We start from the raw sequence: 105,368 nt of genomic DNA, 5'->3' as shown, positions 1-105,368 counted from the left end.
CAGGCACTGGGCCAGGTGCTAGGGTATACAGTAGTGCCAGCAAGATAGTCAATCTCTCTGCCTACCTGCTAGAAGGGGGATAAATATGGTAATCCTATGTGTAAACAAATAAATGGGGTGGTCTGAGGGAGTGACAAGTGCTATTAAGACATTAAGACAAAATAGGAGAAATGGTCTCAGGGTGTGACATTTGAGCAGGTCCAACCACACAAAGATCTTGGGGAACAGAGTTTCAAGCAGAGGCAACAGCAAGTGCAAAGCTTTGAGCCTAGAGTAAGTTTGGTATGTTCAAGGAACAGGAAGAAGGCCTGTGTAGCTTCAGGGCCCAAAGTCTGAGATGAGTTGAAGGAGCAGGGATTCTAGGTAGATCCTGAAAGGCTTTGTAAACCACGGAGAGGAGTTTGTTTGTTTTTCTTAAATGAAATGTGGAACCTTTGAAAGGATGATTTATACTTTTATTTTATTTTATTTTTAGGCCATGTGGCATGTGGGATCTTAGTTCCCCGACCAGGGATTGAACCCGCACCCCCTGCATTGGGAGCACGGAGTCTTAACCACTGGACCGCCAGGGAAGTTCCTGACTTATACTTTTAAAAGATCACTCTAGCTAGTAGACTTTCAGGGGGCCAAGAGTGGAAGCAGAGTGAGCAGTTGGGAGCCTACTGAATTCCAGGAGAGAGAGGATGGTTTCTTGGACTGAGAAGGTGGCAGTGGAGATGGAGAAAAGCGCATGGATCTAGGATACTTTGGGGAATAAAGAAAAGTACTTTGAAGGAAGGAAACCCAGTGGTCAGTAGGACAAAGGGCAGGTACCTCACCCAGTGAAGGGTGTTGTGTCTAAGTGAGACCTGAGAGTTAAGTGAGAATGTGCAGGTTTCAGAGGTAACTGGAGTGGGAGGGAAAGAGCCTCTGGCTAGAGGACCAGCATATGTTCAGAGTTCTGTAGAGGAAGGTGGTTAAGGGCTCATGCATTTGGCACCTGAGGGCAGAGCATTGAACTAGAGTTTCAGGTACACATTGGGGTGTGCATGGGGAGGCCTTGAAGAGGCCTGGATCAGGGAGGTTCTTGGAAGCTAGGTAAGGAGTCTGGACATCATTTTGAGCGTAGTGGGGAGCTGTCCAGGGTGTGCTAAACCAGGGAGTAGTGTGATCATATTTGCTGACTCAGCCACACTGTGCTAGGGGTGGGGTGAAGGGTGGGGAGAGAGGGGCCTAGGCTGACTTGTAAACACTGATTGTTTTGACGCCCAACATCTGAACACCCCTCCCCTTTGGGAGGTAACCTATAAAATGCAGAAGCAGGCCCTGCTTTTCACTAGGGAAATCAGAGAGGAGGCAGAATTTCCTCTCTAAGGTCCCTGGTACCTGGAGCGTTTCCAATGTTTGCAAGCAGGTCTTTGAAATCCAAAGCAAGTGATTAACATAAGACATCAGAGGACCATTTAGGGTTCATTATGGTGGCAGTGGAAGAAGAGGGGGAGGTGGTCGAGCCAGGCCCTTCCTGGGGTAGGGGAATTCAGCAAGCACCCAAGAGCATCCAATCAGTTCTTTGTCTGCCTAAGTTACCCACAGTCAGCTTCATTGTTTAGAGCCAAGTATCCTGAGTAAGACAGGTGGGAGGCCCTTTTAATAGGAATCATTGGAGAGAGGAATAATGCACTGTGCTGGGGCGGTGGCCAGTGGGTGCAGACAAGTGGCCAGATTGAGAGCTATCATAGAGCTCGAATGAATAAGACTTGGTGATTGATATGGGGTGAGGAGGGTATGGTACCACACACAACTCTTGGGTTCTGACTCTTCAACCCGTTCTCTAGCTATGACCAAAGTGATCCTTTTTAAAAGGGAAGTCTGCCACCATTCGTCTGACATATGCACTTCTAGGGTTTATCCTACAAATATAATTGCATTCAAGCAAAATAAGAAATGAATGTTCAAGGTTGTTCACTGCAGCATCGTCCAAAAACACCAAATGTACTAATTGTCCTTAATAGGGACTAGTTAAGTAAAATTTGGTCCTTTCCTGTACAGGAATACTATATAGCTTTAAAAAAAAACTGTGGGGGTGCTCTTCATGTACTGATATAAACAATCTCCAAGATATATTGTTAAATAAAAAAAGTGGGACTTCTCTGGTGGTCCAGTAGCTAAGACTCTGTGCTCCCAATGCAGGGGGCCTGGGTTCAATCCCTGATCAGGGAACTAGATCCCGCATGCCTCAACTAAAAGGTCCTGCATGCCGCAACTAAGACCTGGCGCAGCCAAATAAATAAATAAATATTTTAAAAGTCTTTAAAAAATTGAAAAAAACAAAGTGCAGAACAGTGGGTAAGTTTTGCTAGTAGTTGTATACAAAAGGTCAGGATAGGCTAGGTTATGCTGCAGTAACAAACAATCCCCAAATTTCAGTGACTTAAAGCAACAAAAGTTTACTTCTCAGGTATACCTTGTGTCCAGTGCAGGTTGTTGGGAAGTGGGGAGGCTCCACTAGGAGTAGTCACTCAGGGACCCAGGACGCTAGGGACTCCCTGTCAATCTGCGCTTCTGCAATGTCAGGCAGTAAAAGGAAATGTGGGGAATCATATGATGGCCCTTAAAGCTTGCATCTGAAAGTGACACAAGTCACTTCTGCTCACATTTCATTGGTTAAGGCAACCACATGGCCACAACTAAGTTGAGAGGGGTGTGGAGGTCCAACACTACTGTGGGAGATTGTATTTTCCAAAGATGAGTGTAGCAATACACTCCCATCCCACAGGCATTTCTGCAGTGTGACCTTGCCACCCACACAGCAAGAGGTGGGCTCTCATTTCCCTGTCCTTACCTCTGGCCTGGCCTTAGTGACTCTCGTCATCAGTAGAATATAGTGGAAGTGATACACATGAGATCTGAGGCCAGGTCACAAAAGGCTTCCCTGGTGGCGCAGTGGTTGGGAGTCCGCCTGCCAATGCAGGGGACACGGGTTCGTGCCCCGGTCTGGGAGGATCCCACGTGCCGTGGAGCGGCTGGGCCCGTGAGCCGTGGCCGCTGGGCCTGCGCGTTCGGAGCCTGTGCTCTGCAACGGGAGAGGCCACAACCCGCGTACCACAAAAAAAAAAAAAGGCCATGGAGCCTGGGTTTCTTGCAATGCTTGTTCTCTCAGGATGTTCCTTCAGGCTCATCCGCTGTGCTGTGCTGTGATAAGCCCACACTGAATAGATTGGTCACGTGTAGGTAGGTGCTCTGCTATGGTTGACAGTTCCAGCTGAGCCCAGCCTTCCAGTTGTCCCACTTAGAGCCCAAGACAGTTGAGCAAAGAAGCCCCTGGGTGATTTCAGCTCCCGGGCATTCCCATCAGACCCAGCTGAGGCCCCTGGCATTGTGGTGCAGACAGCCATCCCTGCTGTGTCCTGCCTGAATTCCCAACCCACAAAATCCATCAGCCTAATAAGTTGGTGTTTTATGCCACTAAGTTGTGAGTGGTTTGCTACACAGAAATAGATTCTGGAATAACGACTATACGCCTGGAAGGAGAATAGAATTGGAAATATTTAGTGAACAACACTAACTCCCACAGATGAATCTGCTTCTGTACGCATGGACCCCCCTCTGGAAGGCCACATGAGGTATGGGAACATTGGTTGCCTACAGGAAGGGGGAGTTAAGTGGCTGGGGACAGGGCTGGAGGGGGGCTTTTCATCTTATACCCTTTGTTTTGGTTTTTTGTTTTGTTTTGTTTTTTAAATGATTTGTATTTATTTATTTATTTTTATTTTTATTTTTGGCTGTGTCAGGTCTTTGTTGTAGCATGCAGGATCTTTTTTCTGTTGTGGTGCGTGGGCTTCTCTCTAGTTGTGGCGTGCGGGCTCCAGGGCAGGTGGGCTCTGTAGGTGTGGCGCGCGTGCTCTCTAGTTGAGGTGCAAGGGCTCAGTAGCCCTGCAGCATGTGGGATCTTAGTTCCCTGACCAGGGATCGAACCCACGTCCCCTGCATTGGCAGGCAGATTCTTTACCATTGGACCACCAGGGAAGTCCCCTTATACGCTTTTGGACTTTAATCTTGTATCATGTGACTCTATTGCTTATTTTAGAAACAATCAACCAGGTCCTGTCACTCTCCTGCTCAGAACCTCCCGGTGGCTTCCTGGGGTGGGCAGCCTCTAAGATGACCCCAATGATCCCCCCTCCTGATATTCACCCCCTGATGTGATCCCCTTTCCTCAAGCATGGACTGGACCTAATGACTCACTTCTAGTGAAAAGAATGCCGCCGAAGTGTTGAAATGTCACTTCATAGATCAGGTTACTAAAAGGCTGTGGCTCCTGTTTTAGGTGCCTTCTCCACTCCCTTGCTGGCTCACCCTCAAGGAAGCTGCTCTATGGGGAGGCCTACATGGCCAGAACTGAGGTCTCTGGCAAACAGTCAAGAAGGACCTGAGGCCAACAGTCTTGTGAATGAACTTGGAAGTGGACCCTACCCCAGTTGCACTATCTTCAAAGTGCAATAAAGTGAGGTATGCCTGTAAATGTTTGTAGTTTAAGCCGCTAAATTTGGGAGCAATTTGTCATCTCTTATTAGCTGCAGTAGATAACTAACTTCCCATTACACTTAAAAATAAAACCCAAACTCTTCCCCTTGGCCTACCAGGGCCCAACTTGATCTGGGCCTGTGTAGCTCTCCAACAGTATTTCATACACCTCTCCCTCTTCTCACACTGTGGAGCTGCACTGTCCAGTACAGTAGCCACTGGCCACGTGTGGCTATTCAAATTAAAATTAAATAAAATGAAAATTCAGTTCCTCAGTCATACTAGCCACTTTTCAAGTGCTTAATAGCCACATGTGACTAATGGCTACTGTATTGGAAAACACAGGTAGAGAATATTTCCATCATTGCAGAAGTTCTGACAGGCAGCACTGGTCTGGAGGAAGGAGTGGCTTCCATTTGTACAAATGTTCCATGGTGGTGGCCTGAATGACTGGGATAAAAATGGTGCCACCGAGTGAGGAGGAATGAAAGATGATGGGCTGGGTACCTCCTGACCCCCTAAACTTGTCTTTGAATAGGCAGTTCTGCCACCTCTTGAAATGTACACCCCCAAGTCTCTGCTACAGAGGAGTGGGGTCTGTGTGTGTCTGTGGATCCAGGAACCTGTGAGCAGGAACTTGATGGTTTCTCCCTTCTCATCCCATAGACTGACACCTCAGGTATGGAAAGACAGAAACCAGGGTGAGGAGATAGTGCCTTTCTGCTCTGATCCAAAGCAGTTGATGGAAGGGACCCAGATGTTCAGGGGGAACTGGGCACGCGTGTAGAAATTGCTGAGGCGGGGGGTGTCCACATGGGAAAGTTTCTTTGTAAACTCCTATAGACTGAGCCCCACCATATGCCAGGCTCTGCCCTTTCACATGCATTCCCATTCAAGCATCTCAACAAGCCTGCCAGATGGTGTGAGTGCCATCCCCTCCCTAAAGAGGCGTGGCAGTCAAGGTTCAGAAAAACTTAGCCCCTGACCCATGGTCACGCCAGGGGTTGGTAGCGATTTGAGGTTTTGGTAGTGATTTGAGGTTCAGGACGGGATTTGAAGGTTTCCTGATTGAAGTTCGTTGCTGTTTTTTTCCCTCCAGTCCCTGCGTCTAAGGTCATTGTTTTCCTATTCTTTAAGCTACTGACTTACAGAGCTGATCACTAGCGGTTTTGTTTTGTTTTAGAAACTTCCTGGTAACGATGCATGAATTCTTGCTTGCATCAGTTAGGACTCTTGGTTGCAACTAAAACCGGCTTAAGTAAAAAACCGGAATTTATTGGTTTAAGTAACTGAAAAGTATAGGTGGTGGTTCTGATTTCAAGTGTCATTGCATCCCAGGTCTCAAATGGTGTCACTCAAAATTTGTCTTTCCCATATTCTGACTCGGCTTTTAAAGTGTTGTGTTTATTCTCAGGCAGTTTCTGAGATGCTAAAGATGGCTGCCAGCAGCTTCAAGCTCACTTCCTACCAACATGGCAACTTTTATAGAAAGAGAAAGCCTCTATCTTGATTCCAGCAAAAATCCTGGGGTTGCCTCTCATTGGTTTGATTTGGGTCAGGTGTTCATTTTGGACCAATCACTGAGGACAGAAAGAGGCAGGTTTGTTTTTTTTTCATTGTGAAAAAGTCTCTTTATTTTAAGAAAAAAATTTAACAAGTTTCATTTAGCAAAATACACCCAAAAGGAAATCACAATACAAAGAAAGTTTTAAGTCAAGGCCTCACCAATTCCTACAGTATTAGTAATGTGTTTCAATTTCCAAAACTAACTCTTAAAAAGCTTAAACTTAACCTAAAAGATTTTAAATGAAAATAAACTAGAATGAACAAATATGAGAAATGTTCCTCTTTGAATAAGGGATCTAGCACCCTGAGTTTTCCTAAAGAGGCAGTGTTCTAATTGACCAGGTCTGGATCACATGCCCACTCCACCCTCAGCTAAGGGATCGGGTAAGCTTTCTTATATCCACTTGATGGAAGGGGAAATGGGCCCCTCCCCAAAGGAACATTGAGGGCTCTTACTAGATAAAGGGAGAATGCATGCTAAAGAAGGGAAATGACAGATGTCCACCAGAGGTTCTCAAATTACGTTCCGCCACTGTATATACCTTTAATTTTACGGAAGTCAAAGAAAGAGGCAGTGGGAATGGAGAGAAGTGGAGGGATTTGAGAAATATGTGGGCAGTGTAATGAACAGAACTTGGAGGCTGGTTAGACTTCAGGGATAAGGGAGAGTGAAAGGCCTTGGCTGCAAGCAACAGAACATGGCTCTAGCTACTTAAACAAAAGGGAATTTACTTTATGGGAATGCCCTCAGCGGTTCATAGCATCAACTAGAAGGAATAGGCTTGGAAATAAGAAGGAATTAAGGACCACTAGAGGATCAGGAAGCAGGAATTACAGCAGACACTTTGGTTGTCTACCTAATATCCAATTCCACTCCCCTTCCTCTTTTGCAGAGTCCCAATTCTGTTCCCGTGGCCACTTTACCTCACAGCCTGACTTGGCTCCAGGGTTGATTGGCCTAAGACAGGAGATCTCCTTACCTTTGCCAGAGATTGGTTTAGGAGTGTCTGGTAACCCAGTTGTGGCCATTGAGCCATGAGGGGAGGTCTGCTTGGGATTTTTTTGGGAGGAAGATTTCCTCATTTCTAAGAAAGATCTACTGGAAGGGAAGGTTCCTCTTCACTGGAGTTTAGACGTGATTCTTGGAGCTGTGGCAGCCATCTTGTGACCATGAGGGAATCAGCCTGAAGGTATGCACACTGAGGACCATAGTAAACAAAAAGAAGAAGGAACATGGGTTCTTGATGACATTGTTAAACCACTGAAAGCACTATTCCTGGAGACCCTCCACTCTAGATCTCTAATGATACGAAATGATGCATTTGAATTTCCTTGCTACTTAAGCTTGGCTTTTGGAAGGCATCCTGACTTATGTCATGTAGCAGGGACAATCTGGTCGGGGCACAGTTGGTGTAATGGCAGACTTCCAACCCCAGCTCTTTTCACCATCCTTGGGTGGCCTGTTCAGGATTCAGAGTCCTGGGAGAGAGTGCCCATTGGCCACGTTTAGGCCCCTCTGACTATGTTAATGTAGGGGGAGGGTTATCTGGTCCATTAGGCTTCCAGAGTGGGAGGTGATCACTAGAAATTACCCTTCCCCCACACAATGGGGGAGGGGTGACCCCAAATAGAAACTGGGAGACTAGAGGAAGAGGAAGGGGGAATAGATGTTGAAAATCCAAATACCCATGAATGTCCATCTCCAGTCCCAACAGACTGGATGCCTCATCTCACATTCCCTACAAAGCACCCCGTGCTCATCACATTCTTCATCTGATATGCTACATTCAGGTTTCTGTGAAGTTGTAGTATTATTCACTCTGCCTGGAAGCTGTTCTCTCCCTTTCCCACCTGCAAAGCCCTATTCATTGTGAAGACCTGTCTAAAAGGCCCCTTCCAGGCTTCCCTGGTGGTGCAGTGGTTAAGAATCTGCCTGCCAGTGCAGGGGACATGGGTTCAAGCCCTGGTCCAGGAAGATCCCACATGCCGTGGAGCAAATAAGCCCATGCGCCACAACTACTGAGCCTGTGCTCTAGAGCCCGCGAGCCACAACTACTGAAGCCCATGCACCTAGAGCCTGTGCTCCACAACAAGTGAAGCCACCACAATGAGAAGCCTGCGCACCGCAACAAAGAGTAGCCCCTGCTCACCACAACTAGAGAAAGCCCACATTCAGCAACGAAGACCCAACGTGGCCCAAAATAAATATAAATAAAATAAATTAAAAGGCCCCTTCCATTTGGAGGGAGAGCTGGCTTCTCATCAGGAGGAAGGAGCCAACGTGGGACCAGCTCTGGGCCATGGACCGTATTCAAGAACTCCAATCAAGAACTGACAAAGGGGGCTTCCCTGGTGGTGCAGTGGTTGAGAATCCGCTTGCCAATGCAGGGGACACGGGTTCAAGCCCTGGTCTGGGAAGATCCCACATGCCGCGGAGCAACTAGGCCCATGCACCACAGCTACTGAGCCTGCGCTCTGGAGCCTGCGAGCCACAACTACTGAGCCCATGAGCCACAACAACTCCCTGCTCTGCAACATGAGAAGCCACCACAACAAGAAGCCCATGCACCATAACGAAGAGTAGCCCCCACTCACCACAACTAGAGAAAGCCCATGCACAGCAACAAAGACCCAACGCAGCCAAAGATAAATAAATAAATTTAAAAATACTATAAAAAAAAAGAACTGACAAAGGTGCTTTAGTTTTAATGAGCTCATCTATACAGCTCACAGTTTCACTTTCATCACAGTCTTTTTAAAAAATATTTATTTGGCTGCACTGGGTCTTAGTTGTGGCACACAGGATCTTTGTTGCAGCGTCTGGGATCCCTTTTTTTTTCAAGTTGTGGCATGTGGGATCTAGTTCCCTGACCAGGGATCGAACCCGGGCCCCCTGCATTGGGAGTGTGGAGTCTTAACCACTAGACCACCAGGGAAGTCCCTCACCATGGCCCTCATCATAGTCTTAATAGCTGTCCCATCAACTTTTTTTGTTTAATCAGTTTTTAAATTTAAAAAATTTTCTTTTTTAGCTGTGTCAGGTCTTAGTGGCGGCATGCGGGATATTTCCTCGCAGCGAGCAGGCTCTTCGTTGCAGTGCACAGGCTTCTCTCTAGTGGTGGCGTGCAGGTTTTCTCTCTCTAGTTGTGGCACGCAGGCTGCAGGGCGTGTGGGCTCTGTAGTTTGCGGCACGCGGGCTCTCTAGTTGAGGCGTGCGAGCTTCAGTAATTGTGGCGCACGGGCTTAGTTGCTCCGCGGCATGTGGGACCTTAGTTCCCTGACCAGGGATCGAACCAGCGCCCCCTGCACTGCAAGGCGGATTCTTTACCACTGGACCACCAGGGAGGTCCCAATAGCTGTCACATCAACTTTTGAAAACAGTTGTTGAAGTGGTGCCTCTATTCCTGCCGTCCTGTTGCTGTGTTTCTGTTCCAGGAAGTCTTCCATGGCCTGCCTCTCTTCCAGCAGAATTAAGGAATTGCTGCATTCTGTCTTCACTTCATTTCCCACAAATTACTTGGTATCAGTCAGGACTTCTTTGAAAGCGATGGAAGCCCATTCAAATTGGTTTTAATTGGTGCATGTAACTGAGAATTCTTGAGGGTATCTCTAGTTTTAGGATCCAGGTTCTCAAATAAAATAATCAGCAATCAATTTATCTGTATTAGTTATCAAATGCTGGGTAACAAATCATCCTAAAATTTATGGCTTAAAACAACAAACATCAATTAGCATTTTCTCAAGTTCAGAAGTTCAAGAATTCAGGAGCAGCTTAGCGGGATGGTCGGGCTTGAGGTGTCTAATGAGGTTACAGGCCAGATGGTCGGGGCTGCGGTATCCATATCCAAAGTGGTTCGTTCACATGGCTGTCCAGTTGGTGCTGGCTGTTGTCAGGAGGCTTTACTTTCTTCCCTCATGGGCCTCTCTGCAGGACTGCTTAAGTGTCCTCACAGCATGGCAGCTGGCCTCCCCCAGAGTGAGTGATCCATGAGACCAAGGCAAAAATTGCAATGCTTTTTATGATCTGGGCTTGGAAGTCAAACACAGTCATTTCTGCCGTATTCTACTGGACACAAAGAACAGCTCTGAATCAGTTTTAGAAGAGACTATGCAAGGTCATGAATCCCAGGAGGTGAGGATCAATGGGGACCATCTAGGAGGTTGCCTCCTACAGCATTCCTCCATCCTTCCTTCCCTGTTTGCTCTGCTATTCCTATATGTATGCTTCATTCTCAGGCAGGCCTTCCGCAGGCAGTGACAGAGATGGCCATCAACATCTCCAGGCTTGCATTCTTAGGGACCCCAGTGGGAAGAAAGTACCTTTATCATAAAAGTTCTGGTGAAAGTCCCAAGGCTGACTCTGATTGGCCAAACTTGCGTATAGCTTATCCCTGAACAAATTGCTGTGGTCTAGAGATACCATGCTCTGATTGGCCAGACCTAGGCCACACCCCCAGCCCTAGAACCGAGGGTAGCGTGGACAGCACTAGGGACTCACGGAGCGGATGAAGGAGGAGTGGCTCCCAAAGGAAAAATCAGGGTGTCCTTACTGAACCAAGGTGATGGCGGTTGGGCAGGAAAAATAATACATGCCCAACCTATCTCCTTCCTTTGTGCTCCAGTTGCATATTTTAGCACCCCTTGGTTTAGTATTTTTGGTATTTTTTCCATGGAATAATTTACTTTCTTTGTAGGTAGAACTCTAAAATGGCCCCCAAGTTCCTTGGTGTAAACATACCTTCTCCCAGTCATTTAATCAAACACTAATCTAGATGCTTCTGTAGAAAAATGCTGCAAATGTAAGTAAGGTCCCAAATCAGTTGACCTTAAGACAGGGAGATTCTCCTTAGTGGGCCTGACCTAATCAGATGAGCCCTTAAAAGTGACAGGGTTCTTTCTTCCTGGCAAAAGAAATTCAAAGGGTAAGAGAGTCAACATGGGGGAGATTCTCTGTTGTTGGCTTGGAAAATCGAAGGGGCTCTATGGCAAGAAATGCAGGTAGCTTCTAGCAGCTCAGGGCAGCCCCTGGCTTGCAAAGAAAAAGGAACCTCAGTCCTACAAACACAAGGAACTGAATTCTGCCAATGACCTGAATGACCTTGGAAGGGAATTTTTCCCCAGAGCCTCCAGAAAACTTAGCCTTGATCTCAGTTTTGTGAGACCCTGAGCAGAAAACTGAGTCACGCAGTGCTGGACTTTTGACCCACAGATTTACGAACTAATTAATGGGTATTACTTTAAGCTGCAAAGTTTGTGGTTAATTTTAGGCAGCAATAGAAAATGAATATACTTCTCCATGGACTCTAAGATTCCTAAAGTAGGGAGCTTCTCTTGGATCTCTTTAAACTCCTCATCCCCAAAAGGACCCAAAACAAAGATGGTCCCTCTTCCTGCTTCCGGTTCCACTATCTGGGAAAGAGAGGAGGAGCCCCACTCCTTATTATGCTACTCCCACCCACCAGCTCCCAACTCTCCCATCCTTGGGGGCCCACCAAGGAAACTCTCTGCTTGGCTTTCCATAAACAGCCCAGGTGGGCAGCTCGACCAGTCTCTGCTTCCCAGGCCTCAGGGAGCTTTGACCAGTTCTTTCTTTTTTTTAAAAAAATTATTTATTTATTTATTTATTTATGGCTGCATTGGGTCCTTGTTGCTGTGCACGGGTTTTCTCTAGTTGTGGCAAGTGGGGGCTACTCTTCGTTGTGGTGCATGGGCTTCTCATTGTGGTGGCTTCTCTTGTTGCGGAGCATGGGCTCCAGGCATGCAGGCACATGGGCTCCAGTAGTTGTGGCTCACAGGCTCTAGAGCTCAGGCTCAGTAGTTGTGGCACACAGGCTTAGTTGCTCCGCAGCATGTGGGATCTTCCCGGATCAGGGCTCGAACTCATGTCCCCTGCATTGGCAGGTGGATTCTCAACCACTGCGCCACCTGGGAAGCCCGACCAGTTCTGTTGATCTGGACTCCTGGGCAAGTGGTTGGACCAACAGACAGAGGCCATGAGGGCTCTGCTGCTCCTGGGGGTCCTGCTGGTGAGCCTGGAGTCAGCAGTTTTGGTGAGGGCTGTGGGAACAAGGAGGGTTGTACTGGAATGGCCCTGGGGGGTCCCTATCACAACCTTGGCCTCTGCCCATGACCTTTTAGTCTAGGTGATTGGAAGGCCTGTTTGGAAAGACTAGGCAAGCCTATAAGGCCAAAGTAGAGGACAGAAAGACAGACAGTGCTGGTGGATATGAGGACATAGCCTGCATTACTGGGGGGAGGGGGACCTTGAGGAGACAATGGGAGGAGGAAGGAGGGGTCCAGGCCTTCTGAGGAAATCTCTGCATTTCTGGACTGTGAAAGGAAGCTGGGGACTAGTATGGGATCAGGGCAGGCAACGACTTTCTGGGAAAATTCCTGGCTTTCTTCTCTCTCTCCCATAGACTCCACCTTGGAAAGCCCCCAAGCAGCATAAGTTCATAGAGAGTGAGCACACAGTGGGTAAGTAGCCTGGGTCCACCTCCTGAGAAACCCTTGAACAGGGATGAGTATGGCAAGGAGTATGCAGATTGTTAGTCTCGGGCCCTTGGGGTGAGGGGAAGGATCCTGGGCGCTCTTCACTCTCATCCCGAGTTGTCTGGCTGGCATTCAGACCTGAGTGCCTACTATATGCCAGGTCTTATGTGCATGGGTGCCGGGGATCCAGAGTGATAGTGAACTGTGTGCTCCTTGAGGGCAAGGCTGGGGCTGTAACTGAGTGTCTGGTCCAGTACCTGCCAGTGTTCCTCGGTTTCCCCAGCCTCCCCCTTCCTTTCCTCTCCTCGATACATCTCACAGGCATCAGTCATGCCACACAGAGGCCAGGGCCCTTGACGGACAAGGAAGGATCAAGAGCAGGGCTCTGGAACCCAAATGCCTCTGAATCCCAGCTTCATCACTTATGTGCTGGATGGCTCTGGACCAATGACTTGACTTCTCCAAGCTTAAATCCCCACCTGTAAAACGAGGCTGGTAATGGTAAAACTCTTAGGGTTGTGGAGAAGGAGAAATGAGTCATTAATCCCCGTGAGGCACTCAGCCCACAGTTTGGTGCATGGTAAATGCTTAAAATATATTGGCTTTCATTATCAAGCTCCCTTTTAGATGGTGGATATCTGCCATCTCCCCCCTGCCATAGCTCCCCATTGCCTTTATTCTTCCAGGCACTAAATATTTACCTAGAATTGTAAACTAGATTGAGCCTTCCCTGGCAAGCCTGCCCTGATGGGATCAGGCCCAGCCCCTTAGCATGGCACTGAGGCAATCCTGAGTACCTCACCTCCTCTCCTCAGCACTCCACACCTAGCCAAACTGCTCTCCTCCCTCTAGCCTGACCCAACCTAGCTGCCCTGCCGTTGCCTAATCATCTACTTAGGGTCCTACTCTTCTGTGTCCATTCCATTTGCATCTCAGACCCCTCTGTCTTCCTTTAATGTCCTGTCCCTGATTTGGCCCTCAGCACAAGTGTCACTGGGCCTCTAATAACAAAATAGCAGCTAATGTACTATGTGCCAGACTCTGTGTAAGTGTTTTATAGACACGACCTCATTTAAGTTTTGCAACACTCCTCTGAAATAGATAGAGTCAATTCTCATTATTCGTGGTAGTCATGTTCTATAAAGTCACCATGAACATTGAATTAGCAAAAACTGAACCATTGCTCCTAGAGGAAATATAGGGTTAGGTTCCTGTTAGCTCTGGTCACAACATTTTCGTCAACATATAACCTTGTTTTATGTGTGATTCTGTTTAAAGACACCTTACTTAATATATATTGTTGATTCATTGATATTGAATTCATGGCCAGCAGCACTATAGCTCATGCCTGGACGAAGCTTATCTAACCCACAAGTGTTCTACATAATGTACATCACAGCCCTTTTGCACTTCAGAACACTGGACAGCACTTCAGCACTCTATTTGGGGGCCATTTTCAACAGCAAAATCATGTATCAAAAGCACAAAATTTGAAAAACATGGCACTAAATAGAGCATGAAAAGGACACTTGTTGAGAAGCAAGAAGAACTACAATCCTGCAGCCTGTGGAACAAAAACCACATTCACAGAAAGATAGACAAGATGAGAAGGCAGAGGGCTATGTACCAGATGAAGGAACAAGATAAAACCCCAGAAAAACAACTAAGTGAAGTGAAGATAGGCAACCTTCCAGAAAAAGAATTCAGGATAATGATAGTGAAGATGATCCAGGACCTCGGAAAAAGAATAGAGGCAAAGATCGAGAAGATGCAAGAAATGTTTAACAAAGATCTAGAAGAATTAAAGAACAAACAAACAGAGATGAACAATACAATAACTGAAATGAAAAATACACTAGAAGGAATCAATAGCAGAATAACTGAGACAGAAGAACGGATAAGTGGCTTGGAAGACAGAATGGTGGAATTCACTGCTGTGGAACAGAATAAAGAAAAAAGAATGAAAAGAAATGAAGATAGCCTAAGAGACCTCTGGGACAACATTAAATGCAACAACATTCACATTATAGGGGTCCCAGAAGGAGAAGAGAGAGAGAAAGGACCCAAGGAAATATTTGAAGAGATTATAGTCAAAAACTTCCTTAACATGGGAAAGGAAATAGCCACCCAAGTCCAGGAAGTGCAGAGAGTCCCATACAGGATAAACCTAAGGAGAAACACGCCGAGACACATAGTAATCAACTTGGCAAAAATTAAAGACAAAGAAAATTTATTGAAAGCAGCAAGGGAAAAACGACAAATAACATATAAGGGAACTCCCATAAAGTTAACAGGTGATTTCTCAGCAGAAACTCTACAATCCAGAATGGAGTTGCATGACATATTTAAAGTGATGAAAGGGAAGAACCTACAACCATGATTATTCTACCTGGCAAGGATCTCATTCAGATTCATTGGAGAAATCAAAAGCTTTACAGACGAGCAAAAGCTAAGAGAATTCAGCACCACCAAACCAGCTGTACAACAAATGCTAAAGGAACTTCTCTAAGTGGGAGACACAAGAGAAGAAAAGGACCTACAAAAACAAACCCCAAACAATTAAGAAAGTGGTAATAGGAACATACATATCGATAATTACCTTAAACGTGAATGGATTAAATGCTCCAACCAAGAGACACAGGCTTGCTGAATGGATACAAAAACAAGACCCACATATATGCTGTCTACAAGAGACCCACGTGAGACCAAGGGGCACATACAGACTGAAGGTGAGGGGATGGAAAAAGGTATTCCATGCAAATGGAAATCAAAAGAAAGCTGGAGTAGCAATACTCATATCAGATAAAATAGACTTTAAAATGAAGAATGTTGGGGCTTCCCTGGTGGCACAGTGGTTGAGAGTCCGCCTGCCGATGCAGGGGACACGGGTTCGTGCCCCGGTCTGGGAAGATCCCACATGCCATGGAGCGGCTGGGCCCGTGAGCCATGGCCGCTGGGACTGCGCGTCCGGAGCCTGTGCTCCGCAATGGGAGAGGCCACAACAGTGAGAGGCCCACATACCGCAAAAAAAAAGAATGTTACAAGAGACAAGGAAGGACACTACATAATGATCAAGGGATCAATCCAAGAAGAAGATATAACAATTATAAATATATAGGCACCCAACATAGGAGCACCTCAATACATAAGGCCACTGCTAACAGCTATAAAAGAGGAAATCGACAGTAACACAACAATAGTGGGGGACTTTAACACTTCACTTACACCAATGGACAGATCATCCAAACAGCAAATTAATAAGGAAACACAAGCTTTAAATGACACAATAGACCAGATAGATTTAATTGATATTTATAGGACATTCCATCCAAAAACAGCACATTACACTTTCTTCTCAAGTGCGCACAGAACATTCTCCAGGATAGATCACATCTTGGGTCACAAATCAAGCCACAGTAAATTTCAGAAAATTGAACTCATATCAAGCATCTTTTCTGACCACAATGCTATGAGATTAGAAATCAATAACAGGGAAAAAAATGTAAAAAACACAAACACATGGAGGCTAAACAATACATTACTAAATAACCAAGAGATGACTGAAGAAATCAAAGAGGAAATCAAAAAATACCTAGAGGGCTTCCCTGGTGGCACAGTGGTTGAGAGTCCGCCTGCCGATGCAGGGGACACGGGTTCGTGCCCCATTCTGGGAAGATCCCACATGCCACGGAGCGGCTGAGCCCGTGAGCCATGGCCGCTGAGCCTGCGTGTCCGGAGCCTGTGCTATGCAACGGGAGAGGCCACAACAGTGAGAGGCCCGCATACCGCAAAAAAAAAAAAAAACTGGGAAAAATGACAATGAAAACACAATGATCCAAAACCTACGGGATGCAGCAAAAGCAGTTCTAAGAGGGAAGTTTATAGCAATACAATTCTGCCTCAAGAAACAACAGACATCTCAAATAAACAATCTAACTTTACACCTAAAGGAACTAGAGAAAGAAGAACAAACAAAACCCAAAGTTAGTAGAAGGAAAGAAATCATAAAGGTCAGAGCAGAAATAAATGAAATAGAAACAAAGAAAACAATAACAAAGATCAATAAAACTAAAAGCTTGTTCTTTGAGAAGATAAAAAAATTGATAAACCATTAGCCAGACTCATCAAGAAAAAGAGGGAGAGGACTCAAATCAATAAAATGAGAAATGAAAATGGGGACGTTACAACAGACACCGCAGAAATACAAAGCATCCTAAGAGACTACTAGAAGCAACTCTATGCCAATAAAATGGACAACCTGGAAGAAATGGACAAATTCTTAGAAAGGTATAGCCTTCCAAGACTGAACCAGGAAGAAATAGAAAATATGAACAGACCAATCACAAATAATGAAATTGAAACTGTGATTAAAAATCTTGCAGCAAACAAAAGTGCAGGACCAGATGGCTTTACAGGTGAATTCTATCAAACATTTAGAGAAGAGCTAACACCCATCCTTCTCAAACTCTTCCAAACAATTGCAGAGAAAGGAACACTCCCAAACTCATTCTATGAGGCCACCATCACCCTGATACCAAAACCAGACAAGGACACTACAAAAAAAGAAAATTACAGACCAATATCACTCATGAATATAGATGCAAAAATCCTCAACAAAATACTAGTAAACAGAACCCAACAACACATTAAAAGGATCATACACCATGATCAAGTGGGATTTATCCCAGGGATGCAAGGATTCTTCAATATACACAAATCAATCAATGTGATACACCATATTAACAAATTGAAGAAGAAAAACCATATGATCATCTCAATAGATGCAGAAAAAGCTTTTGACAAAATTCAACACCCATTTATGATAAAAACTCTCCAGAAAGTGCACATAGAAGGAACCTACCTCAACATAATAAAGGCCATATATGATAAACCCATAGCAAACATCATTCTCAATGGTAAAAAACTGAAAGCATTTCCTCTGAGATCAGGAACTAGCAAGGGCAAGGATGTCCACTCTCACCACTATTATTCAACATCGTTTTGGAAGTCCTAGCCATGACAGTCAGAGAAGAAAAAGAAATAAAAGAAATCCAAATTGGAAAAGAAGAAGTAAAACTGTCACTGTTTGCAGATGACATGATACTATACATAGAGAATCCTAAAGATGCCACCAGAAAATGACTAGAGCTAATCAATGAATTTGGTAAAGTTGCAGGATACAAAATTAATGCACAGAAATCTCTTGCATTCCTATACACTAATGATGAAAAATCTGAAAGTGAAATTAAGGAAACACTCCCATTTACCACTGCAACAAAAAGAATAAAATACCTAGGAATAAACCTACCTCGGGAGACAAAAGACCTGTATGCAGGACACTATAAGACACTGATGAAAGAAATTAAAGATGATACTAACAGATGGAGAGATATACCATGTTCTTGGATTGGAAGAATCAATATTGTGAAAAATGACTATACTACCCAAAGCAATCTACAGATTCGATGCAATCCCTATCAAATTACCAATGGCATTTTTTACAGAAGTAGAACAAATAATCTTAAAATTTGTATGGAGACACAGAAGATCCGAATAGCCAAACAGCCTTGAGGGAAAAAAACGGAGCTGGAGGAATCAGACTCCCTGACTTCAGACTATACTACAAAGCTACAGTAATCAAGACAATATGGTACTGGCACAAAAACAGAAATATAGATCAATGGAACAGGATAGAAAGCCCAGAGATAAACCCATGCACATATGGTCACCGTATATTTGACAACAGAGGCAAGGATATACAATGGAGAAAAGGCAGTCTCTTCAGTAAGTGGTGCTGGGAAAACTGGACAGCTACATGTAAAAGAATGAAATTAGAACACTACCTAACACCATCACAAAAATAAACTCAAAATGGATTAGAGACCTAAATGTAAGACTGGACACTATAAAACTCTTAGAGGAAAACATAGGAAGAACACTGTTTGACATAAATCACAGCAAGATCTTTTTTGATCCACCTCCTAGAGTAATGGAAATAAAAACAAAAATAAACAAATGGGACCTAATGAAACTACAAAGCTTTTGCACAGCAAAGGAAACTACAAACAAGACAAAAAGACAATCCTCAGAATGGGAGAAAATATTTGCAAACGAATCAATGGACAAAGGATTAATCTCCAAAATATATAAACAGCTCATGGAGCTCAATATTAAAAAAACAAACAACCCAATCGAAAAATGGGCAGAAGACCTAAATATACATCTCTCCAAAGAAGACATACAGATGGCCAAGAAGCACATGAAAAGCTGCTCAACAGCACTAATTATTAGAGGAATGCAAATCAAAACTACAATGAGGTATCACCTCCCACCGGTTAGGATGGGCATCATCAGAAAATCTACAAACAACAAATGCTGGAGAGGGTGTGGAGAAAAGGGAACCCTTTTGCACTGTTGGTGGGAATGTAAATTGATACAGCCACTATGGAGAACAGTATGGAGGTTCCTTAACAAACTGAAAATAGAATTGCCATATGACCCAGCAATCCCGCTACTGGGCATATACCCAGAGAAAACCATAATTCAAAAAGACACATGCACCCCAATGTTCATTGCAGCACTATTTACAATAGCCCGGACATGGAAGCAAACTAAATGTCCATCGACAGACAAATGGGTAAAGATGTGATGTGGTACATATAAACAATGGAATATTACTCAGCCATAAAAGGAACGAAATTGGGTCATTTGTTGAGACGTGGATGGATCTAGAGTCTGTCATACAGAGTGAAGTAAGTCAGAAAGAGAAAAACAAATATCGTATATTAACGCATATATGTGGAACCTAGAAAAATGGTACAGATGAACCGGTTTGCAGGGCAGAAATTGAGACACAGTTGTAGAGAACAGATGTATGGACAACAAGGGGGGAAAGTGGCAGGGGTGGGGTGGTGTGATGAACTGGGAGATTGGGATTGACATATATACCCTAATACGTATAAAATGGATGACTTATGAGAACCTGCTGTATAAAAAAGTAAATACAATTTAAAAATTAAAAAAAAAAAGACACTTGTTTACAGTAGGAGTTGAAACAAGAAGCAGAGCATCACCTTGTTTGACCTCAGCTGGGAATGTGCACTTCGGGTGACTCAAATTTTTCACCACTCTGTGCATGTCCACAAATGACAGTGAAAGCACCTTGATTATTGGTTTGGGGTTACAGATAAATTTTAGCAAGAAGTGCAGATAAGCAAATACAGAATCTGAATGAGGCTCAATTGTACTATTTTTAAAAATTACAATAGCAATATTTTTATTGTAAAAACTTTATAAATTACGGAAATAGAAAAGAAGGAAAAGTCACCCATAATCCACTATCTTCCAAAAACCACTGTTACAAATTTTGGAGATTTCATTCTAGATTTATTTTTTATGCATATGTAAATATATTTTTACAGAAATAGGACCATACTGACGTGCTGGGTTTTTAAAAAAAATAAATTTATTTATTTATTTATTTATTTATGTCTGAGTTGGGTCTTTGTTGCTGCGCGCGGGGTTTATCTCTAGTTACCGCGAGTGGGGGCTACTCTTCGTTGCGGTGCGCAGGCTTCTCATTGTGGTGGCTTCTCTTGTTGCGGAGCACGGGCTCTAGGCATGTGTGCTTCGGTAGTTGTGGCTCACGGGCTGTAGAGCGCAGGCTCAGTAGTTGTGGCGCACAGGCTTAGCTGCTCTGTGGCGTGTAGGATCTTCCCGGACCAGGGCTTGAACCCGTGTCCCGGGCATTGGCAGGTGGATTCCTATCCACTGCGCCACCAGGGAATCCCTGTCTCATCCATTTTTAAGTGTACAGTTCAGTGATATTAAGTACACTCACATTGTTGTGCAATCATTACCACCATCTATCTCCAGAATTCTTTGCATCGTGCAAAACTGAAACCCTTCATCTGTACTATGTATGATTTTTGCCATTTTTAACAGATGAGAAAACTAAGGCTCAGAGTGGTCAAGTGACTTCAACATTCAGCAAGTATTTATTAAGTGCCTACTTTGTAGCAAGCACTCTTCTAGGCCTGGAGGCTGCAGACTTGTCTAAAGTCATGCAGTTAGTAGTTGGTGGAGTCAGGAGGCCACCAACTGACTCCAGAAACCCAACTCTTAAGCAGGATGTGGTCTTGAAGGCACAATGATCTTTTCAAAGGTCTAACCTTTTTCCAACCAGTCTCTGAGGGGTGGTACCCGGGCAGTGGGGCACGGGGAAAGTCATTAAGGAGTGTGTTACCCCTGCAGTTCTCACTGTTACCGGGGAGCCCTGCCACTTCCCCTTCCAGTACCACCGGCAGCTGTATCACAAATGTCTCCACAGAGGCTGGCCCGGCCCCAACCCTGGTAAGACTACGCCGGAAGGGTTGGAGCAGGGGTCTGGGGGAGGTGGACTCTGCCCATCCTTCTGTCCAAGGAACCCTGCTTGGAGAGAAGGGGCTGTGATAGGGAAGGGCAGCCCAGCCCCTTGGGCAGAGCTAGGAAGCTTCATCTCTTTCTTTCTTTCTTTTTTTATTTATTGAAGTATAGTTGATTTACAATGTTGTGTTGGTTTCAGGTGTACAGCAAAATGATTCAGTTATGTATATATTTTTTCAGATTATTTTCCATTATATGTTATTGCAAGATATTGAATATAGTTCCCTGTATTATACAGTAAATCCTTGTTGCTTATCTATTTTATGTATAGTAGTGTGTATCTGTTAATCTCATATTCCTAATTTATCACCCCCACCCCCGCTTTCCCCTTTTGTAACTGTAAGTTTGTTTTCTATGTCTGTAAGTCTGTTTCTAGTTTTTACATAGATTCATTTGTGTTATTGTTTAGATTCCACATATAAATGCTATCACATAATATTTGTCTTTCTCCATCTGACTTACTTCACTTAGTATGGTATTTCCTAGGTCCACCCATGTTACTGCAAATGGCAATATTTCATTCTTTTTTTAATGGCTGAGTAATATTCCATTGTGTATATACCACATCTTCTTAAACCAATCATCCGTTCATGGGCACTTGGGTCACTTCCATGTCTTAAGCCTTATCTCTGTCTACAGGTGTGCTACCACCCCCAACTTCAAGAAGGATCAGCGATGTGGGCATACTGCCTGGAGCCAAAGAAAGTGAAAGGTGCCACACAACCTTTGGGGTGGCCCAGGGCCCTCTCCCCGACCCTAGCTACTCTCCTGGGTATCATCAGATCTAAAACATATGGGACTCTGGGCCCACCTATCTCCTTCCCTCCCAGAGGGAGAAGTTCTAAGAGGGGGTAGCCCCATTTTTTCAGATGGGTAAACTAAGGCTTGGAAATTTGGAGGGCCAAGGTCAAAAGACAAGCAGGTTTGGGTAGGGACTTGGCCCCATCTGTTTGATTCAGGCTCCCCACTCTTTCTCCCCCTGTGTTCATCTCTCAGATCACTGCAGCAAACACAACCCCTGCCAGAAAGGAGGGACCTGTGTGAACATGCCAAAGAGCCCACACTGCATCTGTCCAGATCACTTCACTGGGAAGCACTGCCAGAGAGGTAAGGAGATACTGAGGCCAGGGGAGGGGCTGCTGGGGAACAGGGGCAGCCACGGGCCTACTGAAGAGGTCCTGTGGATTCCCAGAGATTTGGCATGGTCCCACACTCTCCTGAGACTACCCTACCCCTTTGTCCCCAGAGAAGTGCTTTGAGCCCCAGCTTCTTTGGTTCTTCCAGGAGAATGAAATATGGCATAGGCTTGAGCTGGCAGATGTAGCCAGGTGCCAGTGCAAGGGTCCGAATGCCCAGTGTAAGCCACTGGCCAGCCAGGGTGAGTAGATCGGTGGGGAGCTGGCCAGGGAGGAGGGCAGAAGGTGGGAAAGAAAGGCTGGCAGGAGGCCAGGTGGTGTGCCAACGTAAGAGGGAGCTCTCTGGGTGGGGGCGGGAGGGGGTCTTTGAGCCTAGGGGTGGCTCAACATGTTCCTTCTCCCAGTCTGCCGTACCAGCCCATGTCTCAATGGGGGCAGCTGCCTACAGGCGGAGGGCCACCGCCTGTGCCGTTGCCCCACGGCCTACGCTGGACGCTTGTGCCAAGTGGGTGAGTTAGGGTGTCTGGGAAGCAGAAGCCCCGCCCCCACGTGGGAAGGGCTTGCAGAGAGGGAGGAGGGAGAGTGGAGAAGTGGGTGAGAGGACGGCAGGAGACCATTCCATACCCTAGCTGTAGGGAGCCTTCCCTCTCCCCAGACCTCAAGGCGAACTGCTACGACGACCGCGACCGCGGGCTCAGCTACCGCGGCGTGGCCCGGACTAAGCTCTGGGGTGCACCCTGTCAGCCGTGAGCCTCCGAGGCCACCTACTGGAATGTGACCGCAGAGCAAGCGCTGAACGGGAGACTGGGCGACCACGCCTTCTGCCGGTGCGCGGGTGGGGCAGGGCTGGGCGTCTCTTTCCGCCCCGGGGCCCTCTAGGGCTTCTCAACCACCTCCACCCCGTGGTTGCAGGAACCAGGACAACGACACCCGCCCGTGGTACTTTGTTCGGAGAGGCGAACGACTCAGCTGGAATTATTGCCGCCTGGCACGGTGCCAGGCCCCAGCCCCGGCGGCGCCCCAAATCCCTCCTCCGATCCGGATCTCATCTGGGCACCAGTACTTCCGTTTGCCCTCACTTTCGGCTTTGCAGAAACCTCAGTCCACGACCCAGACCCCGCTTCGACCCCTGACCTCAGCTAGTTGGGAAAGGTTAAGAATCCGAGCAGAGAAAGCACGGGACGAGCTACATTCCAACTGATGGTGGGTCTCCCGACCCTCAGCCTGGGCTTCTCCCACAGGCTGGTGCTCGCCGCCCGAGGAGCGGACTCCCCTGCCCAGCGCGGGCCCGGCGGGCTGTGGACAGTGGCTCCACAAACTGCTGTCCTCGCTGAGCCGCGTCGTCGGGGGACTGGTGGCGCTCCCCGGGGCTCATCCCTACATCGCCGCGCTGTAGCAGGGCCAAAATTTCTGCACCGGCAGCCTCCTCGCCCCCTGTTGGGTGCTGACCGCGACTCACTGCCTGCAGAACCGGCGAGTGCCTGAGCGCTCAGCTCCCGGCCCGGGATCCCTAGCTCCTCTCTCCTCTGTGCCCAGCTTCCGCGCGACACCCGAACACGTGCCCTACCTCTACGCGTCCCCGCCCACCTTTCCCCCTTCTCCTTTTCAGAGCTCCCCAGGAGGAAGCTGAAACCCAAGAAGGGGCTCGGAAAGAGGGGGCTCCCGCAGGATGCCTGTGGCCGGCTCTGAGCGCGCTTGCTTTTCCCGACCCTGCCCCCAGACTTGCGCCGAAGGTGCTCGGCCAGGACCGCCATAACCAGAGCTGCGAGCAGTGCCAGACGCTGGCCGTGCGCGCCTACCCCCTGCACGAGGCCTTCTCGCCTATCACCTACCGGCACGACCTGGGTGCCTGGGGGCGCCCCAGCGGGGATCAGGGGAAAGGGTGGGCAGGGCTCGAAGTCCTAGCGTCCCGGTCTCATGCTCCTCCCCGCTTGGGTTAGCTCTGGTGCGCCTGCAGGAGAGCGCTGAAGGCTGCTGCGCGCACCCGTCGCCTTTCGTTCAGCCAGTGTGCCTGCCGAGTAGCGCCGCCCGCCCGGCCGAATCCGAAGCCGCGCTCTGCGAAGTGGCCGGCTGGGGTCACCAGTTAGAAGGTAGGCAGAACCGCTGGGGGCGGGAGGGAGACCTCTGGCCACCGGAGTAGGCAAGAGAAGCCCGCAGGTTTGGTAACGCCAGGGACAAGTGGGGCCGACCTGGTGGGTTGTGAGGACGTGCAGGGCCCTTGTCTCTGCAGTCTGCTTCTCCAAGAGCTTGGTATTCACTGTTGGGGGGCGTTCCCAAATCTGAGGCGTACCGGGAGAATCGCACTTTCTCTTGATTCCCTCTGGGCACAGGGCTGCAAGGGCTACTGGGACGCTGGCCTGCGCTGGAGCAGCAGGTGGGCTGGATGGGGACCAAGGTTTTGAGACACTGGATGGGAAGTGGGGGTGGGGTTCCGAAGCAGTCCTGCTTCCTCCTGATTCATTCACATCACCTCTCCTCTCTGGCCTCAGTTTTCTCGTCTATGAAATAGTGTTAAAGGCAACTCACTCCCTCTCGGGCTTGTTGCGAGGAAGGCAGGAGATTAGCGGGTTTGGAAGAGCCTGGCGCAGCCAGGTCCGTGGCCTGGGCGGAGAGGCGTCGGGAGGGGTGTGAGGAAGGCGCTCTCGGTTCGCAGGGTCAGGGGAATATTACAGCTTCCTGCAGTAGACTCAGGTGCCGCTCATCCGTCCGGAGCGCTGCTCCGCCCCCGACGTGCACGGAGCCGCCTTCACACACACCACCCCCCTCCCCGCATGCTCTGCGCTGGCTTCCTCGAGGGTGGCACTGACGCGTGCCAGGTGAGCCCTTGGACCCGCTTGGCGCCCTCCTCCCACCTGGTCAAGTGCAGGCCCCAAGCCAAGGGCGGTGAGCCGCGTGTTCCCGACCCAGGGTAACTCCAGAGGCCCTCTGGTGTGTGAGGATGAGACCGCAGAGGGCCAGCTCATCCTGCGAGGCATCGTCAGCTGGGGTTCAGGTTGCGGCGACCGCCACATGCCGGGTGTACACACCGACGTGGCCAACTACCTAGCCTGGATCCGGGCGCACACTGCTTCCTGACCGCCCCGGAACTCGCCTTTCCCTCCTGGGCAATTCTGGAATGGAAGTGTGGCTGAGGCGTGATCATGGATAGCAAGGAATGTGTCCCATTCCCCCCAGCACTGCCAGCCCGGCGCCAGGCATGGCATAGAAATCAGTAAAGCGCTTTTGAAGATGCTTGAAAGGCACAGCTCTTCAGGGGTCCCGTCAGGAGATGCCAAGATAGTATACCCGTGCTCAACTTCTCCACACCCCTTCAGAGAACAGAATCTATTGAGATCTGATGCAAGGTTTAGATTCATGTCCAGCTGACATTTACTAAGCCACACTGTGTACCAAACCTGTGCAAGGTGACTCCACAAGTATGAAACTAATATTTTAAGTTTATAGAACAGGAGTTCTCAACCTCGACTGTACATCAGAATCACCATGGGGAGCTTTTTGAACCTATGCCCAACATCCACCTCAGGTCAATTAAATCAATATTTCTAGGGTAGGGGGGTGGGTGGGTAGCCATTTGTTTTGTTTTGTTTTTTTACAAACAGAAAAAAGTGAAATGTTTATTTGGCAGAAAACTTTTGAAGTTAATAAAGAAATGACAATAACTGGTACACACATTAATTCAAAATATTTTTACTAAACACCAAATAGAATAGTTCCTGAACTTTTCACTAAGAACCTCTTCATTACTGAAAGAATGCCTAAAATGTAATCAATTTGGTTAGGTTTTTTTTTTTTTTGCGGTACGCGGGCCTCTCACTGTTGTGGCCTCTCCCGTTGCGGAGCACAGGCTCCGGACGCTCAGGCTCAGCGGCCATGGCTCACGGGCCCAGCCGCTCCGTGGCATGTGGGATCCTCCCAGACCGGGGCACGAACCCGTGTCCGCTGCATGGGCAGGCGGACTCTCAACCACTGCACCACCAGGGAAGCCCTAGTTAGGTTTTTAATCAAGAAATCTAAAGCTGCCAATCAGAGCTTCTGATTGGCATGAGATGACCAGGTTAACAACCTTGACATCAGATAATGTGATTAAAAACAACTTTTTAAAGCTTTGTTTAACTATATACTCTGAATGAGGGAATTCGTTGGCCTCCGGCTGTGTACCATACACACACATACACAAACAAAAATAAGTACTAAGTTATTATGTATAAAAGATAATAAATGGTCCCTGTATATTCAGAGGGGAATAATGCCTACTTCTCATGAGGAACAAGGAGACAGATCACTAACTCCAGAGGGAGAACCAAGCAAGGCTGGCAGAAGAGACAAGTCCTGTGTCCTGTGGATACGATGGAGAGGGCCTTTGGAGGCTGCAGAGACCAGGTGGCATCCAGGCCAGAGGGGAACTTGAGTGGATGTCAAGGTGGGTGGGGGAGGGCTTTCAAGGCTGGAGAAAAAGCGAGCCAAGACACCGAGTCACAGAATTACTGCCTGTTCAAGAGACAGTGCAGCACTTGGTGAGAGAGAAGGGGTGTAATCTAATGAGGGAATGTGAACGACAGAGAAAGGAAATCCTCATCCAAGGAGACCAGGCACAATGCCGGTCTGTATTTCTCAACAGCAGACCAGGCACAATGCTGGTTTGTATTTCTCAACAGCGGTTCAACAGAGAATCTGAGGTGGCCTGTGTGACTGGCAGAGGGTAAAATATCTTCCCAAACACCGAGTCTCCCATGCACCCTGCAGCCAACCTCCCACCTCGAGGCCCCAGTCCCTTGGAATCAACACCACCCATTAGCAAGAAATTCATTAATGGAAAAATCTGCTCCAAATAGCAGAACAAACAAACAAAACTCAAAACTCAGAGATGATCACAGCAAACTTTAACCCTCATACATCACCTATGCCCCTATTGAGAGCAGGGTTCGCTCTGTTACTTAAACTGATTATTGCAGAAATGAATATCACTACCATATCACTGTTCCTACCACCCCCAAAAGTAAATAAACACTACACAAAATATAAACTTACCCCAAATAAAAGTCAAAATTAACTTAAGGATACTACTGGATTCCTATAGCACTAGGTTACTGCAGTACAATAACAGTTACTACGCTAACCTACGATATAATCCTCTTCCAACCTATTTACAAAATATCCTCACTCTGAGGTTCTGGAAGTGTTACATTGTTGCATTAGACTCCTCTTCTTGAGGTAGTTCAAAGTCTTGAAAAACAGCAAATTTATATATTTTTATATACTGCCACTGATGGGTAAATTATCATAAAAGGTCTACAACCGAAATCCTCATCCTTTGATATGCAGATCAGATCATACAAGCTTTTCCCCTCAGATCATACAAAATAATCTAAAACTGGAAACAGAGAGATTAACACTCATTCAAAAATAAAAATAATAACAAGCAGCAAAAACCAAAAACAGAAAAAGGAATCTGTAAATGGCATCACACTAACAGTCTTAAACTTTGCTAAAGACAATATACTTCGTTTACCAAAGCAATAAGCATTTTATAAAGTACTCCAGAAATAACACTTATAAAAATGGGGGGAAATTTTAGATGAGAGCACAAAACTAAAATCATATGCTCTGGCAAAGAGTTCTCCCAAAATGGCATGTCTACAAGAAGTGATGTTTGACAAAACTGTCTGGGCTGACTCAGCCACCAGCTCGTGTTCAGGTGGCTTTTCCTCAGGTTTGCTTCATCGGTGAAGGGGTATTTGCAGATGCCTGTTTGAGGTAGGCCAGGGAACCCTGAGGGATGTTGGCTGGCTTTTTGTGCTGCCTGTTGATGTCCTCCAGCACCTGCTGCCAATGTCTCAGTTTTGTTAAGTGCTTCTGGACCAGAGCATCCTTCCGCTGTAATTCGTTCCTCAGTTCCGAGACATCCTCTTTGATAACTTGCTCTGGTTTCTGGACAGATAACTGCAATCTTTTTTGGAGGAAAAAACATTCTGTCTGTCTCACAATATCTAGAAATTTCTGGATACACTGATCAACACCAGTTCGAATTTCTTCCTGATCTGTACCATTGACATAATCCTGACTCACCAGAGAAGCAAAGCAAGTCTTGAACAATGACTCCTACTCGTCCACCAAGGTACTGTTAGTTGTTCTCGGAATGCCTGGTATGGCCTGAAGAAGCGAAGCCTAGCCCAAGAGCCCCGGCGGGCGTGGCAGGGGTCCAGGTGGCTGCCCGGAGAACAAGCCTCCGAGCGGAGCCACCATTTCTAAAATGGCCTAGCCATTTGTTTTAAAACCTCCCCAGGTGATTCTATCTGCAGCGGAGGTTGAGAACCATGGTTAGAAGTACTTAACATTAAACCAGTGGTGTGGACCCTTAAGGCTGATGGCGTGGAAGACCCTCACCCCTGCCCCAACTGTCACTAGGGCAGTGAGTCTCAAAGTGTGGTTCCTGGACCAGCAGCAGCATCGCCAGGGAACTTGTTAGAAATGCGTATTCTCTGGCTGCATCCCATACTGCAGAATGAGAAAGCTCTGACTTGGGGCCCAGCAATCTGTTGATCAGCTTTCCAGGAGATTCTGGTACTTCTAATGTTTGAGAACCACATTCTGGGAGTTGAATGGTTATCAGGCTGAGAGGTCAGGCAGTTTAGACATGGCACCTTTCTTTTTATTCTTAAACTCGTGTGCTGTGCCTGATGGGCCATTGAAGTGTTCCCTTGTTTGTTTTGAGAGTTATTTTGACTCGTGCAATTCCCTCCTTCAGGCTAACTTTATTTTTTTTTCTGCTTATCACACTTTTATTGTAGAAAATTTGAAAAATATAGGATAAAAGTATGAAGAAATGAAAATCACCTGTATCTTACCATCTAGAAATAACTGCCATTATCTACTAACTTTAGAACTTCATCAGGCGTAAGATACGAACGCCGCCCCACCCGCACCCCATTCTCCAGCGTAGGTAGCCGTTCTGTGACCTTGCAGCCACCTCTACGTCACAACCCCGCCCCCCAAATACGTCATAATGCCCCGGGCGTTCCAGGTGCGCAGCGCAGCAGGACAACCCTCGAAAGTGAGAGGCGAGGGGCGCACTCTGAGCCGGAATGGGCGACTGGAGAGGCTACATCAGTGCAGTGCTGCGGGACCAGCGCATCGACGACGTGGCCATCGTGGGCCACTCGGACAATCGCTGCGTGTGGGCATCGCGGCCCGGTGGCCTGCTGGCGGCCATCTCACCGCAGGAGGTGGGTGTACTCACGGGGCCGGACCGGCGCACCTTCCTGCAGGCGGGCCTGAGCGTGGCGGGCCACCGCTGCTGCGTCATCCGAGACCACCTGCTGGCCGAGGGCGATGGAGTGCTGGACGCGCGCACTAAGGGGCTGGACGGGCGCGCCATCTGCGTGGGCCACACGCCGCGTGCACTCCTCGTGCTCATGGGCCGGCGGGGCGTGCATGGGGGCATTCTCAACAAGACGATGCACGAGCTGATCCATGGGCTGCACTTGCAGGGCACCTAGCAGGACAGCCAGACAGCACCAAAATAAAGTCTGACCTGGGCGTGGCAGACTCACCCTCTGGTCGTGAGGGGGATGGGGAAGGTTGCAGATGCGGAAAGTACTTTACTAGAAGATCCTTGCAGAAAGGGTATCTGGTGAGGTTGGTATTATGAGTCCAGAGTCTAGAGGCTTCCCAGCTTCTTGAGCCCTACATCAGGCCCTCCCATGGGTGCCATGCCTGTGGCCTAACTCCCTAGGCCAGAGTCCAAGGGCCTTGGTGCCTTTCCAGGGTCCTAAGGACGGCCAACCCTAGGAGGGAGTTCTCAAACCCTCTAACTCAGGCCTGAGCATCCTTTCCCACAAAACTTTCCACAGATCTGTGTGGGACATACTGCAAAGGAAGTCCCGTCCCCACCCTCCTACAACACTCCCTAAGTTGGGGGCCAGGGTACTTCTCACCCCCTCCACATGGCAAGAGGAAGCACTAGTGAGGGTTGTGGGTGGGTGATGGTGGGGCTGGTAGCCTGGAGAGCAGCTCTAGGGCTTGCAGGCCCTTGCATCTCCCTGCACATACTTCATAGGCGACGGAGGTGGGGGTGGGGAGGCACATGTTGTAGACCATCACAACTAGGTCTGGGGCCCTACAGCGTTCCTGCCTCCTTGGGGTCCAAAGGCCCTGGATATGTCCCTGGACTAGAGGGAGGAACTTTGGCACACCCCACCCCTTGACCCTCCCTCTGCAGGCCTCAGCTCAGGGTGCCCTATGGAGGAGGAGGAACTGAAAAACTTGGGTGGGTTTAAATGAAGGCTGGTTTATTGCCCAAAAGTAGAGGATAAAGGTGGGAGGGAGAGTGGCTAGTTTCTGCGCCCTGTGCACTGGGGTCCAGGGCATGACCTCTCTTGCCCATCTCCACCCTGCCTCTCCTTCCCCCAGTGGCCCTGACAGGCCCCCACCTATCACTTGTTTTCTGGAGAACTGATTTTATCCCGGAGAGAGGGAGGGAGGGAGGCAATGAGGTGGGTGAGCAGAGGCAGATAGAGACCAGAGGAGGTCAGCCTAGTGGGGTTAGCAAAGAGCCCTCCTTACACTTGCCTTAAGGTGGCCCTAGCCGGGGCTCCAGGAAGTTTGAATTATGGATTGGACTCATTAGGCAGGGCCAGGAGGATTGCTGGGGAGAGCTTGTAGGCTGGCTCCTCGAGGGCACAACAGGCTTTCTTTGGGAGGGGAGATAGTACTGCTGAACCCCAAACCATGGTCTCTCCTCCCCCCTAGATGGAGAGCAAGGAGACTTCCAAGTGCACAATGAGAGTTCCATTTCTTTTCTTTTTTTTTTTTTTTAATCAAGCAGTGTTGGGGAAGAGGGTTGTAACAATGATACAGAAAACCTGGGTGAGGATGAGGAGAATGGTATCATGGAGGAAGGAAGGTGGCAGGGAGGGGGCGAGAATTCAGCCAGCGACTCGCTCCCACATCTATGCACGAGCAAACAGCTGTAGGTCATGAACTTAGACTCACCCTTACTCCCACCCAGCCCAGTCAGAGTTGTGTGTGCACAAGGACACAGTGCAGGTCTCCAAACACATGTGCAAAGGACTCAAAATCATACCCAAGTAACATGCAGTTGGCGCACACCCCCCACCCCACCTCCAGGTGCATCAGTACGCATATGCAGGCTGTCACACAGGCTCACCCCCAACATGCCCACATGTGCACATAACACTGTCTCTCAGTTACACAAGCCCAGACCTCTGAGGACCTGCGCAAGGACAGGTGCATGCCCAGAGCACACAGACCCACCCCTCTGCCTTTCTACCCCGGGCACCAGGCACAGGCATTTCCTGACTCCAGGCAGCAGTCTGGGCTGGAGCCTAGAGACGGGTGGCCGTGTGGTGACTGGGCATCGCGAGGCGGGGGGAGGGTGTGGCAGGGGGCAGCTCCTCCAGGAAGACCCTGGCGGGCAGCGGGGGTGAGCGGGGCTCGGGCCTGGCACAGCACAAGGTAGCGCGGGTGATGAGGTGGTCCAGGGGCTGCAGGGAGTGCATCCAGCGGGGCAGGAAGTCCCATGTCTGCAGCCACTTGGGCAGGTGCCCGGGGCTGTGACTCTGCAGCACGCTGACAAGTACCACGAAGGCCAGCAGGGCCCCAAAGGGTGTGCCCACGCCTACCATGGCCTGCCAGCCTGCCATGGAGATGCCAAACACCAGCGACGGCAGCAGCAGGAAGCACAGGAGGAGGTAGAGGACGGCGAACCAGCGGTACTTGGCGGTGCGTTTGCCCAGCGCCTTGGCCATGCGGATGGGCAGGCGCGTGCTGGGCACTGGGTACCACAGCAGGATGCCTGAGATGTTGAAGAAGAAGTGGCAGAGGGCAATCTGCAGGGGAGAGGGCGGAGGGGTGGAGGTGGGCAGGGGCGCCAGCTCCTGAGTCAGGATAGATAACAGTGGCCCTACAGGGTCTGGGCAGCAGGAAAGTCAGCACTTAGGGCTGACATTCCCCCAGTAAAATACGGAAACACTTCTGGACAAGTAGGTAAATAACTGCTGCCCTGAACTCTCCACATTTCCCCCACTGATCTCCCTCTCAGGAATTCTCCAGCAGATCCTGCCCAGATCCAGTAGCTAAAAGATTCACATCAGTTTCTGGCTCAGAAGCTCTGGCCTTCTGAGTGGGCAACATCCTGGCTTATCAGTTACTCCTTTGCTCCTAGAACAGCAACCCCTTTGCTGTCTGCCCCCCCCAGTCCTTGATCCCCCAAACTGAGCCAGCACCCCTTCCTCAGAGTACAAATCCCTCTCACTCTTGTTCCATTGGCGTGGCTCTCAGTAATGTCTCTCCCCTGTTAGACACTAAGGTCTTGAGGGCAGCACCAGGTATACTTTGCCCGTATGGTTTCCATAGAGTCTGGCATAGTGGGTGGCCCCTAGTAGGCAGTCAAAAACTAATTTGTACGTGTTGTCCTACGTTGGGTCAGGCTCCAGGCACCAGTCCTAGCTCTGTCGTGCCTCTGGCAGGGTTACTCTCCCAAGCGTACCTGGAAAGCACTGGACAGCTTCTCCCGGGGGCTGGCCAGCGCAGCCAGGATGGCCGTGGTGGTGGTGCCGATGTTGGCGCCCAGTGTGAGTGGGTAGGCGCGCTCAAGGCTGATCACACCCAGGCCTGGGGGTAGAGGAGAGGACATGGTCTCCCCAGCTCCTTCCTTCAGCCCTTTTCCTGTCAGCCCTGCCCCACCTGACCCTGCCTTGGTGTGGGGACTCACCGATGAGTGGAGTGATGGCCGAGGTGAACACAGAACTGCTCTGGACAACGAAGGTCATGCCAGCGCCCACCACCATGGCAAAGTAGCCTGTGGCCCAGGTGAAGGGGGTGGGAAAGTCTGCGAGCAAACGGTCCCAGTAGGGTCAGTGGGAGGGCATTGGGAGGGGGCGGGGACTTTCCTTGGGGAGGAGGAATCGATGTCAGCTTCCAAGTGGGACCTTGTCAGTCCCCTGCTCAACTGCGGTGGCTTTTCCTGGTCCTCTTTGATCTTGGATTAAAGGCTCTTCTCAGCCTGCTTCTATCGTGCTTTTGCTCCCTTGTTCCCTCTGCCTGGGACATCTCCTCACTCCTAAATATTCATCCTCGGGACTCAGCGTGGATATCACTGCCACTGGAAAGCCCTCCCTGACCCCAGCCCCTGGGCAGACTTTGCTTCTTCCTCCTCTGAGCTCCCACAGATCCATGGATGCCCCTTATTCCAGCGTTTGTCATGCTGCCTTTGCCAGTGCCAGGCAGTGTCCCGAAAGCTCAAAATGAGGCTTAAATGAAAGTCAGATGGTATCCCTGCCCTGCCCAAACCCCCAAGTGCCCCCATTACCCTGGATAAAGTCTAGGCTCTGGGTGCAGCCTGGGACCTGCTCTGTCCCTGTTACCTCTCTGACCTCTCCCTACCTCTCTCCACCTCACTCACTGAGCTCCCACCACACTGCTGGCCACCTTTTTGTGCCACAGTCCTGCCCAGCTGAGTCCTGCCTCGGAGCCTTTGCACTTTCAGGTAGGTTCCCTCCACCCGAAAAGCTCTTCAGCCACATCTGACTGCTCCACATTTAGGTCCCTGCTCAAATGTCGCCTCTGCACAGAAGCCACTGACCACCCATCAAAAGCAGCCTCTTCCATATTCTATTTGCTGTTTTTTGCTTTCTCCTTGGCGGTTACTGCTCTATCTGAATGTACCCCTCCTCGATCACTTTTTTTTTTATTGCTTGTCTCTCCCTCTGGGCTGTGAGCCCCCTGAGGGCAGGAGCCATCTCTGTGTGGCTCACCTCTGTATCCCTGGCACCACGCCGTGCTTGGCATACAGTATGGGCTTAATGACTATTAATTGAATCAAACAATGGCCTCAGAATCTCTTTGGAGCCACCTGCTAGAATGGAACCACAGCTGGAAGCAGCCACAGATCCCCACCTGTCAGCACCTCAGGGGCCTCAAAAATCACCTCGTCCAATCTCTTCTTTGTTCACATGGGGAGACTGAGGCTCAGAGATGGTAGGGCTTTACCCAGTTCACACACCAAGGCAGTGGCAGGACTCAGCAAGATCCAGAAGGGCCCATCCTGGGGCCTGCCCACCCACTGCTCGAGGCTCACCAGTGTTGATAACCAGCTGAATGACCTTGGCCACCTGGCCCTTGAGCAGAGAGTTGAGCATCTTGACGAGGAGGATGAGGCAAGTGCACAGGAGCACCAGGGAGCCAGCCAGCAGGATGAGCCCCACAGCCAGGTCAGGCAGGCCTGTGTCCACGAAAATATGGCTGCCTGTGGGAGGGTGGTGGTAGTGGTATCAAGCTTCTGAGAGCTGACCCCGTCAATCCAGTTCCTAGCCCTCAACCTTTGCCACCCTCTTGGGCTCAGAGCCAAAGGCCTTGCCTCATGTCTCTTCAACCTCTAGAGCAGGGCCAGACCCCAGCCCAGGAGCTGGGCTGGCTGACAGCTGTCCTTCTGGGGCTGGAAGCAGCAGTGACCAGGTGGGAGATGGCCCTGCCTCTGCCAGACTCTGCCCTGCCGTGCCAGACATCTCCCACGCTGCAGGTACTCACATTTCTCCATGGTGGCATTTCCGAGCATCCGGCTGGTGTTGACCTCTGCCCTGGGCCTGCGGGAGGGAACCTAGATTAAGAGGAGAGTGACTTAGAGAATTCAGGAAAATGCAGCCTGGGATGGGGGCTAAGGTGGGGGTTAGGGAGAGATGGGGGATGGAGGGGATAAATGCCCTTGGATGCTTTGCTTGCCCTCTCTGAGTCTGTTTCCTCCAATGATGAAATGGAGTTGAAAATATCTGCCACAGGAGAATCGGGCTGTAGTCGGCCCTCAGAATATTCAGCCCCATCAACCCACTGATCTGGCTCTCACTGGGGCCCGCTGGGGCCTCCTGATCTGATGGTGTCTTGTCCATGTTTTCTTCTACCTCTCCTTGGCATTGGAGGCTGCTGTCCATGGCCCACTTCTTCTGAAAACTCTCCCTTCCCCATCTTTTATTATCAATCCCTGTCTCAGGGCCTCCTCTTCACCAGCATCCTTGCCCTGTCCTCTCCCCTCAGGCACCTAGCCCACGTTCTGTTTTCCTCTTGCTCAATTCCTTATCTGGAGAGGGTGGGGCAAGAGGGCCCGGGACCAACATCTCTTCCCTCCCCCACCTACTATCGGTGAAGAGGAGGGGGTTCCTGGAGAGGGCCCTTAACTCAGAAGGCCCAGGACCAGGCAGGTAGCCTAAGTGAGGGGCTCAGCCTGTGCGTGGAGGTGGTGGGGAGTGTCCTGGGCCTAAAGGGGCAGCAGCTACTCAGCTCCAGGTCACTGTCACTGTCCAGGGATTTAGCCCAGCTTAGCCAAAGGGCCTGATTCTACAAGAGAAACCACAACTCTGAAGGTTTAGATAAAATCTCCCAATCTGTAAATGTTGGCAACCGCTTAAAGACATACTTTACAATTCTGTGAAGGCCAGTCTGGCCAGTCTGGAACCACTCATTTGTAGCCTTCTTGGGTTAAGGAGTTTTTTTTTTTTTTCCCTTGGCACAGCTTGTGGGATCTCAGTTCCCTGACCAGGGATCGAACCCAGGCCCTCAGCAGTGAAAGCGGGGAGTCCTAACCACTGGACTGCCAGGGAATTCCCTAAGGAATTCTTTTAAAAAATGCAACCTGGGCTCCTTACCTTTCCCCCAGGGTCCCATCAGTGAAAGTAGAAAGTGGACCAGGCTTGGCTAGGAAGAAGCCATGTCACAAAGGAGGACTTGAGCCGCAGAAAGGGCCCCAGGCAAAATGAAAGAGCCACAGCTTCTCCCCATCACCACCATCTGCCTCCTCTGGGAGCTGATATGGACCCTGGTCCCATTCCCCCTGGGGGGTCTGCAGCCCACACCCCTCTGACCTTCCTGGGTGCTGAGGGTAAGGGCTCAGTTGTGGTGCTGGCACTTGGATTTACAGCTCCTTTATGTTTTATTCTAATCTGTCATTTAAAAAATGTGTGTTAGAGATAAGAACTATTTATGGCACCTGACTTTAAATTGGGGTTTATTTTAGTGGCATGTACTCCCTTGAGGGGGGCAGCGTGCTTATCTGTGTACCCAGTTGGCCATACCAGGGCCCTGGGGCATCCTCAAGCCTGGGCCAGAATTGCAGGCCGAGAAACCAGGAGAAAATAGTCTCTGATGGGCTTGATTGGAAAAGCCAGCTGGGAAAGTGGTGGTAACTGGGAGACAGCCGGGTGTTTGCTGTCTGGCAGATCTGAGTTCAAATCCTGCTTTTATCTCAGCTACCCTGTGCAAGTCATGCCACCTCACTGAGCCTCTTTTCTCTAAAGCAGGATAAGAAAAGAGCTGTTGCAAAGGTTACAGGAGGAAATATGTGTGAAGCGCTCACGACAGGGCTTAGATCATGACAAGCCTTCGATAAATTGTGCCTCCAAATAAGGATTAGACCCCCTCCCTCCCTGGGCCTATCTAGTATCACATGGTGTGTGGCTATGGGGTGACTTCCTAGGTCAGGATCAATGGCTCCTGCAGACATGCCTGAAGATCCTGGCCCTGCTGGGAAGGAACTCGGTGGACCATCCTGCACTGCACTGGGCCTAGGGGTCTCTTGGGGGAGGGTTCTCTGGGACCTGGGGAGGCTGGAAGAGAAGGAGAGGAGCTCCACTGGGGTCCCACTCAGTGCTGACAAAGTCGGGGCAGGGCAAGGCTGAGGGCTAGGACTTCTGAGTTTTGGAAACTTGACCTTCCTGCCTGGGGTTATGTGGCCCTGGCTGAGCTCAAAGGGCCAGTCCAGAGACCCTAAAGTGCATTGCCAGGCTGGGTGGGCAGAGATGGGAGAGGAAGGAGCAGGCCCTGGGGCTTCCCTGGCCAGCAGAGGGGAAGGTGGGAGCTCCACCCTAGATAAAGAGCTGCCAGGCCCAGGGTCTGGGGCATAGCCCCAGGATATGCCCATCCCTCCTGGGCCTGGAGTAGGTGGGGGTGGAGGAGAGGGAGGGGCACGTGGAGGGGGTGCCTTAGCCCTGGGCTCAACCCCAGCTGAGCACTCCCTGCTGTGTGACACTGGACAAAACACGTAACCTCTCTAAGCCGCAGTTTCTTTGTCTGAAGCATGAGGTCCATAATGCTGCCCACTTCTCCCCAGGGGCTAGTTGTGAGGAATCTGGGAAGAGAGAGTTTGGGATTTATGTGCTTGAAGAGACAACCCAAATTCAGGAGACACCTCTGGGAACTGAAGGATATGATTAAGCTCACAGAGGGATGTGGGCTCCAAGAATCCTTCCCCTGGGGAAAACCGTGCAGGATGTGGGTGTGTGCAGTAGTCTCCCCTCCAGGAGAAGAGGTGTTTTAGGGTCTTTGCCTTTCTGGAAGCAGAGCGTGAGTGCGCTGCTAGCAGCGCCATCTGGTGGCGAAGAGGAGAATTCATTTTTACAGCCACACCTACCACCCCTGGAGGGTCTCCTAGTGGCTGTGGTCACCTGGTGGCATTCACGCCTGATAGGCAGAGTGGGAAATGGACACATATGGTGGGATATACATCTGGAAGGGACAGCGAAATGGAGAGTCAAGAGTGTGGGCTCCAGGTTCCACCAGGATTTTTGTCCTACCTCAATCACATAGACTTGGACAAGCCTGTCTGAACCTGTTTAAAATGGGGTTGTGACAATCCCTGCCCCCCAGGATGCAAGTCCTCAGAAGAAGCTGGTTTAAACCAGGTATGTAGGGTTGACAATCCACACTGTGACCACACAGGAAGGTAATTCCCAGGACAGTGTCAGGACCCTGGAACATCAAGAATTGCTGGGATGCTAACAAACACTGCCTCTGGTTTTTCTTTCACCATCTGGAAAACCCCAGACTGTCAGTCACATAGGTGCCCTGGAGGCTGGCTTAGGCGAGGTTGGGCCTAGCTTGGTGAAAGCTGGAAGCAATGAGAACAGGTTGGAAGGGGCCACAGGAGACTCGGTGGCCAGAGGAAAAACGTGAGTCTTCAGTGCAGGAGGAGCTACCAGTGCACGTGGCTGAGTGAGCCACTTTCCAAAGGGGACTGTCCCAGAGAGAGGGCCAGAACAGGGAGCTCACATCCCACCCCCAGCTACTCTCCAAGCCACGGAAATCCAGTCTGGACCCTGCTCTCAAGGGAAGGTTTCCCGGGAGAGCTGGGGCGAGAAAACAGTGCTCAGGTGAGTGGTAGCAGGCACAGCGGAGGAACCAGTGAGGACAGCCCCGGCCCAGGGAACTTGGGTGGGCTGCTTCCAGTCCCTCGGCCTCAGGACCAGCATCACTGAGGATTCCACTGGGTGAGAGCTACATTTGCCAGTACATCCTTCAAGGGGAGACAAGGTGAATGACGCTGCAGGCAGGCAGCAGGGATTTCAGAGGACTCGAGGATCGCCACGGCTGAGGAGCTCCCTTCCACAGCTTGCTTTTTGTGAAGTTCAGGGTGTGTGACTTTGGTCTCTTTCAGGTTTTGCTGTGAAGCAGAGGGGATTTTGGCCATTCAGAGAGCTTGGAGAGGGCCCAGAGTGCTCATGAGAAGGGGAGGTGTGTTAGAGGGGTCACAAAGCCAGCGTGAAAGCTGTCTGCGTGGGCTTTTTGATGTCAAACTGACTTGAACACTCAGAAGGACTGAGCTGGAGCTGTGTGCCACTCAGATGCAAAGGAACCTCGCAGGGCCAGTTGAAAGAATGTTCTCTGTTCACACTGCGATAAAGTCTGGGAACATCAAGTAGCAAGTGAAGAGGGTGTGCTGGGCTTCCAGTTTCCTTGTCTTTCGTTCTAAATGGTGTTACTTCTTGTATGTCAAGGGGGAGCAAATACTGTGGATTATGGTTTTGATGAAGCATTTTCCTTTTTATGGCTGAGAAAGTGTGCTAATTGCTAGCTTCCATGTTAGCCTGGTGTAATGGCTGGTCCACGATTGTCCAACTGATCCAAACGGAGCCTCATTCCAGGCATTAGAAGCCAGAAAGCAGCAGGAAGAGTGCAGCAGGACAAGGGGACACCGGCCTGTGGGAGTCTCCAGGGGAAGGAGCCCAATATCAGTACAAGTGGCTGTTGTGTCTCCAGTGAGGTCTCCATGGCCCACTTGTCCTGCTCCTGGGCCAGTTTCCTGTTGGTCCTATTTTTCCCAGCCATCCTTATAGCACTCTCTCCCCGCCCACCTCCGCACATTACCTGGGCCCCCAAACACAGCAGAAGTGAGCCATTAACCCCCCGGCACCCGGCGGAAGAGAGAGCCCTAGATTGCAAGACCTGCGCTTGGGGCCCTGAAGCGGTAGGACAAGCTCTGGAGAGTTTCTTAGCCCCTTGGAGCCAATTTCTCTACCTATGAAACCACAGGGTTGAGCCATATCAGTGGTTCTTCAACTTGAGTGTGGAACAGCCCTAGAGGGCTTGTTGAAATGTAGGCTGCTGGGCTCCACCTTTTTTTCTGATTTAGTGGGTCTAGGAAAGGGCCGGATAGCTTGCATCTCTAATGGGTTCCCAGGTGGTATGTGTGCCACTGGTCCACACTTTGAGAACCAATCTCTGGGCTAGATCGATGACATGCTAACTCAAATTGATTGGCAATGGCTGCCTGAAGCTGGTGTGAGGCTGGGAGGGTGTAGCAACATCTGCCATAGGCACAGTATCATCACAAAAGTGCCCCATATTTGTCCTCCCAGGGTAAATGATCCCCTAGGTCTACATAGAGCTTTTGCACAGACGATGACACTGGCAGTCAGCTGTCTGAAGAGGGAGTCTTCTCACTGAAGCCGACCTGGGACTCACCTCCATGGGGTTTGGGTGACACCAGATCCGGATGAGACTGTGATTTCTCAGGGACTCATCCCCCGTGGCAATGCTGGTAATCACGGACTTGTCCAGCTGTGGGCAAGGTGTGGGAGGAGGGAGTGAGGGTGGGGTCCTACAGTCCCCCAGCCCCCACCCCATGACAGCTCCCCCTCCACCTGAATGATGAGCTTAGTGAAGGGCTCCGTGATGATCTTGAGCAGGTCAGGGGCATCGCGGCCGCCGCGGATATTGAAGGAGGCCACCACAAGTCGAGTGATGTGGTGCAGGTACCCGGTGGCAGCCTCCAGGGGTAGCAGGACCAGAACTGACAGCCAGTTAAAGCAGTCGTGCACTGTGGCCCCCGCGAAGGCCCTGGGCAGGGAGGCCACGTTGCGGGGCAGGCTGGAGCCAGGATGCACTCAGACTGGGGGCTCCTGGCGTCTGGGACCACCCTCCCCCAACAAGGACAGGCCGCTCACTGCTCCACCCCCTCACCGCCGGAAGTCAGTCCTGTCCCCCGCCTGCATCAGGGCCACGATGGTGTTGGTGACGGAGGTGCCGATGTTGGAGCCCATGATGATGGGGATGGCAGAGCTTACCTCCAGCACTGGTAGAAGAGGGCGCCTCTTAACTAACTGGATAAGGGCCACCCAGCTCCTGCCTCACTACCTCTCCTGTCGGACCCACGGCCCTCATCCCAGCCCCCAGCAGGCATTCCTGCCATGCTGCTGACTCTGCTCAGCCTCAGCGTCACAGGTACATGGGGGCACATGCTGTGTGTTTACATGTGTGCATACATGTGAACTGATGTTCACATATGTGTACCGCACCTGTGTATATGTGAACGAGTGTGTGGGTGCATGTCCATGAGGGCACGGGTCCTAAATTCCAATGTGTCTCTGTGCTTGTGTGTGCACATGCGTACACAAGTGTGACATCACTTTCAGGTGTCAGCTTGGCTAGTACCCAGTTATTCAGTCCAACACTAACCTACATGTTGTTGTGAAGGTGTTTTGCGGATGGATTTGCCTCAACCATCAATTGACCTTGAGAAAAGATTAACCTCAATAATCTGAGTGGGCCTCATCTCATGAGATTAAAGGCCCTAAGAGCAAAACTGAGGCTTCCCTGGGGAAGAAGAAATTCCACCTGTGCACTGCAGTATTGGCTTCTGCCCAAGAGGCCCAGCCTGCCTCACAATCACGTAAGCCAATTCCTTGCAATAAATCATAGATCTCTATGTATCTCCTGCAGGTTCTGTGTCTCTAATTCCTCTGGTTCTGTTCCCCTGATTGATGAAATGAGTGAACGTGTGGCAACATGGAGGTGAGCCTTCCTGAGGCTGTACTCCCTAGTTGCCACCCTTCCCAACTCCTGGAGCGCCCCTCCTGGCTGAGACTCCAGGCCATGCTTTGGAGAACAGAGTGGGAGACACCAGAGCTGCCCATTGCCCGTGGCCCCTGGCCCCACTCCTGCTCTTCCCACCCCAGCCACGGGTCCAGCATCCCAGCCCCCCACTCCTTCCCTGGCCCTTGTGGGCAAACTCACAGCCGGAGGAGACCATGCTGACCACAATGGATGTGGAGGTGCTGGAGCTCTGCACCAGCACGGTCACGAGGATCCCCACCACCAGCGCCGCCACCGGGTTGGACAGGATGGCACTGTCCTTGAAGATGTCACCAGCCACCTTCCCTGGGGAGCATGAGCCAGCGTTGTCCGAGACCCTTCAAAACCCTTCCCTTGTCCCCTCCCCTCTGCCCTACCTCTCCCCTGAGGCTTCCCTGGGGAAGGAGAAATTCCACCTGTGCACTGCAGTATTGGCTTCTGCCCAAGAGGCCCAGCGTGCCTCACAATCACGTAAGCCGATTCCTTGCAATAAATCATAGATCTCTATATATCTCCTGCAGGTTCTGTTTCTGTAATTCCTCTGGTTCTGTTCCCTTACCTCCGGCCAGCTGGAAGGCTGAGCTGAGCACATCCAGGGAGCAGACAAAGAGGTAGAGGAAGATGAGCATCAGTGGTACCTGGAGGAGCGTCCAGCCAGCCCGGCGCAGCTTCTGGGCCACCCCAGGCTCTGGAGAGGGGCCGGTCATGAGCACAGTGGCTGGAGGGCTCTGCCAGTGACCACCGACACCCCTGCCACCCCGACCCAGGCCCACCTGGCTTCTGCTCATCTTCCTGGGCCAGCTTGGCAGGCAGCGGGTCATGGTGCTCCAGAACCTCCCCATAGGGGCGGCCCCGCTCGGCAAGGGCCACGGGGCCCAGGCTGGGGAAGGCATAGGCTGAGGTCCCTGGAATCCTGTGCATGACTGGGGAGCGAGGCTGGTCAGGAGTTCCCTTAGGCCCCACATCCTGGGGAGGTCGGGAGGGGTGGAGGCCTCCCCACCGGGGTGAGACGTGGGCAACTGAGGTCAAGCGGGGTCCAGGGGTGGGAGCAACACTCACCCTGTGGGCTGGGCACATAGGCATAGGCCGCCCCACGCATCATGTGCCCCCCACAGACTGGGAGTGGGGAGACAGCCCGGCCCTCCAGCCTCTCTCCATAGGACATCATCCTGGGTACACACTGTGGGCCCTGCACATCAGGGGCACAGCAACACTGAGTGAGAACTGCCGTGTCCTGGAAACTCACACACACTCACACACCCATCCCTCCACACCCACACCCATACACTCACGTGCACAAACACCCATGGTGTGTGATCACAAACATACATCCAGTGAAGCACACTCTCCACCCCCCCCACACACCCAGAGCTGCACACTCAGGTGCTCAGCACAGATTTGGGGATTCATTCATTCATTCATTCAGCAAGTATTTATTGAGCATCTACTCTATCTAAGGCACGGAGCTCGATGCTGGGGTACAGCTGGCTAAATACAGATGCAGCTCCTTCCCCCAGGAAGCTCAAAGTCTAGTGGAGAATCAGATGTCAATGAAATAATCCCTCAAATAGATGGAACATGGCAATGGGAGCAAGTGTTCCAATGACAGATACAGGTGTCACCAGACTGCCCCTGGGGCACAGGGGTTCATCCTCACAAATGAACTTCTTTCCCCATCCACCCTTACCCCCCAGCAATAAACAAGCACTGACGGGGCTTTCTGCCATGAATGAGGCTCAGACCAGGACTTATTTAGTTAAGGAGGGCCCCCATCCTGTCCCCAAGTCTGGGAAGCCCTTGACTTGCTTTAGCTGCCCCTGAATTGCCGCAGGAGTTCCCGGCTGTTGGGGTGGGAGTCCCCCAGTCTGCTTCAGCACCCCACCCTTCACCCCCAACCTTATTCCAAGGGCCCTGGCTGTGGGGTTGGGGGACATGCAGAGCTGAATTCCAAGCCCTGGAAGAGCATGAGTCCGTTTTACTCTGGGGCAGTGAGCCAGGCTGGGCTGGGACTGAGATGTTATAGGGGACAGGAAACAGAGGCACAGTAAGGACAGAGGTGAGGAGCCTGCTTCCTACTAAGAGTTGGGGATGGGGTTGGGATGTGGGGACCCTGGACTCACCTTGGTGTTCTGTGTTTCAGCTCCTGCTCAGATGCTCAGGGAAGCCCTAGGGGCCTGAGGAGAACCTGGGATCCTCTTCTTTATACCCTCGGGTCAAGGGCAAAGTCCCTAGAACCCTAGCTTCCCTCCCTCTGTTCCCCAATTAACCTCACCCCCTAGATTCCTCCCGGTTAATTGCTAATCGTCAGCTCTGCAGGGGGAGTCAGGCTCTCCCCTCCCCCACACAGATACTCAGCCAAAACCATGACCCAGACCCAGAAGGGAGGGCACAGATGCATCCCACGCCCCCAGGTAGAGACCCTGATGCCACTCAGGCACCTCGTTCCCAGGGTCCCCAGAGATTCCATGGCCCTGGCCCCTTTCCCTCCTTCTTGGCCTGACAGTACTCCGCAAGGAGTAACACAAACACCCTTCAGCCTTGCCTTGCATCTGGGTGTCTATGGGTCTCTCTGTGTGTCTCGAGGGGCATTTGGAGGAGAGGGAGTGTGTGATGGAGGAAGCAACAGAAGACAAACCCAGAGAAGCTATGTAGCGCTGAATTGTGCAGGGTCCAAGACCACAGATCCAGGATGTGAGCCTGAGAGAATCTGTCCCTGGCCAGATAGGGCAGGGCCTGGTCCACATTCTAGAATGCTCCCAGGTGTGTGGGGTTCGGATGTGTCAAAGGGAGTGAGTCTGGAAGCAGAGAGACCGGTTAAAAGGGTGATGAGGTGGTCCAGGTGAGAGAGGATGAGGTCTGAATCTAAGTGGGAAGAAGAGGGATGGAGAGGAGAAGATGCATCTCAGGGATACTTGGGCAGGACAGTTGGTGTTGGGAGGGTGGGAGGGAGAGGAAATATATCACAGTTGGGCTTCTGGATCAGGAAGCTGATGATAACATGAGGTCTGTTGTAGAGTCCCAGGGGTCTTAGGGAGTCTTTGAGAAGCTTATTTCTCTTTACAGGACCTTGGAGCCTGAGTTGAGGCCCATATTCACAGAGACATGAGAAGGAAGCTTCCCTTCTAAGGGATTAAGATTTTCTCAGATCCAGGAGTGGTGAGTTCCATTCAAGATCTAGCTTGGGCAACTGTCTGAGTGACCTAACATCCATCGGCCCATCCATCCATCCATCCATCCGTCCATCCATCCATCCTTCCATCCATCCACCTAGCCAGCCAGCCAGCCAGCCTTGTGTCTATCCATCCATTTCTAAGCACAGTAGTTGAGTTCCTATTCCATGCTGAGCCAAGATTGCAAGGCCCGCTTCTCTCCTGATCCAAGAAATGGTCCAGTCCCTGAGTTGACCTGGGATTCTAAGTACTAGAATAAGTACTAAGTACTAGTACCTAGTACTAAGTACGTCCCTGAGCTCTAGTCCCTTCCCTTATAAAATGGCAATGAGCATGAATTTTTCAGTGATTCAATGAGATAAATGACCCATCTCAGTGCCTAGAACAAAGTCCCTCAGCATATTTGTTCTCTTCATGCTCTCATACCCTTTTCACTGTCTCCAGGATGGCTGAAGTGTCCCCACCAAAGAAATGGCCCCATCTCCTCTAGATTCTCAGCCCTGTTTTCAGGTCAACCACTCTTGGCTCACCAGCTACTCTGTTTGCTCAGGGTCCCCTGAGCTACAAATCTTACTCAACATCTTACACATCTTAGGGCGACACAGACAACAGACTGTCGAAGTGGCTAAGAGCAGAGAACAGGCCAGCCTGGGTTTGGATCCCAGCACCACCACATTGTGGCCGTGGTAGTTTAGGCCACAGAACCCACAGGGGAGAGAGGGGTTGGGGGGGCGGAGGTGCGGCTGGGATTGGTTTTGAGGAGAGTGACTGTAAGTCCTGGTTTGCCTGGCCAAGTCCGGGTTTATGACTGTTGGCCCAGAGTCCCCTTTCACTCTGAAAAGTGCCCTGGTTTGGACAATAAGCCATATAGTCTTATGGCTTGTTCCGGAAGATTCTGGGGAACTAAGGCAGGAAATCAGCCACCCAGTGCTTGCCAGAAAGGTCTCCATTCATAGCAAAAAGGAAAATAAAGATGATCCTGCTTCTCAGAAACATCACCGTGTTGTTTAAAACACTGCCTTTTGTCCTTTTCCCTGTGCCTTTTCTATCTACTTTGGATTTTATTGTCTCTGGAAGACTGCAGCTTGCTTTTTTTCATCTAACATTATAACATAAGCCTTTTCCTGTGTCTTTACACTCAGCACAGATTTTTGTTGTTGTTGTTGTTTGTTTTTTTGCGGTACGCGGGCCTCTCACTGTTGTGGCCTCTCCCGTTGCGGAGCACAGGCTCCGGATGCACAGGCTCAGCGGCCATGGCTCACAGGCCCAGCCGCTCCGTGGCATGTGGGATCCTCCCGGACCGGGGCACGAACCCGTTTTCCCTGTATCGGCAGGCAGACTCTCAACCACTGCGCCACCAGGGAAGCCCCAGATGTTGTTTTTAATGGTTGCATCATGTTCTGTCATGGACCCTAATTTACATGGTGAACCCTTGGGTGTCCTAGAACCTCTCCTACCTGGAGGGAGTGATTTGGGTAAGACTGGCATTCATGCACGGGTGGGAGGGGTGTTGCTGATCCAGGGAAATGCAATTATTACTGAGTTCTTGTGTTGCATTCATCCTTGAGCTGATGGGCTCAGAGATTGTCTGGGTATGTGCAGCCCCGCCCACAGGCTTGGTCCTCCCCTCTGCCTGCTCCAGTCAGACCCTGGGCAGGAGCAGAGGTATCCAGGCACTCCTTATAAGCTGGGGGTGTGTCTCCTTTTTGTGTGTGTGTGTGTGGTACGCGGACCTCTCACTGCTGTGGCCTCTCCCGTTGCGGAGCACAGGCTCCGGACGCGCAGGCTCAGCGGCCATGGCTCACGGGCCCAGCCGCTCCACGGCATGAGGGATCCTCCCGGACCGGGGCACGAACCCGTGTCCCCTGCATCGGCAGGCGGACTCTCAACCACTGCGCCACCAGGGAAGCCCTGTGTCTCCTTTTTAATAAGGTGTGGATCTTTGACAGTTTTGAAGCCTACATTCCCTGCCCTCGTGGAGCTCAGGGTTTAGTGGCGGAGGCAGTTATTAATCAAATGCATCGCAAGAGAAACAATTACATAATACTATGGATGTCCACCACTTGCAAAAATATTTTGTGGGGAGTGGGGCTGCCACAGCCCTAGCAAAAGCATGGAGACTTAGGAGCTGACCAGAGCTGCCTTTGGGATCCTTGAGAGCAGTGGAGAAGGTGGCCACACTCCAGCCCCCAAGCATTTCAGCCCCTCTGCTCATCTCAGCCCACTCTTGCTCATGGCCTGCCTCCTCTCTGTCTGTGACAGACCCTATGTGTCCCCTGAATGGTGAGTCCTGCCCTGTCTGCTCACCTGCACTCTGGCCACGGCCTCCCCCAGACCTCTGGGCCCGGAGCCTGGGTGGCTGGTGGTGTCTCACACTGAGAAAGGCACCCAGGAGGAGGAGCAGTTTTGGAGGGAAGATGCAAAGATCCATCTGTACTGAACTGTACACTGTGTCTGAGGTGTCTCTGGTGCGAGCAGTTGGAGCTGCGGGTCTGAAGCACGCGATGTTCTCCTTTCCCCAAATGGGGCCTCTTGCATATTCCAACCTCAGTGAGCAGCACGTGGTCCAGACACGGAGCCAGACGTGGAGGAGGCATCTTTGACACACGCTTCTCCTCTACCTCCTGGTTTCAAATTCATCCCCCAATTCTCCCAATTTTCCTTTTCTGGGAGCTCCCTAATCCTTTTGCCACCTCCCCGGTCCTGGCCACCATCTCTCAGTTGGGTTATTATAGTAGCCTTTCTGTCTGATGGCTCCCCTCAATCTAGTCTCCAAAAAAGCAGCCAGCCAGCCTTCCAAAATGCAAAGCTCACCATGTCACCCCTCTTCCTTTTAAATCCTACCCCTGCTAGCCCAAAGACCAGCATCCTGTCACAGCCTCAGGGCGCAGCGTGACTTGGCTTCCTGCCTGAGTGGCCTCAGGTGAAGGTGCCCCCAGGGAGAGTGTGCACAGTGAGGAGAGACCCAGCCAAGCCCAGAGGAGCACCCACATTTGAGGGAAGACGCAGGAAGAGGCACAGCAGGGACAGGGAGGAAGAGCAGAAACGCAGATGCCCCAGAAGCCAGGGTTGCCCGCATTTTGAAAGAGATACCCTGGTCAGCATGATCAAATGCTGCTGAGATGTCAGGAAACGTGAGAACAGAGTGGATTTAGTGACCCTCGAGAGCCTAGTCGGGGCAATGCTGGGGGAGGGGAAGGAAAAGGAGGTGGGAGCAGAGACAGCATGGCTAACGTGCATGGGACAGGCTGACAGACACTGAATTTCGTCACACCGACGACAAGGATTTCTCCAGGAGCGGCATGATTGCTGACGGAGTAGAGAATGGTCCCAAGAGCAAGTGTGTGGTCCAGAAAGGGAGCAATCTGTGGAAGCTGGCACAACCAGCTCCAGTTATTCTCCCTTTCTGCAATTCCCTGTTAAGATCCATTTGCTCCTTAATTTCTGCAGGACCTAAAGTTTAACGACAATCAAAGGAGGAAAAATTGACATTCCAGACCATCTGTTCATGACCTGGATTTTTTGAGGGGATCTGGTTAATGACAACAGGGTTTCCCATCAGCACAGTTTGAGAAACTTGTGCCTCTTCTCGTCAATATGTTTATTTAATATTCAACCAACATATAAGCCCCACAGAGGCGGCACGGTGCTGTACGTCGGGAATGTGGGCATCAACATTCCTGCCCGGCATGCAGCCAGCACAACTGCACACCAACACAGCATGAGTGTGCATTGCACACACGGATGCATCCTCTCTGTATCTGCGGTCAAAGCAGCCACTCTCACCAGCAGGCTGAGTGACACGGTAGGGGTCACCTGTCACCTCCCTCTGGGAACAGAGCAGTCCCTCCCCTGGCCCTCTTGACTGTCCTCTCTTAGAGAGCCTGGATTTTGATCTGAGCTACCCGGCACAGATCAGGCAGGGCCCTGAGACATTGTCCCATCTGAGCCCCACTTTTCAGAGGGGGAGCCCAAGGCTACATTAGATCTTCTGGGTCCAGGGCAGGGGCGGCTGACCTGAGGATGCCCTGTCCTTGTTTGGGGGATAAGTGCCCCATGTAATGATTAATCCTGGTGGCCCAAGCGCCGGTCACTCATTGACTGACAAGGCCAAAGTCTATGGCCAAAAGAGCTGAGGCTGCTTTGGGCTTTTCTCAGAAATCACCTCTTCCCCCGCAGTTCCCTTCCTTACATGGCCCCAGCCCTATGCCCTTCCTGCTGGCCTCAGGGACCAGGTCTGAACGGGAGGCTGTGGGCTCCCATTTGGTGGTCCCAGGCTCTGGCTTCTGGGTTCCAGACCTGAAGCTTGGAGGTTGGCTTCGGACTTCAGGTCTTGGCCTTCATGCTCTGGGCCTGGAGCTTGTCTCCAGTTTCTGGGGTCCCCACTCTGGTTCTGGCCTCAAGTGGGCTCCAGTATCTGCGTTCCAGTCTCGGGCTCCAGTTTTAGACATCAGATGTCAAGCTCGGGGCTCTGGTTCTTGGCACTGGGCTCCGGAATCTGAGCCCTAATATTCAGTTTCAGACTCCAGACACCAGGTTGGGCTTCCGGCTCTTGCCTCCAGGTGCTGGGTCTGTGCTTCAGGCCCCAGATCCAGGCTTTGTGCTCCAGATTCCAAGCTCCAGTTCCACACTCCAAGCTTCAGGTTTTGGGTCTGGGTTCTGGGTTCCTTCAGTGCTTCGGCAATGGGGCAGGAAGATGGGGGCCTCCTTGGCTTGTAGGGTTACCCTGGTCCACCAATCTTAGCTGGCCACTTCGTCCTGGCAGCTGGCACTCTGGGCTGCCCTGCAGGTAGGACACTCATTCACCTCCTTGGCTTTCTGCCTCCGCTCTACCCCCAAGCCAGTTCTCTGGAGACAGGAGCTGAGATGGTCACAGAGCACCACTCACTCAGTCCCTCCCTGCAGGAGTCACAGGACACATACACGTGTTCATGTCCCTAGCTCTTCTTGGACACCCCCAGAACCATGATGGACATGAATGGCGCCGCCTGTGGTTGTACAGTGGTACGGGCCTGTGCCCAGCTCTGGCTGCATTTGACTCACTGTAACCAACCATGCGTGTTCCTCCCCATCTGGGCCTTTGTTTCCCTGTGGAAGCTGAATTCCAGCCTCTAATCCCCCAGAAGTCTGAGTCACCTGATCACCAGACCAGGCCCCCTACCGGGTGCACTCTGTGCTCGCCCTTGGGGGTGGGGTGGCTGTCCCCAGAGAACAGTGCATCAGCATTTGCAGCCCAGCTCCAGGTGAGTAGCCAATGCCTGTAACTGCCCCCACGCTGGCCCAGAGCCAAGGTCACTGTGTGCCCTGTCCTCACCCTGTGCCCATCCCGTACCCCAAGGCTATTAAGGTGGGTTGGGGGACAAGAGACAGATTCTCTCTTAGAGGCTTGGAGCCACATGGGGTTGGGCCCCACGGTGTCCTTGAGGAAGTCACGCCTCCTCTCTCAGCCTGTGAACTCTGTAGGATGGGGGTGTTGGAGGCTGCAGAGTGGTCAGCAGATGTGTGTTCTCTCCCTTCCTTCACACTGGGTGCTGGGTGAACAGGCTGACTCCTCTCCGGGCTTCCCACCTGGTGGGATGAGGTGAAGCAGCTCTGCTACCTTTCCCGACCACCCAGGAGTCCACCTCTGTGCAGTGAATTTGAAACATGGCCCCAGGGGTTAACCAGCTGGTGCCCCTGGCCCCCTCCCTTGCAGCTGGGGCCTGGCCAGGCTGGGACAGTGAGGGCTCAGGGCTGCTTCAGGGGGCATGATGGGAAGGAGATCACGAGGGGATTGTGGCAGAGGGACACACCCAGCCTGTCAAAATGGGCTGAGGGGGCAGTGGGCTGAAGCCCCTAATGGAAGAGTTGGGTACCACTTCTGGAGAAAGGGATGGCAGGCCAGCAGTGACAAAACAGTGGCTTTGGGGAGTTCTTTGTGATATTATAATTATTTTTAATTGCATCCTTTCAAAAAAATTAAAGCAAAGGTGAAAGTCTCCTTTGACCACTACCCCTTCTTGGTCTGCTTCCCATCTCCCTGTCAGTTTGGTATCCTTCTAGAACATTCTCTCTCTTTTCTGTACACTTAAAAGTGCCTGTGTCTTTGTGGTTTATATAAAGGTATCATGCCATGTTCATTGCTCTGCATTCTTTTACCAAACTGTCTTGGAGAACCTTCCATGGCAGGACATGCTGTACCCAATTCTTTATCTGCTGTGTGGTATCGCAGAGCATGTGTTGTGTTACCCTACCCCCCACCCCTATCCACTTTTGCCAGTTTTCAGGCAGTAGACAACCCTGCAGCAATGGGCCTCCACGTGCCCAGAAGTGAGTGATTCTCTAGTGGCACTGCTGGAGTCACACGCTGTGTGTTTTTAATTTTTAGCAGAAATTCCCAAACTCCCCCCAACCCAGAGTAGCCACATCAACGTGCCCTCCTCTGAGAGGGCCCTGGCTCCCCAGTGGGTGTTTCTACAGCATCCAGGCCCTCCTTGGTGTGTGTCCCTGAGTCAGACAGCCTGAGTGCTGGTGACACCGCAGCGGCAATCCCCTGCATGACCCTGGACTAGTCACTTACCCCCCTGCAGCCTTGATTTCATCCCCACCAGGCTGTTTTGTTGTGAGGACAAAATGAGATAGAGGATGGAGCATGCCTAACCTGGGGACCTCAGGAGATGAGAATTCCTCCTCCTGTGGGGGCTGACCTCTATGGAGGCTCTTCTACCTGGCCTTCAGACCTCTGCCGCCTCAGCCCATTTTGTTTGGCTGGCTTGGCCCAGCCCTCTGGCTGTTGAGGTCATCTCATGAGCCAGGCTTGGCTACTCAGTGTGGTTCAGGAATGATCCTCTGACCCCAGTCAGAATCCCAATCCTGGTCATTTTCTACCGTCCTTTGGGGATTTGCAGAAAGGACATGCAGGGAGAGAACACGCGTGCAAATGAAGCCAACACAAGAAAGCAGGACTGAGGTGGACGGAGATTCCTGACTAAAATGATCTAAACTCCTATATTTACCCAGCCACTCCTAGACTTCTTCATTAGATAAGCCAATGCATTCTTTCGGTGTGTGTGTGCCTGTGACTCTGAGTGGGATTTCTAAGACTTACAAACACAGAAGTCCCGCTTCATTGAAGGTCTTCACACCTCAGGAGAGCTTTCCTGGTCACCTTGTGCTATGGTCTAAATATTTGTGTCCCCCTGAATTCATATGTTGAAATCCCAGTGCCCAAGGTGATGGTATGTGGAGGTGGGCCTTTGGGAGATGATTAGGTAATGAGGGTGTAGTGAGATTAGCACCCTTACAAAGAGACCCCAGAGAGCTCCCTGACCCCTTCCACCACATGAGGACACAGAAGTTGGCTGTCTACAACCTGGAAGAAGGTCCTCACCAGAACCCCACCACGTTTGCACCTGACCTTGGACTTCTGACCTCTAGAACTGTGAGAAAGAAAGTTTTCTTGTTTACAAGCCATGAAGGCCCCCTGAGGAACGCTTGCGCTCGACTTCTAGAGAAAGGCCAGCAAACCGCACTGATCTCTCCCAGGAACTTCAAGGGGGAGGAGCCAGTTACAAGACAGGGGGCAGGTATGGGGAGCCCCTGGCAGAGGGCACAGCAAGTACAAAGGGCTGGAGTGGGGAAGAGAGCTCAACCTGTTGGAGGTGGTCAAGAGGGCCCCTCCCCCTCCCAGTGCCTTCTCAAGGCTCCTGCGTCCCCTTGTTTCCTTTGTCACAGCAGCACCGGGACTGAGTCTAGCTTCTCTGCCCCCAGGCTGGGGCTCTCCTTCTGGGGTTCTCCCTGTTCCTCCTCCCTGTGTAGGCTGTGGGCTTCTCTGGCTGCTGGGGGACAGAGAAGACCACCCAGCCAAAGCAGGCAGGAGGCAGAACCTGCCCCCACCACAAAAACCAGTGTCCTCCTCGAGGTCTTCGATGAATCCAAAAGAGCCCACCGCCATGTCTACAGAGACACTTTCAGTCCCCAGTAGAAACAGGACAGTGACCAGACACTGTACTCAGATGCAGAGAACAGCACAATGACACCAGCAGAGGCACAGCTGCCCAGAGGGGTCTACCCCTCCCTCCCTTTCCTCCCTCCCTCCCCTGCTTCCTCCTTCCCTCCCTCCTTCTCTCTGGCTGTCTCTGTCTCTCTCTCACACTCACACCCCATACTCTGTGCAGCCAGGAAGACAGGTTCTGACAACAGGAAGTCAGGGGGTACATCCTGAGGTCCCCAAGGGCTTCCTGGCGTTGACCCTGGTGACAGAGGCAACGCAGTTTGGGGGTGGGGGCGGCACACAGGGTAGACTGGCACACAAGGAAAACGCCCTATGGCAGAATAATAATTATTATTATAACAATATCATACATCCAGGACAAACCCAGCTGCCCCAAGCCAACTGCAAAATCCAAAAGTCCAGTAGCATCTCTGTGGGTAGAGGGAGGGGCTGCCTGCCTGCCTGCACCCCCAGGCCTTACTCATACCAGCTCCCCGAGGAAGAGCCAGCCCCTCCTCCTACTCGCTGCTGAGGCCTGGCACATGGTGGGGAGGCTGGCACTGCCAACGCCGCCCCTCCGTGTTGGGCACACCTGCACTGGGGGCTAGGCCCACTTCCCCCTGGTGGCCTGGCAGCAAGGGATGGACGAGCAAGCCTGTAAGGGACCAAGTGGTGGCAGCTGTGGAGTGTCACTCCTCTGAGTCCCCTCTCCATCCCCTCCCAGCTCTTCCTGCGGGCCTGCCCGTGGCAGGAAGGGGCCAGGGACACTCATGGCACAGACAGGGCATGCAGAGCGGGCCCATGGCATGCTTGGCCCGCCAGGTGCCATGCAGCCGGCCTGGACAGCTGTCAGAGGGCCGAGTGTGCAGTGGAGTCTGAGGGGCTCCCCTTGGGCTGGGCCGCTGATTCAGTCTGTGGTGGGGCCTCCTGGGAGTTGGGTCCTTGGGCAGGCAGCTGCAGAAATTCTGGAAGCACCAGGTCCTCTTTGCGCAGAAGGCCCCTCTGGTCATGGGCTCCACTGCTCTGCACCCGGTTCAGCAGCTCCACCAGGCCTGGGAATGGCCACAGAGTCAAGGGGCCCATGGGTGCAGACCTACCTATGCTAGCCCACCACAGTCCTGCTGCCCTTACTATGGCCACAGCCTCCCTGACCCCAGCACCAATGTCCCCATCCCGCCCCCTGTCCCAGCCTTTCTGGTCCCTCAACCCCAGTGGACCCTGTTCCAGCCCCAGTGACATCCAGGCCCCTGACTCAGCTCAAGGCTCTCTAAGGCCACCCACCCTTAACGGTCCCCAACCCTTCTGGTCCCTAGCCACCATCATCCCCAATGTACCTTCAATGTCACAGGTCTGCCGCTTCCCAGTGATACTACTGGGTGCCTGGGCCAGCGAGTTCAGGGGCAGTGGAGGGAGGTGGGCGGCCTTGTCCTGGATTGTAGGCGGGCCGCCCTGCGAGAACGTGGGGTTAGAGCCACAACGGGGAGGGGAGGCTGGCGGGCAAAAGAGGGCGCCCAGTCCCTCGCTCACCTGGCTGAGGCAGGGGGATATGTCGCCAGCTTCAGTGGTCTTCACACCTGCGGCAGAGAGGGCCACCGTTCCTGTCTGCCTCTCGTCTGGACGCCCTTCCTCTTGGGCCAGAGCTGTCCCTTACAAGCCCCCGGGCTAACGTCCCTTACCTGGGAGAGTGTCCAAAACCAATCTCTCGGCCGCCACCGAACTCACTAGCTTCCTCAGATCCAGCGGCTGCTTCTCGCCTGGCTGAGGGGACAGGTCAGCAGCCCACGGGACAGGCAGCCCGCCCCGCTCCGCCCCTGCCCCTCGGCTACACGGCTCACCCGACGCAGCGCCACCTGTTGCGGGTTCAGGCCGTGCTTCGCCAGGATGGGCTGCAGCGCCTCCTGCAGCCGCTTGGTGGGCTTGGCGGAGATCCGCACCACGCGCTCCAGCGCCGCCAACTCGAGCCTGCGCGGGACCCTGGCGCTGCGGAAGGTCGGAGAGCCCGCCGCGCCTCTCCCCCAACCCACCTGGGACTGGCCGGAGAGAGGGTGGAGCCTGAACTGGGGAGGTGGGACCTCTTGGGGGTGGGGCCTTAGCCTAAGGGGCAGGACTTGGAGGGAGAACAGCAGCCAGAACTGGGACCCAAGCGAGTGCTGGGACCCCCGGACCCTAGACTGGAGCGACAGACACTTACTCGAAAGTGATTCTGTTCTCCAGCCGCACTTCCTGGTCCGCCAGCACGGTGCAGTCCTGATCCAGGACCAGGGCCTTCTGCAGGAGCCAGGCAGGGTCTCAAAATTCCTTCTCCTTCCCTCCTCCCCCATCCCCGGGGTCTGAGGGAACAATCATCACTTCCTCCCAGGGCCTCCACTGGGGCTCCCTAAGGGCCAGAGGGAAGGGCCAGTGGTCGGGTGAGCCATAGAGATGCCGACAGAGTACGAGACCAGGCTAGATAAGAGCCTAGTGGCAAGAATGCTGGACGGACTTGGAAAAGGAACAGAGTTATGAGAAACATGGAGGTGGGGTGGGCACGAAATGGTAATGGGGCTGCTTGGTTAAGGGGCAGGCTTAAGTCCTGGATCATGGGGCCACCTCTTCCTGAGCCAGGTCAGGCCTGCCTCCTGGACAGCTGCCCCTTGTCCCTCAGGCAGTGGGAAAACCAGCTGGACCAGCTGGACGCATTTCCTCCCTCACTACCTACCTTTGGTCAGCCACCCAGGCCTTGTCCCTTTTTTTTTACACTTGTCCACTTCTCTCCATTCCCACCTACTAAGGACACCTCTTGTCTCCTCACTGCAAAAAGGGCTCTTCCCCGCAAGACAGCTGTGAGGCCAGAAGGATGCAAAGTATCTGGCACAGTGCCTGGCACACAGTAGGTACATAAAAGTAGCTGTAGTAATTACCACCCCTGGAGGCCCTGCTGCCTGCACCAGCCCAGGGCTGGGAGGCAGCCTCTCCCAGGCAATAGGCCTGTGCTGTGCTTCAGGGACAGGTGGAGTGTGGGTGGTGAAGTTATATTTAGCAGACATGAAAACTCATCAGGGCTGCAGAGGCTGCCTGGGTGGCCCAAGAAAGTGGGCAGAGCTTCTCTTACTGTGGCCCTCATACTCCCATGCTCCAGGCCCCTGAACCTGCCCTGCACTTCTTACCCACCTGTGCCTGCAATGTCCCCCCCCCCCCCCACAGCTCTGCCAGGCAAACTTGTCCTCATCCTCATCGACGGCCACCTCTTCCATGAAGCCTCCTGGGACCAACCAGAAATGCCTTCCTTGACCCAGAACCTCTCTGGAGCTTCAACTCCTCCTCCTGATCACATCCTGCCTGGCTCACCTCCAGCCTTTGGACCTGGAGGACAGAACTCAGCCTGGCTCCCTCTGCCCCCACCTGACAGGGGCTTAGGACTGTTTACTGGGTGAATGAAATCCTGACGGGTCTCCCTGGGATACAGCATCCTTCCTTCAGATGTCCCCTTATTGGATGGTTTAGTTTAAGTGAATTTTGCCCTAGCCTCCTCTTTAAAGCTATGCTAGTTTGTACCTAAAGGAAAGTTTTTCATAGGTTGGTTGCAGTTGGGCGCCCCTGGTGGCGGAGGAAGTAAGGGATCCCCAAATGGCCATTTCAGGGATGGGCAGCCTGAACGCTGGGAGTGACAGGGAAAAACTCAGCTCCAGCAGTGGTTTTCCCCTACTCTTCCTCCCAGAGACTATCACAGTGAGGATGATGGATGAAGCTGGAAACCAGGATGGGAATGGAGTGGGGACAGGATTTTCATGGGATGAGAGTGGATATCTGAGTTTGAGAGAGGAGTTGGTGCTGGGTTGATTTGGAGTTGGGCATGGAGCCGGGGGGCTGTGGTGGGGGCTGGAGTTAGGAAGGGGGTGGGGATAGGGGATGGGGTTGGAATTAGAAGTGGAATTGGTGTTGGGGTCGTGGCTGAGCAGAGACACGAATGGGGGTGGGTTCAGGATCAGAAAGGGAGTTAGAGTTGGGGAACAGGCCAGGTTCGCACCTGCTCATTGCCCACCAGGTAGACCTTGATGTCAGGTAGAGAGAGGCCTCGTTTCTCACAGATGCCTGCCAGCATGTCACGGATGGTGAGGCCAGGTCGGGCCAGGGCCAAGGAGGCTGTGCCATCAGGCAGGTACACGCAGCAATACTTCCCTGGTCGGCTTTCACTCTCACCTTCTGAGCTCCCGAGGCTCTTCCGGTGGCTCTGATTCAGAGCAGGTGTCAAGGGAGGTGATGTGTACACATGCAAGGACACACAGACAGGTACACAGACAACGTAAGCTCACTGGGGCACACACAGGCATACACATGCCCAAGGGCACACTTGTAAGCAGGCAGGATACATCTCCTGCAGGAATACATGTATGCTCACCCAAGCGTATGGGCACCCAGAGACAGGTCCACCCACTGACTGCTACACACGTGCTGTACACACCTGGGCACCCACACGTGCACACACATCGGCTGAAGAGGATGTGCACCCATAACATGCATGGGGCCCAATGTGGTGAGGACAGGAAGAAAGTGAGGAGGCTGAGTGGTTGGCCATGTGGATCAAGTGGAGGATGAAGTGGGGCCGGTGACTTGGAATGAGTGTGGCCACACAAAGGGGCCTGAGTGGTGGCCCGAGCCCACAACACGTCTCCCCCAGCAGTGGGCTCACCTCAGATTTGCTGCTGACAAAGGCAAGAAAGCCGAGGTCCAGACTGGCAGAGGAGTTGAGGGACCCCTGGGACTCTCTGCGCAAGGCTGAGTTTGACGCGCCGCCCCCTAGTTCTAGGGGAGAGGGAGAATGAGCAGGCCAGCCCCTCCCGCAACCCCTCTGCCGGGGCCTCTCCCCAGCCAGGTGGACCCTGTTGGAGCCCTTTTATTACAGGGGTCTAACGTGGTTTGGGTTCCTGGAAGGTTCGCTGCTGAGGGGGGCTTCCCAAACTTCTGGGGTCTAGCGTGGGAACCGAACCACCAGGGGAACATGGGGGTCACACGGACCTGCATTTCGATTTTCACAGTCTTAGAGACTGCGGGACCAGTAGGAGGAAGGGGGTGTTCTCCAGGCTTGCCCAGACTCCCGACCCCGCTCATCTCTGCGGCCCGCTCCTACCCTCACCCCTGCGGAAGGACATGCGGAGCGGGCGGCCCCCAGGGCCCTCAGCAGGAGGCAGCTGCCCCAACTCCTCCACGCCCAGCGGCAGCGACTTTCCGGGCTTCAGCTTCGGCTTCTGCAAGATACAGGGAAGCCACTGGCACTGGGCCGGGCCCCACCCGCAAGCGGACCGTGGGCACACCCTCGCAGATCTGCACCCGGTCGCCTGCCCCCACAGGCCGTCGTCCGCACCTTTCTCGTGGCGTCAGGGCTGCCGAGGCGCGAGGAGCCAGGTTCCCGCAGGGGGCGACCCTCGGCCTCCGCAAGGAGGCACTCGCGGTACAGCGGGGATTTGACGAAGCGTGCATAGCTGTCGAACTTCATCAAGTTGAAGATCTGCGGAGCCGGCGCCGGGGCGGTGAGCTGGAGAGGGCGCTCTGCGAGCCGCCAGAGTCCCAGACCCGGCCCTGGGGCTTGGCGGCGTCCCCAACCTGGGGAGGGAGCCCCTAGCCCCTAGCCCCTCCTTCACTGTCTCCTCTAGTCTTACCTCTGACCCGCGCCCTGCCCAACGTTTAGCTGGGTCCCAGCATCCAGATTTGCACTCTTCCCCACCCCATCCCCACCATCTCTGCCGCTCAGGCTCCGCCGCCGGATCTGGCCCTGCCTCTGCTCCACCGAGCTCCCTTCCAAGGCGCCGCCCCTTATCCCAGGCCCCGCCTCCGGGCCCGCTCACCTGAAGCTGCTGTGCCCGGAACATGTCCGGTCGGGGCTCCGCCAGCACCTCCTCGCCGAGCCAGGCCTGCCTGTCGATGTTCACAGGGCTCAGTGCCTGGCTGGACAGGAACTCCTGGTAGATGTTCCGGGCCTCCTGAGCTAACTGGGGCAGGACGGACAGGAGAAGGTCAGGGGCATGGCTCAGGCCCTGGTCTCATCTCGCCACCTCAGTTCCCCCTTCTCCCCACCTGCTGGGTGTCGCTGGCCGGGATCTGCTGGAAGCGCTCGCAGGCCTTCCAGAAAGTCACGTTCTCAGCACTGAACTCCTTCTTCAGGAACTCCTGGGGGTGGGGAGAAGGAGGCACAGACACAGAGGTGAGACCCAGAGACCCAGTCAGGGGATGTGGTCCAAGAGATTGGTATAGAGAGAGGGCCAAGAGGCCCAGCCAGACAGATAGGGTCAGACAGACAGATGGGATGAGATCCGGAGGCACAGAGAGAAAATAAGAGGCAGAGAGAAGGAAACTTCCCAGCTGGGAGAAGAGTAAGAGAGCGCCAAAGAAAGGCCAGATGAGGCAGCTGACAGAGGAGTCCCACTCTGGCCAGCCTGAAACTCCATCCATGCCGTCTCCCATGCCCCCCACCCTTCCCCCCATGGTGGCCACTGCCATTGCCCTCCCTATCCCACCCCAGGGCTTACAGTGAAGTAAGCCAGGCCCAGCGGGTCCTGCAGCAGCCGCTCGAAGGACAGGCCCCAGCTGGCCACAGGCTGCTCCTCGGTGGGGAAGGGGCTGCTGGGGCCACTGGGAAGGCTGTGGATGCTGAGGGAGCTGCCTCGGCCCTCGCCCTGGCCCTGGGGCCCCGCCGTGCTGCTCAGCTCTGCAGGGGGATGGACAAGTGCAGCTGAGCCTTGCAGCCTTCCCCAGCCCCTGGCCCAATCCCATCTCAGGTACTTTTCCTGGAAAGACAGCAAATGGCAGGGGTATCCCCACGCTGTTTCCACATACACCCCCCTCAGCCCCCACCCCCACCCCAGCCAGGCTTCCTCCACATACTCTGTCACTTACCTCCATCTGAGACAGCCAGAACCTACAAGAAACCCGAGGTAGAAAGTCAGAGTAAGCCCAGGGTGGATTCTCAAGGGATAGTTCTAGGCCCAGCCCCCAGGACTGGATCTGTGTTCTTCTCTGCCTGGAGGGCCACACTGGGCATTCTCAGCCAGGTCACTGCTTGCTCAGGGTTTTGCTCAGGCTGCCCCTGGCTCCCCTTCCACCATGTGCCAACCACTGTGTGCACTGGAACTTATACCAGGTATACCCCAGTCACCTCTGTTGACCCCCAGCACCCACTGGGTGAGCCTGGGTGTAGAGCATGGTGGGTAGGAACACAAACTTTTAATCTTGTCTCTGCCACTTACTAAGTGTATGACTTTGGGCAAGTAACTTGTTTGTCTCCATCTGTAAGTGAGGGATGATGATAATAATAGTTAACTTACTTCTGGGGCCTGCTGTGAGGATCAAATCAGTTTAATATATTTCCAGCATCTAGAATAGTGGCCAGCATGTGGCAGGTGTTCTAGCAATGTTTGCTGTTGTCTTTGAGGAAGGAGAGGTGTCTCTGTAACTGATGATCTCCTTATTGCAACTGCAAACACCCCACCACGGGCAGGGCACAGGATGCTATTTTATAGTAGAGAGCAGTGGTTCTCAAACTTTAGTGTGCATTAGAATGATGGCGGGGGGGGAACCTCCAGAGATTCAGTTTCAGGAGAGCCTAAGACTCTCCATTTCTGACAAGATCCCAAACATTGATGCTGCTGGTTATGGACTACCCTGTGAGTAGCTGTAGAGGCCAATCCCTTCATCTGTGCAACCCCCTTTCCCCCACATGCACAACTCTGACTTCTCTGGGAATCCCAAACATTAGTGAAACAGAAAAACCCTCCTTTCAAAATGACTCTTGCAGTGGTTTCCCTCGGTCTTCCTACCTTCCTAGCAAATCCTCCAGCTTCCTCATCGTCTATACACGCAAGGTGGCCTCTACCCCTCTCTGACTCTGTTCTGGGCCCTTTCTCCCTCCCACATCTCCCCAGCTTCAAACACACATAGCCAACTTCCTGCTGACATCTCCACCCAAATGCCTCACAAGCCCTTCCAACTCAGCCAGTCCCAAATGGAAGCCACCTCTGCCACCACCAAAGCAGGGCACGGAACCAACTTCCCTGAATCTGGTTTTCCTCCCATCACCTGGGCTCCTAACACCAGGGCTTGACGGATCCCCAGTTCCTTCCTCCCTCTCACCTCCTACATTTTCACTAGGTCCTGTCACAGGAGCTTCCGCCACCTGTCCCTTCGTTCCATCCCTACTGGAAACAAGTCAGCAAACATCTCCTCCCCAGGAAGCCTCTCCCTGCCCTCCTGGCTGGAATCTCCCTCTCTGTTCCCCAACCTGGGAGCACCCAGGTCACACATCTGTGGGCCAGAGCTGGCCTGCAAATAAGTAGGACATTATTAATATCAGAATGTTTTTGTTTTTTTTTAACTTTAAAGGGGTTTCCCACATTTGAAAGTCAGGAATTTTACATGAAACCCCAGCTTTCTGCCCCAGCTACCATGAGCTTCTTCCCAGCATGGCAACATTGGCTGGCCCTGAGCAGCAACTGCTTTCCCTAGAAGGGGTTCACACTCTCCTCAGAGGTCTCTGGGGCCAGTTTGATGCATTTATGTTATTTATGGAGGCAGGCCCCAGACTACCTGAGTTCACAGTTGTGCTGTGTGACCTTGGGCAGAGTACTTTACCTCTCTGTGCCTTAGTTTCTCCCTCTATACAGATGGGGCAAATAATGGTCAGGACTTCAAAGGCTTGCCGTGATTAAATAAGTTAAATATGCATAGAAAGAGAACTCAGAACACTGTCTGGCATGTGGTAAATATTCAAAAGGAACATTACTATTACTGTTGTCGCATTAGTATTGGTGTCTGGCCCTGCTTCAGCTTTCAATTTTGCCAAGCCCTGCGGTAGAGGGAAGAACACAGGGATTGGGTCTGTCAGACATGGATTCAAATCCTAGCCCTGACCTTTTCTAGTTTTACAACCTTGGGCCCCTCCCTGAGCCTGCCTCCAAGCTGGAGCACGGGGATAAGACATTACGGAGGAGGAGGGAAAGCTTGTGCAGAGGGAGGCTGGATTTGGAATCACCCTGTACGCCCTCCCCTGGCTGCCCCAGCCTTCGCCCTCCTGCCTTTGCACCCAGCCATCTGACAGCTTCATGGGAATTCTCTCCCGGGGCTGCAGGACAAAGTCTCAACTCCTGGGGTGTGTGAAGGGGACAAGTTGAAGCCCAAGGTCCCTTCCAGCTGTTCTTTCCCTTTCCTGGCAGCTGCCCTCATGCCTGCACCTGCCTGCCCCATGTTCTTCCTCCTCAGGCTGCTCTGTGGCTGTGCCCAGCCTTGGTTACCGCCCTCCGTCCAGGTCTCCAGGAACCATCCTGACTTTCCCCTCCCACTCCGCGGTGGCCACCTGGCCCTCCCTCCTCCCGCACGCACGCAGCACACACCGGCCTCTCTCTGGCCCGCCTTCCAACCCAGGACTCAGCCTCTCCCTTGCTCAGGGCTCTCCACTGCACTTTTCCGTGTGTCAGGGGTGCGGGGTGGGGTGGGGCACGAGATGCTCGTGGGCAGCCCAGGACCCCAGGGAAGGCAGAGGGGCCTGGGCTTGGCTTCACTCCTATTTCGTTTTGTTCTTTACATCCTGCTGAATGGATTGTGTCTTGATGTGGGGCTGGCTCCCAGGCCCCCTCTGGCCCCACTCCTCACTCTGGGAGGCACAGCAGTTGCTGGGTTACCGCTGAAGCTCTGCCTGAGCCTGACTCATGAACCCCTTCAGCCTCCCCCATTGCCCTCCCCCTCACCTCCACCCTACACTTCATCAGACTTCTATTTCCCCCACACCCCTTCACACTCCTGCTTCCTGCTTTACTGTTTCCTCTGCCTGGTATCTGCTCCTGCTTCCCCCACCCTACGGCTCTCCAGTCTCTGCCTGTTGACATCAGTCTTCCCTAAACACCAGTTGCCCCGAATCCCCCTGCCCACCACACTGCTGCCCACCTATGTGTGGGCCTCTCCCCTACCAGTCTGTAGCTCCTGGAGGGCAGGCCTATACCGTAGGAGGGAATCAGCCTGAACCCCCTCCTCAAAGGGCACCCTCTTTGCCCAGGTGCTCCCAAGCAGCCACAAGGGCCCAAGTTGCCCTCCCCTGCCCTCACAGGAGGCGCTGGCACCCCCTTTGCCAGGGATGCTTTGACTCTGAACGCCCCATGCAGTTCTTCCTGGGCCCCTCTTGCCCCACTAGGTATTAATAACCCATATAGCTGGGTCTGAGACAGGAAGGAGATCCAGAGGTGGCAGGGAGCAGGGATGGGGTCCAATTCCAGATTGACCATTCTGAGGCAAGTAACTTCCCTTCTCTGGGCCTCAATTTCCCCCTGGGTAGCATAGGGCTCAGCATTCCCAACCTCCTGGAGCTGCCAGGAAGGGTGAGTCAGCGAGGCCCCATTTGTGAATGTGACAGGTGTGCAGCAGGGAGAGTGGCATGCTGCTGCTGCCGCTGCCTGGGGCTTTGATCTGCCCAGGCTCCTGGGTCTGGGGAAGTTGTGCTGAGCAGGGCTGGCCTTGCCCCACCCCAGCTTGCCTGAGGAGAAGTGGTGAGTGAATGGGAGAAAAGGGGAAGAAAGGATGAGGAAGGATGTGGTAGCCAAGCGGCAACCCCAACCCATGGTCTGGCCTCAGTTTGCCAAACATTTTTCCATGGAAATGGGCCCTGAGGGAGCCACTGGTATCTGAGAATACAAAGATGAGGGCGACCCGACATTTCCTGAGCTCTCTGCCAGAGAGAGAACATGGATGGCACACATCCATGTCCACCCTCCATCCTCACATCCTTATCCTGTGTGGCAGGTATTATTACGCCCATTTTACAGATATGGAAACCTTGGCCCAAAGAAATCACACAGCTGGGAAGTGCCTGAGCTGAAATTAGGGCCCAAGTGTGCCTGACGCTGGAAACCTAAGGTCTCCCCTCCACCGAGCTGCCTTACTGGGTGAACAGGAGACGTACCGGGGAGCTGGGAGCCCCAGGGCCTCAGCCCTTGGGGCATAGATGGGCAAGGTCGATTGGGGTAAAGGGCCCGGGGGCTCCTGGATGAATTCTACCCCCTGGAGGGGTGACTTCGAAGGGAGGGCTGATTTACTGAGCATCTTCTGGGCTTGGCCCTCTATATCATCATCTTATTTCATCCTGGCTTGGGGTGACTCAGGCCCAGAGGTCCTCTCTGGGTAGACCCACTGAGAACCCTGGCTGCCTGGCTCTTCAGCCTGAGTCAGCTTTGTGGAGCTGGCCTATGGCCCTGAGCTGGACTCCAGGAATGCAGACCAAGGTACAGCGGGCTCTGCCTTGCAGGTCTTCCTGTGCAGGAAGACTAACTGGGCACCCTGAGAGTGACAGGATGCAATAACTGCTCCTCTCCGGGCTTTAGGCTCGCCAGCCCTTGGGCCTTGTCCCGGTACACACATCCTGTTTCCCTGTGTGTAGGCCCTTCCCCATGCTGTTCCCTCCTCCAGCTGGCACATCCTCTCAGGACATCTTCCACGCCAACAATGCACGAAGTGAGTGGAGAAGTTTGTTCTCCCTCCCGGTCCTCCTCAAGCTTTCTCTATTCCTGACCTACCGCTCTTACCCAGACCTTAATTTTATTCTAGTATTTGTGCTCATGCCTTTGTGCCTTGCCAGACCAGGAGCTGTTTGAGGGCAGGGCCTAGGGCGATGGGCCTTGGTCTTGATGCCTGGGACAGGGCCAGCACTGAGCAGGCCCTAAGGAGGGATTGTTGAATGAATGCATGAGTGAACAAATGAACTGGCAGTTGGGACTGTGTGAAGGCATCTCTGGAAGGGAGGCTGGGAGCCATCTGTAAGTGACAGGTTTCATTGCAACCCCCTGACAAGCTGAGTGGCAGAAAGACGAGGCTGACAAATGAAGTTGCCTCAGCAGGGAATGACGGTGGTGGTGGGTGGGGTTGGTGGCAGGAGGAGGTGGGGGAGGAGGGAGCCAGGCAGTTCTGGGAGGTGGAGGAGACCTGGCATCGAGTCAGAATGGCCTGATTCAAATGCGTGTCCCTCCGTTGCCAGCTGCCCTCAGCACGTCATGTACTCCTTTGAACCTCCCTCAGGAGGTAACTCATGGAAGGAGGCTGACAGCTGGCCTACATCTATGCACATCCGATGCTGGTCTGTCCCTCCCTGTCGCAGCTGAGCATGGCCTCAGAAGGCTGCCCGATGGCCAGCAAGTGGCCAATCTGTGACCCTCGGGATTCCAAGAGGTGGCACAGAGTTCAGAATGGGCCCGGAAAGGGCAAAGATAAACCTGTGTGTGAAAGTCGCTGAGAAAAGCCAGGGTATCCGTGGGCTTGCAGGGCTGGGGGTAGAGCTTGGGGGCCTTCCCTGCTCTGAATGACTCTTGAGTAGAGAAGCTATAGGTTGATGTGGGATGGGCAGAGGCTGGGTCTCTCTCTGGGCCCCCTCAGCTGCCCTGCAGTTCTGGGCACTGCCCAGAAGCAGCAACCCAGTTGCCCTCTGGGGTGGGCGTGGGAGTGGGCGTGTTCCTCCTTGGCCTGGATGCCTTGGGAGGGGTGAGCCAAGCATCATGCCTCCAGGGAGTGCGAGGCCCATGGATGCTCAACTTTCAAAGTTACTTTGATGGTAGAGATAGTGAGGTGGGGGACATGGCCAGCTTGGAGGGATTTGCCTCTCTCCTGCCCAATAAAGAGATGCTGGAGGAAGAGGTATGGAGACAGGTCTTGGGAATTAGGAGGAGGAGTAAGGGTGGGGAGTGGCTCAGCTTCTTGGTGAGGCAGGGGATCCTTGAAAAGGGGCTGAGAATGAAGGGGGGCATTGGGTTGACATTTATGGAACCCCCACGGTGGGTCAGGGGGCTTATATTCATTATTCCACTTAATCGTCTCAGCAAGCCTTTGAAATCCGTTTCAGACTCCTCATTTTATAGATGAAGAAAGTGAAGGTCAGAGAGGACCCTCTAGTTACGGACAGCAGAGCTGAGATTAGAACCCAGGTTTCTCTGGACCCATTGGCTTTGTCCCACAGCACTAGGCTGGGGCTGGGTAGGCGACTGGGACACTGGACTTTCCGGAGTTTTTAGGAGGGGTTGGGACTCTGTCAAGTGGGCTGGTGTCCTAGGGAGAGAAGAGAAGCCCGACACAGCCAGTTCCATCTGCTGAAGCAGGTCTCTTCAAGGGCAGCACTCACCTGGATGCCAAGCAGCCAGGGAGAGGGTTTAGCAGCAGCCAGGGGCACCCTAGTGCTCAGCTCCCCCCACCCGTCCTAGTAGCCCAGGAATAGAACAGACAGAAGCTGTGCCAACCGGGCCTGACCCTGCTGACCCATCCCAGGCTGCCCAAGGACTGCTAGTTCTGGCAGGAAGCCTCTGGAGTAGGTCTAGGTGGAGGGCAGTGACCCATTAAGGGCTGCCCCTTACCTGACCTTGGGCATCAGGACACTGGGTGAGGAAGGGGGCTGAGGTTAAGTGAGGTATGGGGGCTTGGGTCCCCGTAGGGGTATACAGGGGGCAAAGGGCATGCCGGGACTCCCTGCTACCCTAGGATGCCGGCAGCCCCAGATGGTGCCAAAGTAGTAGGTAAGAGAGCAGTGGGAAGTGGGCCAGAAGCCTATGCCTGCTCTCCTCTGGCCTCATCACCGGGGTGGCCCCAGGTCCCCATCAGAACCATCTGGAAGGTCCTGGGATGAGGGTGCCAGGTTCTACCACCTGCTGCCGCCTCTCCCCAACTTCTCCCGCCCCTGGCAGCATGCAGGCTCTAGCCCAGCCCTGCCGGGTGTGCCTGTTGGGCTCCACCCTGGGTGTGCCCACCCCCTCCCTGTGGGCCTGGCCTGGAGCCCGCACTCACCATGCGTCCGTTGGGGACGCCCAGGTGCTTGGGCTTCCCTGGCATGCCGCTGCTGTTCACGGGTCCCCGCTGTGGGGGGCGCCCACCATGGGGACTGTGGGCAGCTCTGGCCAGAGCCTGCACGGCGAAGGGCAAGCAGCAGAGAGAGAGCCCAGCTCCGCTCCTGCGGGCCCTCACATCCTGAAACACCAGCTCACTACCTCTTTTCTCTTCCACAGGAAGTGTCTCTATAGAAACCGAACCACAGAAAGAAGCAAGGTCTAAGAGAGCGAATGCTTCTTCCTACACACACACACACACACACATGTGCGCGTGCGCACACACACATTCACACGCACATACACATGCCACCAATGCACCCTTGGCAGTGCCCCATGCAGGCACCAACACACAGCAGAGGCCTCTGTGTGCCCAACAAGGAGCCCAGCCTGGTCTGGTCCAGCCTGGGGAGTTCCAAGGGCACATCTGGACACACAGAAGTACACATTCACACACCTAGGCAACTTCATACACCCTTCAGAGGCTACCATAGACACAGGGACATGTGTACTGTGATCTGAGTGTCCACCTGTGTACTTTACTCAGCACATACCTATCCCACACCTGCTGTGTGCTGGGCATGTGCACACTCAGCACCCCTCCCCCTGGCAGTTGTGCACATGCAGTTACTACCTCTGTCCTGAGACATCTCCAGGCTGTCCTTTACAGGCCTGTTCCTGGGTGTGGACAAACAGATACATTGCATGCATGGTCACGCACACACAGACCCTTCAGGTGTACAGGTTAGAAACACACAGGTTCTCCCTCGTCAGGAACACCTGAGCGGTCGGTCATATGTATGCACAGCCCTTCAGACATGTGCATGTGACAGGCACACCTGCCTGTCACATATGAACACAGGCACATATGAACTCAGACACCCCCGTGACATGTGCAACCAAGGTATGCACACGCTCGCCCACCTGGACAGGGAAGAGATCAGGCGCATCTGTGCCCAAAGACACGTGTGCGTTTATAGTCATTCACATAAAAGTCCCACCTTGGTGCAGTACTGTCGACTGAAGAGGGACACCCTGCTTCCTCAGCCTGGCCCAGTCCTCAGTTGGCCTCTTTCTTACATGTGCATGTACCCACTATGGGACTTGTATTTTACCTAAGTATGGGCTTACTTAGAGCCCTCAAGTCACCCACCACTCCAGTTTGGACCCCTCTTTCTACAAGGATAAGGTGACACCCCTCTTCCATATTCTACCTTCTACTTCACTGCCCCCTTCTAGGGCCATGACCCGAAACCTTCGAAGGCAGAAACTGTTATTCTTCACTACAAATTCATGTCCTAGTCCTCCTGGGCACACAGCTAAACTTTAATTTCCCAGGCTCTCTCACAGTCAGGTGTGGCCATGGGCTAACTAGTTCCCGCCAACTGAATGTGAGTGGAGTGATGGGTGCCAAGGCTTTTCAGCCCTATGTGTCCTCCACATTCTCTCCTTCCCCTTTAGCTGACTGGATACAGAAGATGATGAAGCCCTAAGGGCTTGTGGAGCCACAAAAAGGAAGGAGCCTATGTCTCCACATTAGTGTAAGAAGGCAAGCCACCCATCAACCAGGAATACCAGCTTTGGACTGTTAAGGGAGAGAGAAATCAACTTCTTCTAGCTGTTTTACACATTAGGGTCTATTTGTTATAGCAGTTAGCATTATCCTAGTTAATATACCTCTTCACCCAGTCCTAACTCACTTCTTTCCAGACACCTTGCTCCAGGCCAGCCAGATAGAGGGATTCAATAAAGTCAGACTTGGTGTGTGTATTGGGAGTTGCATTTGGGCCTGAAGCATTGCCACTTGTGGTCTTAATAAGGTGCATGACGGTGTCAATATACCTGTGATAGGGGGTGGCAGGGTGTGTGCTGTGAGTGGAGACCACCTGACTGGCTGCTGTGCCATGGATCTGGGCCTAGCCTCGTAGGGGGTTTTAAAGTTTACAAGGTCTCCCCCCTAACATGACCTCTAGACCAAACATTCATTCTTTCACCAATTACTTATTAATCAACTTCTATGTGCCAAGCACTTTTCTAGATGCTGGGGATTAAGTAGTGACTATAGCTGATAAAAATCTGAGCCCTTATGGAGGTCTAGTGGAATGCACATGTCCTTGTTTGCACAGATATAGATAAATCTCTGAAATATACATATACATATATATATATATATATATATCTCGCTAATTTAAAAAAGGTGTGTCAGCACTTAATCCTGAAGAAATTCATTCATTCAACAGGACAACTTCTTAAAGGAGCAGGAAACCAACTGTCCCACCCTGTGATCTATAACAGAGGTCATTAATTCAAGTGTCTAGAAGGGCCAGGCAGGTGCTGTAAATTAGTGGCCAGAGTGGAGACTAGCTTAGAAAAGTAAGGCATTTTTAGCAGGGCAGCCCCATGAGCCTAGTGTGGTTGGGTCTTCCAATTTTTCCTGAGAAGCTGGAAATTTGGATTTTTAATGTGAATTTGTCTCCTGATTTAAAATATCGGTAGTTAAGTCATTTACTTGAAATAGCATCAGCAAGAGCTCTATTTGGCTGTGGGCCACCAGTTTTCCACCTTTGCTCCACGGCCAGCTTTCCCGGACCTTCCCTGGATGCTTCCTGCTGCGCCAGGCAAGCACTACAATCGTTTGGATACGAATGGGCCCCAGCTATCACTGGGACGGGATTCGGATCTGCTCCTCCTGCTGAAACCCAACTGGGCCTGAGGAACTGGGAGTACTGGACGACATCAAGTAAAGGAATTCTGTTTCCAAAGGCGGGAGCCAGAAATGGCTAAAAAGTCTCGCCCTAGTGAGTTCTAGGCGGCGCGGGAGATGGAATTCTGGTCTCCGCCTTCAATTTAGAACTCCCTTCTTCTTGAACTGGGAAAGGTTACTCCAGGGACGCCACCAGTGGCCAGAGGCCAACAGCGTTCTAGGCTTCGTCTTCCCAGCCTGCGCGAGCGGCCCATGAAAACTACGAGTTCCAGCATGCCCCACTTCACAGACGACCCTCGCGCTGCCCGCCGACACAAATCATCCCTCTGCTCCCCGTTGGCCCACGAGCCGAACGTGCTGTTCCATGATTGGCTGCTGCTCTTGTCGCTCGTAAGAACCCATTGCTGAGGCTGGCTGACAGGTGCCTCGCAGCCGCCAAGGCACTCGACCAGCATGGGAGGCTGCTCAGCAAATACAGCCGCCGTCTCCACGGCAGCGAGGCTTTGCTTTTGCTGGCAGTTCCCAGGTGACACTAGGGTTGGAGGGCTTCCGGCCGGAGGCTATTAGATGGAACACCCGGAAGGCGGAAGTCCTAAGACGGAAGTGGTCGAGAGGAACGGAGAATGGCGGCGGCGGCGGCGGCGGCGGCGGCAGGCTGGGTTTGGCGCTGGGGCTGGGGCCGGCGATGCCCGGGGAGGCCTGGGCTTCCCGGCCCCGGCCCTGGCCCCACTACACTTATACTTTTTCTCCTGTTTCTGGGGCCGGTGGCTGCCGATATAACTGACGGCAACAGTGAACACCTCAAACGGGAGCATTCGCTCATCAAGCCCTACCACGGTGAGGCCTGGGGCGGGAATGAGTTCAGGGTGAGGGCGAGGCTGGATGGGGTTGGGGAAGGGGTGCCCTTTGTTCTGGTCAGAGCAGTTCTGTGGGTTCCCTGCCTCTGGCAAAGCGAGTCCTGGCCTGGCCTTTTACGCACCTGTCTGTGCCCGTGTCTCTGCCCACAGGGGTCGGTTCCAGCTCCACGCTCCTCTGGGACTTCCAAGGCAGCACAATGCTCACGAGCCAGTACGTGCGTCTGACCCCTGACGAGCGCAGCAAAGAGGGCTCTATCTGGAACCACCTGGTGAGTGGTTCCCAGGAGGCTAGGCAGAGCATTAAGTAAGCCACTGCAGTCAGCAGCCTAGACCTGAGCTTAGTTTGAAGGCCGCCCTTCCCTCCTCCGGCCCCTTCCCCATCTTGGTCACACCCGCCAGTAATAACAGGTAATGACAATCGAAGTAACCATGTGTCAGGAGCTGTGCTTGACATTTCGTACACTCTTCTTACTTCATTCCTTCAAAAGCCATGAGAAGTAACTGATGTTATCTCTATTTCACTATTAAGAAGCTAAGACTCAGAGTTGAAAGTGCCTTCCCCAAAATCACATAGCCAGTAAGTAGTGGGGCTGTCATCTGCCTGAACTGAACCCTCTCATTAGTGGGATAAATGGAACGAGTGGAGTCTTCATTGGGTATTTTTTGTGTGTTAGGCACTGACTTTAACGTGCCTTATTGCACTTAATTCTCAAACAGACTGATGTAGATGGCTATCCTGAGTTTTTGCAGAGCTAACTGACAGCGAATGGCATAAACAACGTTTAAACTCTGATCTGTCTCATCTCCAAGCCCAGCAATTCATTTGCTACACTTGACCCAGCCTGGACAGTGGAGGAACCCCTTAGAAATACTTGCAGACTCAGTCCCCTTCCTCAGTGCTTGATTGAGGGTCTAGTCATCAGTGGACTCATGGGCAGTTTAGTTTCTGTGACCTTTGCTGCAGAGGTTAGGGAGCCTCAGGTGTCACTGGTGTGTCATATATAAGCAGTGGCCAAGATCAGCTGCTGCACAGACTCCACACCAAGGAAGGTCAGGAAAGGGGTGAAAGGGTAATAATTGGGAGCAGAATGTACTCCTTCCTCAGCCTGCCTGAACCCAACTGTTCCCATGGCCTAAGCTGTTGGCTAGTGTCCTAGTTTTCTTTGTTACCCTGCTCTTTAGTCCCTTCTGGATGACGTCCCCATTTAGTTCTGAGAGCCCACACTGTCCTTGTGTTGCCTCATCTGCCTGTTACCTCAGCTCCACCTCTCCTTCCAGCTAGGGGCATCTGGGGATACTTTGTTCAGCTTTCACTCTGATCCTCAGAGCCTGGGGTCTCCTGTGAAGGGATAAACATGCATTATGTCTGCACAGTCCGGCCCCTAGTGCCTGGCATTTCCAGTCATTCGCTCTGTTAATTTTGTTCCAGCCTCTCTGGCTGCCTTCTTGCCTCAGGACCTTTGCACTTGTTCCCTCTGTCTGGGACGCTGTCTCCAGTCTCTTCATGCTTGCTTGGTTTCTTCTTATCTGTTAGGTCTCAGCTCGAGTGCCACCCACTCAGAGAGTACTTCATTAACTATTTCCCCCGGAGTCACATTCTGTCACATTTTTCTGTCATATAAATTAAAAAAAAATTTTATTTTATATTAGAATATAGTTGATTTACAATGTTGTGTTAGTTTTAGGTGTACAGCAAAGTGATTCATTTATACATATACATATATCCATTCTTTTTTCAGATTCTTTTCCCATATAGGTTATTACAGAATATTGAGTAGAGTCCCCTTTGCTATACAGTAGGTCCTTGTTGTTTATTTTATATACAGTAGTGTGTATTTGTTAATCCCAAACTCCTAATTTATCCCTCCCCCACGTTTCCCCTTTGGTAACCATAAGTTTGTTTTCAAAGTCTGTGAGTCTGTTTCTGTTTTGTAAATAAGTTCATTTGTATCTTTTTTTTTTTACATTTCATATAGAAGTGATATCATATGATGTTTGTCTTTCTCTGTCTGACTTACTTCACTTAGTATGGTAATCTCTAGGTCCATCCATGTTGCTGCAAATGGCATTATTTCATTCTTTTCTATGGCTGAGTAATATTCCATTGTATATATGTACCACATTTTCTTTATCCATGTCAGTGGACATCTAGGTTGCTACCATGTCTTCGCTATTTTAAATAGTGCTTCAGTGAACATTGGGGTGCATGTATCTTTTCAAATTAGAGCTTTGTCTGGGTATATGCCCAGTAGTGGGATTGCTGGATCATATGGTAGTTCTATTTTTAGTTTTTTAAGGAACCTCCATACTGTTCTCCATAGTGGTTGTACCAGTTTACATTCCCACCAACAGTGTAGGAGAGTTCCCTTTTCTCCACACCCTCTCCAGCATTTATTGTTTATAGACTTTTAAAAAATATATTTATCTGGTTGCACTGGGTCTTTTAGTTGTGGCATGAGAACTCTTAGTTGCGGCCTGCATGTGGGATCTAGTTCCCCTGACCAGTGATTGAATCCGGGCCCCCTGCATTGGGAGCATGGGGTCTTAACCACTGTGCCACCAGGGAAGTCCCTGTAGACTTTCTGATGATGGCCATTCTGACTGGTGTGAGGTGATACCTCATTGTAGGTTTTTTTTTTTTTTTTTTTTATCCTTAGGTGACTTTTTATTATATCATTCAAAGGAGCATTTGATAAGAGAGCAGTGGTATAAAGTGCTAAAGAAGATCAGGAGAGAGTTGACTTGTTGACTTCAGGCTGGGGTGAACATGGCTTCACAAAAGAGGTAGCCCATGAGCAGAAGTAGGTTCCTTCTGTCTCGAGAAACCAGAACCCCTTTTGCTTTCTCCCACAAAACATCCATTCAGAATACTATTCTTTGCCAAAAGATAAAATTTTGAAGTCATCTGAGGCCAGCAAGGAATTACATAGCAAACATCATGGTAGGTTTCCAACGTTCTTCAACATGCAGGGCTATCTGCTCCTTCATGGAAGCTAGAATAGTGATGGCTGTGGTCTCGGGTTCCATGCCTGGGCCAGTGGAGGCAGCTTCCTGATGGGTCTGTGGTTGCCTCTCCTCCACCAGTGAGGCCTGCTCAGGAGCTGGCATTCCTCTTTCCAGGTTAGGCAGCAGCCGTTGTCACCCCGGGGATCAGGAACATCAGCTCCAGGGGTCTCCTTTGCGGCACCCCAAAAAATTTAAAGAGTGCCGCAGCCGAGCGGCTGCCCGCCTTTCCTTCTCCCACCCGCTCCCTACCCCAAAGTGGCTCTCCTTCCTACCGCCCCCCCCGCCCCCCCCCGGCAGCGGTGGTGGCCAACTTGCCCCTCTACCCTTGCCCGTGGTGCCACCCCAGAGCCCCCTCTACTGCCCAGAGGCCGCTGCCACCCACCTAGCCGCCTGCCTGCCTGCTCAGCCACCCCCTCATTGTAGTGTTGATGTGCATTTCTCTAATAATCAGTGATGTTCAGTAGCTTTTCATGTGCTTCTTGGCCATCTGTATGTCTTCTCTGGAGAAATGTCTATTTAGATCTTCTGCCCATTTTTTGATTGTGTTTTTTTTTTTTTTTTTTTTTTTTGCTGTACGTGGGCCTCTCACTGTTGTGGCCTCTCCCGTTGCGGAGCACAGGCTCCGGACGCGCAGGCTGAACGGCCATGGCTCACGGGCCCAACCGCTCCGCGGCATGTGGGATCTTCCCAGACCGGGGCACGAACCCGTGTCCCCTGCCTCGGCAGGTGGACTCTCAACCACTGCGCCACCAGGGAAGCCCCCATGTTGTTTGTTTTTGATATTGATTGAGCTGCGTGATCTGTTTGTATACTTTGGAGATTAATCCCTTGTCGGTTGCTTCGCTTGCAAATGTTTTCTCCCATTCTGTGGATTGTCTTTTTGTTTTGTTTATGGTTTCCTTTGCTGTGCAAAAGCTTTTAAGTTTAATTAGGTCCCATGTATTTTCAGATACCTTTTCTTTTGGCCTCACTGTGCGGCATGCAGGATGTTAGTTCCCCAACCAGGGATCGAACCTGGGCCCCCTGCAGTGGAAGTGTGGTGTCCCAGCCACTGGACTGCCAGGGAAGTCCCCATGTTTTCTGATAACTTTTAAAAATTATAATGTAGCCTTATATTTTTCAAGGAAGTGAGTTCAGCATAACATTAAAATTTTTTTTATTTTTAAACTGAGGTACAAATAGTGCTGGAACTGCTAGAAATTGGTTCAGTCACAAGTAACTTAATTATGGTTGGAGATAGTTGGTGGTTGGCAGTGTCACAGGCTGAGAGAATTCTGCACTTGCCTTCATCAAGTTTTTCAGTCTGGAATATAATTGTGCTGTCTTTCTTCCCCCGCCTCCTGTTCAGTGGAGTCTAAATATTGCAATTTGAGATCCACTCTTTTATTTATTTATTTATTTATTTGGGTATCTTTATTGGAGTATAATTGCTTTACAATGTTGTTAGTTGCTGCTGTATAAGAAAGTGAATCAGCTATACGTATACATGTATCCGCATATCCCCTCCCTCTTGAGCCTCCCTCCCACCCTCCCTATCCCATCCCTCTAGGTTGTCACAGAGCACCGAGCTGGTCTCCCTGTGCTGTGCAGCAGCTTCCCACTAGCCGTCCATTTTGCATTTGGTCGTGTGTATATGTCAGTGCTACTCTCTCACTTCCTCCCAGCTTCCTCTTCCTGCCCTGTGTCCTCAAGTCCATTCTCTACGTCTGTGTCTTTATTCCTGCCCTGCCACTACGTTCATCAGTACTGTTTTTTTAGATTCTGTATATGTGTGTTAGCATATGATATTTGTTTTTCTCTTTCTGACTTATGTTACTCTGTATGACAGACTCTAGGTCCATCCACCTCATTACAAATAACTCAATTTCGTTCCTTTTTATGGCTGAATAATATTCCATTGTATATATGTGCCACATCTTTATCCATTCATCTGTCAGTGGACACTTAGGTTGCTTCCATGTCCTGGCTATTGTAAATAGTGCTACAGTGAACATTGTGGTACATGTATCTTTTTGAATTACGGTTTTCTCATGGTATATGTCCAGTAGTGGGATTGCTGGGTCATATGGTAGTTCTATTATTAGTTTTTTAAGGAACCTCCATACTGTTCTCCATAGTGGCTGTATCAATTTACATTCCCACCAACAGTGCAGGAGGGTTCCCTTTTGAGATCCACTTGAATAAGCCCAAATTGTACATCATTTTTAAAAATTGAACTTGTATTTTCATTTCATTTCCCACACAGAATTTTATCTTTTTTGTGTGTGTGTGTGGTACGCGGGCCTCTCACTGCTGTGGCCTCTCCCATTGCGGAGCACAGGCTCCGGACATGCAGGCTCAGCGGCCATGGCTCACGGGCCCAGCCGCTCTGCGGCATGTGGGATCTTCCCAGACCGGGGCATGAACCCGTGTCCCTTGCGTCAGCAGGCGGACTTTCAACCACTGCGCCACCAGGGAAGCCCCAGAATTTTATCTTAATGCAGTATACTTAATGCTTGAAAATTTTACTGATTAGCCTGTCATGTTTCTCTGCAAATAAAATAAGTGTAATAATTTAAGCTTTTAACCTTGTTGGGACCTTGAAATTAAGTTAATATTTTCTTTGGGATTATTATAATTATCATTGGTATACCGTTGATCAAAAGAAATGCCTTACACATTATACAATTTTTGAATAATTATTACACAAAGTAAACATTTATTGAATTGCATCTCATCCAGCTGTCATCTCCCCACCCCCATTTGGATGGATGTCATTGTCAGAATGAGAAGCTTTAGTGTGACTTCTGCTTTTTGTTATTATCTGTGTGAATGCTGAGAACTTGTGTTTGCTTAAATAGATGGAGATGCAGGGAGTTTTGTTATAGCAGGGTCACTCAATGTTTTGAACTTCTTTGGTTTATAAACCCTAAATCATGTAGTGATCTTTCATCAAAAATTTTAACAATGTATTAGCGGACTGTTAGATTAGCTCTGCCTTGATGTGGATAGACCTAGAGACTGTCATACAGAGTGAAGTAAGTCAGAAAGAGAAAAACAAATATCGTATAATATCGCTTATATGTGGAATCTAGAAAAATGGTACAGATGAACTTATTTGCAAAGCAGAAATAGAGTCACAGATGTAGAGAACAAACTTATGGGAGATTGGGATTGATGTATATGCACTACTATAGACAATATAAAATAGATAACTAATGAGAACCTACTGTATAGCACAGGGAACACTCAATGGTCTGTGGTGACCTAAATGGGAAGGAAATCCAAAAAAGAGTGGATATATGTATACGTATAACTGATTCACTTTGCTATACAACAGAAACTAACACAACATTGTAAAGCAACTCCAATTTAAAAAAAAAAGGATTAGGTCTGCCTTTCACTTTGTTGCAAGCCAAGACACAGAAACTACCTAACTGTAAAATGGTCTGTGACTGCCAATGATTGATTCTGATTTAGTTGGCCTGGGGGAGGGCCAGGGCATTAAGATTTCTAAGCTCCCCATGTGGCTCAGCTGTGCGGCCAGGATGGAAGACCATGGCCATGTCATGTTCTGCCCTCAAAAGCAACTTCTACATCAGTTCTAGCCCGTACCTCATCTGCTTAAAATCCTTCTTTATATTGTCTGTATCACAGTATTCTGTCTGATGATCTACAGTCTTACCTGCAGTACACAGAGACTTTCTGAGGCCAGGATAGTCTTGGAGGTATCGGTTTCTAGGTCCTCAACTTCCATGTGTACTCTTTCCTGAAACTGATCTCCCTGCAAACATGCCAGGGACAGGAGGGGAGGTTTTCCTTTCTCACCTTCCAGTGCATCGTTGCCCTTCTCAGAGGCACACCTCCCACCAGCTTGGGGTCTTATCTCAGTGCATTGTTCCCAGGCATAGAAAACTCCTGGGCACCAAAGAGCCCATTTGAAATCTTAGTTTCTGGGCTGACTTTTGTGTATGTGAGATATGTTTTTAAGTTTTTTCAAATACATGAGGGCTTTTCTAGTTATCTTTATTTTTTAAGTTATTGATATCTAATTTCATCATGGTCAAGGAACAGGTTCTATGATTTCAATCCTTAGAGGTCTGTTGAGACTTGCAAATGGTCCTTCGAATGATCAGGATTTTGGGGAAACATTCCGTGTGTGTTTGTGAAGGATGTGGATTCTTTACTGCTTGAGTGAAGTGTGCCATTTAGGTCCTTAGGTCATGTTTGCTGATTGGGTTCAAATCTCTATATCCTTCTGACATTTTTGCTTGTTTTTATCAGTTATTAGGAGAGGTGTATTAAAATGCCTGTGTATGGATTTGTCTTTATCTTTGTAGTCTGTCAGTTTCTGCTTTATATATTTTGAGACCAAAATTTTCCTGAAAAATGGAGTCCTTTGTTCTTAAGAAGAGTCTCCTTCTAAACTTTGTTATTGGCATAGCTGCACAAGCTTGCTTTTGCTTAGTTTTTGCATGTAATATCTTTTTCTATCCTTTTCTTTTTCCCACTTCTTTATGTTTTAGAGTTGTCTCCTGTAAACAGCATAAAATTAGGCTTTTGGGCGGTTATTCATTTATTTTTATTGTGGTAAAACACAATAGCATAAAATTTACCATTTAACCTTTTATTGTTTTTTACTTTTAAATACTTTAATTTTTGAAACGATTGTCTTCAGTACGATACTCAATGGCATTGGGACAGTTTTTTTAAATGTAATGGTTACCACAAAGGACACAAGAATATACAATGGGGAAAAGACAGTCTCTTCAGCAAGTGGTGTTGGGAAAGTTAAGACAGCTTCATGTAAATCAATATAAGTTAGAACACCCCCTCACACCATGTACAAAAATAAACTCAAAATGGCTTAAAGACTTAAATATGACATGACACCATAAAATTCCTAGAAGAGAACATAGGCAAAACATTCTCTGACATAAATCCTACCAATATTTCCTTAGGTCAGTCTCCCAAGGCAATAGAAATAAAAGCAAAAATAAACAAATGGGACCTGGTCAAACTTATAAGCTTTTGCACAGCAAAGGAAACCATAAACAAAATGAAAAGAAACCTATGGACTGGGAGAAAGTATTTGCAAATGATGCGACCGACAAGGGCTTAATTTCCAAAATATACAAACAGCTCATACAATTCAATAACAAAAAAAACCCCAACCCAATCAAAAAATGAGCAGAAAACCTAAATAGACATTTCTCCAAAGAAGACATACAGATGGCTAATAGGCACATGAAAAGATGCTCATTGTCTCTGATTATTAGAGAAATGCAAATCAAAACTGCAGTGAGGTACCACCTCACACCGGTCAGAATGGCCATCATTAAAAAGTCTACAAATAAGAAATGCTGGAGAGGGTGTGGAGAAAAGGGAACCTCTTACACTGTTGGTGGGAATGTAAATTGGTGCAGCCAGTATAGAGATACCTCAAAAAACTAAAAATAGATTTTCCATATGATCGGGCAATCCCACTCCTGGGCATATATCCAGACAAAACTCTAATTTGAAAAGATACATGCACTCCAGTGTTCATTGCAGTACTATTTACAATAGCCAAGACACGGAAACAACCTAAATGTCCATCGACAGATGAATGGATAAGGATGTGGGTATACAATGGAATATTACTCAGCTACAAAAACGAATGAAGTAATGCCATTTGCAGCAACATGGATGGACCTAGAGATGATCATACTAAGTGAAATAAGTCAGACAGAGAAAAACAAATACATCAGTTATATGTAGAATCTAAAATATGACACAAATGAACATATCTATGAAACAGAAACAGACTCACCGATATAGAGAACATACTTGTGGTTGCCAAGGGGGAAGGGGGTGGGGGAGGGAAGGATTGGGAGTTTGGGGTTAGCAGATGCAAATTATAAACGACAAGGTCCTACTGTACAGCACAGGGAACTATATTCAATATCCTGTGATAATCCATAATGGAAAATAATATGAAAAAGAATATATGTATCTGTATAACTGAGTCACTTTGCTGTACAGCAGAAATTAACATTGTAAATCAATCTTCAATATTAAAAAAATGTAAATACTATAAAAAATGTAAATACTTTGATTACTGTAAATATGTATCTGCGTGAAAAAGAAAATAAAATTTCTCAAAAAATTTTTATTGTGGTAAAATATACATGACATAAAATTTACCATCTTAACCACTTTTGTTTTTATAATTAAAAAAATAAATTTATTTATTTATTTTTGGCGGCATTGGGTCTTTGTTGCTGCGCACGGCTTTCTTGGCGAGCAGGGGCTACTCTTCATTGCAGTGCGCGGGCTTCTCATTGCCGTGGCTTCTCTTGTTGCAGTGCGCAGGCTCTAGGCATGCGGGCTTCAGTAGTTGTAGCGCGCAGGCTTCAGTAGTTACAGCTCGCGGGCTTCATATTTGTGGCACACAGCCTCAGTAGTTGTGGCTCGCGGGCTCTAGAGCTCAGGCTCAGTAGTTGTGATGCACGGGCTTAGTTGCTTCACAGTATGTGGGATCTTCCCGGACCAGGGCTTGAACCCGTGTCCCCTGCATTGGCAGGTGGATTCCAAACCACTGCGCCACCAGGGAAGTCCCTTAACCACTTTCAAGTGTACAGTTTAGTGGCATTAAGTACATTCACCTTGTTGTGCAGCCATCACCACCATCTATCTCCAGAACTTTTTCATCATCCCAAGCTGAAACTGTACTCATTAAGCACTAACTCCCCGTTCCCTGCCTCCCCACAGCCCCTGGTAACCACTATTCTACTTTCTGTTTCTGAATTTGACTCTTCTAGGTACCTCACATAAATGGAATTATAGAATATTTGTCTATATCTGGCTTATTTCACTTAGCATAATATCTGCAAGGTTCATCCATGTTGTAGCATGTATTAGTACTTCATTCCTTTTTATGGCTAAATAACATTCCTCTGTGTGTGTGTGTGTGTGTGCATGTGCGTGTGTGCGCGCACACCACATTTTGTTTATCCATTCATCTGTTGTTGGACACTGGGTGGTTTCCACCTTTTGGCTATTGTGAACAGCGCTGCTACGTACATGGGTGGACATAGGTGGCTGTTGTAGTGCCTGTTTTCACTTTTTTTTGGTAAATACCTAGGAAGTGGAATCGCTGGGTCACATGGTAACTCTTTGTTTAACTTTTTGAGGACCACCAAACTGTTTTCCATAGCAACCACACCATTTTACATTCTCACCAGGAGTGCATCAGGGTTCCAATTTCTCCACATCTTTACAATACTTATTTTCCATTTTTAAAAAAAATTTATTTATTTTTATTTATTTATTTTTGGCCGTGTTGGGTCTTCGTTTCTGTGCGAGGGCTTTCTCTAGTTGCGGCGAGCAAGGGCCACTCTTCATCATGGTGCGCGGGCCTCTCACTGTCGCGGCCTCTCTTGTTGTGGAGCACAGGCTCCAGACGTGCAGGCTCAGCAGTTGTGGCTCACGGACCCAGTTGCCACGTGGCATGTGGGATCCTCCCAGACCAGGGCTCAAACCCGCGTCCCCTCCATTGGCAGGCAGACTGTCAACCACTGCGCCACCAGGGAAGCCCTTTCCATTTTTTTGATGATAGCCATCCGAATGGGTGTGGAGTGGTATCTTGTGGCTTTGATTTGCATTTCTCTAATGACTAATGATGTTGAGCGTCTTTTCATGTGCTTATTAGCCATTTGTATATATTCTTCTATGAAAAAATGTGTATCCAAGTCCTTTGCCCATTTTTGAATTGGGTTTTTTGTTGAGTTTTAGGAGTTTTCTATATATTCTGGACATTATCAATATATGATTTGGAAATATATTCTCTCAGTCTGTGGGTTGTCTTTTCATTCTGTTCATGTTCTTTGACGTGTAAAAGGTTTTAATTTTGATGAAGTCCAATTTGATTTTTTTGTTGTCTGTGCTTTGGTGTAATATCTAGGAAATTATTGCTAAATCTGGTGTTGTGAAGATTTTCCCGTTTTTTCTAAAGAGTTTTATAGTTTTAGCTCTTAAGTTTAAGTCTTTGATCTGTTACTTATTTTTAAAATTAAACTTTTTATTTTGAGATATTTGTAGATTCACATGCAGTTGTAAGAAAAAATACAGAGATTAAGAGGTACAGACTTCCAGTTATAAAATAAATAAGTCATGGGGATGTAATGTACAGCATAGGGAATGTGGTCAATAATATTACAATAACTTTCTATGGTGACAGATAGTTACTAGACTTATTGTGGTGATCAATTCGTAATGTATATAAATATCAATCCCTATATGGTGCCCCTGAAACTAATATTGTATGTGAACTGTACTTCATTAAAAAAAAATAAAGAAGAAGAAGAAAAGAAAATAATACAGGGAGATCATGTGTACCCTTACCAGCATTTAGTCTATCTACATTTAGTAAAATTACTGATATGTTTATTTGGGTTTAATCTGCCATCTTACTATTCACTTTCTGTTTGTACTGACTATTCTCTGTTCATTCTTCTCTCGGGTCTTGGCTTCTTTTGGGTTGGTTAATTTTTATTCCACTTTTACTCTTCTGTTAGCTTGAAAGTTCTGTGCTTATTTCCCAATATTTTAATGGTTTCTCTGGAGTTTAAAGCACACATAATGTTTTACCAAAGTCTAATGATAACACGTGCTTCTAACTCCTTCCAGGACGATGCAAGGCTTTTAGAACACTTTAACTCTTTTTACCCCGTTGTTATTAATCTTTCTGTTTTAAATCACGCAAAGCATTATTGTTTTATGCAGTCAAATATTTATTTAGATTTTTAGTCTCACATCTACTTTAGTCATTGTTCTTCATTCCTTCGTGAATCTCTGACTTTACATCTGGATCCGGATCACTTTTCTTCTCCCTGAAGAATGAAAGATAGCTTTTTTCTTTTTCTTAATGAATTTATTTATTTATTTATTTTTATTCTTGGCTGCGTTGGGTCTTTGTTGCTGTGTGCGGGCTTTCTTTAGTTACGGCGAGTGGGGGCTACTCTTTGTTGCGGTGCGCAGGCTTCTCATTGCGGTGGCTCCTCCTGTTGCGGAGCACGGGCTAGGCACGTGGGCTTCAGTAGTTGTGGCTCACGGGCTCAGTGGTTGTGGCTCGTGGGCTCTAGAGCACAGGCTCAGTATTTGTGGCGCACAGGCTTAGTTGCTCCGTGACGTGTGGGATCTTCCCGGACCAGGGCTCGAACCTGTGTCCCCTGCATTGGCAGGCAGATTCTTAATTAACCACTGCGCCACCAGGGAAGCCCCGGTGTTTGCAAGATTTTTTTGCTGAAATGTGAGGCTTGGGTGAGTCTGTTGTCTAATTTCAGGGATTATGAGGACTCATAGCTGAGCTACAATCCCTGGGAGGCCTTTCTCATTCATTCTTACTTTTCAGTTGCAGTTTTTGTCGTCTCAGTCCAAAGCAAGACTGGTTCACCAGGGCTTCCATCCCCTCAGCAGGTCTTGGACTTAGATTCCGTGCCCATATGTCCTTGAGACCTGGTTCTTACCACCTCACAGTTGCCCCCTCCAGAATCTGCAGGGTCTCCCAGAGCCAATGAACTGTCAAGAACTGGGAGGGCTGACTTCACACTGTGTCAGGCTGTAGTGCAGGTGCCTGCTAACCCTGTGTTCTCAGGGGCCAGGTCTCCTCACCTGGGCTCCTGGTGCCCAGGCCCAGAACAGTGACTCTGGTAAATCTGTGATGCACAAGCCAGATCACCCACAATGGGACATAGGGTTTTTATTTTTCATTTGAGTTTTTTCTAATTACAGAAGTAATATGTTCAATACAGAAGATTCAGACATAGAAAGTAGACATTCCCCTCCCAGAGTTAGCTTTCATTAATGTTGGTTCATATTTCTTTCATTTCCTTCTTTCTCTACACATATGCTAATTTTTCTTTTTCAAAAATGAGCACATAGTGCTGATACTGTTTTGCAACTTATCTTTCCTCTCTCAGTATCTTTAATATCTTGATCTTGAACTCTAAGTGCTTATGGATCTCCGTCATTCTGTTAAAAAGCTGCCTCAGCAGCCTTGGGATACTCCCGACCTGGGAGGCCCAGCAGCCCCTCCCTCCCTGCTGAGAACGCTGGGGGGTCTGTTGGTCAGTGACACTCGTGACCCTGCTGCCTGGCCCTGTTCTGAGTGTCATCTCGGTGCAGGGTCTGTGCCGGGTCACCTCTATCTGGCACACAAGCCTGGGGAGCTCTGAGCAGCCCTCTCTGCTCTCCCTCTAGCCTTGCTTCCTCAAGGACTGGGAGATGCACGTTCACTTCAAAGTCCATGGCGCAGGGAAGAAGAATCTCCATGGTGACGGCATTGCCTTGTGGTATACCCGGGACCGCCTGGTGCCAGGTAGGGTGGCGCTCGCACAGGTGGGACCTGTGCGTCTGTGGCCAAGGATCCTCCACTCTGCACCCCCTTGTTAGGGCGCTGCTGCTCCTCTTTGAGGAAACCTGGGACCTGGGGGCAACTGGAGGGAGCGTCCTTTTAGAAGATGACCCTGTGGCTCAACTCTGTGCCCCATTGTGGCCTGGTGTTCTACACCAGCTAAGAATGGTTTTACCATTCTACCATTTTATTTTATTTTATTTTATTTATTTATTTAGGCTGCACCGGGTCTTAGTTGCAGCACGCGGGATCTTTAGTTGCAGCATGTGGGCTTCTTAGTTGTGGCATGCATGTGAGTTCTAGTTCCCCAACCAGGGATCGAACCTGGGCCCCCTGCATTGGGAGCACGGAGTCTTACCCACTGGACCACCAGGGAAGTCCCTCCACCATTTTAAAAAGGATAAAACAAAGAAGGCTGTGTGACAGAGACCATCTGTGGCCCACAAAGCCTAAAACGTTTGCTGTCTCGCCTTGGACAGAAGGGTTAAGGGATGGTTCTTACTGCACTGGCCACCTGCTTTTCACAGGTTGGGTATCCCCTTGTCACCTGACACCTCAGAGCACATAGGCAGGTGCTGTTCCTTCACAGTTCAGGCTTCAAACTTGAGTCCTCTCTGCCACACCCCTGAGACCACCCTCCAGTCCCCCACCCCACCTCCACTTAAAGATCCCTTCTCTTTCCTGGGAGAATGACCACAGATTAACCCACCCATGCTGGCATTACTTTGTCCTTCAGGTATCCATGGGACAACTCCAGTTTCTCCCGTTACAGGAGCATCTCCTTCTAATTCCAGGGCCTGTGTTTGGAAGCAAAGACAACTTCCATGGCTTAGCCATCTTCCTGGACACGTATCCCAATGATGAGACCACAGAGGTAGGCCCCTGCTCTCCTGCAGGGCAGAACAGGACTTCTCCCTGGTCCCCTCATGAGAGGAGCCTCCAGGGATCAGGGTGGTGGGTGCCCTGTGGCCTCCCATGGGCTGGGCTGGCCTCAGAGTAACCCGTGTCTTGTTTCAGCGTGTATTCCCGTACATCTCCGTGATGGTGAACAATGGCTCCCTGTCCTACGACCACAGCAAGGATGGCCGCTGGACCGAGCTGGCAGGCTGCACGGCTGACTTCCGCAACCGCGATCACGACACCTTCCTGGCCGTGCGCTACTCCCGGGGTCGCCTGACGGTAAGCGGGCGGGAGGGGCGGCTCTGGGGGGGCTCGGGAAGGTGGGCAGGACCGGCCCCAGGCTGCCCTTGACCTGCTGGTCGGCCGCAGGTGATGACCGACCTGGAGGACAAGAACGAGTGGAAGAACTGCATTGACATCACGGGCGTGCGCCTGCCCACTGGCTACTACTTCGGAGCCTCGGCCGGCACCGGCGACCTCTCTGGTGAGTGTGTGGGCTGAGCGAGGTATGAAGTCTCAGTCTGACCTTCCCTGCTATTTTGGGAGCTTGTGACACAGCCAGTCCCTTTCCTCCTGACCTTCTTTCATTTGCTTCCACGCTTGCCTGGTTTTCTTCCTCCTCTTCCCATATCCATGAGCAGTCCCTCAGCCGCCATCTCTCTCTGTCCTCTAGGGGCTGGGGGGCTTTGAATCTGGATGCAGTGGACCCCCAGATTTCCACCTCCAGACCTGTGTCACCAGCATCCTGCTCAGCATCTCCGCCTGGTGCCAAGCAGGCCTCTCAGCCTTCACACACCCACAGCCAGAGATAGAAACGAACCTCTGTCCTTGTAGTTGCTCAGGTCAAAACACCTTGGTATCATTCTGGTCTCTGCATTTTCTCTCACACGCCACCTCCCATCCGTTGGCTGGTCCTGCTGGCTTTGTCTTCTCCCTGCCTCAGACCACTTTTCTCCCTTCCTTTACTGCCGGCAGGTCCGGGCCCCCATCCTCCCTCACTTGGACAACCACAGGAGCTTCCCGAGGGTCCCTCCTCCCACGCCAGCCCCAGCAGTTTCTCCCAGCACAGCAGCAGAGCTGCTCCTCCCACCTCCCTCCCAGTGGTGATCTGCCAGGCCTGTGTGCCACCTTCCCACCCCCTTCCCTCTGGCTCATCCCCCCTGCTCCCTGGTGACACTGCCCCTAGCCGCTCTTCAGACCCACCCCTGCCCTCCTGCCTTGGGCCTTTGTGCTTGCATCTCTCCCTTGGCTTCTCCAGGTCTCGCCCAGATGTCACTTCCTCGGTGGGACTGTCCCTGATTCCCTCATTTAAAGTCGCATACACACATCCCAGTCCCCTGCACACTTCCCATCACCTTTCCTAGCTTTATTTTTCTTCATAGCACTTAACCATCCTGGAATCTGCCATGTAATTTATTTCATTATCTGTGTCCCCCTCACTGAATTGTAAGCTCCACAGGGTCAGGGCTCTGTCTTGTTTGGCCCATGGTGTGTACTGTAAGCATTGGGATGCTGCCTGCCTACACAGGCCTCTTGGGGCCACCAGGCCTGGGTGGCACTTGATGGTGGCCTTTGGCCTTGGTCCTTAGTCCCTTCTCAGGGCCCTTGGGAGGCACCAAGCCTGGGGCTGGCTCCTGCCTACCAGAGCTAGGAAGCAGTGTGGAGAAGCAGTCAGAGGCTTGATTATTGTCAGGATAGGTGTTTCCAGGACCTGTGAGCCAGCACCGTTCAGGAGCCTGCCCGTCACCATGCAAATGTCTGGGTCCACCCTGTCCCAGTGTCTATTTTGCGGTGGGGGGGGGGGTTGTTTTAAAGTTGTTAATGTGGAAATTCCACTATACCCGTAAGAGGGGAGGTGGTCTAATAAGCCCCTTGTTGCTGTTAACCAGCTTCAGTAATTACCAGCTCATGGCCCGTCTTATTCCATCTGTGGATTCACTACAGCCCTCCTCTGGGTTACTTGGAATTCCATCTGACAGTGTTTCAGCAGGTGTCATGAGAAGGTTCTGGAAACAGAGCCAGATCTGTGGCAGGTGGATATTCTCTAAGGCTGTTTAGAGAGGCCCCGGAAGGGCAGTGGAGGGAGCCATGCACACAGTAGTGTCTGACCATTAGTTGGAGGGTTGTGCACGCCAGCCTCCTGTCAGGCATCGCATGCGTAAAGGCACGTGGTGTGTTCTTAGATAGGTAGCGGTCTCTTTCCCCTTTTATACGACTGGGACCATCGGGCATTTGGGAGTTGAAGGGATCTTGTCAAGTTCACGCACCCAGGGAACAGCAGAGCTCAGATGGGACCTGCTGCCTGACTCCAGAGTCCGTGCTTGTCCCTGGGCTTCCAGGGGCTGCGTGTACTGGTGTCAGGTATGGCTGGTCTCTGCCCAATCCGGCCACGGGGGCCTTGCTCTTTAGGTTCTCCCTTTTCTGGACCTTTCATCAGATTCTAGTCAGCTGAGCTGATAGCTGGAGTCAGGCTGACCAGGACCCTTGTCTTGGTTCTGAGCCTCAACCTCCCCATCTCAAAAATGGGGTGATCAGTTACTGTCAGTGTCATTTAGAGGTTCTCTCCTGCCCATACTAGTTGGACCCAGGCCTTTCTCAAGTCTCCTCAGGTACAGTCGCTTGACTGTGTGTCTGGCCGAGCTTTCAGCTGGCTGCCAAGTCGTTTGTCTGCATCCTGTATTTAGGTCTCTGTGACAGGAACGTCTGGGGGCTGCCTGCCCTTGGGAGGATCAGGCTTCTCAACCAGTCATAGAACAATGTGTGGGTCCTTATCTGTTTCTGTTTTCAAAGACATACTATCTGCAAGCAGTACGCCTGTGCCTTGTCTGTACTTTCTCATTTATACGCCTTGATAACCGTGCAAGGTGGAGATTACCACCTGCATTTGCAAATGAGGAAACTGAGCCTCAAAGAGGACAGCAGAGCCAGGATCAGACCCAATGGTTTTGATTGTGAAACTCCTGCTTTTTCCTGTTGGCTCTCCCTCCTTCCAGGTTTCTTGTTGCTGAGTTCTGGAGGTGTTCCAGCCCCTGGAATGCTGCCTGCTGGGGGCTGCTGGGTTCTCCCCAGGGAACCTGGCCACTTTATGTGGTCGGGGGGGCGGCCGTTGGGCCACGTGCGCCGAAGCGGCTCCAGGCCCCTTAGAAGCTAACTCTCATCCTGCAGACAATCATGACATCATCTCCATGAAGCTGTTCCAGCTGATGGTGGAGCACACGCCTGACGAGGAGAACATTGACTGGACCAAGATCGAGCCCAGCGTCAACTTGCTCAAGTCGCCCAAAGGTATGCACTTGCAGCCCCTCCCGGTGGGGCCTGGGCCGGCTCGGGCAAGTGCCCGGGGTCCATCTGCCCTTCCCTGGTCCAGCCAGGCCCTTGGATCAGCAAACAGTGCTCATGAGCAGGTGTGTGAGCACCTGGTGTCTGCATCCTCCTGCACTCAGTGCTGGGATAGCGGCCAGTGAAGCCAAAGGGGCTGTTTGTTGGTGTGTGTGGTGCGTGGGGCACTCTGATACCTCAGTGCGTGGCCTCAGTGAACGGCCTGGAAGTAGGTCCTGTGACTGCTGGGAGAGCTGATCCTCAGGCTTCCTCAGCTAGAAAGAGGTAAAAAGGCAAGATGTGAACTTGAGTTTTGGCAAAACCCCAAGCCTGAGTTCTTCCCACAGTACTAGTCAGCCACCACTTCGTCTTCACGGAGCAAGGGTTCTCGTGGGGGAAGTGAGGCCCCTGTGTGTGTGTGTGTGGCGAAATCTATCCCAGGAGCCCCAGAGTTGTGCATGTGGGCCCAGCGGGTGATAGAGCACCGGTGGAACCCAACATTTTATGTGACATCTCACTTTTTTAAGATTCAAGTCGCTTTTAAATGTTTTGGGGGCCAAACAAATCCTGCCATAGACCAGTTTTGCGGCCTTTGGTTGAAAGCTTTCTGCTGCCGAGGGTTTTCGGACACATCATCTGCTCCAGCCCACCCAGCAACCCCATGCAGCTGGCCAAGCAGGGGTTAACTCGTTTTCAGATAGGTGGACCCACTGGGGTAGAGGGTCAAAGCAGAAGGATGGGGGTTGGGGTCGGGGCCCTGGGAGACACCGAACGCATCCAGATATGAGTGAGGGCAGCCTGTGGCCAGGGCTGTGTTTCTTCAGATGGGGACCTCAGACCACTGCATTGGGCTGCGGGTGGGCTTGTGAAAGCAGGTCCTGGGCCCGCCTCAGGCAGACTCAGGCTGTCAAGGAGACCCCAGGAGTCCAGTGTTCACTAGTTTCTTGTAGCAGAAAGCACCTCAGCCTGGATCCCCGGGAGCCTTGGGTCCCAGTGAGGTTGGACAGTCTCTGTGCATGCCCCTGCCCCTCACTGGTGCAGTGTGAGCAGGCCACAGCTGACGCCTCTAGGGTGGGTGTGGGGGCCTAAACGGGCTGTCGCCCTGCTCCCCCACCTCCTGGGAGCCCGTCCGGCCTCTCATTCCGCCCTCTCTCCTCCCTCAGACAACGTGGACGACCCGACGGGGAACTTCCGCAGCGGGCCCCTGACGGGGTGGCGGGTGTTCCTGCTGCTGCTCTGTGCCCTCCTGGGCATCATCGTGTGTGCCGTCGTGGGGGCCGTGGTGTTTCAGAAGAGGCAGGAGCGGAACAAGCGTTTCTACTGAGCAGCGGGGCGCTTGGCTTGGGGAAGGGCCCTGGCGCTAATGTGAACTTTTTTTTTTTAACTAGGATTATAAAAGAAAAATAAGATGACCTTATTTCTTAACCATGTCAAAGAAATAATTAAAGAAGTATTTTCGTACATTTTGCTTCTTGCCCAGTGGGGACAGGCTTCAGGGCTGGGGAAAAAGGGTTTGACATCCCCACAGCTGGGTGCAGAGGCCCTTGCCCTATGCCAGCCTCTCAGAAGCAGGGGGTCTGTGCCTGGTGCTGGGCCGAGACCCCCGCAGGTGGCTGTTGAACACTGGAGGCCCCCAGACCACACTGGGGTGGGCACCTGAGGACATGAGCAGTGATCTTGTTCTGTGCTGTGTGGTGTGTGTGACAGAATAGGAGGCCAGCTGGGGAGCCTGGGCCTTCCTGTTGACCCTCTGAGCTTCTTTCCAAGGCAGACCCTTGGGGGAGGCTGGAGGAGCAGTTTGGTGGGGCCCATAGTGTGACGGTTTGCTAAATAAAGTGAAATAACCAACCTCAGCTGTGTGGCTGTCCTAAGAGACTTGCTTTTCTTTTCTTCAAATGACATCCAGCTGGCCACGCTTTACAGCTCCTAGCCTCGTCCCCTCAGGCCTGTGGCACAGCCCCAGGAGGCAGGTGCTGTGGTCCCCATTTCCCAGGTAGGGAATCACAGGTCTTGCAGGTCAAGCAAAACGTACCCAGTGTCACACAGCTGGTGGCGTCATGGGGGCGGGGCCTGCGCCATCTCCATGTTCCCTGGGCCTCTGTGTGAAAGGATCCAGTGAGGTGAAGATGTGGTTCCCATGTGGTGGGTGTGACCTCCACCCAAGGGAACTCTAGGGGCTCCGGATGATCTGGAAGGGATTGTGGGTGCAGGAGGGCAGGTTGGGGTCAGCAGTGGTGTTCCCACTGGTGCCATGAAGGGTCAAAGGCGGTTCAGGGAGTGAAGAAAGCCCACAGTGGAAAGTGCCATGTGTGGCAGCCTCTGAGGCTCTCCCCGCGGTGTAGCTGGCTGCTGCGTCCAGTCCTCCCCTGACCCCCTGCCCGCCATGGGACAGGGCCTCCATCCAGTCCAGCGTCTTCCCACTCACAGTTAAACAACATTTCAGCCATCACTAACTTCTTGATCATGTTCCTTCTCCACAAAAAGAGTCATGGGATGGCCAATAAATTGAGAGTTTCTTTTTTTTTTTTGGCTGCGCCCTGAGGCATGTAGGCATGTAGGATTCCCTGACCAGGGATCGAACCCGCGCCCCCTACAGTGGACGTGTGGAGTCTTAACCGCTGGACCACCAGGGAAGTCCCTGAGAGTGTTTCTTCATGATCTCCTTTGTTATTCTTTCCTCCAAGGACTCGGTTTGGTCTTCTTTCAGATACTGAATAACCTTTCTTCTACAACCCATAGGTTTGCCTGTGTCAATCCTAACCAGGTGATCCTTTTACAGAAGGCTCTAGGCATACTGCTCAGTGTGTTTGGTGATAACGACCACTTTCAGCAACCAAATAGGCAGAATAAAACTCGACACCAGGGCTTCCCTGGTGGCGCAGTGGTTGAGAGTCCGCCTGCCGATGCAGGGGGCACGGGTTCGTGACCCGGTCCGGGAAGATCCCACATGCCGCGGAGTGGCTGGGCCCGTGAGCCATAGCCGCTGAGCCTGCGCATCCAGAGCCTGTGCTCCGCAACGGGAGAGGCCACAACAGTGAGAGGGCCGCGTACCGCAAAAAAACAAAAACTCAACACCAAACTGGTCAGTCACAGAGAGGTTTTGCACCAGCCTGCAAAGCCTCCATGAATGCTTTGGTCCCAGACTCGGTGATAGCACCAGGGGTATTGATCAAATCATCCCTGGTCATCCCTATTTTGGTACCCACGATAGGGTTTGATCTTACTTGTCTGGAATGAGATTAATGTGCAGCTGTTTCCCAGAGTCTAGTTTACTGGAATCTGTCAAGCTTTCATATCATGATTTTGTCCAGAGCATCTGATGAATTTGAAATAAGCTCCCTCAGAAAGAGCTCTCTATTCGAGTAGAAAGTATTGATGCTCAGTAACATCAACTGGGCAATTTCTGCCTGAAAGGCAAACGTCTCAACCTCCTCCTCCGTCGGCTGGTCTTGGGTCTGGGTTTTCTTAAGCGTCTTGGCTGAAGAACCACACGGGCTCTGCATCGACACAGTGCCAGGACACAGAAGCAACTGAGCCTCCATCTTAAAGCAAGTGCAAACCCTTGCTCCCTGTTGCGGCCAGGCTTTTTGTAATTGACATTATCAGTTAGATTTTCGTTGTGAAATAGATAGTGTAGAAGTAGATGAGGTGAAGGGTGAGAACTTATTTTCTCCTCGGTCTTTCAGGCTCACTCCCAGAGCTCTTCTTTGATCTACTCTTAACTGTCTCCTGTCCCTCTTCATGTTTCCTGCGCATACACAGGTTAGGTGTTGAGAGATGGTTCACAAGTTTGACCAGGAGGTCTGAGCTGCCTTTCCTTTCCCTCACATGGGTCTGGGAGCTTGCTCATGAAGCCGTAAGAGTAAACATGATCCTCATTACAATATTTTATTGAGCACTTTCCTCAAAACAGTTGATTTACTTGAAAAGTAGCTAACGTGGAGTGCTTACTATGTGCCAAGTGTGGTTCTAAGCAGTTGTTGTGGATTAACTCACTTCACTCCATGCCATTTACCCACGTGGAGGCGGAGAATCCGCTAGGGAGGGTGGCTCCGCCTCACCGAGCATCTCCCTCCTGGAGGGGAGCGCCGTGTCCACACTGATACACGTGGCCGAGACCTGGAGCTTGGAACCCTCCGTGGCCTCAGCAGCCATGTCATCAGGACCATACTCGCCATACTTGATCTCCCCTGAATTTCTGAAATAGGCAAGTTGGCATCTGGAACTATATGGTTCTCACCCTTGACTGTGTGTTAAAGTCACCTGCAGAATGGAAGCGAGCCTGCCTCATTCTCCAGCTCTGGTTTAAGAAGTTGGTGGCCCGGGCAAAGGCAGTTTTACAGTTTTAAAAGCACCCCCACTCCCGCCCGAGGGTTCTCATGAGTATCCAGGCTTGAGAACAGAGCTTAAAGTGATGGTGCTGGTCTGTGCTTGGCTCTCAGGGTCTTGTTTGCATCCCTTTCAAAGTTCACACCCAGAGGTGCTTTCTCAGAAGATTAGATGGTTAGATGTGTGTTCTTAATCTGTCTTTTCACACATATGGGATCATGATGCTGTAACCTACATTTTTGCCAAGTGTGTTTAAAAATTGAATTATTTGATCACCTGAAAGTTACATATAAATTTATATCCCTGGAGCTGCTGTGCAGTATGGGAAAAACCATGGCCGACATGCTTGCATACCTCTTTGTCCCCTGCCTTAAACCTGTGTCCTTCCCCCACAGAGGTGACTGCCCCTGGTTCTGACATTTTATGTGCTTCTGAAAAATTTTACCATGGAAGTATGTACACCTAAGTACATAGTATTAGTTTGCATTTTAAAAAATTATAAATGGCACACACATGTATTCCTGAAAGTGTATTTACTTATTTATTTTTGGCCGCACAGCACGGTTTGTGGGATCTTAGTTCCCCAACCAGGGATTGAACCCTCGCCCTCAACAGTGAAAGTGCAGGCTCCTAACCACTGGACCGCCAGGGAATTCCCTTCCTCAATGTTTAAAATTCATCATCGTTTGTGAGCCTTTGGACCTCATGTAGCTGAAGATGTGGCCTGAGCAGACTCTAGTTCTCCATTCTGCACTGTTGGACATTTAGGCAGTTTGCAGGTTTTGCCCTTAGAGCGCGGCTCTAAACATTTGTGAGCAGTCTTCACGCACAAGTGTGCAGGAGCTACTGTTGTAACCCATGTGCGTTTCAGTTTTACTGCAGGTCAGGGTGCTCTCCAAAGGGGGTTGCATCCATTCTGCACCCATCTTGGCTGCCAGCCACCTGCCACTTCTTAGCACTTGATGTCATCAGAGTGCTTAAATTTTGATAGTCTGCTGGGTGCAAAAGTTTTTTTTTTTTTTTAACATCTTTATTGGAGTATAATTGCTTTACAGGGTGCAAAAGTTTTGACTTGGGTTTCTCTACTAGTCAGTGGAGGATCTTTGTTTCCTCAAAGAGGCATCAAGAGCTTGGAATGCCCTATGGTTGGTGCTCAGGCCTCTGAGAAGGTGGGAACTAGCAGATACTTGGACTCCAAAGGAGACACAGCCCCGGCAGGGAGGAAGTGCAGTACAGACACTGATGGACAGGGCAAGGTGTGTACCGCTGAAGACGCTGGAGCCAGCCGGCTACTGCTGCCGGCTTTGGAGAAAAGGAAATCAGCCCCTTCTGCCTTCTGCTTCCAATCTGCATCTAGTACTTTCCAACAGCAGAACCCAGCAGGAGGCTGGCTGGCTAAGGAGCCTGTGAAACGTAATTTACAGAGTTCCAGACCCAGAATCACACAACAGTATAGAAAAGTGGGCTTGTGGCTTAGAGGCGATGATGAATAACCCGCAGGCAGCAGGCTGCTGGGCGCGAGGCTGCCTGGAGGGTGGTGCACCAGGGTCCCTGGACCTGCCACTGCTGAAGCGGGCATTCACAGGGAGAGAAATCAACTTCCATGCATGTGTTGTTTCCTTTTACTCATGGATGAACCTAATTCTAACTCATGCAAGTGTAATCAGAGGGAGGATCTAATATGTAGAAGGAGGAAAGACATTAAGCGGCTAAGTTGGTAAATTTAGGAGAAATTTCACCAGTCGTTGAGAATGTGGGAGGGAGTGGATCTCATGGAGAGGGAAGGTTAGGAGGGAAAGGGGCAAACCCTACACTGCCTTGCAGGGGAGATGAAGCCTTGCAGGGGAGATGATGATTCATAATAAACTGGGTGGCTTGGGGCAGACTCTCCCAGTCTCAGCTTTACCTGAACCGGGGTCCTCTAGGGATCCCGTGGTAATAATCTTGCCCTCACCGCCCTCCTGGGAGGGGTGGAACAGGAAACCAACAGAAATTATTTGGGATTTTGGTTTTAAACTGCTACTTTAAAAATATGCACTGACTTGCCTTCCTTGTCTCTTTGCTCTCCAGTTCTTGTGTCCCAGGTCCTCCTTTTGTGTTTTTGGGTTTTGTTTGTGGCACATGCCCTTTAGAAACTCTCTTAGAGATGGTTCAGGGGAGGTTATCATTCTGAACTCTCCTCTGTCTGAAAATAGGTTTATTTTGATCATATACTTGTGTTTAGTGTTGCCAACTAGAAGTCTGATGTCATCTTCTGATTCTTGTTCCTCTTGAGTAGGTTCTTCTTTCTGGAAGTTTTTAGGAGTAGTTATCTTTGGTGATTTGAAACATTGCCAGGATATGTCCAGATTTGAGTCTTTTTTTTTTCTCCTACTTGGCACTGGGGAATCCTCTTTCGATTTGAAACGTGTCTTTTTTCAGCTCTGGGAAATTTTCTTCTGTTATCGTTTATTATTGACTCCTCTGATGACCTACTATGTTGGTTCTACAACACTGCCCCAAGTTCTTTGATGTTTCTCCCCTCCAGAGGTAGGGTCCATGTTCTCTTTCCCCCTGCTTGAGTCTGGCGGGTTTGTGATTGCTTCCATTAGTGGAGTATGGCAGAGGTGACACGCTGTGACTTCCAATGCCGGGCCATAAAGGCCAGGCAGCTTCACCTGGTTACCTGGGACACTGGCCCTTGGAGCCACCTTGGAAGCAGGCCTACCTCCTGAAGCCCCAGACCGGAGAGCCCTGGGCAGGCCTCCAGGTGACAGTCCCAGCTGGTCCCGTTCCTTAGCCATCGGAGCCCAGATGTGTGAGGGAAGAAGCCATCTGGGCTCCCACATCAGCTGTTCAGGTCATCCCAGCAGAAGCCCTAGACGTTGTGGAGCGGATGAGGAGCAATCCGTGCTCTTTTCATATCCCTGACCCACAGAATCCATGAGCATAAAAAAGGATTGCTGGGAATTCCCTGGTGGTCCAGTGGTTAGGGCTCTGTGCTTTCACTGCATGGGGCACAGGTCTGATCCCCGGTCAGGAAACTAAGATCCCGTGTGCCATGCAACACAGCCACAAAAAAAAAAAAAGAAAAGAAACATTCCAAATGCCCATCAATAGGTGAATGAATAAACAAATTGTTAAAAAAAAAAGGCGGGGGGAGGATTGCTGTTTTACACCACCAAGCTTTGGGTGGGCTTTTATGCAGCAGTAGATAATTGGAGCATACACACCCCCCCACCCCTCCTCACCATCTCCCGATTCTCTCCTTCTAAGCTCCATTCGAGGGCAAAAAGTGTTGAAGTGGCCTTGGCCTTAATCATCCTGTGGTCTTGTGCTCTCGGTCATCTGATTGTTGGAAAACAGACATTTCCCACAGCAGATGTGAGCCTTTTGCCAATGCCTTATGTTGGCTCTGCCGTTCAGATTGGCGATGTTTGGACTAATGTTGTACTGACCCTTGGAGACGTGGCACCACCACTTCTGGCCTCCTCCCACTTCTGGCAGGAAAGGGCAGTCCCTGCACATACAGGGCTACAGGAATGCATTATCAGGATAAGTGGCTGCTGACCTATCCCCCCTACTTTAACATACCACAAGCATGCTGTGCAACTAGTAACCAGAGAAGTTCTTCAGAGCATTGGGTGCCAAAGCCCAGGTCTTTGAGGACAGTGAGCGTTCCCCTTTCTAGTCTTGGGAAGGTTGGGTACAAAAATCCAAGCGATCAGCATAAGGTAGACTATGGCTCTCAGAGTGGGGTCCCAGAGGCACCAGGCCTACTGACCCAAACTGTTGGGTGTGGAGCCTGGGAATCTGCATTTTTAATAAGCACGTGAGGGGAGGCCTGTGCACACCACAGGTTGAGTCATGCTGTCCGTGTTAGCATTCTCTGGTGGCTTACACAAACCCACCACAAAGCATTCTGAAAACCTATGATAATAGTAAAACAATCCAATAAAAGTAATGCTTTATCTGGTCTAGAATGAAACTGGGGAAATTTCAATATTCATCATCTTGGACACAAAATCCATTTGGTAATGGTATTCCCTATCTCCCCCAGAAAGCAGACAAGCACAATATTGAAACTCTAGAGCCCATCCATCTCCTTAGCCAGTCTCCACTTAAGGGTGGGTGCAGGGAACAGGGCTGGGATAAGCCCCAGAAAGCGCCCCCTGTTGGCTCATTCCTGCTAACACTCCAGAGTCAAATATGGAATCACTTAGTAAGAAAATTTGCGAACTGAGGACGGAATCCAGTTGGAATTTTAATCTCATATTTTCTATCTCAGAGACCCAATGTCAGAGTTCTCTCAGTTTCCGAGAGCACAGCCTCCCTTGAAGGGAACTTCATTCGAGGGAGAGCCCCCAGTTTTTCCTGGGCTGGTTTCTTAAGCCCCAGAGTTGTGGGTTGGAGCTACACTTTAAGCCAGCTCTGCAGCTTTGAGCGATCTGATTCAGAATTTTGATAAGGAGACTCTCTCTAAAATCTACTTACAGAAATTTCAACATGGAATGCAAAAATAAACGTTTTTAGGATGCAGTCTAATTCTTAACATCATTACTTGAATTGCTTATGTTTCTGTTCATCCCTGCACATGATTTGGAAACAAATTTAATATCACCCAGAGTGTGCACAGCAATACAAGTTCCCTTAAATAAGCCAGCTCGCCATTTAAGTAAGAGGGTGTCATCCCCCTGATGCGAGAGAGTCATGCCCCAGAAATGTTTATGACTCTGAAAAAGGATGAGACCCTCTCAAAGTAGAAACTTATCATATCAGGAACTGAAGTTTTCACCAAGGAAAGAAAAGACTGTGCTAAAAACAATCATGTGGGTTAATTGAAATAATTTATAGGTAGTATCAATTCTGTTCTGTGTTTAAAAACAGAAATAATACATGCAGTTATTTAAAACTCAAATATACCGGGCTTCCCTGGTGGCGCAGTGGTTGAGAGTCCGCCTGCCGATGCAGGGGACACGGGTTCGTGCCCCGGTCTGGGAAGATCCCACATGCCGCAGAGCGGCTGGGCCCGTGAGCCATGGCCGCTGAGCCTATGCGTCCAGAGCCTGTGCTCCGCAACGGGAGAGACCACAACAGTGAGAGGCCCGCGTACCACACACACACACACAAAATCAAATATACCATGCACCGCAATGAAGAGTAGCCCCTGCTGGCCGCAACTAGAGAAAGCCTGTGTGCAGCCAAAAATAAATAAATAAATAATAAAATAAAAATCAAATATACCAAAGGCCATAGCAGCAGCAACAAAAATGACCACTCTCCCGTGATCCCCAGTTCTGCTCTCCAGGGACAGTGATTTTCAACTCTTTTAGCTCTTTCTCCTGGCAGTTACTTTTGTATTTCTAAATGATATGCCTGTTTTGTCTTAATTTGTTAAGTGTTCAGCATTATATATTCACTTCCTTGTATGATGCTTGAGGTTTAGCTCTTTTACATCCGCCTTCTCTCCAACCTCCAAGTGTGATTATGTCCCTATTTTTAGCTAAATACATGATAATTATCATGATGCAAATGTATTCTACTCTCCAGCCAGGTAGAGCGCCCCAGATACAGCACCCCGATTGTGCAGCTTTGAATTTTTTCTTGAGTTGACACTTGCCTCATTTTTAACTTGGAATATTTCCCAGGTACAAATCCTCAGTTCTTCCTAAAGCTCCTTCACATCGTCTCCGCCTCCTTTCCCAGTCGTTCCCCCTCCGGCCCAAGGTGGCTGCCCGATGCCCAGGTCTTGGTTCTTTGCCCTCCTGAGTTGGAGCCACTTCTCCAGAGCCTCATTCTCTCTCTTCCCAGGCACAGCTTCCTAGTTTTGCTGGAATCTAAACTCTGACTCCTGGTGTGACCTTGGGTTCTCTTTCTACTCCCAACTCTAACCACAGACAGAACTCTAATCAAGCATCTACCTCAGGCTGTTACATGCACCCAACATCTCCAGGCCCCTCCTTCCCAAACACACCATAAAGAAAGTACTTTGACCTATACAACGTTATGTCAATTGTACCTCAGCAAAGCTGGGGGGAATTACATGAAATTTTAGATTGAAATAGTGACAAATGCAGTGGCTATAGACATCTGGCTGTGCTTGAATCCTTCCTTCATCCTTTTCCAGATGTAGGAAAGGAGCAAGTTCAAATCCTGTGTGTCTCAGTGTAATCTTAAATAGGGGGTCATGTTACCGTCTACCTCAGGACTGCTGAGAGTAATGCATGCATGAACCCATTACATGGAGTAATGTCTGTCTGCTACAGACGGAGCCCCCAGTAACTGTTGCCATTATTAAAAATTATTCTCGGGGGCTTCCCTGGTGGCACAGTGGTTGAGAGTCCGCCTGCCGATGCAGGGGACACGGGTTCGTGCCCCGGTCCGGGAAGATCCCACATGCGGCGGCGCGGCTAGGCCCGTGAGCCATGGCCACTGAGCCTGCACGTCCGGAGCCTGTGCTCCACAATGGGAGAGGCCACGGCGGTGAGAGGCCCGCGTACCGGAAAAAAAAAAAAAATTATTCTCGGGCTCCCCTGGTGGCACAGTGGTTGAGAGTCCGCCTGCCGATGAAGGGGACACGGGTTCGTGCCCCGGTCCGGGAAGATCCCACATGCCGCGGAGCGGCTGGGCCCGTGAGCCATGGCCGCTGAGCCTGCACGTCTGGAGCCTGTGCTCCGCAATGGGAGGGGCCACAACAGTGAGAGGCCCGCGTACCGCAAAAATATATATATATATATATATATTCTCGTGCTAATTCTTTCTATTTTGTAACATAGACTCTCCGGTTGTGCAAATTAGTTTTGTGTCCCTCAGAAAAGTTGGTAGTTTCCTGTTTAAAAATTTCTATTTCTCATGACTTTTTTTTTCTTTTTTTGGCTGCATTGGGTCTCCGCTGCTGCGTGCGGGCTTTCTCTAGTCGCGGCGAGCGAGGGCCACTCTTCGTTGCGGTGCCCAGGCTTCTCATTGCGGTGGCCTCTCCCGTCGCAGAGCACAGGCTGTAGGTGCGCGGGCCTCAGAAGCTGTGGCACGCGGGCTTCGGTAGCCGTAGCTCACGGACTCTAGAGCGCAGGCTCAGCAGTTGTGGCGCACGGGCTTAGCTGCTCCGCGGCACGTGGGATCTTCCCAGACCAGGGCTTGAACCCGTGTCCCCTGCATTGACAGGCTGATTCCCAACCACTGCACCACCAGGGAAGCCCTCTCATGACTTTTATTCTAATTATTTTATTGTATGTTGAACTCAATCTAGTTTATTTATTAAATATTTTCTGTTATATTTTCTGATCTCTCTTTTAAAAATAGGCGATTTTTGTTTTGAATTAATTGGAATCCAGTAGCTTTTTTACTTTCTAATCATATCACCCTCAGACAATAAAAGATTTTCTCTCTAAAAAGAAAAAGAAAGAAAGGCTTCATACATTCCGGTTGGGGGACTGCTAGCTTTCTCCTGGGCATGTACTGTCTCCTTCCCTCCTGTCAAAACCTAGATTTAATCTGGGGTGACCTTTTCCATCTCTCTTCCTGATGGTGGTTAGAAGTTAGTGGGAGTCATCAGGTGGTGCTTCTAGAATGTTCTTTGCAGGGGCTGGCTCAGCTGGAAGATCTCCCTTCTGCCCCTGCTCCTTCTTGGGATGCCCACCTAATGTTTGGAAGTGCAGTGGCCATCGAAGACCATGAGGTGAACTTCAGAATGGCATCCCATGCTAGGGATGGCCTAGCAGAAAGGCAGAAGGAGCTGCTGGCTGCAGCCGTCCTGCCAGCTCCGCACACCTGATGCTGAACACTTCCTCTACCTGAGAGAAAAACAATGTATAACAAAACAGAAACAGACTGGGACCTCCCTGGCTGTCCGGTGGTGAAGACTCTGCACTTCCACTGCAGGGGGATGCGGGTTCCAGTCCCTGGTCAGGGATCTAAGATCCCGCATGCCACGCGGCGGCTCAAAAAAAACAAAAAAACAAAAAAACAAACAAAAACAGAAACAGACTCACAGATACAGAGAACAAACTAGTGGTTACCGCAGGGGAGGGGGAGGGGAGGGGCAAAATCGGTGAAGGGGATTACGAGGTACAAATTACTATGTATAAAATAAATAAGATACAAGGATGTAATGTACAGCACAGGGGATATAATCACTGTTATAATAACTTTGTATGGTGTGCAATCTATAAAAATATCGAATCACTGTTGTACACCTGAAACTAATATAATTTTGTAAGTCAACTATACTTCAATTTAAAAAAATTAAAAGCCTTATGTGATTAAGCCACAGGTTGGCCTCTGTTACCAGCAGCCTGACTCAGTTTCTAACGGATGCGTGAGAGACTTGAATTATTTAATGAAAAGACTGCTTTCCCTAAAGGATGATTCTGAAGAGTCCCAGTTAACTATGAAGTGATGTACATTTACCCAAAAATGTGTCTGGGAGCTAATTCTTAACTCAGAAAGGTTCAAGCCCTATTTGTTTTTTATTTATTTATTTTTATGGAAGTATAGTTGATTTACAATGTTGTATTAATTTCTGCTGTACAGCTAAGTGATTCAATTATACATATATATGCATTCTTTTTTTAAATGTTTATTTATTTTCTTATTAGTCATCCATTTTATACACATCAGTGTATACATGTCAATCCCTATATGCATTCTTCTTTAAAATATTCTTTTCCATTATGGTTTATCATAGGATATTAAATATAGTTCTCTCGTGCTATACAGTGGGATCAAGCCGTATTTGAAAGTAGAAAAGGAATCACCGCATTTTCATGAAAAATGTTTACGATTTCTGCAGTTATCTCTTGTATGCTCTGAGTCTCACCTAAGGGCTTGCGCATTTTACTCAGCTGTGATACCCCTCATCCAGTGTGCAGGGCGGTGCAGGGAGACAGCTCGCCTGGCTCTCCCGCAAGCCCTTCCAGGTGTGCAGGGTCAGAACCCTGCCGGCATTTCTGCTTCTGTTTCCCACGCCTTTCCCATTTCCCTGAAGTTTTTCAGTGCTTTCCCCTCTATTCCCCCGAATGTTTGCGGCCCAACTTACTCTGGTCTGCCCCTGGATCTGCTCACTATTTGTAGAGCAAATTACATGCCCACCTCCCCAGACCACACAGATGGAAACCAGTGTCTTATTTTAGTTCTCTTTCCTTGAGTGCTATCTACTTCTGAACAGTCTTATCCTGTGGGTTTTGGGGTTTTGGTTTTTTCTGCTTTAGTTTTTCTGTTAGTCTGTACTCAACTTCCCGAAATTTCTCTCAAAATTATGGTGTGTGTGTGTGTGTGTGTGTGTGTGTGTGTGTGTGTTTTCTAATTACTTTAATGGCGTTTTTGGAGAGGGGAGAATTAGACACATGTGCCTTCTGTCAGGATCTGGTCTGTATTATTCTTCTGGCAATCAGTTGAGCTTTTCTTTGTGATGTAAAATGTAGATAAGCTCTTACATTGTGAATGTACAGTTGGTCTTCAGAGGTGGAGCTTGATCTGCCTGTGTTAGATCAACCTTACTCTATTGCTCAGATACTCTATATTTTTCCTTTTTGTGGTTTGTGTGATGAACAATGAGAAAAAACAAATGAGGTTGTTTGTTTTAGAGTACTGTTTGTATTTCTGATAACTTTTTATTCATGCATAACCATAGGTGGTATTTTTTTAATGTTCTTTTTTCTGAGAGGCGTATGAGGAAGCGCTTGACTTTCTTCTTGTCTGTCTCTAGTCTTTAGTTTACCAGGCTGTCCTTATACAAACTAGAATGAAGCAGTCTTTGAGTGATTATATTGTTCCAACTGAGTGAAAACCATCAGTATTAAGGAAAAATATCCATTGGGAGATCATGTAGATTACAGGCTAATAATTAGGGGAGATCTTAATAAGATATTGATTCTTTGAAAATAGGACATATTGACTTGCCTTTATCTACAAAACCACCCAGGTTTGTAGTCAAATGTTAAACAAACTGCCTGCGCTAAGTCACTTTACTTAAAAAAATGTTTAATAAAATGTATATAAACATTAAATTGACCATTTTAACCATTTTTCAGCATACAGCTCAGTGGCATTAAGTTTTGCATTCACAGTTTTGTGCAACCGTCACCACCATCCGTCTCTAGAATTTTTTTCTTCATCCCAAACTGACACTCTGTACCCATTAAACAGTAAGTAACTCCTCTTTCCCCGCTGCCCCAGCCCCTGGGAACCTCTGTTCTACTTACTTTCTCTTAATTTGCCTATTCTAGATTCCACATTTAGTGGAATCATGCAATATTTATCCTTTCGGGTCTGACTTATTTCGTTTCACATGTTTTCAAGGTTAGGATTAGGGCTTCAATGTCATCAAGGTTAACAAGTATCAGAATATGATGACCAAGTAACATTCCATGATATGGATAGACCACATTTTGTTTCTCCCTTCCTCTGCTCTTAGACACTTGGGTTGCCCCCACCTTTTGGCTCTGGTGAATAAGGCTGCTGTGAATGTGGGTGGACAAGTGTCTGAGTCCCTGCTTTCGCATCTTTTGGGGATAAACCTAAGGGTAGAATTGCTGGGTCATATAGTAATTCTGTGTTTAACTTTTGAGGAACCTCCCAACAGGTGACCTGACTTCGCATGGTGCTGTAACCGTCGGCATAGGCCCAGTCAGTCGGCCGTCCTTCCTGCAGGGTATTGCTGGATAGACCGGACTTGTGACCATGCCGCGCCCAAGCCGTGTCCCACTCACTCAGGGCTGGCTGCCCTCCCTGGGAGCACATGTGGAAAAGGTACCTGTAAAGTGTTTCAGGAAGCAGGCCTGCTGTTGGTTTGATGGTCCATGAATTCCCAGCCTATGGGCAGTAAGGAGGTCGCTTCCTGGCAAGTCAGGCACATTGGCAAACTTGGGATCTCAAGAAAGACGAGGAACTGATGAGGATCTTGGATAATACTTCTTGCTTGATGGAAGTTGTGAAAACTATGACCATGGGGGCTTTACCAAGCCCCAGCCTCAGTGCCAAGGTCAAGTTTTGTCAACTGCCTAAAGAGGCTCTAAGTATTAAACAACAACTCTTGTTCCACCTCTGTAGGGAAAACATGCCAAATAGTACTGCACAGCAAGGTCATTATACACATTGAAAAACATGGTGAAGGTTCTTACCTCACTGCTGGAATTATTGGTTCCCTGACATGGTCTCAGGATGAACAGGTTGGCTTTTCCAAGGAGCAGTGTCGTTGGTGATAGAGCTGTAATTGTCCGAGGTACTTGCATGTGCTTTTGGATCATAGTATCTCACTGAGCAAATTCAGTCCGAGCCTCTACCTTGACAGGCACACGGTCCTAGGACAGACGGAAACCAAGCAACTCTTCGTACCGCATGCCCTAGGGCACCTCGTCCATCCTCTTGGCTATTTTGAACCTCAGTGGCCTACAGAGGTGACCAAGTCCATGACACCCCCTTGTATTTATTGACTTCCCTGCCTCTCACTCTCATTTCCTTGGCCTCCATTTCTGTTTCGTTGGATTGTTTCTCAAAATAACCCACTTGCACACAAGCCCTGGCTGCGGCCACCACTTTCAAGGGTGGGGAGGGCCTGGCCTAGAAGCCCATCTAGTCCAGCCTAAACCCTGATGCCTAATACTTGTTCCCATCCCTGCCAAATGCAGAATATGACCAAAAGGGGAAACTGAGGAAGGCCCTGACCACAGTAAGTGTTGGACTCCATCTTTGCTTGGTTTCCTGCTCTGGGTTGGCGCTCTGTCAGCATCAGCAGAGAACAGACAGCCCAGCTCTCAGGAAAAACAAAGTGTATTAGACTGGATCCACCAACACAGTCCTTTGGAAAACCACAAGTTCACAGATCAGTAACCAGCCCAAGCTGTGCACTGCTGCACCCAACCGGTTCTGAATGGACCACCCACGGGCTTCACTAATGGACCATTCAATTTTGTGTGTGGATTTTGGTTTTTGATCTTTTGGCTTTTGTAAGCCTTGCCTTTGTGCTTCGTTCAGGAGAAAGTCTTAAGAGAGGCTGTTCTCTCTGGCATGAAAAACATCAGTCCTATGGTCCCCATGCTCCAGCCTCAGGGAACCACTTTTTAAACTCCTCTAGTTGTTTCTTCCAACCCAGGAGAATAGTGGTGGGAGGACACAGGCCCACAGAGAGGCAGAGGCCTAAGGAGAACCTGGCCCAGATGAGAGCAAAATGACACAGGACTCAGGTTTGGGGCTTGGGGTGGGGGTAGATCTTAGGGGCAGCATCATATCCTGGGGACAGAACATCGGAGAAGAGCAATGTGTTCGGTTAAGAAAAATGCACACAGAATAGATTTGGCTTTAGGGTTTATCAAGGTGTGTGTACGTCATAAGATGAGCTTAGAAATCGTCTATGATATATCTGGAGAAACAGAATTAATAGATTTGTGAGGACATAGCTTGGTCCATGTACTAGTTTTCTTTTCTTTTTTTCCTGTACTTGTTTTCTGTTGCTGCTGTAACAAATGTCTGCAAACGTGGTGGCTTAAACAACACAAGTTTATTTCTTGCAGTTGTGTTGGTCAGAAGCCCAAGGTGAACCTCAACCGACTGAAATCAAGGTGTCACCAGGGCCACAATCCTTTCTGGAGGCTCTAGGGGAGAATGGTGTGCTTGCTTATCCAGGTTGTGCCAGGATTCACTACCTTGCGGACATAGGGCTGAGTCCCTGCTTCCTTGCTGGCTGTCAGCTTAGGGCCATCTCCCGCTCCCAGAGGCCACCCGCATTCCTTGGGTCGTGACCTGCTTTCTCCATCTTCAAAGCCCGCAATAGTGGACAAGTCCCTCTTACACTTGGAATCTCTTCCATCATCACATCTCTCCGACTTCTGCTGCTGCTTTTGAGAGCCCATGTCATTACATTGGGCCAACGTGGATAATCCAGGATAATCAATCACCCTATTTTAAGGTCAGGTGATTAGCCATCCTAATTCCCCTTTTGTGATGTAACATTAACATATTTACGTGTGTGATGCCAGGGATTAGGATGTGGACATCTCTGGGGAGCATCATTCTTATTACCGTGGTCCATAAGCTGAGACCTGGGTAAAAGTCTCGCCTGGACTGCTGAGTATTTATATTCAACAACTGCTGGGAGGGCAGAAGCCAAGATCACAGAGTAGCTGCCCTGAGCAGAGGCTCCCCTGGGTCTGAACTGCACAGATATCAGGGCCTTTCCTACTGTTTGGATTTTTTTCCACCATAGTCTAGTCTTGCCTCCTTTAGAACTTCTTCTCAATGGAATCACACAGTATAATTTTTTGTGTAAGGCCATTTTCACTCAGAATCATGTTTCTGAGATCCGTCTCTGCTGTTGTGTGTCTTAGCAACAACATGTAAAGACCAGCCACAGATTGGGAGATGGTGTTCACAGATACGTGTCAAAGAACTTGATCTAGAGCATATGAAGAGCTCTTAACACTCAATAATAATAGTGGGTTTTTTATATAAGTGGGGTGAATCTACATGCATTGTTCTATTGCTAGTTTTTATACTTAATAAATAGATTGTGGGTGTTGTAGGCTAAATAATGGCTTCCCCAAAGATGTCCACATCCTAATCCCCCAAAACCTGTGACTATGTTACTTTAGATGGCAAAGGAACTTTGCAGTTGTGATTAAGGATCTTGGGATGGGAAGACTGTCCCAGGTTACCTGGTTGGGCCCAATGTAATCACAGTGACCTTAGAAGAGGGAG

At 50.4% G+C, this 105,368-nt stretch overlaps 5 protein-coding genes and 1 pseudogene across 6 annotated transcripts; 3 read left to right on the top strand and 3 right to left on the bottom strand.

Moving 5' to 3' along the window:
* Nucleotides 1–9,556: 9,556 nt before the first annotated feature.
* F12 (coagulation factor XII) lies at nt 9,557–25,196 on the top strand (the record flags this gene model as incomplete). Its single annotated transcript, XM_081233716.1, is given in 21 exon segments — nt 9,557–10,201; nt 11,971–12,119; nt 12,489–12,546; nt 20,815–20,904; nt 20,907–20,913; nt 21,625–21,661; nt 21,664–21,697; nt 21,982–22,092; nt 22,232–22,363; nt 22,526–22,630; nt 22,777–22,868; nt 22,872–22,948; nt 23,034–23,263; nt 23,345–23,514; nt 23,518–23,649; nt 23,855–23,966; nt 24,062–24,211; nt 24,775–24,803; nt 24,807–24,888; nt 24,891–24,937; nt 25,029–25,196. Coding segments are annotated over 20 exon segments (1,920 nt in total). The 5' UTR covers nt 9,557–10,201; nt 11,971–12,062.
* A 2,590-nt stretch (nt 25,197–27,786) lies between these two features.
* On the bottom strand, nt 27,787–28,364 carry LOC308616048 (mediator of RNA polymerase II transcription subunit 28-like; annotated as a pseudogene). The gene has a single exon. The product of its transcript is annotated as a mediator of RNA polymerase II transcription subunit 28-like (transcript).
* An 839-nt stretch (nt 28,365–29,203) lies between these two features.
* PFN3 (profilin 3) lies at nt 29,204–29,617 on the top strand (the record flags this gene model as incomplete). The annotated part of the gene is made up of 1 exon (XM_081231964.1): nt 29,204–29,617. One exon carries the CDS (start codon nt 29,204–29,206, stop codon nt 29,615–29,617), a length of 414 nt encoding a protein of 137 aa, XP_081088090.1.
* A 1,848-nt stretch (nt 29,618–31,465) lies between these two features.
* On the bottom strand, nt 31,466–42,438 carry SLC34A1 (solute carrier family 34 member 1; the record flags this gene model as incomplete). Its single annotated transcript, XM_081231764.1, has 12 exons — nt 42,315–42,438; nt 42,029–42,178; nt 41,815–41,943; nt 41,418–41,561; nt 40,365–40,476; nt 40,046–40,241; nt 39,867–39,962; nt 34,664–34,737; nt 34,219–34,382; nt 32,854–32,970; nt 32,629–32,753; nt 31,466–31,969 (listed from the first exon to the last, which is right to left on the bottom strand). Exons 1-12 carry the CDS (start codon nt 42,421–42,423, stop codon nt 31,466–31,468), a joined length of 1,920 nt encoding a protein of 639 aa, XP_081087890.1. The 5' UTR covers nt 42,424–42,438.
* A 10,295-nt stretch (nt 42,439–52,733) lies between these two features.
* Nucleotides 52,734–66,243, bottom strand: RGS14 (regulator of G protein signaling 14). The gene is made up of 15 exons (XM_081232969.1): nt 66,174–66,243; nt 59,268–59,289; nt 58,901–59,079; nt 58,449–58,541; nt 58,220–58,363; nt 57,739–57,882; nt 57,511–57,622; nt 57,067–57,179; nt 56,404–56,607; nt 54,589–54,665; nt 54,233–54,359; nt 54,074–54,155; nt 53,925–53,971; nt 53,732–53,846; nt 52,734–53,449 (listed from the first exon to the last, which is right to left on the bottom strand). Exons 1-15 carry the CDS (start codon nt 66,216–66,218, stop codon nt 53,247–53,249), a joined length of 1,707 nt encoding a protein of 568 aa, XP_081089095.1. The 5' UTR covers nt 66,219–66,243; the 3' UTR covers nt 52,734–53,246.
* Nucleotides 66,244–69,384: 3,141 nt separating this feature from the next.
* Nucleotides 69,385–89,224, top strand: LMAN2 (lectin, mannose binding 2). The gene is made up of 8 exons (XM_081233688.1): nt 69,385–69,752; nt 69,923–70,041; nt 83,000–83,117; nt 83,948–84,027; nt 84,171–84,332; nt 84,423–84,537; nt 87,219–87,338; nt 88,535–89,224. The coding sequence occupies exons 1-8, from the start codon at nt 69,539–69,541 to the stop codon at nt 88,693–88,695; spliced, it is 1,089 nt and encodes a 362-aa protein (XP_081089814.1). The 5' UTR covers nt 69,385–69,538; the 3' UTR covers nt 88,696–89,224.
* The last annotated feature ends 16,144 nt before the right edge of the window (nt 89,225–105,368 follow it).

This window comes from Mesoplodon bidens (genome assembly GCF_964165515.1).
Source record: "Mesoplodon bidens genome assembly, chromosome: 4".
In the NCBI taxonomy this organism is placed as follows: domain Eukaryota; kingdom Metazoa; phylum Chordata; class Mammalia; order Artiodactyla; family Ziphiidae; genus Mesoplodon; species Mesoplodon bidens.
Note: the sequence above shows the minus strand (reverse complement) of the source record. Positions and strands in the feature narration are given on the sequence as shown.

What these genes read in the sequence shown, in the direction of transcription:
- RGS14 (XM_081232969.1), bottom strand. Translation starts at nt 66,218, where the DNA reads ATGCCAGGGAAGCCCAAGCACCTGGGCGTCCCCAACGGACGCATG. An exon ending in ACCTGGTGGGCAATGAGCAG is followed by an intron (nt 54,666 to 56,403) that starts GTGCGAACCTGG and finishes TGGCTCCTGCAG; the next exon opens with AAGGCCCTGGTCCTGGATCA. An exon ending in GAGAACAGAATCACTTTCGA is followed by an intron (nt 54,360 to 54,588) that starts GTAAGTGTCTGT and finishes GGTCCCGCGCAG; the next exon opens with GCTCGAGTTGGCGGCGCTGG.
- LMAN2 (XM_081233688.1), top strand. Translation starts at nt 69,539, where the DNA reads ATGGCGGCGGCGGCGGCGGCGGCGGCGGCAGGCTGGGTTTGGCGCTGG. An exon ending in ACTCCCGGGGTCGCCTGACG is followed by an intron (nt 84,333 to 84,422) that starts GTAAGCGGGCGG and finishes GGTCGGCCGCAG; the next exon opens with GTGATGACCGACCTGGAGGA. An exon ending in CGGCACCGGCGACCTCTCTG is followed by an intron (nt 84,538 to 87,218) that starts GTGAGTGTGTGG and finishes CTCATCCTGCAG; the next exon opens with ACAATCATGACATCATCTCC.